A 138743-nucleotide genomic window follows, 5' to 3' on the forward strand; every position below is an offset into this window, starting at 1 on the left:
TAGCAACAATTCTTCTACTCTGTTTCAATAAGTTTGACCTTTTTTTTACTACGCAGTATTTGTCTTTTTCTGTCTGGCTTATTTCACTTAGTATAATGCCCTCCAGTTTCATCCACGTTGTAGCAAATTACAGGATTTACTTCTTTTTTAAGGATGAATAATATTCTATTATATAGAGAGATAATATATGTATCACATTTTCTTGATCTATTCATCCATTGACAGGCACTTAGCTTCTTCCATACCTTGTCTATTGTGAATAATGCTGCAGTCAACATGGAAGTACAGATAATGGTTCCATTTCCTTTTAATATATACCCAGAAGAGGGAAAGCTGGATCATATGGTAGTTCTATTTTTAATTTCTTGAGGAGCCTCCATACTGTTTTTCCATTAAGTAACTATAAGATCCCTCTATAGAAAAGTAGCAGCCCTCTTCACAGTAGATCAATTTGTTCATGTTTGTGAAGGACACTGAGAACAGGGTAAGGTGGGCTTTGACTCCTTGAAGCCACACCGGCCTTCAGCATCAATGGCTAGTCCTCCATTTCTCAGAGGAGGGCCTGTCTCCTCACAGGCAGGAAAGCTCAAGGAGGACCATGCTCTTTGCAAACTGCAGAATACTGTGTATTGGCGATGCTGGGATCTGAGACTTTCCAGCCCAAACTAATGCCATTTCCCTCATACCTTCCCCTCTGGTCTGGCCGATGGGGGTCTAGGACCTAGACCCCCAGATTTCCTCTCCTGGAAGCAGGTACATATGCTCACTGGAAGCTGAGTCCTCTAGAAATTTCTGGTCCATCAGTATGGCCCTCAGGGAAGCTTCACCATCACCTACCTCCCAGCCTCCCCAAGAGCACCAAATCTGCCTTCATCTTCAGTCCATCCACTTCACCCTCCTCTATGTTGGCAAGCTGGTGAGTGCAGCAGGCAAGAGGCTGACCGTTTCATGGGCTCAACATCTCCATCCCTGGGGTAAGAAGGGTGCAGCAGGTGGTGCCTGGATGGGGGCTGGGGAAATAAGGGGATACAGGAAGTAAGGGGATACAGAAAGTAAGCATACAGAGAGGGGATGAAGATGAGAGGGTACCCTGTGAGGGAATCACTGCGACCTAAAATCATCCCTTGTTTCCCTGCCATCCCTAGGGTAAAGACCAAGCTTCATAATGTGAAACTCAGAGCTGTTCTGTATCTCAGTGCTCCCGGGCTCTCCGTGGTCACCTCTCACCAACACAGTACTTCTAGTAACAGTCTGTCTCAAACACTTGAGTCATACCTCTACTTCTCTGAATATGTTGTCCCATCCCTTCTGTCATTTGAACATGGAACTCTATGCAGGCAAGTCCTGATCTGGTGTTCAGCACCCGGAGCAGGGCCAGTCCCTAAGTCAGTGAGTGTAAGGAACTGAACTGCCTGTTTAGGCCAACATTGGGGCATGGGAGCTGGGTTTCTGGCAAGCTCTATTCAGGCTCTATGTAGAGCCAAGGTCCCTGACCCCCACCTTCGGCTTCCCTGTTCCCCAGGTCACTCACTTGGACATGCAGTTGGGTGGACATACCAATGACTATGCAGAATTTGGGGCCAACAACAAGCTAACCTGGCAGCATCTGTGCATGCAGCAGCTGGTGGAGCAGGTGGAGTAGACGAAGCAGATCCAGAAGGAGCAGGACTACTGGAGGGTGAGGGGCTCAGCTGGTCCAGTTGGGAGGAGGGATGTGTAACCTCCCAGGGAGTAAGTCTTCCACCTCTTGAGAGAGGGGAGAAATTCAGTCTAGCCAGGCACCTTCTCCCTTCTCCCTTACCACAGGCAAGAGGAGCTTCTGGCAGGCCAGCAAGAGCACCAATCAGTGGGTGCCATTGTGGTCCGTTCTATGGACCTTAATCCTTGTGGCCATTGGCATCTGGCAGATACAGTACCTCAAGAGCTTCCTTAAAGCCAAGAAGCTTGTGTAGATGGGTCCAAGAGACCTAGCATCCACTCACTACCCTCTGCTGGTTGGTGGGAAATGGCCTGGCCTGGTCTATCTCTTGGCTTTCCCCACCGCTCCCAACCCCACAAGGTTTCCTTGCTATTTGGAGGGGAACAGAACTCATTTCTTGGCCAGCACTGGGGAGAGAATGGGTTTCCAGTTGGAGATGCTTGGATAAGAGAAGATGTAGACTCCTTTGTGATTCATCATGCTAAGCAGGAAGGGGTTAAACAGGATGGATGAACTATCCCAAGAAGGAGAAATAAGAGTGAAAATAAACTGCAGACTTTCTAACCTAAACGTTTATTGCCTCCTACTCTGCAATTCATTCTGGTGTTTTCTGTGTCTAACCAGATATTAACATGAAACCCTGCATGCATTGGTGGGGGACTGATCTCAAATTGGTTGGGGTGAAGAGATGTACCCCAGAAGCCTTCACAACATGTGGAGAACTCTTTCCAGAAAAGGCCAATTTGGGCTCATATTTTGGATAACCTGAGTGCTTGTGATGATCTTATGCCTCTCTCTGAGTTCCAGTCAGGTTCATGTGCTATTCCATTCCAATCACCCTGACTTCTGGGTTTTTCCAGGAGATCACATGAGCATATTGGTTTTCCTACTATTTTTCAGTCAATCTAGGTCTCTATGATGTCATTGGTTAAATTTTTTCAGGAGATGTTTGCTTTTATATGGTTCTAAGTCACTGTTTCCATCATATTCAGCATGCCCTGTAACTCAATCTTTACATGTGCACACAGTTGATAACCAGGCACCCATGCCCCCATTGCTTCTGCCTGATCTCACCCACATGTTACCAAGCCTTGTGCTGGTTGCCCTTTTGGAATATAATCATCTCTTATTTGAATTTGACATTTTATATTATAAGGAAATTCACTGGTTGGCATCTTCAACAAAATCAAGTCCAAATTGTCAAAGCCAAGGATGTCATTAAAGGGAGACTCCACATGAAGAGGGTGAGCCATGACATCCCTCACCTCTTGGCTCCTGAAATAGACTCACCTTCCCCTGGGATACTATTGAGGGATGACTGCAAACCTCGGGGATGCTGCTTATTTGTGGGTCTGGCTACAATTGGTCTCTGAAAGTATCAATGGGATTTAATTGAAGCTGGGTGGAATAGAGTGGTGGAAACCATGGGAAAGTAAACTCTGATCAGAGAATATGACCTTAGGGTCCATTTCCTTCACCTAAAGCTGAAATTGGGGTGCCCTACTCTTCACTACAGGGGAAACACAGTGACCCAGATAGGCACATTCTTGCCCACAGAGCGTGAGGTCTGACACCAAATGAGGCAGGAGGTTGAACAAGACATAAGGGTGATCATATTTCTGAGAAGGGCAGAAGCCAGGGGTGACATGACAGGAGTCCTAGCCTAATCTAGATGGTCAGAGAAAGCTGCTTTTTTAGAACTATGACTAATAATAGGAGTTAGCTGAAGGAAGACTATTCTGGCCAGAAGAAAGAGCACATAAAGAAGCCCTAAAGCAAGATGATTTTTCAGCAGAAACTTTGCAGGCCAGAAGGAAATGGCATGATGTATTCAAAGTGCTGAAAGGGAAAAGTCTGTAGCCAAGAATACTCTATCCAGCAAGGCTATCTTCAGAATAGGAGAGGTAAAGGGTTTCCCAGACAAACGAAAGTTAAAAGAATTCATGAATACTGAACCAGCCCTACAAGAAATGTTAAGGGGGACTCTGTGAGTGGAAAACAAAAACCATAAGAGTAAGAAAAATAGGAAGCACAAAAACAGTGGAAGTAAGTGTATCTGTAAAAATCCACCAAGATGAGCACAGAATAAAAGAATGTAAAAAATGATAGCAAATATCTCAAACATGGAGGGAGTGGAGAGAAGTAAAGAATGGGTTCAAAAGTAAGTGATCAGCTTAATATAAACTGCTATATGCAGAAGATTGTATATATAAACTGAATGGTAACCACAAATTAAAAAAAAAAACAGTAATAGATATACAAAAAAATAAGGAGTAAGGAATCCAAGTATATCACCAAAGAAAACCAGCAAACCAGAAAAGAGAAAAAGAGAAGGATCACAGAAAAACTACAAAACAACCACAAAACAAGACACAAAACAAGTTACAAGATGGCAATAAATATATATATATCAACAATTACTTTGAATGTAAATAGACTAAATGCTCCAATCAAAAGACATAGGGTGACAAAGTAGATAAAAAAGCAAAACCCCTCTATATGCTTACTACAAGAGAATCATTTCAGATCTAAAGACACTTGCAGATCGAAAGTGAGGGGATAGAGAAACATTTATAATGCAAATGGATGTCAAAAGAAAGCTAGAGTAGCAATATTTTTATCAGACAAGAAAGACTTTAAAACAAAGTCTGAAAAAAAAATAAAACAAAGTCTGTAAGAAGAGATAAAGAAAGACACTGTATAATAATAAAGGTAATAATCCAACAAGAAGATATAACAATTGTAAATATATATACACCCAACATGAAAGCACTCAAATACATAAAACAGTTAATAACAAACATAGAGGAACTTATCCATAATAGTATAGGACTTTAACATCCCATCCAAACAGAAAATCAACAAGGAAAGAGTAGCTTTGAATGACACACTGGACTAGATGGATTTAACAGATATATTCAGAACATTCTATCCTAAAACAGCAGAATACACATTCTTTTCAAGTGCACATGGAACATTCTCCAAAATATATCACATATTAGGCCACAAACCAAGCCTCAACAAATTCAAAAAGACTGAAGTCATACCATGCATCCACCAAGCTATGAAACTAGAAATCAACCACAAGAAAAAAATCTGGGAAGACCACAAATACATGGAGGTTAAATAACATGCTTCTAAACAATGAATGGGTCAACCAAGAAATCAAAGAACAAAAAGTACATGAAAACAAACAAAAACAAAACACAAGGGTACAAAACCTTTGGGATGCAGCAAAAGCAGTTCTAAGAGTGAAGTTTATAGCAATACAGGCTTACCACAAGAAGAAGAAATATCTCAAATAAACAACCTAACTTTACACCTAAAGGATCTAGAAAAAGAATAACAAACAAAACCCCAAACCAGCAGAAGGAATGAAATAATAAAGAGCAGAAATAAATGATATAGAAATAAATGATATAGAAACTAAAAACCAATAGATAAATGAAACCAGGAGTTTTTTCTTTGAAAAGATCAACCAAATTGATAAACCTATAGCCATACTCATTAAAGAGAGAGAGAGAGAAAGAGAGAGAAATGACTCAAATAAACAAAATCACAAATGAAAGAGGAAAAATAACAACAAACACCACAGAAATACAAGCAATCGTAAGAGAATATTATGAAAAACTATATGGCAACAAATTAGACAAACTTGAAGAAATGGATAAATTCCTAGAAACATATAACCTACCAAAACTGAAGCAGGAAGAAATAGAAAATTTGAACAGAAGGATTATCAGCAAGGAGATTGATTCAGTAATCAAAAAACTCACAAACAACAGTCCAGGACCAGATAGCTTCCCAGGTGAATTCTACCAAACAGTTATTTTTTAAGTTTTTATTTATTTATTTTGAGAAAGAGAGGGAGAGAGAGAAAGAGGAGAAAGCAGGGGAGGGACAAAGAGAGAGAAAGAATCCCAAGCAGGCTCCAGAGCTGTCAGCACAGACTCTATGGAGGGCTCAAACTCACAAACCATGAGATCATGACCTGAGCCAAAACAAAGAGTCAGACGCTTAACCAACTGAACCACCCAGGCACCCCTATCAAACATTTAAAGAAGAATTAATACCTACCCTATTCAAACTATTCCAAAAATAGAATAAGGAAAACTTCCAAATTAACTCTATGAGGCCAACATCACCCTGATACCAAAACCAGATAAAGACACCACACACACACACACACACACACACACACACGAGAGAGAGAGAGAAAGAGAACTACAGGCCAATATCTCTGATGAACATAGATGCAAAAATCCTCAACAAAATACTAGCAAACAGAATCCAACAATACTCTAAAAAAATCATTCACCACATCAAGTGGGATTTATTCCCAGAAAGCAAGGGTGGTTCAATATTTGCAAATCAATCAACATGACATATCATATCAGTAAAAGAAAAGATAAAAACCATACGATCATTTCAATAAATGCAGAAAAAGGATTTAACAAAGTACAACCATTCATGATAAAAAAAAAAAAAAACCCTCCACAGTGTAGCTTTAGAGGAAACATGCCTCAACATAAAAAAAGCCATATATGAAAAACCCACAGCTAACATCATACTCAGTGAGAAAAAACTGAGAGCTTTCCTCCTAAGGTCAGGAACAAGACAAGGTCTCACTACTATTATTCAACATAGTACAGTAAGTTCTAGGGACAGCAATTAGACAACAAAAAGAAATAAAAGGTATCCAAATTGGTAAGGAAGAAATAAAACTTTCACTGTTTGTAGATGACATGATATTATATATAGAAAACCCAAGGACTCCACCAAAAAACTAGAACTGATAAATGAATTCTCAGTAAAATCACAGGATACAAAATCAATGTGCAGAAACCTGTTGCATTTCTATACACTAATAATGAAGCAGCAGAGAGAGATTAAGAAAACAATTCCATTTACAATTGCATCAAAAATAAGATACCTAAGAATAAATCCAACTAAAGAGGTAAAAGACCTTTACTCCAAAAACTATAAAACAATGATGAAAGAAGCTAAAGACAACACAAAGAAATGAAAAGACACTGCGTGTTCATGAACTGAAAGAACATTGTTAAAATGTCTATACTACACACTTAATGCAATCTCTATCAAAATACCAACAGCATTTTTCACAAAACTAGAACCAAAACATCCTAAAATTTTTATGGAATCACAAAAGACTCCAAATAGCCAAAGCAATTTTGAAAAAGAAAAGCAAAGCTGGAGGGGCATCTGGGTGGCTCAGTCAACTAGGCGTCCAACTCTTGATCTTGGCTCAGGTCATGATCTCGTGGTTCACGGGTTCAAGCCACACATTGGCTCTGCACTGACAGTGCAGGACCTGCTTGGGATTCTGTCTCTCCTTCTCTCTGCCCCTCCCTTGCTAGTTTTCTCTCTCTCTCTCTCAAAATAAAAATAAATAAACTTTGAAAGAAAGAAAGAAAGAAAGAAAGAAAGAAAGAAAGAAAGAAAGAAAGAAAAGAAAAGAAAAGAAAAGAAAAGAAAAGCTGGAGATATCACAATTCCAGACTTCAAGTTATATTACAAAGCTGTAGTAATGAAAACAGTATGGTACTGACACAAAAATAGACATACAGATCAATAGAACAAAAGAACAGAATAGAAAACCCAGAAATGAACCCACAATTATACGGCCAATTAATCTTTGATGAGGCAAGAAAGAATATCCAATGGGAAAAAGACAGTCTCTTCAATAAATGATGTTGGGAAAACTGGTCAGCTACATGCAAAAGAATGAAACTAGAACACTTTCTTACACCATACACAAAGATAAATTCAAAATGGATTAAAGACCTGAACGTGAGACCTGACACCATTAAAATCCTAGAAGAGAGCACAGGCAGTAATGTCTCTGACATGGGACGTAGCAACACTTCTAGATATGTCTCCCAAAGCAAGGAAAATTAAAGCTAAAATAAACTATTGGGACTACATGACTTTTCCATCCTCACCACAGCCTCAGGATCTCCATGGTACCTTCTTCCCTACCCCAATACAATCCAGCACCTGTCCCTTCCCCACCCTGATCCAATCTCCTTCAGCTGCTCTCCACGTCAACCTCTCAACTGTGCCTCTGGATTCCCTGGTTCATGGGAAACAAATCTCTGCATTCTCAGCCTCTTCAATGCATTTCCCTCCACCCCTGCCTGAACCACAACATGGAACTCCTCTAATGCCCCTTCTTCCCTGTGTCTTCTCAAGCTAGGCTTTCCCATCCCCCAACATCCATGGATTCCTAGGCCTAGAGAGGGATGTGCATTCTCCCTGATCCCCAGAGGTAAAAGCCTCTTCCCTTTAAGACCCATAGCACATGGCTCCACCATCTTCCCACACTCCTACTGTGGCTCTTGCTTCCCCCCAACAAAGGGCATACACAGGGCCTGGACTCTGGGTTCCCTGATTTTCTGTCCTCATCAGGCTCTGCTTTAATCCTGGAGGACTCTACTGTTCACTCTCATATTAATCCTTCCCTAGGGGCATCTAGGTGGCTCAGTCAGTTAAGTGTCTGACTCTTGATCTTGGCTTAGGTCATGATCTTACGGTTCAGTTAGTGAAATTCAGCCCTGCATTGGGCTCTGCACTGACAGCACGAAGCCTGCTTGGGATTCCCTCTCTCTGTCCTCCCCATTTCCCTTCCCCCCACTCACACACATGTGCACATGCATTCTCTCTCTCAAAATTAAACATGAAAAAAATCCCTCCCTGATCACCCCTTCCCATCCTACACTTATCTTAATGCATCTAAATTCTGATTTCTGTGCTCACTTCGGCAGCATGTATACTAAAATTGGAACAATACAGAGAAGATTAGCATGGCCCCTGTGCAAGAATGACATGTAAATTCATGAAGCCTTCCAAATTTTATGCAGCTCTCCAGCAAACTGCCACCCTTTGTGGATTAACTTAGAGGAAACAATGTGAGTCAAAGCACAACGTGCAACACTGAATAATGAAATTGTGACATTTCATTAGAAAAACAAATAAATAAATAAATAATTCTGATTTCACACTCATATGCCCTTACTCACTTCCATGTTCCCAGATCCCAGCACAGGCCTAGGTCACCAGTAGACACTCTTATATTTCATGAATGAATGAATGAATGAATGACCACAGGGAGGAGCAAGGCAGAGAGGGATGGACACAGGTTTCTCCCACCATCTTGCTGCTCCAGCCAGAGTCCCTTCCATAGCTGGACTGTTAGCTGAATGTAGGGCCTATGCTACTTTCTCTTGTCATCAGCCACATAGGCAGCCTCACCAACTTCCACTACCCATCCAGCAGGAACTCCCAAATTCCACTCTGACCTGGGGTGAGATGGGAGGCTATGATCAGCCCAGGGCAGTAAAAGGCAGAATTATCTAGAGACTGGACCTTCCCCAGCCCATCCCCATGCCAGGCCCTGAGGAGCCTTGGCCCCACCCAGAACAGGGCAGAGAAGGCTTTAGTGCAAACAGGTGAGCTGCCCTACAGACAAGATTCTCCTTCTTTCCTATTACTAGATTTGTCACACTCAGTGACTCCAGTTTCAGCCACAGAGTCTGCTCTGAAGAAATGACTCCACCAGTCTAAACTGGGTACGTGATTACCAGTCTGAGGGCCAGCCTTGAACTAGGCATTCTTCCTTGCCCCATCCCTTGTGCCTGAAGGAAATCCTGGGGAAAGGACAAGGCACTTGGTGCTAAGGTGGCCTCTAAAGTTTAATAGGAAAAAGCAGATTATTTCCCCCCCTCTTCTGAGGTTGATGTACAATTCTGCCCTCACCTTAATCCCTGGGAAGCAACATGGGGCACAGAAGAGGGCTTACAGTGACATCAGCAACATAGTCCAACATAGTCCAGTACAATATCCCTCACTGATATCTATGACTAACCAACAACTTGACATCCATCCACAGATGAAAATGCCTTTATGGGAGCTGTGGGGTCCAGCACCACATGCCAGGAGACCCAAGAGGAGTCTCAAACACCCACGTGTCAAGTAACAGACCTCAGTCCCACCTGTAACCCTGAAATGGCCCATGAATCAGCTCTAGCCCCAGTCAGCCATGGTTCAAGAGACCTTGGAGAGCACTGTCTTAGACAATCACTCTTAGAGAAGAGAGCCTTTATAGAAGTCCAGGTTTCCAGAGAACTTCCAGCACATAGTTGCAGCAAAAAGTGTGTGTGTGTGTGCACATCAAAGAAGGTAAGAGGTATAATTTGACTTTGCCCACATCACCTGTCCCCCAAGCAGCACGGCTCAGGGCCAAGAAATCACCTTCTCAGCCCATGACTTCTCTAGCAGGGGGAAAGTGAGGGCATGCAAGTGAGCACCTGGCTTCCCAGGCTATGCAGAAATCTGGAAAACAGGCCTATTTCTCTGTTGCCCCATTCAGGGTACTGAGTTGTGTGCTGCATGACTGGGGCTGGGAGGAGCAAGTAGGACTCTTGGAGGGCATTAAAGGAACATGGATTCTATTAACTATATCATAAATTCTAATCAAAGGGCATAGAGTGGACTTGCCACCACATTTACACTGACAGGAGCTCGATTTCCTCAGGAAATCCCATCAGGGAGGCATCACCCTGGCTGTGGTACAACTTGGAAACATGTCCACACTGACAGCAGCTGGGTTTCCTCAGGACCCTCTGTGGGAAGAGAAGGAAGTGGCTGGGAATCAATGTACCAGAGTTATAATCCAAAACAAAGATTTTCCTTCAGAAAACATCATCAATAGCCACTACTAAAATGACCCTGATCTACTGGGCAGCCATGGAACTTGAGATGTTGTCTACCCCAGTTCATTAACAATGAGCTCTGCATGTTTGTATATCTGAGAGCTGGAGTGTTTGAGGTTGGCTGGAGAGCTAAATCACCCTCATGAAAGAGACGGGACCCTGACCCCAGTCATCCTGCAGATGAAAGAGCTGATCAACATTACCAATGTCACTCTGTTTGATGCTTTCAGTGGCTTCCAGGCCCTTCTCCTCCAAGGTGTTTCCAAATTCCTTCAGCTTATCCAGGATGTGTCCCCAAGGTGTTGGAGAGATCTGGGGCTGCCCAGGCTAGGGCTGGTCCTTCCAAAACCATTGACAGAACCACCAGCAGAACTGGAGGCAATAAGATGAGCCTCATGGCAGTGCCAGAGGGGCACTCTGGATCAGTCGTAGGACAGCATGTGTGAGCCTGTACATTTTACAGCTACCTTCTTCCCAGAAGACTCTTCAGGTTGAACATATTGCACCTTTGTCTGGGAAGATAAAGGCATTAAATTACTGTCATGCTATTAGCAGGAGCAAGACTGCACTTATTCTTCTTGTGGCCAGACTCCTCCCATCCTTCCATTCCAAAGATGTCTTCTCCTGCATCCCCTGGGGTGAGATTTATGGCAGTTTACCCACATACTTTGGGTTGATTGAGGTTTGGGATATACCACTTGCCTAGTTCTGGTGATTCTGGGACAAAGACACTTCTGAAACTTGAGAAGGATGGAAATCAGCTTTCTTTTTTTATTGAATTATGTTTCACATAAAACATTATGTGGTTGAAGTACAAAACATGTTGATTTGATGCATATATGTATTGTAATATGATTATCATTGTGGTGATAGTTGGCACCTCTATCATGTCACATAATTGTTATTTTGTTTTTGTGGTGGGAACAACCAAAGTCTAATCTCTTATCATTTTGGGTGAATATAATGCAATTTTATTGTCTATATGCTATATGCTATGCGTTGGATTTCCAGGATTTATCTGACTACTGGTTGAAGATTTGGACCCTTAAACAAAATCTCTCCTGCTTCCCAATACCTCAGCCCATGGTAACCACTATTTTATTCTTGGTTTTTATAAGTTTGGCTCTTTCGGATTCCACACGTAGGTGATATTATACAGTATTTGTCTTTCATGGTCTGACTTATCTCACTTAGTATAATGCCTTCAAGTTCCATCCATGTTATCACAGAATGCAGGATTTCCTTCTGTCTCACGGCTGATTAATATTCCATTGTATCATGGCACCTGGGTGACTCAGTCGGCTGAGCATCCGACCCTTAGTTTTGGCTCAGGTCATGATGTCAAAGTCGTGGGATTAAGCCCCACATGGGTCTCTGTGCTGAGCGTGGAGTCTGCTTAAGATCTCTCTCTCTCTTTCTTTCTCTCTGCCCTCTACCCCCACTCACATTCTCTTCCTCTTTCTCTCTACCTCTCTCTCTCTCTCTACAATAAAATAAATAAATAAAAATTTAAAATATTCCATTGTATCTATATACCACAACTTCTTTGTCCATTTATCTGTTGATGGACACTTGGGTTGTTCCCATGTCTTGGCTATTATGAATGGTGCAGTAAGCATAGGAGTGTATTCTTAAAAAGGCATAGAATGGCTGGATGGATTAAAAAAAAAAAAAAAAACAAGATCTGACTATATCCTGCCTACAAGAGATTCACCTCAGCTTTAAGGACACACATAGGCTCAAGGTGAAGGAATAGAAAAAGATATTCCATGTAAGTGGAAACCAAAAGAGAACAAGATTAACTATGTTTATAGCAAACAAAATAGACTTAACCCAAAAACTGTAACAAGAGACAAAGAAGGTCATTATATAATGATAAAAAGATCAATTCCTCAGGAACATATAACAGTTGCAAATATATATGTACTCAACATCAGGGCACTTAAATATATTAGGCAAATGCCAACTGATCTGAAAGGAGAAATAGACACTACCCCACTTTCAACAAAAGGTAGCTTATTCAGACAGAAAATCAAGAAGGAAACGCTGGATTTGAACTATACTTTAGTACAAATGTACCTAACAAATACATATAGAACATACCATCCAACAGAAGCAGATGCACATCCTTCTCAAGCACATATGGAACATTCTTCATGATAGAGCATGGTAAGTCACAAACAAGTCTTAGCAAATTTAAGAATACTGAATTGTACCAAGTATCTTTTCCAACTACAATGGCATGAAGCTAGGAATCAGTAACAGGAAGAAACTGAGAAAATTCACAAATATGTGGAAAGGAAACAACATTCCTGAACAACCAATGGATCAAGAAGAAATCAAAAGTAAATAAAAAATAACTTGAAACAAATGAAAATGGAAACAAAATAACCAAAATGTATGGGATGCATTGAAACAAACTCAAAGAGATCACATCCAAATGTTGAAGCTTACATGCAAAACAATAGTAAAAATACACTAAAAAATTTATCTATGAATTGATATCAGTTGATACCAAGGAAGCACTGTTAACTTTGTTAAATATAACAATGGCATTACAGTTATTTTTTTTAAAGATCATATTTTTAAAAGATGTATATATATCAAAGTATTTAAAGGTGAAATGGCAAAAATATCTGAGATTGCCTTAAAACACAAAGAAAAAGTGACAAAGCAAATACAATACAATCTTGGTAATTATTCAGTCTAAAGAATATGCAAGTCCACTGTTGAATTTCTGTACTTGCTTATGTTTGTAGATTTTCATAATAATTTAAAAGGAATAAATGGGTGGAAAAATTAGACCTGGTCAAACACAACTCTTTGACCCACCACCTACCCACTCTTTTCCAGTTCCAGGCAAGTTCCTAGACAGCTTTTTCCATCTGTGATACTTGGGAACAGAAAAGTCGACAGCAGGCAGCAACAAGCACCCGCACAGAGGGAACTACCAAGCTGGGCCTCCCACCTCTCTGTCTGTAGCTCTTCCCATGCTCCTGCTTGGCCTCCATCAGCCCCCAAAGCCTTTCATCAATGGATAGTCAAGTCACCCCACCTTCTCTGGAGCCTCATCCCTTCCCTGTCCTACCTGAGGCTTCCTCAGGATGTCAGTAGTCAAACCCTTCCCTGCGGAGGCTGTTGAGTAGGGCACCAGCTACAGACAGCAAGAGGGCTAAGGGCTCAGCACCAGCACACACTTACTTAATCTCACCTGTGCCTCCCTGGCTTGCCAGGCACTGGGAAAGGACAATTTGTCCAAATGGGAGGATGCCTGCCCTCTACTGGCCACCAGTCGCTCAGGCCTCCAGCTACCTCCCCTAATCTAAGCAGAAAAAAGAACAGAAAGCAGGCCCAGGAGGACTTGGCCTGGTGGTTGAGGGCTACAGAGAAAGGAAGGAGGAGGAAGGAAGTGCCCTGTGGAACTGGCAGACGGAGAAAGACTTCCAGGTGGGGGCAGGGACATGATGACAGCAGAGGAGAGCAGAGACTGTTTCTCTGCCTGCCTGCCTTCCAGTCTTGTGTTTATTCTTAAAACAGACCTAGAGCTGATCAAGGGCATGACTCTAACTTTGACAATGGGACACAGATGAGTAAGACCCTCTTTTAGGAGAGGAGCTTCCAGTGGGTGGGAAAGACACTTGCATAAACAGAACTATGCCCAGAGATCAGGGCCATATGGGCCTGGGGGCAAATGATGTGCTGCGGGCATCCAGGGGAAGCGCAGGGATAACCCTTCACAGTAGAGTAGGCTCTGGAAATCTCCCGTACCTACAGCAGAAGCCAAGAGCCACAGATCCAGAGCTTCCAGGGTAGTGATGAGAAATATCCTCATGATATACACTCATGGGAGGGTACTGAGCCCAAACTGAGAATTTCAAAGGGACATCAGGGCAAAATTGCAGGGAGGAGGCTGCAACATCGAGACACTCCAATCTCAGCTTAGGCTGTTTTAGACACCTGAGTAAATTTGAAAATCTAATTGGCTTTATTCAACAATTCATGAATAGGACAGCATCCCATCTAGCAGTCAGAAAGGAATTCTAGGGAGCTACACAAAAATGGAAGGCTTTTACAGGCAGAAGCTTTTACAGGCTTTTACAGGCTTAGGCAAGGGACACTGGGGGGTCAACAAGGGAGGGAGCCAGGTTTTAGTTAGGCCAGGGAAGACTGTGAAGACTGCCCTTAGGATAGCAGTAGCCTGTAGGGAGAGGTGGAGAACACCAAGCACAGTGGAGACAGGCCAGATGACCTGGCGAACTGGCTTTAGAGGATCAGTTGGAAAACACCAAGGCTGAGAGCCCTGGGTGATCATGACTTCAAGGATTATGAGCCTCCAGTAGCCTCATAAAGAAGTCTGGACCCTTCCAGGTCATAATGCTCCAGAGAGGCCCAAATCACAGGCAAGTGGACAGAGACCCTGCAAGGGCCCAACACAGCACCAGGTGAAAGAGGCCCAGTTACCCTCTAAGGACCCAGTCCTGTTGGAAATCTCCATTTCCCCAGAGAGATCCAACCTGGACAGGTTTGTGATATGATTTGAGAAGATGAGGCAGAGAGAAAACCCCAATGTTGATTTCAAATGGGAGCAACAGTTAGCCAAGTATTTTACACCAATTGTTCTTTTATATAAAGTGGTTTTTCTGCCTTCCTATAAGGCAACTATTTGCTACCACATTATGGAGATGGCTGGATTTTCTCCACATTCAGAAGCAATGTTTGGCATAGTTTGACTTAAAATATGAACTATATAATACACTTGAAATTTAGTTTTATTTTATTTTATTTTTTTAATTCTACAATGCCTTTATTTATTTTTTTTATTTATTTTTTAATATATGAAATTTACTGTCAAATTGGTTTCCATACAACACCCAGTGCTCATCCCAAAAGGTGCCCTCCTCAATACCCATCACCCACCCTCCCCTCCCTCCCACCCCCCCATCAACCCTTAGTTTGTTCTCAGTTTTTAACAGTCTCCTATGCTTTGGCTCTCTCCCACTCTAACTTCTTTTTTTTTTTTTTGTTTCCTTCCCCTCCCCCATGGGTTTCTGTTACGTTTCTCAGGATCCACATAAGAGTGAAACCATATGGTATCTGTCTTTCTCTGTATGGCTTATTTCACTTAGCATCACACTCTCCAGTTCCATCCACGTTGCTACAAAAGGCCATATTTCATTTTTTCTCATTGCCACGTAGTATTCCATTGTGTATATAAACCACAATTTCTTTATCCATTCATCAGTTGATGGACATTTAGGCTCTTTCCATAATTTGGCTATTGTTGAGAGTGCTGCTATAAACATTGGGATACAAGTGCCCCTATGCATCAGTACTCCTGTATCCCTTGGATAAATTCCTAGCAGTGCTATTGCTGGGTCATAGGGTAGGTCTATTTTTAATTTTCTGAGGAACCTCCACACTGCTTTTCAGAGCGGCTGCACCAATTTGCATTCCCACCAACAGTGCAAGAGTGAAATTTAGTTTTAAAGGCATTGGAGCATTTCATATATTTTTACTATAATAAACTGAAGTATGTATGGGAGAGTATGTACTCCTGTACAGATTTTGAGCTAAATTCAGAAATTTACATGTATTTATTTTTTTAAGTTTATTTATTTATTTTGAGAGAAAGCATGCACACAAGCTGGGGAAGGGCAGAGAGCAAGGGAGAGAGAGAATCCCAAGCAGGCTCTGTGCTGTGCTGAGCACAACATGGGGCTCAATCCCACAACCATGAGTTCATGACCTGAGCTGCAATCAAAAGTCGGACATTCAACCAAGTCAGCCAGGCATCCAAGAAATTTACATGTATTTAATTTTGCCTTCATTTTATAATCAGGGACGGATTGGAAGGTCCAAATTTTCATTACTTCTTCTTAAGTGTTTGCTCTTGGGAGTTCTCGCATCAGAAGAACATATGAGAAAAGACTCCTCATAATTTCCTTTCTGCCTCATCCCCAAACCCACCAAAAGCAGCAAAGCAAATAAGAAACAGCAACTCCCTATCTTTGATTAAGTGGAGTTAGAGGGAAAACCTATAACTCCAAACTCCAAAATAAATTAGAAAGACTGATAAGGGCAGAGAACACCAGGCCATCCAGGGAGACCTTCAAGATAGGGGCAGCACAGGACAAACCCATACAGGTCGATGGCCCACCTAGGAGCAGGGGCAGGGGTGGGGGAACAACAAAAAAATCACATTTGATACAGTAGAGTGGAAGGAGACCCGGTGCTCAGAGAGATAAGAGACCACATACAGCAGCAAACCACTACATTGGCTAACATGGGGAACAGAAAAGGGGTCTGGGGGAAGTAACAGCCCCAAAGCTGCAGCTCTTGATCAGCTCAGCAAAAAAGAGGTTGGCAGCCTTAGGCACAAGTACCTGTCTTCCCCATGAGACAGTACAAATACCTTGGCTTCTCCCCAACCCCATCCTTGTGAAAACAGCTAATCCAAGAAGAATTTGACCACAAAATGAATAGGTAAAGAATCTCCGGGCTGGGGGGGGGGGGGGGAAGAACATGGTGGCAGGGACGTAGACAGAGGATAAATAAAGGAGCAAGTGAAGAACATCTCTCCAAAATATTTTAGTGTAGAGGGAAGGAGCCAAGATGGTGGAACAGTACAGAAGTTTTTTGTGTGTCTCCCATCAATGAAATACAGCCATACCATACACTAAACCATCCTGCACACCTAGAAAACGATCTGAGAATTAACAACAATCTGCACAACCTGAACCACAGAATTCAGCAGGTATGTGGCATGGAGAGGTGAACTTGGGGAGAGAGAAGGCACAGAGGGTGGGGAGCCGCTTTTGCATGCAGAGAGAGGATGGAGACTGGGGGAGAATATGGGAAAAGCACCCATCCCCAAAAGCAGCTGGAGAGAAAGTGGAAAATTGGAAACAGCCACAGGGACTGAACTAAAAAGGCAGAAAGGACAAAGGAGAAAGGAGAGGGTTTAAATTCCATTAAGACTGTAATCAGGGGGAACGCAGAGTCTGAAACTTCGCAGCTCGATACCTGGAGGTGCTCTGGTGGAAAGGGCGAATCCTCAGGAGCAGAGTGGGGTCCGGGAGGTTCTTGGGCCACACGGGGAGAAGCGGTTCCACTGCTGGAAGGACATTTGGTAGAGGCTGTGAGGCCACCTGGGCCCAGCAGACCCCAGAGAACGGCCACATTCGTTGGTGCTGGAACAAGATCGTTGGGGGTTAAGCCTGGTGCCAGATGTGTGTTGTGATTTTCCATAATCCCTGAGGTGCTGCTGCTACACTATCTCGCGAACTTTTTCTGGGGTGGGCTGGCACCTGGCTGCAGTCTCTGGGCATCAGCAGCATCACGGTCCCACAAGTGTTCCTGAGTGCGGCAGGCACCGGGCCATTGCTCAGTGAGATCCTCCGCAGCGGGCAAAGCAGGTCAAAGCCACAGTGCCTCAGAAATGGGGCGCCGGGGAAGTCAGCCACATCTGAGACAAAACTCAGGAGGGAGGTGCTGCCTGGGGCTTGGTCACAGACAGTGTGGAAGCAGGGAGTGGACAGAAGCCGAAGATGGACGGGTGCATGATTGCTGATCAGGGAGAACAGAGTTCTGAAACTAGAGACTGGGTAGCTGGGTGACACCATTTTCACCACTGCCACGCATGTGCATATGCACCTACAAGCACCACAATTCACCCCAGCAGGCTAGCAGTGCCATCTAGTGGAGAACAGAGACATTACACTAAGCCCCGCCCAACTAGGCCAACCTCGCTCTTCAAGAACACAAGTCTCACCGCCTGCTTAGTTTATGGACTATGAAGCACTTTATAGTTTGACTTCTAGGGGAAAACAAAGTAATTTCAGTTGTATTTCAGTCTGTTAGCTGGTCCAACTATTCAATTTTCTTTCTTTCTTTCTTCTTTTTCTCTTTTTCGTTTCTTTTTCTTGAATACAGAAAGAGAAAAAATTCAATTAATTTTCAATTTTTATTAAAAATATTTTTTCTTTAATGTTTTTTTACCATATGTTTTACTTTTGTATAAATTTTTTAAAATTCTATTTTACTTCCATCATTTCATTTTAGTCTACTTCAGTGTATTCATTTTTTCAAATTTTCAAACGATTTCCTTTTTTTTTCTTTTTTCCTCCTTTTTTCTCTAATCTATCAAGCCACTTTCAACACCCAGACCAAAACACACCTAGGATCTAGCATCATTTATTTTATTTTGTGTGTTTGTTTTTAATTTTTTAATTTTAATATATTTTTTAAAAATTTTAATTTTTTATACCTCATTTATTCCTTTTCTCCATTCAAAATGACAAAACAAAGGAATTCACCCCAAAAGAAAGAGCAGGAAGAAATAACAGCCAGGGACTTAACCAACACAGATACAAGCAAGATGTCTGAACCAGAATTTAGAATCACAATAATAAGAATACTAGCTGGAGTCGAAAATAGATTAGAATTCCTTTCTGCAGAGATGAAAGAAGTAAAAACTAGTCAGAATTAAATAAAAAATGCTATAACTGAGCTGCAATCTCGAATGGATGCCACGGTGGCAAGGATGGATGAGGCAGAACAGAGAATCAGTGATATAGAGGACAAACTTATGGAGAATAATGAAGCAGAAAAAAAGAGGGAGATTAAGGCAAGAGAGCATGATTTAAGAATTAGAGAAATCAGTGACTCATTAAAAAGGAACAACATCAGAACCATAGGGGGTCCCAGAAGAGAGAGGAAGAGAGAGAAATAGGGGTAGAAGGGTTATGTGAGCAAATCATAGTGGAAAACTTTCCTAACCTGGGGAAAGACACAGACATCAAAATCCAGGAAGCACAGAGGACTCCCATTAGATTCAACAAAAACCAACCATCAACAGGCATGTCATAGTCAAATTCACAAAATACTCAGGCAAGGAGAGAATCATGAAAGCAGCAAGGGAAAAAAGTTCTTAACCTACAAGGGAAGACAGATCAAGTTTGCAGCAGACCTAGCCACAGAAACTTGGCAGGCCAGAAAGGAGTGGCAGGATATATTCAATGTGCTGAATCAGAAAAATATGCAGCCAAGAATTCTTTATCCAGCAAGGCTGTCATTCAAAATAGAAGGAGAGATAAAAAGTTTTCCCAGCAAACAAAAATTAAAGGAGTTTGTGACCACTAAACCAGCCCTGCAAGAAATTTTAAGGGGGACTCTCCGAGGGGAGAAAAAGATAGATAGATAGATAGATAGATAGATAGATAGATTGATAGATAGATACCAAAGCAACAAAGATTAGAAAGACCAGAGAATACCACCAGAAACTCCAACTCTACAAGCAACATAATGGCAATAAATTCATATCTTTCAGTACTCACTCTAAACGTCAATGGACTCAGTGCTCCAATAAAAAGACATAGGGTAACAGAATGGATAAGAAAACAAGATCCATCTATATGCTGTTTATAAGAGACCCACTGGAGACCTAAAGACACCTTCAGATTGAAAGTAAGGGGATGGAGAACCATCTATCATGCTAATGGTCAACAAAAGAAAGCCGGAGTAGCCATATTTATATCAAACTTTCTAGACTTTAAAATAAAGCCTGTATCAAGAGATGAAGAAGGGGTCTATCCACCAAGAAGACCTAACAATTGTAAATATTTATGCACCAAATGTGGAAGAACCCAAATATATAAGTCAACTAATCACAAACATAAAGAAGCTCATTGACAGTAATACCATAATAGTAGGAGATTTCAACACCCCACTCACAGCAATGGACAGATTATCTGATCAAAAAATCAACAGGAAAAAATGGCTTTGAATGACACACTAGGCCAGATGGTCTTAACAAATATACTCAGAACATTTCATCCTAAAGCAGCAGAATATACATTCTTCTCCAGTGCACATGGAACATTCTCCAGAATACACCACATATTGGGACACAAATAAGCCCTCAACAAGTACAAAAAGATAGAGATCATATCATGCATATTTTCAGACCACAACTCTATGAAACTAGAAATCAACAAGAAAAAAATTGGAAAGGTAACAAATACTTGGGAGACTAAAGAGCGTCCTACTAAAGAATGAATGGGCCAACAAAGAAGTTAAAGAGAAAATTAAAAAGTATATGGAAGCTAATAAAAATGATAACACCACAACCCAAAACCTCTGGGACACAGCAAAGGCAGTCATAAGAGGAAAGTATATAGCAATCCAGGCCTTCCTAAAGAAGGAAGAAGGATCTCAGATACACAACCTAACCTTATGCCTTAAAGAGCTGGAAAAAGAAAAGCAAATAAAACCCAAAACCAGCAGAAGACAGGAAATAACAAAGATTAGAGCAGAAATTAATGCTATTGAAACAAACAAACAAAAAACAGTAGAACAGATCAATGAAACCAGAAGCTGATTCTTTGAAAGAATTAACAAAATTGATAAACCACTACCCAGTTTGATCAAAAAGAAAAAGGAAAGGACCCAAATAAATAAAATCAAGAATGAAAGAGGAGAGATCACAACCAACATAGCAGAAATAAAAACAATAATAAGAGAATATTATGAGCAATTATATGCCAATAAAATGGGCAATCTGGAAGAAATGGACACATTCCTAGAAACATATACATTACCAAAACTGAAACAGGAAGAAATAGAAAATTTGAACAGACCTATAACCAGTAAAGAAATCGAATTAGTAATCATAAATCTCCCAAAAAACAAGAGTCCAGGGCCAGATGGCTTTCCAGGGGAATTCTACCAAACATTTAAGGAAGAGTTAACACCTATTCTCTTAAAGGTGTTCCAAAAAACAGAAATGGAGGAAAAGTTCCAAACTATTTCTATGAGGCCAGAATTACCTTGATTCCAAAACCAACAGAGACCCCACTAAAAAGGTGAACTATAGACCAATTTCCCTGATGAACATGGATGCAAAAATCTTCAACAAGATATTAGCCAACTGAATCCAACAATACATTGAAAAAATTATTCACCACGACCAAGTGGGATTTATATCTGGGATGCAGGACTGGTTCAATATCCACAAAACAATTAATGTGATTCATCACATCAATAAAAGAAAGGACAAGAACCATATGATCCTCTCAGTAGATGCAGAGAAGGCATTTGACAAAATACAGCATTCTTTCTTGATAAAAACCCTCAAGAAAGTAGGGATAGAAGGATCATACCTCGAGATCATAAAAGCCATATATGAAAGACCCAATGCTAATATTATCCTCAATGGGGAAAAACTGAGAACTTTCCCCCTAAGATCAGGAACAAGACAGGGATGTCCAGTCTCGCCACTGTTATTCAACATAGTATTGGAAGTCTTAGCCTCTGCAATCAATCAGACAACACAAAGAAATAAAAGACATCCAAATTGGCCAGGAGGAGGTCAAACTTTCACTCTTCGCAGATGACATGATACTCTATATGGAAAGCCCTAAAGATTCCACCAAAAAACTTCTAGAACTGATTCATGAATTCAGCAAAGTGGCAGGATATAAAATCCATGCACAGAAATCAGTTGCATTCCTACTCACCAACAATAAAGCAACAGAAAGAGAAATCAAGGAATCGATCCCATTTACAATTGCACCAAAAAACATAAAATACCTAGGAATAAATCTAACCAAAGAGGTGAAAAATCTATACACTGAAAATTATAGAAAGCTTATGAAAGAAATTAAAGAAGACACAAAAAAATGGAAAAATATTCCATGCTCCTGGATGGCAAAAACAAATATTGTTACAATGTCCATACTACCCAAAGCAATCTACATATTCAATGCAATCCCTATCAAAATAACACCATCATTCTTCACAGAGCTAGAACAAAGAATCCTAAGATTTGTATGGAACTAGAAAAGACCCCGAATAGCCAAAGCGATCTTGAAAAAGAAAACCAAAACAGGAGGAATCACAATCCTGGACTTCAAGCTATACTACAAAGCTGTAATCATCAAGACAGTATGGTACTGGCACAAGAACAGACACTCAGATCAATGGAACAGAATAGAGAACCCAGAAATGGATCCACAAACATATGGCCAACTAATCTTTGACAAAGCAGGAAAGACTATCCAATGGAATAAAGACAGTCTCTTCAGCAAGTGGTGCTGGGAAAACTGGACAGCAACATGCAGAAGAATGAACCTGGACCACCTTCTTACACCATAAACAGAAATAAACTCAAAATGGATGAAAGACCTCAATGTAAGACAGGAAGCCATCAAAATCCTCGAGGAGAAAGCAGGCAAAAACCTCTCTGATCCTGGACAGAGCAAATTCTTACTCAACACGTCTCCAGAGGCAAGGGAAACAAAAGCAAAAATGAACTACTGGGACCTCATCAAAATAAAAACTTCTGCACAGTGAAGGAAACAATCAGCAAAACTAAAATGCAACCGACAGAATGGGAGAATATATTGCAAACGACATATCAGATAAAGGGTTGGTATCCAAAATCTATAAAGAACTTATCAAACTCAACACCCAAACAACAAATAATCCAGTGAAGAAATGGGCAAAAGACATGAATAGACACTTCTCCAAAGACATCCAGATGGCCAAGTGACACATGAAAAAATGCTCAACATCACTCGACATCAGAGAAATACAAATCAAAACCACAATGAGATACCACCTCACACCAGTAAGAATGGCTAACATTAACAACTCAGGCAACAACAGATGTAGGTGAGGCTGCGGAGAGAGAGGATCTCTTTTGCATTGTTGGTGGCAATGCAAGCTGGTGCAGCCACTCTGGAAAACAGTATGGAGGTTCCTCAAAAAAATTAAGAATAGAACTACCTTATGACCCACCAATTGCACTACTAGGTATTTATCCACGGGATACAGGTATGCTGTTTCGAAGGGACGTATGCACCCCAATGTTTATAGCAGCACTATCAACAACAGCCAAAGTATGGAAAGAGCCTAATGTCCATCGATGAATGAATGGATAAAGAAGATGTGGTATATATATACAATGGAGTATTACTCAGCAATCAAAAAGAATGAAATCTTGCCATTTGCAACTATGTGGATGGAACTGGAAGGTATTATGCTAAGTGAAATTAGTCAGAGAAAGACAAAAATCATATAACTTTACTCATATGAGGACTTTAAGAGACAAAACAGATGAACATAAGGGAAACAAAAATACAAACAGGGAGGGGGACAAAGTATAAGAGACTCTTAAATATGGAGAACAAACAGAGGGTTACTGGAGAGGTTGTGGGAGGGGGGATGGACTAAATGGGTAAGGGGCATTAAGGAATCTACTCCTGAAATCATTGTTGCACTATATGCTAACTAGCTTGGATATAAATTAAAAAATAAATTTAAAAAATTATCTATAGGGGTGCCTGCATGGCTCAGTTGGTTGAGCATCCAACTCTTGATTTTGGCTCAGGTCATGATCTCACAGTTCATGGGTTCAAGCCCTGTGCTGTCAGTGCAGAGCCTGCTTGGGATTCTCTCCCTCCCTCTCTCTCTGACCTGCTCTCTCTCTCTCTCCCTCCCTCTCTAAAAATAAATAAACATTTTAAAAAGAAGAAGAGGAAGAAAGAAAATGCCCCCTCCATAACCCAAGCTCTGTGAAAAGCTACCTTGGATGTGGAAATCCTCAGCCCTGGAGGACCAGGCTAGAAGCATAGGACATTTCTAACACAAGGTGCTCTCCAAGAAGATTTCTGAAGGGAGGGTGTCATCCTTGTAACTAACTGCAAAGACTTATCTACAGAAAAGAATGTAGCCACATTAGCTTCCTCTCATCTCCCCAAGGGATGTACCACCTCTTGGATAGAAAATGAGAGTGGGCTTTGGAACAGAGGAAAAGAAGTGCCTCAAATTCAAGGCCACCAGTGTGGTCCAGACCAAATCAGAGTCTCTGGAGGCTCTAACAGAGAACTGCTTCCTTCTTCAAGGAGATGGCCAAGGTGAGCCAGATTCCTGGACCCACTGCTCTCTTCCTCCCAGAGCCGCTGATATACAGAAGCGATAACAGTCTGTGCGATGGTGGCAGAGACCCAGCTTCCTAAGGGCCTAAGGGCATTCCAGCTACACCAGAACAGACTTCCCCACACCATACAGTGGGGTTCTGGAAGCAGTAACATCCAGAGAAATCAACGTGCTTCTGGAGATTCTTCAAGCTTTCCAGGGTCCTATCCTGTAAACACCTTCACCCAGGATGACCAGGGCAACAAAGTTGTGGACCCACCATGGGAAGGAAGACATTCTTGGAATGGTAAGTAGGGCCCCAACCCAGTTAACAGGAACATTAAAGGACATGCAATGTGTTGGGGTTTTTTTTTGAATGGGGAGGAATCTAAGCTATTCCTATCACCATGATGTCATCCATTTAATAGATCAGCATGACACCATGTGGGTGAAGGTTGCTGTGCACTAAGTTGTTGCCCAGAGACTGGATATATCTTATGGCATCATGAGGTTATGTGTGCACTCCATCTCCTAAAGTTCATTCACTCATTGTTGCTCACAGGTGTTCAAGGCTCACTTGCTACAATGATGTGCCTCTTTCTCCTGACCCTGAAGATGCACTTTCCTTTTTCTCAAGCTGAACAATGTATCTACATTTCGTATAATACTTTGTGTTTGGAGTGGGGGGACCTCTTCTTTTCTCCTCCATCTTGGTAATCCAAGGATGCATGAAACAGCAGCCCTGTGGCAGCCAGCTTCCAAGATGACCCCTAATGGTTCTTCCTTACTGGTATTCATGGTCCTGTGTAGTCCCTTCTCACAATGAACAGTATTGATCTGTGCAACCAATAGGATGCTGCAGAAATGAGAACATGTGACTTCCAAGGCTGGGTCATAAAGGCATTGCATTTCGGCCTTGCTATCACTTGGATCACTTACTTGAGGGAAACCAGCCACCAAGTCAGGAGGACATTCCACTAGCCTTGTGGAGAGGCCCACATGGTGAGGAACCAAAGCTCCTTCCAATAGCCATGTGATGAGCTATCTTGGCTCCATCCTGGGAGAAGATCCTCCAGCCCCATCAAAGCCTTCATATGATGTGGCCCTGAGTGACATCTTGACTACACCTCATGATAGACCCTGGGCCAGAACACCCAGATAAGCTGCTCCAAATTCCTGACCCACAGAGAAATGATGTGAGATAATGTCTATTTTTGTTTTAAGCCACTAAGTTTTAGTGTAATTTGTTACTAAAACAGTCCCTCTTGCCAATTAACTACTCTGAAGAAGCCACCTTCTTACAGGCCAACTTTTAACTGGTGTTATTATTTTTAAATTCTCTGCAGACACACCCCTTATTGCCTGCATCCTGAATAGAAGTTTTCATCACATACCCAATGTGTGGCTACACGGAAGCCACCCTGAATTAACTACTTGTCAAGAAGCCAATGTAATGGGCATGGTGGATATGAGCAATGTAGGATCCCTACTTCCCACAGACTCAGGTCCCTGGGTGTGGGCTCCAAGCCCATTGGAGCTCACATCTCTTGCAGACTACTAGTCCTCTCATCTACTGGCCCCACTTGAAGCCAAGAAATAATAGTGGGACTGGGGAGTGTGAGAGTGGGCTGCCCCCTGAAGACTCCCCATCCATACTCTGCCCTAATCTGAATGATTTCCTACCACAACTATGTATTCTCAGAAGTGCAGATGAGACTCTTCCTCATTTCCGGTGAGGTAGAAGAATTCTTCTTATTACTTCAGTTTGACTATTTCTGTCTGCAGAGAATTTAAAAACCGAACACTGGTCAAAAGTGCAGACATGGAATGCCACTTAGGAAAAATTACTAAAACCTGGAGTTACAACATTATCATACTATTAGAAAATTCTCTCTAGAGCAGTGGGTGGCAGGGGGCTGGAGGGACAAACTTAAGAGTCAGAATGCACTGCAGTGGAGCTATTTTTGGCCAACATAATGGTGATGACTTCATTGTTGTTTCCATGATAAATCACTGTTTAGCTGACTTCTGACAGGGCAGGCTATATTAGTTATCACAGTATTTCAGAATGCTCTGGCCTTTAACTCTCTCTTGGCCAAGATCTTGTTAGGACACTTTTGTTTACAAACATCTTACTATATGTGCCAGGCTCTGTGCTGAAGGGAGCAGAATATGCCACCCCAAAAATATGCCTCTTTGGCATAAGGATTATTGAGCTATAGTCCCTTGAAAAACAGCAGGTACAAGAAAGGAACTCTGACCTCCCTTTTACTTCCTGAAAGCAGGAGATAAAACTCCCATGTGAAAGATGGTCTGCCTATACCAGGAGTAGAGAAATGTTATTATCACCAGAAACAGGGAACTGAGGCCAAGAGAAATCTGTACAAATAGATTTTGTTAAAATAATTCTTATCTTTAGTCTTGCCATTTTAGTTACTTTTCCACAATTGCCTCTCTTTGTTCAACCTACTATATAAACACTTAGGCCTGGCCACCTCTGTGGGTCTTCAATTTCCTGTGGTGGTTCCCATGCACATGTGAAAATCTATATACTTTCTCCTATTAATCTGTCCCATGTCAATTTAGTTCTCTGGCTCAGCTGGAGACCCTAAGAGGATGGAGGTAGTTTTGCCTCCCTAGCGTACTAAGGTCTTGGTTTATATGTCACAATCCCATGGGACACTACTTTTATCCCCATTCTCTATATGATAAGACTGAGTCACAGAGAAATCAAGGCCTTTCCTGAGGTCACATAGCCATTAAGTGGTCGAGCTTGGACTGAAATCTAAATGTTTGAGTCCCAAGCCTACAACGTACAGAGGAGTGAGTCACAGATGGCTTCAAAGAAAAAGACACCCTTGGACTGGCTGTTGAATGGTCAGTATAAGTTTACCAGACCCAGGAGGAGTAAAGGAGAGAATATAGTGTTTGAGCACAACAAGGTTGTAAGATGGGGTTGAAAGGTTGAAACCCAGGGTTCAAGGAAAACAGTGCTGAGGATAGAGGCTGCTACAAGCAAAGGCCAGCTCATGAGGGCCCTTAAATACCAGGCTTGGGGACTTGCAACTTACCCTGGGTGGCGGGGGGGCGGGGCCTCCTGGGTGGTCCTAAGCTGGGGAGACATAGTCACACTTGGTATTTCAAGACAATCTGGGGACAGCATGGAGGCTGAATTGGAACAGCAGTTCTCAGCATGGGTGTGGATCAGAATCATCCAGGCTGCTTGTAGAACACACCTGGAACCCACACTCAAAAACTGTGATTCAACAGGGCTGGAAAGAGGCCCAGGGATCTGCATTTTAACATTTTCCAAGGGATTCTGATGTGAATCATCACTTGAAGAAACACCAGTAATCCAGAGGGAGAGAAGCAACAAGGAGGCTAATTATGAGGTTGTTGCCAGAGACAAATGATGAGTCCTGGACTTCCAACAGTGGTAAGAAAAATGAAAACAGCCTTACTGCTATGGCAGGATAATGTTTTTATAATGTGACCCTTTGTTTTTCTTTTTTCTGGTAATTCATCCCCCAGCTCCTTTCAAATAGCTAGTCCATGATGTGATCATTGCCCCTCGGGAGTGGGATGTGACAGGACAGAAACAAATCTTTCTGGTATGATGTATTGGACATGTTCCAAATAATACAGGAGTTGGGGGTGGGGGTGACAGTTTTAGATGAAGCAAGACTGGCCATGAGTTAATAACTGTGGAAGCTGAATGATGACTGCAAGGGATTCATTATAGAAATCTGTCTACATTTTTTTTAGTTTTATTTGAAAATTTTCAAGTATTACTGGATTTGGTTTCAAAAAGGACTTAGGGACAAGGAGAGAAATCTCAGACCTAGCTGATTTCTGCGAAATTCATGAGTAAGAGGAGGTGGGGAGAATTGGCCCAGGAGAAGAGGCTCTGCCTATAGGATACTTCTGTGCCTGAGGGAGAGAAGAACTCATCTGATTTATGTATTTGGGAAGAATACAGTGCATGTTCTGCTCAGCTCTGCTTTTCTTCCTCTTATGATCTGCCACATCCACTGCCCCTTCAGGGACTCTCGGAGGGAGGCCCACCCAGTCGAGCACTGCCATGACTGAAGGACAGGAAGGTGTCTGCCTAGCTCAGGGTTTCAGTTACCCACACCGAGAAAATGCTCCACCTTGGTCTTTGTCAGCAATTAGGCAATGTCCTGGCCTTCACCCACCTCTCCTTTGCTTCATTTTTTAGTATGTTTAGAACCCTAGTCAGGAAGACAGTGCCATCTACTGAGGGTCCTCCAGAGACCCCAAAACGAGGGCTTCTGAGGTCTGGAGAAAAGGGAGTGCAAAAGAGGAGGATGGAGGGAAGTGATGAGAGTACACAGGGGCTGGAGTACAGGGCAGAAAACCCAGGGTCAGAGAGGAACATTGCCCTGGGAAGCAGCAACACCTATCACAGAGATGGCTCCAAGGCACATCTAGGCAAAAAAGTACCTAGCTAGTCCCACAGGCAAGAGTGGCCTGCAGCTGGAAGACAGCTGGGGTCTCTAGCAGATGAGTGAGTGAGAACAGGCAGGTCTCAGCAGCAACCAGCAGCACCAATGACATCTCCATGAATGTCTATGTAGACAGATGACATTGAGAACTAGATCCCCAACACACACACACACACACACACACACACACACACACACACACATTAGATAAGGCTCCAGGGCCCCAAAACAACCTCCAGGGAAGGGGTAAAACCCTCAATTAGCTGAGATTAAGTTTCTGCCACTCCAACAGAATGGGAGTTCAAAATAGAAATTAAGTTGAGTTAAAAGAAAACTTTAATTATATTTCTTGCACAGGTGAATTTATGGACAGATTCCTCCTTGCTGGAGTAGATATTTTGAAGGCAGAATCAACAAGACTTGGAAGTCAGATGGATGATGGGGTGGTGAGGAGGAGAAAGTCTCTCCTCCATTTAAGAGATTTATTTCCCGAACACCCCAGGCTAGTTCAGGTTCTTCAATACTGTCTGCAAAGTTCTCCTGTCTCCCCGCAATGGTCTCCTCTCATGGCCCTGTAACATAGGTTCAATTGTTCTTACCCACTCAATTAATGATTAGGAACTATAACCAATTGCTCTATAAAGCAACCTACTTAAAGACATTTTCTATTTACTACCTAGAAAAAAACATGTTAGAATTGTACCATTCAGACTGTACTAGAGTCACTGTAACAGTGGGGCTTGTAGGGGTGCCTGGGTGGCTCAGTCGGTTAAACAGCCGACTTCAGCTCAGGTCATGACCTCGCGGTCAGTGAGTTCAAGCCCCGCGTTAGGCTCTGTGCTGATAGCTCAGAGCCTGGAGCTTGTTTCAGATTCTGTGTCTCCCTCTCTCTGACCCTCCCCTGTTCATGCTCTGTCTCTCCCTGTCTCAAAAATAAATAAAATGTTAAAAAACAAAAAAACAAAAAAACAGTGGGGCTTGTAGGGCTTGAGAAAGGTTAGAGCAACACACTTCCCCTTCCAGAGCACCTCATCTAGACACCCTTTTTCATTCTTCCCTTGTGCCTAGACCCCACCACCCTCATAGAAGGTCCAAATCTCACCCTGGGTTTCAAGACCTTTCACACTGGACCCTAGCTCTCATCCTCTCCAACCTTATTTCTTCTCCTCTAACCCCCATCTCCCTCTTGGGGGAAGTGGGGAGTCAGCCTCAGGCCCTCCTGCCCAAAGGTGCAAGCCCATTCTCAAGTTTAGAGGGAGTTGGATTGAAGGAGAGGGCAGGAAAATTGGCTACCTCCATCAAAAAGTGCTAAGAAAGTCCTTAGTTAGCCTGAGGTACAACTACCGGACTCAAGGGGAGGAAGGGGCCCTGATCCGCTTTCCTCTGGTAGAATCACTTCTTCCCAGAAGCTGGCCAGGATGAGGGTGGTGTGCTGGGTGAGGCTCAGTAACTGCATTGGGGCTGGATGAAGCTGAAGCTGGCTTCCCATCTGTGGAAGGCCCACTGATGCCCAACATCACCTGTGCAGATGGAAACAATGCCAAGGTGGTAATCCACTTTGCACTGCCCTTAGAATTTCCCCTGTCCCCCTCTCCACTCAAGAACTTAGTTAGTTCTGTACCCACCACATTGGGTGGGAAAGAAAGTAAGTCAAAGTAAAACTGGCAAACTATCCTGGATTTTGTATTCCATGCCCAAGCCCTTACAGACCTAAGTGATGAAGCCAGTGGTCTTCAAACTTTTGACTGTTTGAAAGCAGTTTGAAAAATTACACACGCTCTTGCATGGGACCTGCAAAATAAATTGTAACACCCAGCACAAAATGAAAACATAGGTCCCTTACTCAAATCTTATTAAGAATTTCAAGAGGATTGGGGTGTCTGGGTGGTTCAGTTGGTTAAGCGTCTGACTTCAGCCCAGGTCATGATCTCGTGGTTCATGGGTTTGAGCCCTGCATCAGGCTCTTGTGCTGACAGCTCAGAGCCTGGAGCCTGCTTCGGATTATGTGTCTCCCTCTCTCTCTACCCCTCCCCCACTCATGGCTCTGTCTCTCAAAAATGAATAATCATTAAAAAGAAAAAAAGATGTTCAAGGGAATTAAAGAGTATACTTATCATGATGAGCACTGAGTAATGTACAGAATTGTTGAGTCACTATATTGTACACTGAAACTAATATAACACTGTATGTTAACTATACTGGAATTAAAAATCTTCATTTTTAAAAAATTTTAAGAAGACAAAGGCAAGGCATTAAGCCAAGCTCACAGCCCTTCTCAAGGTGGTGCCCTGAGTGGCTACACAGGCTGTGCATCTAGGAAGCTAGTCCTGCTTTCATACACTTTTGAGTTAGCATGTAAAAATATACATATAAATACACAGTTGCAGAAGATGTAGCTCCAGTATACTGTATACTTGATTTAAAAATATTTTCTTCCAAAATGGGCAAAAGACATGAATAGACACTTCTCCAAAGAAGACATCCAGGTGGCCAACAGACACATGAAATGATGCTCGACGTCACTCATCATCAAGCAAATACAAATCAAAGCCACACTGAGATACCACTTCATGCCAGTCAGAGTGGCTACAATGAACAAATCAGGACTATAGATGCTGGCGGGGATATGAGGAAACGGGAACCCTCTTACACTGATGGTGGGAATGCAAACTGGTGCAGCCGATGTGGAAGACAGAGTGGATGTTCCGCAACAAATTCAAAATAGACCTACCTTATGACCCAGGAATAGCACTGCTAGGAATTTACCCAAGGGATACAAGAGTGCTGATGCATAGGGGCACTTGTACCCCAATGTTTATAGCAGCACTCTCAACAACAGCCAAATTATGCAAAGAGCCTAAATGTCCATCAACTGATGAATGGATAAAGATGTGGTTTATATATACAATAGAATGCTACCTGGCAATGAGAAAGAATGAAATCTGGCCATTTGCAGCAACATGGATGGAACTGGAGGGTATTATGCTAAGTGAAATAAGTCAGTCAGAGAAAGACAGATACCATACGTTTTCACTCATGTGGATCTTGAGAAACTTAACAGAAGACCATGGGGAAGGGGAAGGGGGGAAAAAAGTTACAGAGAGGGAGGGAGACAAACCATAAGAGACTCTTAAATACAGAGAACAAACTGAGGGTTGATGGGGGTTGGGGGAGAGGGGAAAGTGGGTGATGGGCATTGAGGAGGGCACTTGTTGGGATAAGCACTGGGTGTTGTATGGAAACCAATTTGACAATAACTTTCATATTAAAAATAAATAAATAACATAACATAATATAACATGACATAAAAAAAATATTTTCTTCCAGTTCTCAGAGCAGCAAAAAAGTTAATTTAAATTTTTTTTTAACGTTTATTTAATTTTGAGACAGGGAGAGACAGCATGAATGGGGGAGGGTCAGAGAGAGAGGGAGACACAGAATCTGAAACAGGCTCCAGGCTCTGAGCTGTCAGCACAGAGCCTGACGTGGGGCTCGAACTCACGGACTGTGAGATCATGACCTGAGCCGACGTCGGATGCTTAACCGACTGAGCCACCCAGGCGCCCGGCAAAAAGTTAATTTAATGTATGAGAAATGTTTGTCCTGACAGTTCATCTCTGTTGAATGGATAAACAAACTGGTACTTCCACTCAGTGGACTACCACTCAGCAGTAAGAATGGATGGGCTATGGTTACATACCACAACATAGATGAGTCACAAAGTAATTATGCTGAGGAAGAGAACTCAGGCAAAACAATTCATACTATATGAAATGCAAAATTATCCATAGAAACAGAAAGCAGATCAGCGGTTGCCTGGGAAGAGGGGATGGATTAGAATCAGGTGGAGCCATATGGCTAACATCTCACCAAGGGAACGTGAAGTGAAAATGATGTATAGTCATTTCTGGGTATTGCTCATAAAAACATCCCATGCAACCCTCACTCTGTCTTCTTCCCCATCCTCTAGTTGAATGGAGAGAACCTGGATGAAGGGACAGCCACAAGATAGGAGGAGACTGGATTCCTGAATAAGTGCATGAAGCAAATCCCCTTTGACTGGCATTGGACTATAACATGAAAAATAACTAAACTATTATGGTGTTAAACCCCTAACACGTTGGGATTGTTGGTCACAGCCAGAGGCCAACCCTAACTAACACACAATCCAACGCAATCTCTACCAGAAGATAGCTAGCTAGTCTTCTCAAAGTAAGGTTCCACCCCAGGGGCTTAGGCTGGTTTCTTGACTGCCAGACTCAGCACTGATAGCGGCGAGGCTAGCTATGGGAGGGAGCAGTCCATGTTGCTGGGCCAATTTTGTCATAAACCCACTGAGAAAATCCCAAAATGGCTAGGAAGGGGGACTGCCTGATAGTCACAGAAGGTGTCATACTGCCCACCGGGTAAAAGAGGTTCTTCCATAGTGAGGCCCTTTTGGTGAATGTCCACCTGAGACACAAATCACTTAATGCTCTGAAGCCACTCTGGGTAGTTCATGCACATTTGTCTTGCTCAAAACTTACTATCACTAACCTTCAGTCTGTTTCCATTCAAGTTTCTGACCAATAGACTAAACCATTATCCAATGCCCAGAAATCAGTGTGTCTGTACTTCAGGGCTTCCGGGCACATTTCCCTTTTCTAGGTCCCTTAGGCTCTCTTGGAGGAAGTCTGGGTGAAGCCAGCACACTGTGCAGAGCCATCTATAAAGTGGGCTTTAGATTTTTCTTCCTCAGTCAACTTATATCGTAAACAATTCCCCATGAGACCATGAATATCAGTAACAGGAGAGGAATGTAAACAACTTGCTCAGACAACCTACTGCACTTGTGCCTTTAGGGCTTGCTTGGACCCAGGCCATATATGCCACTCCTCTTGGTAATAGAGTACTGCTGGCCACCCCTGACTTTATGGCTGGGTAGATCAGATAACATGGTACCTTAGGTCACCTGGTAACCTGGTATGCCACGGTCAGACAACCAGTTTCACCAGACTCCTGGAGCAAGTCAGGAGCATCTCAAAAGGAGATGCTACTTGCCAAAGGAGGGCATAACTTTGTTCCAAAATTCAATGCCTGAATATAAAGACCAAAGGCAGAACTACTTACTCTGCAACCTGATCCAGTAAAACCTTCTCTCTTCGTATGGTCCCCTCTAAAGTTGACAGCTTTCAAGTGACCCAGTAATAAGTAAAATAATATACCTAAATACAGTATATTTTGCCACACAAGTCTAAAGAAGCCCACCAAGTATTGTACCTCTTTTATTAGTGATAGGGAGTATGATGTACAGCAACTTGTCCTTAATTTTATAGGGAATATCTCAACACACCCTAGACCCCTGGATAGTGCACTGACTGGACAGACCACTGTATATTTGTGAGATTTATTATCTGCCTTCTAGCACACACATCATGCTTACCAAGTCATCCAGAGTATCTCCTACCTCCTGTTCTCAAGGCCCATCAAAATGATGTCATCAGTGTCACAGTAGATTACCCTGATAGCCAATGGAATGGTGATTTGGTCAAAAATTCCTGTAAAGTAAGTGTGTTCAGAACGTGACATATTCCTGAAGCAAAACAGTAAAGGTTTACTGCTGCCCCTGCCAGAGGAACACAAACTATTCCTGAAGTTTGGTATAGAAGAAAAAGCACTTACTAGACCTACAGTTGTCTATTAGAGGCCAACAACTGCACCCACATGATCCAAGAATGACCACTCTGAAAAAGTGCCTGCAATTGGAGTCCTTACCAGAATAAGTTTGCCATAATGCTCTGTCATTCTTCAAGACAACCTATCTTTGGGGCGCCTGGGTGGCTCAGTCGGTTAAGCGGCCGACTTTGGCTCAGGTCATGATCTTGCGGTCCGTGAGTTCGAGCCCCGCGTCGGGCTCTGTGCTGACAGCTCAGAGCCTGGAGCCTGTTTCGGATTCTGTGTCTCCCTCTCTCTGACCCTCCCCTGTTCATGCTCTGTCTCTCCCTGTCTCAAAAATAAATAAAACATTAAAAAAAAAAATTAAAAAAAAAAAAAAAGACACCTATCTTCTCCATCAATAAGGAAAATGTGGCATATATATATATATATATATATATATATATATATGAATGAAAAATATATGTAAAAAAGTATAAAAAGATATATACATATATATATGTATATACATATATATATATATATATGTGTGTATATATATATAAAGGAATATTATTAAACCTTAAAAAAGAAAAACATCCTGGGGTGTCTGAGTCAATTAAGCACCCAACTCTTGATTTTGGCTCAGGTCATGATCTCATGGTTCCTGAGTTCCAGCCCCAGAGCAGGCTCTGTGCTCTCTCTCTCTCTCTCTTTCTGTCAATAAATAAACTTTAAAAAGAAGGAGGAGGATGAAGAGGAGAAAATCCTACCATTTGCAACAACATGGATGAACCTGAAGGACGTTTTGCAAAGTGAAATAAGCCAGTCACAAAAAGACAAACATTGCGTGATCTCACTTACATGTGGAGTATTAAAAAAAAAAAAAAAAAAAAAAAAAGCTGAACTCATAACAGAAAGTAGGATAGTGGTTACCAGAGGCTGGGGTGTGCAGAAAAAAAAATTTTTTTTTTTTAAGGTGGAATGGTGGTTTCCAGGGGCTGCTGTGGGAGGGGAGAATAAGGAGTAATTATTTAACAAGTATGGAGTTTCAGTTTTGCAAGATGAAAAGAGTTCTGGAGATGGATGGTGGTAATGGTTGCATACAATATGAATGTACTTAATACCACTGAACTATATGCTTAAAAATGGCTAAGATTAGGGGGTGTCTGGGTGGCTCAGTTGGTTAAGTGTCCGACTTCAGTTCAGGTCATGATCTCACCATCAGTGAGTTTGAGCCCTGTGTCTGGCACTGTGCTGACAGCTCAGAGCCTGTGGCATGCCTCAGATTCTATGTCTCCCTCTCTCTGCCCCTCCCCTTCTCACTCTCTCTCTCTCTCAAAAATAAAATAAAACACTTAAAAAAATTTTTTAATGGCTAAGATCGTTGTTTTATGTTGGGCATATTTTGCCACAATAAAAATAAATAAATGGGGGGAAAAATAGTATCTAGCTTCTATTCTGTCCAAACTAAGAGGTCAATGTTGATGTAGTGGGAATCACCCTGAAATCCTTCAAATCTTTGATGATGGCACTAATCCCCATAATGAGATGAAGTATTTTTCTTTTTTCTTTTTCATTTTTTAGAGACAGAGAGTGAGGGAGAAGGGCAGAAAGAGAGAAAAAGAAAATCCCAAGCAGGCTCCACGTTCAGCGCAGAGCATGAGGCAGGGGCTTGATCCAGACCCTGGGACTGTGATCTGAGCAGAAATCAAGAGTCAGACGCTCAAATGACTGAGCCACCTGGCCACCTAAGATGAAGTATTTTTCGTTTAGGTTCCTGGCACTTAAGGAAAGCTCCAAGGCCATGTAGCACTGCTTCTCAAAATAGCCCTTGCTCCCATTAATTAGGCTAATGTCATTATTCCGTCTTCTTAGTGATACCAAGAGCAACTCTACATATAACCACTACATAGTTGCAGGGTACCACTGGCCCTGGCATGAGAAAGATTGCACTCAAAACTTTTTCTACAAATGTGCACCATGTGCATATCTCATATATTCAAAAAAGTAGGGAAAACTCATTTTAACAATTAAATACATAATTATTACATTTTTAAATGCTCCTTTGTGTACCACTCAAAATCCTCTCCTGCACACAACTTTTGGGAAAACACTGACCTAGTATGTGCCCCAGTCATTTTCATCTCATCACACTGGTTGTAACTGTGTATTTAACTATCCACTTTCCCCACCAGACTGGGGACAGGAGTGGGGTCTGAACTCTGCTGTCCCAAGCAATGAACGCTGGACTCCTAGTTGACAATACGTTACAAACAAAAGACCCAGACCATTCCCTCGTCCCTTTCACCTCAAACTATCCACGAGCCCATGAGTTCCGGCTGGCTGATGTTGAGCAGCCACTTCGCCTTTTTTGGCCTCGATTTTTCTCCGCTGCAAAATGGGAACGACCATACCCGCCTCCTCGTGTGAGGAGCGACTCTGCAAGGAGTCAGATGGTGGGTGTGAAAGTACTCTAGAAAATAATTAATTCACTCATCCATTTAGCAGGCAGTTATTACAGGCCCGGGGCGGTACAGCACGGTTACCACAGCAACCACCCTTCCCTGGCACAGGTCGCATCCCGGGAGTCCACCAGTTTCTCACTCTTACAGAACTTCAGGTGGTGACCTTATTCAAAATGGCGCAGGCAGCCTCGGGGGCTAGTGCGGCGGCGCGGCCGCCGCGCCCTATGACCTGCTGGCAGCAGCAGAGGGGGGAGCCGGGCGCCGCCATATTGGCTGTTGTCCTGCGAGGGGAGCGGCGGCGGCGGCGGCGGCGGCGGCGACGACGCGTGTGGAGCGAGGGATCGGCGCGAGCAGCGGCATGACTCGGAGGCGGAGCAGGCCGAGCGGCGGCGCGGGTCGGCGCGAGCGGGTGCGAGCCGCGGGGCAACAGAAGCCCCAGGCTCCCGAACCCCCGCCGCCGCCGAGCCTGGAAGCTGGAGCGGGTGCAGGGCCCCCGGAGGCGCCCGCGGAGCCGGACCGCCACGGCCCCAGGGAGGAGGACGAGCCCAAGTTGGCTCCCGGACCACAGGTAGGAGCGAGAGAGGCGAGTCCGGCCGCTCCGGCACTTTCACTTCCCGGGAGCGGGGCCGGGGTGAGCTTGGGGATGAACCATCTTCCACCGGCTGGGGCTGAGGCTTTCTCCCCCGAGGCGGGAGTGGAGGCTGGACCCTTCTCTCCAAGCCGAAGCATGGCCCGTCCTGTCCTGTGACCAGGCTGCCTGCCCTCTCCCGCCGCCTCCGGGCTGGAGCAGGGGCTAGACTTTGTGGTCGCATACCCACCCACACTGGGACTGGGCTCTGATCCTGAGGCCACAGCCCAGCTCTCTGCCCTTCTCCCCCTGGGCCCACCTGCTCCACCAGCTACCCACAGAGCAGCCTGGGGCGCTGTGGCCTGGAAGGCTACAGCCTCTTCCCTCTCCCCCAACCCTGGGAACGGCCCCACCCTTTCCCTTCACTGCCTGCAGCCACTGCCCCCTCAGCAGCTGTGTGCCCCCAGCGTATGTCTCCTGTGGCCTCCCTCCTCTCCCTGCCCAACATAGCAGTTGGAGCAGACTGTCAGGCAGCCCCAAAGACTATTTAGTGGGGCTCCTGCACTGAAGTGAAAACCTAGCAAAGCTTTCCCTTTCTTCCCTCTATACCCCTGACCCACAAGGTGGCCCATCTCAACCCTCAGATCCCTGGGTTTGGTGAATCCTGCTGAGAGTGAGCAGTAGTAGCAGGATTCCGCAAAGCCTCCAGCTTGCCACCTGGAAGAAGGTCACTTTCTTTTGAGCAAAGGAGATAATGGGAGGTACCCTGCCAGTGTTCACTGAGAGCCCTGGGTGACATGAGCCTCAGTTGCTCCGGGAGGGTTGTGGCACATGGGGCTGGGTGGCTCGCCCTAAGCTTGCTCTGACAAAAGAGTTTTGAGTTGGTCTTTTGGCTGAGCCTGCCAAGGAAGGCAGGCTCCTGCAGGAGTCTTGGAGGGTCGGATGCAGCGCCGGATGAGGATGAGGCGTGGCGGAAGATGCGTTTGGCTCTGCAGACACTGCATCGGGCAGCAGGGGACTCTGGGAGGCTGGTGCAGCCAGAAGGCATGGCTCTTGACAGCCTTCTAGTAGAATCTCTGGAATTGTGCATGTGAGTGGGGATGTCATTTGGGGTACCATTGCCAGAAAGCCTTCCCTAACTTTCCCAGTTGCGTGAGGTGCCCCCTTTGTGCCCACAGCCCCCTGTGCTTCCCTTTGGTAGCACTCCCCATTCTTCAGTGAGACATTCTGTTGATGTATCTGTTCCCTGCACTGCACTGTGAACTCCGCAGGAGCACAGACTATGTCATCTATCTCTGATTCTCCATGCCTAGCCCTGGGCCTTGCTGACACTGAGTAGAAATAACTAGGTGAATGAGAGAGAGAATGAATCCGTTGAGAACCTGTGCTTATTGTAACCTAGTTTTGATGCTGGTCTCCTTTGTGTTTCAGATCACAGTAAGATTTTTAATTAATGAAAATGTCACCACTTATTGAGTGTCAGAAGCCCCACCTTCACCCCACCCCCTCCCCTGGGCTGAGACTGGTTCCAAAGGATGCAACTCCCCAGGTTGGACCCCACCCTTGCCTGGTCTGACTTTAGACCCTGAACCTGCTTCCCCCCTCTAGCTTTCCTCTTTCGCTTCTCTGGGCCACCCTGGGAGTCCAACAAAAGGAGAGAGTTGGGATAGGGAGAGCCAGGGGAGCTGTTGTTTTCTCTCTTTCCCATTCAGACCAGCAATACTTTAGGGTCGCCTGCCACTTAGGTTATAGTATTCATGGCCAAAATTTTGGATAATGGCTTAATCATTTAATTTTTATTTAGGACGCAGCTTTCCTAAGAGCTATAATCATCATTATCTACTCCACTGCCTGACCTGCAAATTCATTAATTTATTCATGCCAGACACTCTACATACCATACTTCTAATCTTCCCACCACTCCTGTTCTTTCCTCAGCATTTAGTACAAATGTGATGAGTTAACTATTGGTTTAATTATTGGTCTACTTTTGCTACATAAACTCTGAGAGTGCAGGAACCACGTCAGTTACCATTGTACCCCTATGCCTGGTAATTAACAAATATTAATGAACTGAAGGATATAAATACGATTACACTATTTTTCAGATGAAGAAACAAATGCTCATATGACATATGCCCAAATAACTCCCACTATAGGTCACAGGTGCCTCCTGGCCCCCAAAAAAGGACACTCTTGTGTACTATGTGGGATTTACAAGGCATTTTTTTTTTTTTATTATAGCCACAAAGAGGTAAAACAAACTGACAAACTCTTTTCTGATTGTACCCCACTTTTTTGCTGGGGAGGGGGTTTCTGAATGCCAGAAGCAGACTTTTGTGCCCTGGTGAGAAGCACCTGCTGAAAGGGTTGGAGTCATTGTTCTGCCCCCTAGCGTGCCTGTGGTGAGGATCTCTGTCTCCCACTGCCACTTAAAACTCTGTGTACACAGAGTGGGTCAGCAAGGTGAAACTCACTGTCGCATGCCAAAGACAGCAAATAGGACCACTTCCAATCCACAGATAGGTTCTAATGTCCCAGGTCACATATTGCTTTGGTTTTGTTTTAAGCCAATTTCTTAAAAGCCAAAAGATTCCTACAAACTGGATTTGTGCCATGTCTTAAAACTCTAAAAATCTGGTGCCACTGAGCCCAATTTCTGCAAGGCAATAATATGAAGTTTTGAGTAGTGTCTGCCCCTGATATGAAGGACACCCTGATCTGTGCCAGGCCCTGGGCTAGCTGGGAATGCAGAAGTAATTCAGACATGGTCCCTGCCCACAAAGGGCTCGTGGTTCAGAGAACATGTATATAGTAATCACAGGTAGGCTGGAAGAGCCATGATTACTCTGAATTCAGGTTCAAAGGCCACTCTGGTTCCATCCAGACCCTTTCGCTCACTTTGGTTACTTGTACACATTTAATTTTTTTTAAGTTTATCTACTTATTTTTGAGAGAGAAAGAGAGGGAGAGCATGCGCATGCACAAGCTAGGGAAGGGCAGAGAGAGAGAGGGAGGCAGAATCTGAAGCAGCCTCCAGGCTCGGAGTGTCAGCACAGAGCCTAACACAGGGCTCGAACCCACGAATGGTGAGATTGTGACCTGAGCCTAAGTTCGATGCTCAACCGACTGAGCCATCCAGGCACCCTGCATTACTTGTGCACATTTAAATGTGTGACCTTGAGCTAGCTTATTGGGGATCCCAAAAGTCCTTATTTAGAATTGTTTCAGGTCACTAAACTTTATTGATCTGTTCACTAACAATCCAAATCCTCATTCACTAAACTAAAACTGTTACTACCTTATTAGCAAAGAACAAAAAAACCTTACAAAGCAGCTGAATAAGGCAATAGTGAGAAAGTGTTTTGTGTTCCAGACTTGGGGTGAACTCCAAGGTCAGTCTCTTTCTAGCTTTGTGTTCCTGGGCATGTTTTTTCCCCTCCCTAAGCCTCATCAGCAACATCACAAGAAAATGTGGAGCAACCCACCTAGCACCTAGTACATCAAGGCTAGAGCAGGAGTTGGAGATAGTGGGAACTGTGCCATCCAAAGCCTGCCAGCTCTGCTTCTGTCTTTCCATCTCTCTTGGACCACTCAGCCTGCAGTCCAGGGGCACACTCAGTAAACCCTCAGGAGACTTGCCAGACTGTAAACCAGCAGTTGGTGCTGGTTGAGCTCATCTTGTGTTTCCCATCTCTCACCTCTACGGCACCTGCTGAGACCTGCCTGGCCCAGTTTAAAGAGACTCTAGAGACCTGGTTCCCCACTGCTCAGAGTTAAACCTGCTCCCTCAAGAGACTGGAGCACAGGATTAGTCAGTATCTTTATTGAAACCATCTCATTATGTTTGATCCACTGAGCAAGCATTATGACCTCTGTGCTAGGGCTTTCATTTTGGGCATAAAGATAAATAAGATAGTCCCTATACCCAGGAATCTCCCCCCTTAAAATCATTGCCCACCCAGCCTGGCCACTTTCACTGCAAGTAGTAGGAAACGATACAAGAAGGGGTGGATCCCTGCCACCTCTGGTTCTTTGTAAGCCAGTAGAGATTCACTATGTAGAAATGTTAAAGGGCCTTTGAAGATGAAGACTTAGCTGCTGAGATTTTTTTTAATTTTTAATTTCCTTAAAATATCCCCAGAGCTATAATCTTAATATCTAATATCAGATAAACTATTAAGATCCTAACGACTTTATATACTGAACCTAGAAGTTTTAAGAGCAGGGGCTATATTTAACTCATTTGTGGGGTATTTAGTGTGCACGGTCCTTATGTGCTCAATAAGTGGCTGTTAAACCAAATGAAAATAAAAGAAGTAAAAGTTAGATTTCTTCCACTTTGTGCTTACCAGCTTCTGCTGGGCCAGGCTGGCAGTCATTCATTCATTTAGACATCACACCCAGTCTCCCTCTCACCTGATCTGGTGTTCATTTATTCTGCAAATACTAATGGACACCTGATCTGTGTACCAGACCCTAGGCTAGCTGAGGATACAGAAGTGAATCAGTCCCTGCCCGCCTGTATGTATTAATTGTAGTTAGGCTAGAAGAGCATCACTTCCTCTGAGTTACGGTTCAAATCCTAGATCCTAGTACGCAGCCTTTCAAAGAGTTTTAGCCCTGTTAGCATGTTTTCTCACATGTATGACAGTGATGCCAGAGTCACATTAGGGCAGCAAGTGCTGCATGTCAAGCACTTAGCACAAATGGTAGCTATGATTATTATAGATATTTGGTGCTGAAGATGCACAAATATGATAACCAATAGAAGATTTCTCAGAGCTGATGCTTCAAGGTTGAGTAGAAGTTCCTTTAGAGAAGGTGAGAGAAAGTGTCTAAACAAAGAAAGCAATGTAGAGACCCAGAGGCGAGAATTGCCCAATTCAGGCAGAGTAGCATGAGATCAGGCTGGAGAGGTTAGCAGGGTTCTAGAAAACCACAGCAAGAAGTTTGGGCTTTATCCTGCAGGCAGTGAGGAATCAATGAAAGCTTTTAAATAGGAAAATAAACATGTTCTTGGGTAAGTTCTCTGATAGCATGAGAGGACGTAATTCTCAGTGGAAGAGGTAGCTGTGATTGCTTGATTCCACCTCTTCCTCACCCTAGCCTAACTAATCATCAGATCCTCCGTGTTTTGCTGGATTCTGTCCCAGACCTACAGAATTAGAGTCTCTAGGTCCAGAGCCCAGGAATCTTGTTGTTAAACTGCCCCAGGTGATTCTGGTATGTGGCTGGGTCTGCTAACTGCTCAGTTGAGGGTGGTATGAGGAGCTTTGTGGAAGCCTAGGATATTCTTCAAAGAATAGGGCTTCCGGAGAGGGGAGCTTTTCCATAAGCAGGAATAGAAACAGCCTTAGTTTTAAAAACAAAAAACAGGCTTTCCCCAGTTTTCCAGTTGTTGCCCCATTAATATTATTCTCCAACTGCTGATCTTCCCTTGTGTATCCAAACTCTTACCCATGCCCATTACATGCTGTCATCTCTGCTGAATGATCAGGATGCAGTGAGTCATGGGACACAGGTCCTGCCCTCAGTGTCCTCAGTGTTGTGGAGAAGACAGATCTCAAAAACTGGGACACATACGATAAGCTCTATTCAAGAGGTATGTAAGAAAGCATTAGGGCATCCCAGAGCAAAGCAGTTAATTCTGCCTGTGGACTTAGAAGGAAGTAACACCCTAACTGTGCCTAAAAAAGAAGAGGCAGAGGGGAACAACATCAGTGAGGGTGTGGTGCTTTATATATTTGGGGAAAGAATGGATATTGGGGAAAGGAGTGGTTAATGGTTTTTCCTGGCAGGATGTGCAGAACAGAAAAGGACTAAGGAGAGAAGGTCTTGTGTCCCAGGAAGGGCCCTTTGTTTACACCCTTTGGTTCTGTGCCCTTGCTCCCACACTCATCCTTCAACCTATAGGTGGATGAACATGCTGCAGTCCTAGGCCATCTCCTTATAGTCCCTCCTCAAGGCTCTCAGCTCTCCAGCAACTTTTGTGGTTCTCTCTCCATTCTGAAATGAATAGGTTCTTCATCTACTCTGAAAAGTGATATAGGGAAACTAGATAGTAAGAAGGACCCTGAAACATGGAAGGGTCTTATTAGGAAGTTGTAGCCAGAGATCGTGGATGGGGGGGTTCAAAGGGGCCTTGAAGGTCACCTGTCTAGTCCTCTGTCCTGTGCTTCAAGTAATAACTTTGGATTGGGCAAGTCTCACTTAGTAAGTTTCCCTGTCATTTCTTCCAGGACAGAAGAGGAAAGAAACTAACGGGTATTGAGCACCTACTGTGTGCCAGGCCCAGGCCAGGTACTTTACATAATTTATTTCCTTCTGTCCTCACAACTCTGTGAAGTATGGTTTTATTCTCATTTCATAAATGAGGAAATTGAGGCTCAAAGAAATTGAGTAATTAAGATAATACTGAAATGGCAGAACTGGGTTTTGAACTCACAACAGTCTATCTCCAAAGTTCATACTCTTCCACCCATGAGAAATCCATGCTCGGGTGACAGAGTAGGTTATATGATTTGCCTGAAGTTCTAAGTTATTAAGCAACAGTTTAGGCCTTCTTGTGGCTGACCGCACCCAGAAAGCAGGTTCAACAGATGAGCTAGCCTTGGGCAGGTGGAAGGCCACTGGGGTCAGAGAGACTCGTTACCCTATCCTTGGCTGAGCTTGTACAACCAGAGAAGATTCTCCACAAACTGGCTGATATGAAATAGCTGTTCATCCAGGAAGGAACTGAGACAGCAGACTGAGTGGGAGTTTGGGTGAAAGCTCTAGGGCACTGAGGTGCACTTATATCACCTTGTTAAGAATTAAATGTAGCTCTGATTGCCAGCCTCAGAATGGTCTGAGATTCTTCACACTGATGCCCTCTCATCAGTAGCCCAGAGTCACAAAGATAGGCCTTTTAGCATAGCATATCCAGGAAGTGGCTAGTTCAGCTTGTCTTTAGACTCTGTCCTTTGTATAGAGCAACTAAAATGTGAGCCAGGTGGGCTTTTAAGCATTTATTCATTTATTCAGTGAATGCCTGCTATGTGTCAGGTCCAAGCCAAGCCTGGGTTCCCGGGCACACTTAAATGACCAAGATGCACTCCCTGCCCCCAAAGAGTCCTCATTCCACCAGGGGTTTGAGACAGACAGAATATGTCTATGGTGTAGTGTGATAGGTACTATAGTAAAAGAATTAGTTCTACTCAGCCTGGTCCAGCAAAAGCTTGACCTTTGACCAAGATCTTAGGGCATGAGTACAAATTTGCTGGGGAGTGGAACTGAGATGCTGAGGTTTCCAGGGCACAGTGTATTTGCTGGAGGAGCAGTACGAATAGAACCTAAGATTCTCAGATGTTAAGCTTGGAAATGAAGCATGGAGAGGTCAGCTGGGGCCAAGTCATGAAACACGGGGGCCAGAAAGTGCTGCAGTAGTGAACTCAACCAGAAAGCCAGGAGGTTAAAGAGAGACCAAGGTGGGAAAAGGAGCTAAAAGAAGGAGATACTCAAATTGGATAGGTACATGAGAAGGCACATAATAAGCTTACATGAAGCAGAGAAGCCCAGTGCCCAGGTTGGTTGGTTGGTTGGTTGTTTTAATTTGTATATTATTTTGTTACATTAATTTTAATTGCGTGTTATTTTAATTTGTGTCCCTGCCTGATTCTCCAAAATGAATATGAGGCATCTGGGAGTTTGGGAGTATTGATGTCCCCATGCATGAACCTGCCTGGTTTAAGCATGTGTTCTTAAGGCAGAAATTCTATGTTATTCGATGTTTCCCAGTACCTAGCACAATGAGAATGGGCTCTGAGCATGTTCACTGAAGGAGGAAATGAGTGGGTGAATGGAAGAGTAAGTGGCAGTAACCGAGCTGGTGACTTTTGGTAGGCTGGGTATTAATAATTTTCTCTGCTTCTGGAAGGGAATTTTAGCTGCTACTGTTGTCTTCTGCCTTAGTGACAGGGAGGCTCTTGGAGTTGGGTGCCTTGAGAGTTGAATGCTCTAATGGGCCATTTCAGAATAGAATTTGGAAGCTATTGCAGGACCACTGGTTAAATAGAGCATATGTCTTGGGGGAATCCTCTACAAACATACACAAACTCTTGGGATTAAAAGGAATCCATGAGAGAAATGAGAACAGGTTTAGTGCTGGCTGTTAGATCCAGCCTCAGAGCAGACCTTGATAGCTGCCTCGCCTGGTGACCTGGGTTATTCTCCAGCAATTCCCAAATTGTGGACAGAAAGATGAGGTGGGAAATTTATGCCCCAAAAGAGCTATCCAGATATGCCATGAACTGTATCATTGTTAATAATCGCTATTGCTTACTGTGCACCCACTGGGTTACAGGCACCATACCATTAGAGACTTTACATTAGCAGTTTTCAAAGTGTTTGGTCTTAGGGACCTTTTATACTCCTAAAAATTATTGAGGACCCAAAACAGCTTTCTTTTGTTGGTTTTATCTGTTCATATTTACCAAAATAAGTATTAAAGCTGAGAAAGTTTAAAAATATTTAGTTACTAAATCATTTAAGAATATCAATATTAAACCTGTCATGTTAACATACATAATTTTTTAATGGAAAATACATTTTCCAAAAAAATAATAGAAGACTGGTCTCATTTTCATTTTCACAAATTTGTTTGTCTGGCTTAATAGAAAGAAGCTGGATGCTCATATGTGTTTCTGTATTCTGTCTGCTGCAGTACATTTTTTTGAAGTATATTTTAAAAATCCAGCCTCAAACAGATGTTGTTGGAAAAGGAAGGAGTATTTAAAAAAAATTTTTTTAATCTTTATTTATTTCTGAGAGAGAGAAAGACAGAGCATGAGCAGGGGAGGGGCAGAGAGAGAGGGAGACACAGAATCCGAAGCAGGCTTCAGGCTCTGAGCTGTCAGCACAGAGCCTGATGCGGTGCTCGGACTTATCAACTAGGAGATCATGACCTGAGCTGAAGTCAGATACCCAGCCAACTGAGCCACCCAGGCGCCTCTAGGAAGGAGTATTTTAAAAGCCTTTCCAGGTGATTGTTGATAATTCTTCTTTGCAGTGTGGAATCTGAGACCATTTTAATGAAGTCTTTGCACTCATTACATTAAAATCTGTTGGTTTATCTAGCACTTTGAATGGATTTTTTTTAACAATGCATGATTCTGAAACAACATGCTTTGCTCATTTGGAAAATAGGTTCACTGAGTTATGCAGCTCTTCCAAATGTTTTCCCATTTCATTTTACAGTATCAAAAAATAACATTTGTCACTATAACCACCATTTACACCAGAAAAGTCTAAGGATTGGGAAGCTTTTGATTTCATGATGGTGGATACAAAATTCTAATTTCCAAATTTCCAAAATTCTGAATTTTGCCTGAAAGCTTGAATTTTGTCATTGGCCACAAGTAAAAAGTTGTTTTCCTGGAAGTGATGGGTTCATTTTGTTCATTTTTTGAGAAAATGTCTGGCATTTTTCAAGTCTGAGTAACCAGAGTTTGTCAGTCATTCTTCAAGTAAAAATGGTGTTCCATGAGAAAAATTGGCTTCCTTTTCCTTTGATTTTAACTATTCTTATCCAGAAATATCTAGAATACCCTAGCATAATGTTTCTCAGGCCAAGACGGAAAAGTCTTGGACCTGGTCAGGTGAGAGAGCAGAGATATAGTGGTTGCATATGCCTGCCCCCTGGGCAAGGAGTGGCTACAGTCTAGGGTTCACCTGGCTCCTTGACTGCTCTGGGAATTTGCATGCTAAAACAGGACCCTTGTGTGAGTAACCCCACACTCCAGAGATTCTGGTTTTGTCTAGAGTGAAGCAGAATTTAATCTTGGAGTCTTTTTTGAGCAGATCCCAAGTCTAGAACCTTTCCTAGCTCTTCCCCTATCTTTTTCCTAGTTCCAGATCTTTAGCTGGAGAGGCTCTGACATTTAAACTGAAGTAAGAAGGAATAATTATTGTCCAGGGCTCCTGAGTTTAAGGATCAGTTCCCTACCCATTATGATGAAGAAGAATGGTTGGGTGTTTCATTCATTCTATAAACATTTATTGTTCGTGTTCTTGTGTGGGGATACTGTGCCTGGTGTAAAAAATGCAGCTTGAGAACAGCTACTTTAAAAGCCTGAGTTGACTTCAGGACATAAGGGGTCATGATTGACAGGAATTTGAAAAATGGCAGGACATTGCAGTCAAAGAGAATTCTGAACCAAGAGCTTTTCTATAGCAAAGCAAAAATTTGCAGGAACAGTGGTAGTACTGACTGAATGTAACATCTCTAGGACTTGGGATTTTCACCACCCTCTGGCAGTAGAGATGAAAATGTCAGAGAAAAAAGTCCCCAGGTTCCACCATGCATCGTATTCAGGGGCAGGCACTAAGATTTAGGATTAAGACAGCTTTGGAGATAGCCCCAAGAATTGCCAGGCCAGAAAGAAGAAAAGTATACCAAGCTCATGACAGTGGATAACTGGTTTCCAATGTAGATTTATTAAGAACAGAACAGCCAGAAGGCCTAGGTGATGATAGATTGAGTGTCTACTGTATGGCTCCTTTGAGCTAATAAGCTTTGCATCTCTAATGTCACTTAGTCTAGACAACCTTATGCAATGTAGGTGGTATCATTCCTGCTTCAGTTAGGACCTAATTAACTTTCTATGCCCTGTGTTTTCTTTTCTTTAACTGGAAAGACAGCCTGTCCTGTAAGTTCACTTCCATTGATGGCTAATCTCATTTATAATGCGGACCAGTTTGGCTCTAGGGAGAGCCACATTATTCCATAAATGAGGCCATCTGATTGTAATCCCCAAGGAATGTGATCTTTCACTCTTGCATGCTTGAGATTGGAACCATTCAGATGAAGGTCCAGGGTAGGGGGATGGCCTTTCTCTGTGAGAAGCAATAATTTCAGAATTTCAAGCAATGTCTCACTAAGCTGTATTGCCATAGTGACATCTAATAAATTTGAGTTAGCCACTATGTGCCCAGCTGATCCTATGCCCTCTGGTACATTGTAAGAGATCCAGACAAGAATCATACCTGATGCTTGCCTTCTAGGAGCACATTCTAGTAGAAGGGACAGAAAATGCAGGTAAATAAGTTAAGTGGAAGGCACAGATGCTGTAACCAAGGCATAATGTGCTGTGGAGATATGGAGAGGAGAGGTAAATTATGACAGGAACCCTCTGGGAAAGCCTGGATGAAGTTGGATTTAAGCCCTGCCCAACTACTTATTGATAAACTTGGGAAGGAAGGGGATTTAAAACAGAAGATCCCCTTTAGCAAAGGCACAAGGTAGAGGTAGGAGAGTATAGAAAGTATTTGGGGAACTTAAAGAATGACTTCATGGGGTAGAGGGCAGAGATTAAGATGTCTAAAAGTCACCTTAAATTCACTGCACATTAGAGATGCTTGTATTAAAAAGTAGAGTGACATATTTTCTGTATTTTTCAAGCTTAGGCCTGATTTTAAATGTTTCCCATCACTCCCATCATGTTCATAATTAGTACCATATGTTGAGCAACGTATTATGGGCCTGGCACTGGAGTAGGTGCTTTGTCCATTTTAGTATATGTGCTGCCAAAGTGAGCATGGTGCTTTGTCCATTTAATATTCACAGCCAATCCTACAAGTTAGGACTTAATCCCGTTTTACAGATGAAGAAACAGAGAGTAGGACTTGCCCAACATCATACAGCTGGTAAGTGCTAGAGGCCCAAGATTAGTGCCAAAAACCAGTGTCATTTCCACTACACCCAGTGCCTCCCACAAGTACTTTGGCACTAAGTATAGTCACACTGATCACGTGTTTAACTTATAAAAATTCTGTATTTGCTTTTAAAAGGAAAAAAAACGTTTATTGAACATTGCCCATATATGTTATACATTTGAATTCTTGGTTGTGCCAGAACTATGTATACTATACTTCACAATGCATACAAAGAATTTCAGAATAATTTTACCCATAGATTTTCCTCTTATGTAGTAACTTTCGAACCTAATACCCAAATGAAATGAAACTCTGTTGTAGTAAAATGACATGTCCTGGTGTTTTCCATAAGAATATGGATGGTCACCATCAGTACAGGAAAAGGGACTTGGGTGTTGACCTCACCTGCTCCCTCTGGAGTTACTATGGCACCTTATAGATAGCTAAGAAAATTTGCCTGGGGATACTTCTCAGAAAGGCCTCCTTTGCCTTAACTTCTCAGAATACCATCCTCCTCCATCAGACTCCCACCCTTTCCATAAGATGCTCACCACCAGTGGGTTAGAAGCTATATCCTTATGCAGGTACAGTTAAGCAGTTGCCTTGTCCACTGAAATGTTCCTTTGACAGAAACCTTTTAGGTAGTATCTCACATGAGTTCCACATACAAGATTTCTCTTTCTCTGGTACTCTTTTCGAAGGTCTTTGTACTGCCCCAAATGTTTCATTATGCTTCTGGTACTACTATTTGGTTCCTTTTTTTTTTTTTTTTTTTTTTTCCTCCTAGAAGCCAGAGACCCAGGTCAGTGTAATTGTAACATTACAGGTTTAAGGATACCCTGATGCCAATTTATTGTGAGAAAGTGATTTTATTCGAGAAAGATGATGGCATTTATTTTCTTGGTAGGATGAGGATGATACCCTTATTCCTTTGCTTAGGCCTCTGCAAACACCTGTTACCTAGTGGTGGGTAAGTTTGGAAGGTATATCAGTTAATATAACTATTGCATGTAATAAACCACCCCAAAACTTAGTGGCTTAAAACAACACCATTTATTATTTCTCATGAGTCTCTGGGTTGACTGGGTATTTCTGCCAATTGGGTTGACTTGACTGATCTCAGCTGGGCTCACTCATGTTATCAGATCCACTGGCCAGTCAGCGAGGAAGACTCAGATTTCTCCACGTGTCTCTCAACATCCCTCCAGCAGCTAGCCCAGTCATGCTCTCGTGGGAGGCAGAGGTGCAAGAGCGAGCAAGCCCAGCCATGCAAAGAAGCAAGTAGAAATGCATACATACCTTTAAGCTTATGCTGGCAGCAAATTTGCTAACATCCCATTGGCCAAAGAAAGTGACATGATGAAGTGTCAGAGAGAGAGGGTTCTACAAAGTTGCAGAATAGCCCTGGAAGCAGTGGCATTGGTATAGTGGTGAGCAAAGCTGCCTTCCAAAGTTGCAGGATATAGGAAAGCCATTAATTGGGGTCATTAAATGCAATCGAGTTCCCAATCATACCCCTCAATGTGACATGAAACCTATAGACTTCTATTTCTATGTCATTTGTCCTAGAAGGAAAAAAGAAAGTCCAAATAATAATTACTGTATATTGGGTCTATGCTTTGAGCATGCACAGGGCTAGGCACTTTCCCTGTTTATACACTGAGTCTCACAACAACTCTGCAAGGTAGGTAGGAAATCGGAGCTCGGGAAGTTGAATAACTTGCTCAAGGTCACCCAGCTAATGTGTGCTAGGGGGGAGGCATTAGAATGTGTGTCAGTCTGACCCACAAAGCCCAGATTCTTTTCACCATACCTCACTACCTCTCAGAACCTAATTAGCCAGGGTCTGCCTTACCCTTTCTCCAACTCAGTTTTTTATTGAATTAATGCTTTCTGACTAGCTGTGCAAAACCCCGCCTCCAAAATTCTGCTGTGATCCTAATGGAATTGTGCAGCTTTCAGGAAACCCTGACATTCTCCCAAACTCAGCATTAACTGAGAGCATCCCCCACCCCCAGATGGGAATTGGTCTATGGACTACACAGACAGCCTAAGAATGGCGGGCTCTCCCAGACATACCAGAGAAGGAAGAGGACCTTCCTTTAATCTTCAAGATTTGGAGACATCAGGGCATTGGAGCATGAGCTTTGAAGTCAACCTCACTGGGACTCAACTCCTAATTCAGCCATTCACTGGCTCTAAGACCTTGAGCAACTTACTTAACTTCTTGAAATTGTTTCTTCGTCTTTAAAAAAAAAAAAAAAAAAAATGGAAATAACACCTAGTCTGCAGAGCTATCACTAGGACTAAAATTATGTAGTGCCTAATAAAGTGCCTAACCCAGTGCCTGGCACATAATAAGTGAAGGTATTAGTTTTGTTGATATTATTTCTAAGCAAAACCTTTCCCCTCCTGGGAAACCCTGTTTCTGTCTATTGGACAGGTTCCCCCCACATCCACCCAGTCTGTGCAGACTTGCTGCCTACTATGTCATCGGGAACGCAAAGGCTGGGAAGAAGGCCCTTCCCAAAATGGACTGGTGTTGCAGGGTGAGAAGCTGCCCCCTGACTTCATGCCAAAGCTCGTCAAGAATCTCCTAGGCGAGATGCCTCTATGGGTCTGCCAGAGTTGCCGAAAGAGCATGGAGGAAGATGAAAGGCAGACAGGTCGAGAACATGCAGTGGCGGTAGGTAACAGCTGAGGAGGGGTCCCTGAATGCAGGAGGGCTGCCTGCCCAGAGAGATCAGTCTGTTAAGCTGTTCCTTCCCTGTTCTCTCAGGTGCTCTCCAGCAGACCCTGCGCCCGAGCACTTAGGGGCTGCGGGTTGGGTTCACAATTGGGGCAAGAACAGAGAAGCTTCAGGGAGCCCCCTTGCCCCTGAGGAGGGTCTCTGCAGTGTGAGGGCCAGCTTGTAGGTACTGGTCGATGGAGATCCTGCCCCTTCCATGTCACCGTGCTGCCTTCAGCTCTGTGGCAGCTTGAAAGCCAACCAGTGTGATACAGAGAGCAAAGGCTGGTTTGAGGATCTACCATGTGCCTCAGTTAGAAGGCCTCCAAGATGCCCAAGAGCCATCTAACTGGCATCTCCTGAATCACAGCAGTCAGACTTGCCTCATTTCTCATTCATTCCCCTCCAGCCCCTTTCTTTTCCCCAGGGTCATGTCCGTTTCAGGACTTTTGACTTAAAGTCCCTTCCTTTCCTTGGCAGCTATCAGGACTCCCCAAAGGCCCACAGTTGACAGGCAGTCTGTATCCCTACCAGAGTCTCTGTCACCAGTATCCACACACTTCACTTTATCGGGAGCACCTCGGCCTCTCCCAACAAAGGCCTGATCCACGTTGGCCCTTTCACCTGGGGTTGTGGGACTTGTGCTTTGACCGTGGCACAGGACCTGGAGGAGGAGGTGCTCCTGGGTAAGCTAAGGCCACAGAGGGTCAGCTCTGATGTTTGCTGTTTTACCATGAGCTTTTTTCTTCCCCCTTCTCCAGATCTCCTTGTCACACACATCCTGCAAATCACAGTCTTGTGGGGGTGACTCTCATTCCTCTTCGTCCTCCTCTTCATCGTCCTCGTCCTCCTCCTCCTGCCATGGGAACTCAGGGGACTGGGATCCCAGCTCCTTCCTGTCAGCACATAAGCTCTCGGGCCTCTGGAACTCTCCGCACTCCAGTGGGGCCGTGCCGGGTAGCTCACTCGGGAGTCCTCCTACCATCCCTGGTGAGTCTCCGAGCTCGGGAGAGAGCCAGGCCACATAAATGTAGAGAGCTATTTTCCTATCCACTTTATTAAACAAATCAGGAGGCCAGTTATTAAAATAAGTAAAAGGAGCTGTTCTAATGGAAGCAGGGGGTACCTAGCCCTTGACTGTCTCCGTGGCACCCCTTTCCCCACAACCCTGAAGTTGGAAAAATAACTGTCGTTGGCTGTTTTAGCTTTCCCATCAGATTCAGGAGGGGGCATGGTGAACACTGGCTGAACAGAAAGTGGAGTCTGGGAGTATCCTTAGGGAATTAGGACTACAGTCACCTAATACCTGACCCCTGCAGCAGCACAGAGGTCCTGAGTGCTTTTGTCTTCCCAGACCTCTTTTTCTCCACCTAAAGAACAGATATAAAAGCACTGCACTTCTATCGACAAGAAGTTGGTGCAAGCTGCCAGGGTTATTAGCCAACTTCACAGATATATAAGCCTTCTTTAGATCCTGAGATAACCCTTAGAGACCCAAAGAAAAGGTCTTGGGTTATTGAGGTATGATATAAATACTAATTATTGTCTGCTACTAAATTGAGGGCCTGGAACTGGTGTAACACCATATGTTAATTATACTGGAATTAACATAAAAGATAATAATAACTAAATTAAGGGCCTGAGTTCTCTAGAGGGGTGCTCCTCCCAGAATTGTGAGAGATGAATAGAATTCCACTTATTTTAATGCATAAGTGAAAGTGAATCCTCAAAGCCTTTTCCCACTTCTCTGAAATCTAGAGCCACCTGAGAGTCTGGTACACCCTGGCTGCCTCAGTCCTCATGGCCCAGAGGCAGAGCTTTGGCCTGCTGCTCCACTGGCTTCTGTGGACCCTTCCCTGGGCCTGAGGAATACCTATGAACAAGCAATCCTAGAGAGGCCCCGAGAGACAGAACACATATCCCCCGTTTGTGCCACAGCAGAGGTGCTGGGGCCTTCTGTGGGGCGGGCATTCCTGGTGCCTTCTCTCTCAGGTCTGGGCTCCTTGACCCTGTCTATCCAAGTTGCTGCCTGCAAGGAAAAACTCTCCAGTCCGAGGCACTGTTAGACTTTCCCAAAAGCTCACAGGGTCCACTGTGCTGAGAGGCTATCCCCAGACAGGTTCCCTCTGGTCATAGTAAGCAGGATGTTGTAGCAGTGAGCCCTTGGGCTTTCCTTCCCAGGGTCTTGGCTCTCACTCTGACCCCTTTCTTCCCCATCCGTCCACAGGTGAGGTTTTCTCTCTCTCGGAGCACCACCGGCACTCAGACCTCACTGCTCCACCTAACAGCCCCACTGGCCACCACCCCCAGCCCGCGTCGCCGATCCCATCTCACCCCGGGTCCTTTGGCTCACCACCCCATCCACACCTGCCACCTGCTACCCCGGCAGCGCCTTTCCCTGCCCAAGCTTCAGAATGCCCTGTTGCCGCTGCTGCCGCCCCACACACCCCAGGGGCATGTCAGACTCCCCACCTGCCCTCCACCAGCATGCCGCTCCTGAAGATGCCTCCACCATTCTCAGGGTGCAGCCACCCCTGTAGTGGGCACTGCGGCGGGCACTGCAGCGGGACTCTCCTCCCACCTCCCAGCTCTCAGCAGCTCCCTAGCACTCACAGGTAAGTGAGTGGCACAAAGGGTATACTCCCTGCTAACTTCGACTTTGAGTTCTGAGAGACTTCACAGAGCATACCTTTGGGGTAGAAATTGAACGATAGATTCTATGTCTTTTGTATCATTTTTACAATCCTAAAAGAAGTAACTGTTGTCTTTTAAAAACTTGGAAAAGTTCAGGGTGTCTAACGAAGAAAAAATTTCCTCGAAACCTAAAGATAAACCTCTAACACTGGTATATTTTCTTCCTGATGTCTCTGTATATAAATTAGGTCTCTGTTTATATATTTTTGTGTATTTTTTTTTAACATTACAGATCATTTCCCCAGTTAAAATTCTTCAGAAAACTTTCCAGTGGTCTCAAAATGTCTTCTTGCATAGCAGTAGCATAATTCATAAATTATTTTATCATTCCCCTATTCCTGGACATTTGGGTATTTCTAGTTTTTAACCATTAAAAACAAGGCTGTAATAAACATTCTTGTACCCAAATCTGTGTTTGAGTCAGGAATTATGGCCTTAAGGATTCCCTAAAGTAATTCTAAGTACTGAAGAAGTTTATATTAACATGTATGTGAAAGATAAAATTATTTGTGGAGGAGAAAGGTACGTATTTTTGTATTAGAAATCAGAGCTGTGTTTAGTATGCATTTGAATTTTCTCATTCTAAAATCCCACCACCCCAATGCCACCACTTTTAGCAGTTTTCCCTACGGGTCTTACCCACACAGTGTTGGTGGTGTCTATACAGTTGTTGTCCTCTTTCACATAGCGTTCGTTGTGTGGTTCCTATGTGGTCTTCCGGGTCTCAGCTGAAGGGTGGAGAATATTCTCCATAGTGCACTTCCCTGTTCTCTAGTTGCTAATGATTTAAATCATTCCGGTATTTTAACATTGTAAATAATGTCTCTAAAGATGTCTTTGCCTAAAGCTGTTTCCCTCTTTTGGGGTTTTCTCCTTGGAAAAGGTCCCTCAGAATGAAAAAAGTTCTCCGTTTAAAAGATGTCAGAAGGTCTTTTTTGAGAAGGGTTCCTAATACATACTGAAAAATTGCTTTCCAAAAGTCTCTCCAAATTTATGTAACCACCAGTATTAGGGTGCTAGCTTCTTCATATTCTCAGGAGCATGGGTTATTTTAATTTTGCTAATGTAGGTGAAGAATGGTCATTTTGGATTAAGCTTCTCTGAGCACCACTGATAATGGTTCCTGCCCCTCCTTTTCTACCCCTTGCACAACAGACTGCCCTGGGAGCCAAGCCTTCTCACTGCTCCTTGCCCTGCCCTTTCTCCTGGCTCCCACCATCCCAGCCTCACCCCATGTCCCCAGCCCTAGGGCATTCCAGCTTCTGATGGCCAGGGCAGGGCTCTTATTCTTCTGGCTCCAGTTTTGGGACTTTGTGGGCCAGTGTCTTTTTCTTATCCTGGAAAAATAGTCTATGTTATGTGATGCCCCCAGTTTTTCCTGAAGTCCAGAGACAGAGCAGTACAGTGGGAGAGCATGAGCTTTGCACACAGGCAGGCACAGGCTGAGCCCTAGCCTCTCCTTGGGCAAAGCAGTGAAGCACTCTGACCCTTAGTTACCTACCTTAGTTACCTCCACTGCAAGTTATCTCCAGTGCAACATCTATTTTGCAGGACCTGGGAGATGCTTAGAATATGCTAAATATAGTACCTGTCCCAAACAGTACAGTAGCTCTTAGAGTCTGGCCCACAAGGCACATTGACTTTCCCAGATTTAAGGCCCCACAGCTAAGACAGCTCCACCCACTGGTGCAGATTTGGTCTAAGGACCTAAAAGGTAAAAGGAAATTGACCCTGTTGACCTCCTTTGGATGCTTCAGGAGAGCCATCAGCCCACAGCCCACAGGGTGATGGCCCTGTTTTTGTGAGAGGCACTGATAACAATCTGACTGCTTCGGCCTTTGTGGGATGAGGCACATGAAGGGTAGTTGGGATGGCAATGGTGAGAATGCTTCCCCGGGCTCCTGCTGCAGCCTGCTCCTGCCATGCCCTCCCTCATCTGTGGGCTTATCTTTCTCCCCCATCAGCAGAGACCCTGGGTGTAAAGGGCACAAGTTTACACACAGTGGCCTGGCCTGCCAGCTCCCCCAGCCCTGCGAGGCAGATGAGGGCCTGGGTGAGGAAGAGGACAGCAGCTCAGAGCGCAGCTCCTGCACCTCATCCTCCACTCACCAGAGAGATGGAAAGTTCTGTGACTGCTGCTACTGTGAGTTCTTCGGCCACAATGCGGTGAGTGAGCCTGCCCAGGCCAGAGAGGGCTGAGGGCCAGTTAAGGTGAGCCAAAGGAGCACCCTACTCTCCCCAGATTTCCCCTTGCTCAGGGGGATTATAACCACACTGGAACCTTCTGAGTTCTCGCAGCCTGTATCCACTCACTTAACCCTTACAGCACATTTGTGAGGTAGGGATTTTTCAACACTTTGCTCCCTTTGCTCTTTTCCTGGTTTCTCCTTAAGATTGACTTCTTTTCCGTAGGCAAAAAGGAAAGGAAATGGTAGAGAGAAAGCTATGTTTCTGATGAGTATGTATATGTGTGTAATCACAGAGAAGTGAACCACACTTGTGCGTGATGAAGGCAGAGTGGAAGCAAAGGCTCTCAGTCCTCCAAGTGTGAGAGACTGCGAGGGACAGGCCGTAAGTGCAGGCGGCACCAGGAAGAAGGTTCAGGGCAGAGTACGTGCTGTCTGTACAGAGAGCGAAAACAGTTCAGAAGTCTGAAAGTGCAGAGCAAAGGGCCGCCAGCTAGGGGAGAGCAGTTGAGGACAGAAGAAATGAAAGTAATCACATTGTTAGTCACTTTTGAGCTAGGGGTTATTATTCTCATTTCAAAGATGACAAAATCGAGGCACACAAAGACTAAGTGACCTGCCCAAGGTCATACAGCTTCCGAGTGACAAAGCCCGGGCTCAAACCTGCTTTCCTGGCTCCCAAGTCAGTGGGCTCACAATGCTGTTGCATACCTCCCACTCCCTCCGCCCACCGCTGCCTTAGCTCTGGGCCTGGCCGAGGCTGAAGCCACTTGGCCTTTGTGGCTGTGGTAGAAAGAACAGTTGTCTCGCTTCTCACCACATGTTTGGTGCCAGCGGGTGGGAGTGCTCCGGGCTTCCCGGGCCCAGGGTGTGTAACGTCAGCACCTCCCCCTCCCCCAGCCACCCGCTGCCCCGACGAGTCGGAATTATACAGAGATCCGAGAGAAGCTCCGCTCGAGGCTGACCAGGCGGAAAGAGGAGCTGCCCGTGAAGGGGGGCACCCTGGGCGGGATCCCTGGGGAGCCCGCCGTGGACCACCGAGATGTGGATGAGCTGCTGGAATTCATCAACAGCACGGAGCCCAAAGTCCCCAACAGCGCCAGGGCCGCCAAGCGGGCCCGGCACAAGCTGAAAAAGAAGGTGGGTGTGGGGGGGAGCCTAGCTGTACCACCTCTCCTCCCTAAGGAATCTCTTGCCCCAATCCCCCAAGACTTCAGGGGCACGAACAGTGCTGGCTGCCAGAAGCCTTAGCACAGCTCACTGCTATGGGAAGGTCTGTATGAGTTTGGGAGGCATAAGGGTCAGGGAGCCTGGGGCCAATGATTGGAGAAAAGACGAGTCCTGGCCTCAGAAACTACTGGATTCCTTCAGTCAGTCAGTCATGTATTCATTCAGCAAACACTTCTACAAATACTGGGAGCCAAAGCATGATGCAGTTAAGTTCTCTCCCTGGAGAAGCTCGGTCCAGTGGAGAGACTGACACAAAACTGGACTAGCACATTAGCATGTGTCAAGCACTGGGATAAGGGAACCCCCTCCCCCCATCTTGCCTGGGCACGCTGGAAATGGCTTACCAAGAGGCTGACTTGAAAGCTGAGTTGTAGGGAGTGAGTTCAGATTCCTTAGGAGAGTTCTGGCAGCAGGCATAGCACATCCACAGCAGTTTGGTGTAACCAGAGCTCGAATAGAGCAGAGGCAGGACAGCTAGTAGAGGTGAGAAAGGGCCTCATAGGCCCTGCTAAAGAGCTTTGACTTGATCCTATAGCTGAGGGGAGTCCCTGCAGGACTTTTATCAAAGGATGCGCTAGGTCAGATCTGTATTCCACTGTGACTGTGTGGCAATATGGAAGGTAGCCTGGAGGGTTGACACTCCAGGAAGGAATATCGAGGGCCAGGGGAGAGCCGAATGATGCTGGGGCTGGAGCATGGGAAGCGGACATGACCAGCTTTGGTAATCTGATTGTAGAACAGAGATGAAGGAGTCAGGATTTCTCCCGGGTGTTTGCTTGGATGACTGACAGGATGGTGTGCCCTCCATTCACTGAATGAGGATGAGATTGGCAGAAGACAGGAAATTCAGTTGGGGCACGTTGACTTGGGAGATTCTCAGGAGAATCGCCACCTCCAAGTGGAGATGGAGGTGTGGGACTGGGGGTTTCCAGCTTGGAGGTGTAATTGAAGCCATGGGAAGGACCCAGCCATGGGCTGGGTGAGCTCCTCAGAGGGCTGAGGAGAGAACCCAGTGAGCTATTTATGGGCAGCCCTGCTCCCAGGCGAGCCCCAGGGCTTGACGGCCCGTCCCCTGCTGCCTCATTACCTCTTCACCTGCCCACCCCCAGCTGTGTCTGCACAGTGCCACACGGGAGCCCAGCAGCCAAAGAGTTGGGTTTGACAACCAGCTTGCTCCAGGTCCTGGGTGGTCAAACGGCCCTGGTGCTCTGGAAAGCAGCAGTTCTACATCTTTTTCCAGCCCAAAGGACAAACCAGGACCCTTTCCCTGCAGCCTGAAGTAGTGAGCCAAGAGGTTCCACCGCTGCCTTCAGAAAATGGTCAGCACTTTCTTTCTCCCATCCAGTGTTGCCTGGCCAGAAGTGTCTAGTGGGCAACAGCAGTCTCTTTAGCCTTCCCTAGCCGCTTAAGGCAGTGGTTTCCAGTTAGGTCCCAGCGAGCACACCTTGAAGTTCGTAGGCCTGCGTGCTTTCCGTAAATCTGTGCTCATACATCCCTACCCCTTTGCTGGTAACGCCAGTAAGAGTTTCTTTTCTCCCCTCCTTTTCCTTCCAACAACTTCCTTCCAAGCTCAGACTTCAGGTAACTCCTGCTACTGTACTGCCACTCTACCTTGCATGTCTCCCTTAGCTGCCATTTATCACCCTCTATTCACTCATTCGGAAACTTGCTGCACAGCTACTGTCTGCCCAGCCCAGTCTAGAGGCCAGAATACAACATAGCACCAGGCAGTTGCAAGGTCATGTGATAGGGAGTCATGGTCATTATCTGTTTATACATCAGCCTCCTCTCCAGTGTCCTTCCTCTCCCTCAGACTTAACCACAGTCTGGCTGTCCATCACAAACACAGCTTCCCCTGGGAGCCGTCCAGTGGAGACTGCTCATTCTCTCCCACCTCAGGAGACCAATAAAGCTAAGTGTCTTTCTGCTCACTTATATCATTTGCAGACCCATGACTGTCTGTCCCTCATGTACTAACCCCTACTCCTTTGAAACTGACCCTGGCTCGGTCATCTATAACCTTTCAGCCACTCCTATTCGTCCATTAAAGGCTGTCACCTGCCCCTTCCTCCACTACCCAGGCCATAGAGATCCCCTGACCATCATTGACTCACTGTCTTACCAATACTCTCAATTCCTTGCCCTGTTGCCCTTCCATTACACCCACTCAGAAAAATCGCAGCCCTGGGTTTGACCCCTACCTGCCTCTCCCCTTTTGTAATTCAAGGAAAGCTCTAGATCAGATCTGTCTATGGCACCAAAGCCCCTTGGTCTCCTGCTTGCTTGAGCCCTCACATTGCCCAACAGACATAGCTCCCTGATCTACGCTCTTCATCATTTCTGTCTACCACAGCTTCTTTGTCAGACCTCCAGATTCTTCTCAAACCTCCAGGCTTTCCCCACCCAGCCTTTCTTTTTTGTTAGATGATCTCACTTCCTGTTTCAGCAAGGGAAAAAAGCCAGCAGACAGGCACTCTCTCAGCATCTTACCACTCCACCTGCAGACTTGTTGTCATGAGGGAAGAGTTTACCCCTTCTCCTGCCTAAGGCCTTACAGTCCTTTTCTGCCTCCTCAGTCTAACTTCAGCTTCCTGCTCTGGCTTTGGCCTCTCCTCTGGGCTGTCTCCCAGTGTTTCACTATGCCCAGTACTCTCTCTTTTGAAAGCAAATTGTGCCTTGAGGGTACAGCCTCCCTCCCTCCCTCCCCTTCCCCCCCCCTTCTGTGTCTGTCTGTCTCTCTCTCTCTCTCTCTCTCTCTCTCTCTCTCTCTCTCTCTCACCCACCTCACCTCTTTCTCTTTCCTGGCAAATTTCTTGAAAAATGTTACCTGCATTCACTGTCTTTGCACTGTCTTCACAAACTATCCCCCGCCCCCCCACTCCAAGCCACCAGTGACAACTTTGTTGCCAAATCACACTCTCCTGGCCCACCTTCTTTGTCAGCTAGGCAGCATCTCACATTTTGTATTGGTTGTCCTTTTCAAATATTGCTTTCTTTGGCCCTGTCTTCAGCCAGGCGGGGACAGGGAAAGGACAATGGGAATGCCGTGTTCTCCAGATTTCTGACCTTCTCTGATTTCTCTTCTGTCTCCTTTGTGGACTCCTCTTCCTCTCTCTGACCCTCCCCCTAAAGGATATCTTTCTGAGAAAGAGAAGCCATCTAGATAGTGTTGTTCCTGGTTCATTATGTCCACCTGTTTCCTCCCTGCCCTTCACACTGATATCTGCTGCTACTGGGCACCTCCTCACAAATGTCATACCAGTACTCAAACTGAGCACATCCAAAACTGAGCTTATTATCTTTCTCCAAAGAGGCCTGCTTTTACTTCTTCGTTGTCTGTCTAGTTAATGGCACCACCACCATCTACCCAGTTGCCTGAACCAGAACCCAGGATGCCATTCTGGGAGGAACGCATCATGGTGATTGAGAGCAGCGGGCCTTGGAATCGGACCTCAGTTTGGAACCTGGCTCTGCCACACTTGCTGGATGACCTTGGGCAAATCACTTCACCTCTAAGCCTCAGTTTCTTCATCCACAAAATGAGAATAACAGTAGAACCTAACTCAGATGGTTGCGAGAATGAAATGGAGTGATGCACAGAAAGGTTCGACAAAATGTGTGGTCAGGGAAGCTGCTGCAGCAGCACCAGTGGTTGTCAGTGTCGTTCTTGTAACTCCTCTCATTCTCTCCCCACCTGCCACCAAATCCCAGCCACACTACCTCCCAAATAGCTCAGACCATCCACTTCTCTCTCCACCGTACTACTACTACTTAAAAAGCCTTCAATGGCCGAACATTGCCCTCGGGATCAAACCCAGACTTGAGCATGGCCTGCAGGGCTCTTCAGGATGCAGTCCTTGCTTAGCTTGCCAGCTTTCTTTCTCAGTCTCTCCCCTCTGGCCTTCCTGCCCACCACTCCCTACCGCTCTCCTAAAAGAAATTGGGGCTCCGGCTCTCCCTATGAATGTTTGCATTCTCTAAAGATTGTGTGTGCCCATTTCCCAGTCTTTACACTTGCTCCTCCTCCTGCCTAGAAAGTGCTAGTCTCTGCCCAGGACGATCCCAGTCACCCTCCAGTGCCCAGGGAGATACTGCCTCCTCTGTGGGAAGCACCTCTGATGGCCTGGTCTGGGTTCCCAGAGTATCGATAGTACTTTCTTGCCTGTTACTCAGCATTAAACAGCCTGTTTGCATGTCTGCCTCCCTCAGCAGAATTCTCATGCATAGTAAAATTGCCCAGAGCCTAGCCCAGTGCCTCCTAGTTGATGGTCAAGAAGTGATTGTCAAACAGGATTGAAAGCCATAGGAACCGCAGATCACACCTGGATGTGCTGTCCCAACTCTGCCACTTTCTAGCTATGTAACCTTGGGCCAGTTCCTTATTCGTTCCAAAGTCACATGTCCTCATCTGCAAATTGAGGATAATGTTTGCCAGGGGCCATTGTGAGGGTGAAACGAGATGACATGCAGGAAGGGTCAGGCTCATGGCATGTAACAGAAAGTTAGTGTTCTGTGCTCTGTCCTCCTCTCACTACCAAGCCGTACGTGGTCCCACATCGCTCCCTCTAACTCGTTTTCAGATTTGAAATCCTCCATAGAACTTCCATTCCTAACAGAAAAAGTTGGCTGGTGCAGGGGAGGAGTGATTCGAAAGGCCTTCCAGTCCTTTGTCCATCCTCATGGCCTTAAACTTCAGGGCACATGGCTGGAAACACTGCTCCAGACTGAGCTGCTTCCTCACATGAGCACCATGGTGCCAAGGCACAGCCTTGTCAGCACCCAGGGAAAGGGACACATGCCCCCTCAGATGTCCTCCTAGCAACACCATGAGGAATAGGTAGGTAGTTTTTCTACCGAATTTACAAAGGGGGACAATAAGATTCAGAGAGAGTAAGTGATTTGTCCAAGGTCCCACAGTTGTGGTGCTAGTCAGTTGCAGAGCCATATTTAAAACAGATGGATGCTTGCTGGGGCACAGAGTCACCCTCTTTAAGTTGACTCTGAAGTGGTCGCAAGCCCTCTTTTCTCTCCCCAGTTTCGTTTTCCTGTTTCTCCCCTCCATTCCCACATCAGCTAGAAATACTTGAAATGTGGAAGTCATCTAGCCCCTGGCCCAGCGCCACCATCACCTCCTGCCCGTGCGCTTTTGACATCTGTCTCCCATCTCCCTCTAAAGGCCTGTTGGCCTGCTGGTCACTTGAGGTTGAGCAAAGGAATGGGGTGACTCAGAACCCAAAGACTCTCATTTTTACTCTCCAGAACGAGATCTGTTGACACTAACAGTCCAGCCCCCAAGTTCTCACATAGGTAGAGTGGCTGCTTTTACATCTTGCTGTGGGGCCCCATGTGGCTGCCACTGTATGCCATCAGGCACATTTCAGGCATGGCCTTGATTACTGGAGGCAGCTGAGTGGTGAGTGGCCTTCGTATGGGAACTTTGCCCTCTTCCATAGTGCCCATACACACATTCCTGCCATCCAGAGCAGTCTGACCTACCATGGTGGCCATGGTGGTCTCACAGCCCATCTTCTTAAAGCCCTCGCCCCTCATGATACCACAGCTTTTTTCCCCTACCACCAGCAGAATTGGAGAGAATGCTTCTGTAGCAGCCATCTGCCTCACATGCATCCCCAGTTTTGTCTTCACTCCAGAATTATTGTTCCCCCCCTTTTGCAGATGAGTCCACGGAGACTCAGCAAGTGATTGAACTGCTTAAGCTCAAGCCTGGAAGGCAAGGTACAATTAGCTGCATTCCTATCCCTTTGAGTCCTAGTGTCCGTAGGCCCTACGACACCAGGGCTCTGGATGAACAAGCTATAAAAACCCTATCCTTTGTGGGTCTGTCTCCATCCCCAGGACATGCACCTGTCTGATTGCATTTCATCCTCACTCCCACAGGGTGGGTGAGCAGGCCAGGATGGCAACACCCTGCCTCTAGCCAGTTAGCCGCAAAGGCGGGCCCTAGGCTGATGTGTCAGGTGTCACACTGTGCCTGGTAGCTGCCTGGCCTCCGCTGAAATTGCGTCTTATGTTGGCAGGAAAAGGAGAAGGCCCACTTGGCAGCAGAAGCTCTAAAGCAGGTGAATCGTAGTGTTTCTGGAAGCCGGGAGCCAAGGCCTGCCAGGGAGAGGCTCTTGGAGTGGCCTGACCAGGAGCTGGATCGAGTAAATAGCTTCCTGAGCAGCCGTCTGCAAGAGATCAAGAACACTGTCAAGGACTCTATCCGTGCCAGCTTCAGTGTATGTGAGCTCGACATGGACAGCAATGGATTCTCTAAGGAGGGTGCTGCTGAGCCAGAGCCCCAGAGCCTATCCCCCTCAAACCTCAATGGTTCCTCAGAGCAACGGCCTGACATTAATCTTGACCTGTCCCCTTTGACTTTGGGCTCCTCTCAGAACCACACGTTACGAGTTCCAGGTGAGCCAGCCCCACCATGGACAGAAATGAGAGGCTCCCACCCACCATGGACAGAGGTGAGGGGGCCCCCTCCTGGTATCATCCCTGAGAATGGGCTAGTGAGGAGACTCAACGCCGTGCCCAACTTGTCCCGGGTGATCTGGGTCAAGACACCCAAGCCAGGCAACCCTAGCCCTGAGGAGCCAGGCCCAAAGGAGGTTCCCAGTTGCAAGCAGGAGCTGCCCGAGCCTGTGGTCTCAGCTGGGAAGCCGCGGAAGGGCAAGAGACAGGGCAGTCAGGCCAAGAAGATCGAGGCAAGCCCAGCCCCACGGTCCCCTGCCAGCCTCGAGGTTCCCAATGCCAAGGGCCAGATCCCCAGCACCAAGCAGCCAGGCAAGGCCACAGAGCCTCCCAAAGTGGGCAGCTGTGCTGAGGCTGGAGAAGGGAGCCGGGGGAGTCAGCCAGGACCAGGCTGGGCTGCTGGCCCCAAAGCTGACGAGAAGGGCAGCTCCTGGCGAAACTGGCCAGGTGAGGCCAAAGCACGGCCTCTGGAGCAAGAGTCTGTGCAGCCCCCAGGCCCAGCAAGGCCACAGAGCTTGCCACAGGGCAAGGGTCGCAGCCGCCGGAGCCGCAACAAGCAGGAGAAGACAGCCGCCTCCTTGGGTGAGTGCACCAGGAATTGAGTGGCTGACCCCCCACCCCCACCCCAGCCAGGCCAGAGGGTGGAGGGTAATCCTTGCGTGTGGGCAGTGCTGCCCTAAGAGCATGACCCCAGAGGCCTGGCCATGGGCACTAAGCCCTCCTGGCTGTGTCTTCCTAGACGATGTGTTCCTGCCCAAGGACATGGATGGGGTGGAGATGGATGAGACTGACCGGGAGGTGGAGTACTTCAAGAGGTAGGTGTGGGGATGCCTTCTCGCCCACCCACACTCAGGCTCTCCCTCAGCCCGACTCCCTCAGAGGGAGAGCCTCTCCAAGCTCTCTCCCACCAGTGTATCTCCTGGAACCCAGGTGGCCACATGGCAGGACAGGGCATCTGGAAAAGTATAAGGGACAGGGAGAAGGAGGCATGTCAGGCCCCAAGAACCAGGGCTTTCTCCAGCTTTATTCACTTTGTTTATTCATTTGCACTTTCTCTGCTCTGCCTGGGCTGAGCTCTAGGGTAGAGGCAAATCAAACACAGCTTAGGTGGAGAGAGAGAGCCATAAACAGTGTTGAGTGCTGTTGGAAGAGTAAGGGTATGGGGCTGTGGGGGAGGCAGCTAGAAGTGGGGCGACAGGCGAAGCTGAAACGTAGGCGAGGCCAGGGCAGCCTTCCTAGTAGAGGTGGCAACCAAGCTGAGACCTGAGAAATAAGAACAAGTGGGCAAGGTAAAACAGGGCCTTTGTGACAGCGGAGCTAGTAGGTATAGACGTTTGAAGCTGAAAGCAACATGCAGTACCTAGGGGAACAGAAGGCAACGCAGTGTAGCTGCAGTAAAAATACACTGTGAGGAGCAACCCTGTATCCTGAGGCAGTGTTGGTCTCTTAACACATTGTTCCCTTGGCTTGTGGGCACTCTGTCCAGAAAGCCAGCAGAGCTCACATAACCTGCTAGATCCCAATACCCTGGAACCAAAGGACTGGTACAGAGCTGACTTGGTTTCTTTATTGACCAGGACACACAGGTCTAGAACGGGGGTCTAGCAGTGAGAACCTCTAATTGTGCTTTTTTGGTGTCTCTCAAAACCAATAGGTTCTGTTTGGATTCTGCAAAGCAAACTCGTCAGAAAGTTGCTGTGAACTGGACCAACTTCAGCCTCAAGAAAACCACTCCCAGCACAGTTCAGTGAGGTATGGAGACCCCTAAGTGTTGCACGTACTCCCTCTCCCCAAATTCTGTCACTTCTGTGCCCCCGCCAGACCATTTCATGCTCTGGGGCACATGGAGTTAGCCTAGCAGCTTGCCAGCCCTGGCCCCTGTACCTCCACGGCAACAGCACCACAAGTTACACTCTCTGAAGATATCCTGGGCCAGACCCTCCTGTGTTCCCTCTTGCCTGTGCTCCTGAAGGATCCTTCCTGCACTGCCATCCTTGGACTATCTCTGCCAGGCCCCTGCTTCCCTTACCATCTGCCTCTCAAGCAGCTGTAGTCCCCAGAGGACTGCCCCCACACCTGACATTATTAGCCTCAGGGTTGAATCTCATTTGCCTGGCCTGGTAGGCTACCAGGATGCTTCCCAGCTAAAACCATACAAGAAGGGGCCAGCCCCAAAGGACCAGTGAGAAGGCAGATGAGGTAGACCAAGACTTTGGAGAGGTCATTTAGGCATGGAGGAGTTGGTGAGCACTCTCCACAAATATGACAAGCTCCATGAAGAAATGATAGCTGGGCTGCCTCCTGAAGAAGAGATCTGGCCCTGAGCTGGGCTCTGGCCTCCTCTCCGAGCCACCTACACTGGTCCTTTGTCTGAAATACTGACATATTTTTTTAATGTTTTATTTATTTTTGAGAGAAAGAGAGTGAGGAAGGGCAGAGAGGGAGGAAGATAGAGCATCTGAAGCAGGCTCTGCACTGACAGCAGCAAGCCTGATATGGGGCTTGAACTCACGAACTACAAGATCATGACCTGAGCTGAAGTCGAATGCTCAACCGACTAAGCCACCCAGGTGCCCCTGCAATACTAACATATCAGATGATGTTCTGGACTGCAAATAGAAGACCAAGAAGGGCTGAGAACCATAGTGTAGGAGAGAAGGCTGGCTGGCAGACAGGCCTTGGTGCTGGGTTTGCAGCCTAATGGCTGTGCAGTGCCCTGTCTTAACTTCATGCTCTGTCCCTGGGATCGGGCCTTTTCTGGCTGGCAATCACACAACTTGCCCTTAAGGCAACAGGAAACTGAGGCAGGTAGGCTGAACTCAGGGACCCCTGGGAGGGTGTCCTCACCTGTACTTCTCCTCTTTTCAGTGCCAGGAACACGCCTCTCTGGGCCAGGGCAGCAGACTTCCTGGACCCTCAGCTGAGTCCCTTTGTCATTTTTTGGGTCAGGATTCCCCACCCTTGATGCTGGCTTCAGCTCCCCAGGAACAGCCCAGAGAGCCTGAAGCTAGGGCAGTCTTTGAGGCTCGGCTCCCTATGGCACCTCAGGCTGCCCGGAGTCAGGACTGTCTTTAGACTCACCTTAGCCCCTCTCTCTGAAAGGGCTAGGTTCCCTGGTCTTTGGCCAAACTGAAATGTCCACACCCTCAGGAGCTTCTGCCAGGACCAGGGTGCCCTCCTGCCTCTTTTTTCTACCTCCACAGGATCCAGGAGTGACGGGGACCCCAGGCACTTTCATCTTTTGCCTCTTCTGAGAGTAAAAGGGGCACATCTTCTCCCACAGCCCAATGCCCTTGTCAGCCAGGAAACCTCATCCAGCCGTCTTCTCTCAAGGACTCCCTCTTTGGTTGATTTCTTTTCCCAAGACTGGAGATGTTCCCTCCCTGTCCCACTCCCACCATAAGGGCTCTCCACTGCTTTTCCACCCTCCTCAGAGTGGGAGCCCTGAGAGTGCATGAGAAAGCAGTGCTGGCACAGATTCGGGACCTAGCCTGGGCTGTGTACCCAGAGCCTGAGGCAGGAGTCAGGATGCATATGCCGCCTCTCCCCTTCCTGTCAGTAGGAGAGCAAAGACCAGAGGCTGGGCTCTTACCCTACCCTGACTTGGAAAGAGGTGTGACAGGGGAGCTGTCCCCCGGCAGGGTCTTAACTTTCATCCTCTGCTGGAGATAATCAAGGAAGTCTATTCAAGATTTTCAGCCCAGGGAGTAAAAATAGCAGGCAGTTGTTCCTACCAATGGGGACCCATGGAAACCCAGAGCCAACATGGGGAGGCTAAGTCAAAGTTCTCACTCACGGTGCAGCCATGCTCCTGTTTTCTCAGCCCCTGCCGGGTCAAGCTTCTTCAGGGTGTCCTGAGACCCCAACTGCCAGCTGAAGGTCTACAGTTTCTTCCTCCACATCCCTATCCACCTGCCCAAGATCCTCCCTGCTCCTCGCCATCCTGGACCAACCAAAAGTTGAATGGACGCTGTGCCGTGCTGGGGCCCCTCAGGACCTCCGCAGAGCCGCTTCCTGGTGCTACGCAGCCTCCTCACTCAGAGCCCGGGGGCTGAACTGGCTTGTGGGCTGGGGGCTGATGGTACTGCTGGCCCAACACTGCTCTCTTTGTGTTTGGTTTTGTTTTTGTTCTTGTTTTTCAATTCTTTACTTTTGATACTGTGAAGATCTTTCCTGCCGAAAGATAAAGCAACATTTGGACACAGAGTCGGTGTGTTGGTGGTTTGCTGGTCTGGGACGGGGGTGAGGTGAGGAATGTACTCAGAAGCATGGGCTCTGCCTTAGTCATTAACCTCATTGAGCACATACTATGTGTCAGCAGTTCAGTAATTTCCTCTTAATTCTTACAGCAGTTCTAAATGGGACTGTTATCCCAATTTATAGATGAGGAAACTAAAGCTAAGATGGGCAAGTGACTTCAGTGCACTCAGTCTGGCTGACTAGGATTAGAGCATAGGCCTGTATAACAGCAGCATCTGTGCTCTTTTCTCCTGTTGGGAGGACTCTGGTATGTAAACTTGAGCAGCTGTTTCCCCATACTGTGTTTGTTTCCCCCTCTGCAAAACCAGTGAGTTGGAGGAGTGAGACTCGATCTCTTTGCAACTGATGTGAGATGGAGTCTGGGAAAGGCTTACAGCCTTTATGGACTGTACACCTGTAACCTGGGTGATTCACATTGTCAGGAGAAGTGGAGTAAATGAAGTTCCTATAAATTGGATCTGACTTTCCAATGGGAATGAGACCTGTAACCTAAGTACTGGATTGTAGAGGATAATGAACCCTTCTGTAAAGTAAAGCAAACTACCTCATTCCTACCCCACTCCCCGCCCACAGTAAATCTGGTTCTTAAATTCAGATTTTAATATAATAGGTTTGTTAAACAATGCTTTCTCGTACACACTTGTGTTTCCAACTCCTTGCCCCCAATGTCATCTTCTCTCTAAAACTGACACTTAACTTGAGCTTGTGTGGGAAGCAGTGGAGGCTGTGGCCACTCAGTCACTAAGAGCCCTTTATGGAGAGGTGGGAGCAGGATCAGAAACTGTTCCCTCCCCCTTCTCTTCCTCCCAGGTCGAATCCCACCACGGGCTGTCAGTGCCAGTTTCCTCTTCTAAAGATGTTAAAAAGCATCACTCACAGGCTCACAATTCCTGGTCCCTGGACTTTCCTAATCTCCAAGAAAGTATGCAAACTCCCCTGTGAAACCTGTCTGTATATGTATTACCTTTGTTCTTCTTTCCTTTCAACTCTTGCACCAGGCTCCTGTGCTGCAACTAAACTGGCATAATTATCTAAAATTCTGCTTCATCATTCAAAAATTGCAGGTCTGATCAAGGAGCTGCTTTACCTACAGAGAAAAACCTGTGGGTGGCATTCAGAGGCTTCCACATCCAGCCCCCACCTCCCAGCACTTCACTCCAGCAATACCAGATGACCTCAGTCTTCATCTAGGCCTGGCACTCTCAGGTCTCCCAACTTTTGCTCACACATTTCCTTTTTCCTAGATTACCTTTCCTTTATCATTTCCTGCTTATCCTTCACATTCAAGCTGAAAGGCTATTTTACAATGAGAATCAATTTGCCCTGCCTTGTGATGCTTCCAGAAAGTACTACCTTATCTGTCTTAAAATATTTCTCCTGAATATCAAGATCCATTATATTTCTGTCTCAACTAATCCATAAACTCACAAGTCAGGTTTGTGTCTTCATCTTTCATTTGCTTCAGCACTGTGCACAATACCCAGCACGTGCTCATGTTAAATACATAATAGTACTGACCCATCACTCCTCTTCAAAAGTCACTAGTGGGCTTGCCTGGGTGGCTCAGTTGGTTGAGCCTTGACTCTTGATTTTGGCTCAGGCGATGTTCTCCCAGTTGGTGGGATGGAGCCCGGAGCTCAGGCTTGGCAATGACACCGCAGAGCCTGCTTGGAATTTTCTCTCCCTCTCTCTCTGCACCTTTCCTGCCCTCACGCTCATTCTTTCTCAAATAAAAGTCCCCAGTGAAGTTGAAGTTACTTTTGACAGGGCCCTGCATGCCCTGGTCCCTGTCTACCTATCCAGCTTTAGCTCTGAACACTCCTATCCCTACAGCAGCCGGCCACGTGACCCGTCTGTTCCTTGAGGAATCTGTGTGCTTGCACAAGGCCAGACCTTCACTCCTGCAGGGCCCTCCATCAGAAGGCTTCTCTCCCTTTCCTCCCCTCCCTGTTCTGAGATTCTACACTTCTCTGGAAGCTCAGATCTAGGTCTCCTCGAAGCCTCTGGTTCCCCAGGCAGTGAGTTACTCTAAGCTCTATCACAGCATTTACAATAGTAATAACTTCGTACATAAGTACAGACCCTCAGCGAAAACACTGTCATCAGTATTTTATTTATCCCTCACCACTCTGAACATGTGTTGTCACATAGATAAGGACGCCAGTCACAGCTGCAGTGCAAGTTGATTCGTTACCCGCGCCCCGTGCCCGGGATGCAGTCCCCGGTGGGGTCCCAGCTGGCCCAGTCCCGGAACGTGCCAGATGACGTCAGGCTCTGGGCGAAGCTAGGCCTCCGCTAGGCGGGTCTCTTCTGTATCTCCACTCGTGGGACCTTCCACCAGTCTTCTTTTGAGCGTTTAGCGCATGCTCCAAGTCCTCCAGCGTCCCATAATGCATTGTATGACGCTTCGCCCTCGCCCCTGGCAACAAATGCGCAGCCGCCCAAGGGTACTTTGACGCTGCACTGCCTGACAGGGTCTCGGGAAAGTTTGTCCCTCTGCGCGATCCGGCACTCAGAGGTCGTTGCTAGGTGCCGACCTTCCGCTTCTTCACGTCTGATTGGATCTCACGCAAAAATCGAGGCGGGGTTTTACCGTAGCGCGCCTGCGTACAGCAAAGGATGGAGGACTCGGAACCTGAACGGAAGGTGGGAGCGAGGTAGGGGTCGGTGCGGGTGGCGAGCAGCTGTGAAAGTGGGGGCCTGGGCCTGATTCATGTGTATCTGTAGCGGGTTCGCACAGATGAAGCGACTGCCACAGGAAGCCGCTCCGAGGCGGAGGATGAGGACGACGAAGACTACGTGCCTTACGTGCCTTTGCGACAGCGGCGGCAACTGTTGGTGAGGGCCTCGGGTCGGAAGAGAAATGAGGGTGTGGGAGGGAGGGTGGCATCCAGTGGAGTGAGCTGTCAGTAGTTGGGACCGTGGCCCCCAGGCAAACGAGGGACTGCCAGTCTGATCTGAGGGGTAGGGCACCTCCATGTCGCGTGGCCCAGGACCCTCTCCCAAAAGCCAAGATCCTGGCGCAAGCCCCCTGGGCCCGATACTCCGCTTTGTCTTGGGCTTGGCTCTGAGGGGCGCTGGTGGAACCTCAGCTCCAGAAGCTATTGCAACGAAGGCGCAAAGGAGCTGCGGAGGAGGAGCTGCAGGACAGCGGCAGCGAGCCCCGGGGAGATGAGGACGACATCCCTCTGGGCCCACAGTCCAACGTCAGCCTCCTGGATCAGCACCAGCACCTTAAAGAGAAGGCTGAAGGTGTGCTGGGAAGCAGTGGGGAGGCTCAATTTGGTGCACTGCTTTGGCATGTCTCTGACATCTGCTTCTTTTCTCAGCTCGCAAGGAGTCTGCCAAGGAGAAGCAGCTGAAAGAAGAGGAAAAGATCCTGGAGAGTGTGGCAGAGGGCCGAGGTATGGTTGTAGTCAGGCAGGGGGAGAGGTGGACTAAGCCTCCTCCCTAGCCCCAAGCATGTTATATCTGAAGGTCCTTGCCTCTGGGAAGCAAGAGCCATCCCTGAGCCACATCTGTCTCCTCAGCTTTGATGTCGGTGAAGGAAATGGCCAAGGGAATCACATATGACGATCCAATCAAAACCAGGTATGTCTTTCTAGTCTGTGGAAAAGCAGTCATCTTTACTTGGAATGGTATGTGGCTGAGCCTGGCAGGACACCCCAGAGCCAGCTGTGCCTGGGACCTCTCTTGACCCCCACCACCCACTCACAGTTGGACACCTCCCCGTTATGTCCTGAGCATGTCTGAAGAGCGGCATGAGCGCGTGAGGAAGAAGTATCACATCCTGGTGGAAGGAGATGGTATCCCACCACCCATAAAGAGCTTCAAGGAAATGAAATTTCCTGCAGGTACTGGGAACTTTGATGGTCAAACAACTGTGAGCCTGTGTCCCAGCCTCCCCTGAGCTTAGCATCTGCAGCGATGAGTCAGGTAGTGAGAATGGAGGGATTTGAGGAGGGGTTTCTTTAGGTTTGAATTACATTTGCCCTAGTTGTCCCTATTTACTGTCCTCTGCCATTAGGGAGCTTCAGTGGGCAAGTGACATTAGCCTTAAATGGACCTGGGTGCAAATCCTGCCTCCACCAGCCTAGAAGTCTTGGACAAGTCTATTTTTCTCTCTCTCTTTCTCTGGGCCTCATTTGTAACTCAAAGAGGGTAGTGCTAATTTTACAGCTTTGGGGGCCTGATAAAGTATCCATGAGACACAAGGATGATGCTAAAGTTGTTTTCCATAGCCATCCTGAGAGGCCTGAAGAAGAAAGGCATCCACCACCCAACACCCATTCAGATCCAGGGCATCCCCACCATGTGAGTATGGGAGGCCCTGAAGAGGGTGGTGATGGGAAGGAGTAGTCACTAGGTGTCCATCTGGAGACCCATTCCCTGCATTCTACTGAACCTGATCATCAGGCCTGTTCTCTCCCAATAGCCTGTCTGGCCGTGACATGATAGGTATTGCCTTCACGGGTTCAGGCAAGACATTGGTGTTCACATTGCCTGTCATCATGTTCTGCCTGGAACAAGAAAAGAGGTTACCTTTCTCCAAGCGTGAAGGGCCCTATGGACTCATCATCTGTCCCTCAGTAAGTAAGCCAGGCTGGGGGGCAGGGCAGAGACAGGCCTGCCTTCTGGTGCTAACCTCTGCCCCTGTGCCTGCAGCGGGAGCTGGCCCGGCAGACCCACGGCATCCTGGAGTATTATTGCCGCCTGCTACAGGAGGATAGCTCCCCACTCCTGCGCTGCGCTCTCTGCATTGGGGGCATGTCTGTCAAAGAGCAGATGGAAACCATCCGACAGTGAGCATAAGCACCCCCTGGGCCTCCCCAGAACCCCTAGATAAGCCAAAGCGCCCTTTGCTTTAACTACCCCCACATACCCTTACAGAAACCTTCTGTGGACCTAGTCCTCAAGAAGCTTTTTGTCTGATGGTGAGATCAGTTGGGTTGGGACAGAGGGATGTGGTAAGGTACTGTGGGAGCACAACAGATGGAATGGGGACATTTGGGAGGTCAGGGGGTCGGGGCATTCTGGGCAGAAGGCACAGAGGTGGGGGACCCAGGGTTTCCAGGAAGGTCAGAGCCATCCAGTGTGGTCCATCATGGAAGCTGAGGCACTAGGGCAGGGCTGGATCCATGGCCTTTCCACACAGCGTAGTCCCTAGGAGACAATGCCAGATGCCCTGGACCAGGCTCTGGGGTCACAGACCGGCCAGACCCAGACCCTTCTTTCCAAGGCATTCCCAGTCTCAAGGAAGATTCAGATACAGAAAAGATTAATTCAGAATACCAGGAAAGTGAGCCCGTCAACACCTACAAAGGGAGTTACAGGAGCACAGACTAAGGCCTATTTGGAGATTTAGATAAACCCTCCTGGGGGCAAGGGGAGTGAGTGATCTAGAAGGGGGAAGGATATGCAAGCAGAGGTGATTCATGGCTGGGTAGGAGCTCTGGAGCAGAGCAGTGGTCAAGAAAGCTGTAGCCCCTTCCAGGAGAGATGTGTTTTGCAAGTAGGGCAGGGTGGCGGAAGTGATGAGGGGACAGATGAGGAGAGACAGGAAAGAGGCCAGAGGGCAGAATGAGCAGAGTGCCAGCCCTTAGATGCAGGGATGGGCAGGTAGCCCTGACCTCAGGGTCTCTTCTTGATCCCCAGTGGTGTGCATATGATGGTGGCCACCCCTGGGCGCCTCATGGATCTGCTGCAGAAGAAGATGGTCAGCCTAGACATCTGTCGCTACCTGGCTCTGGACGAGGCTGACCGCATGATTGACATGGGTTTCGAGGGCGACATCCGCACCATCTTCTCCTACTTCAAGGTGCCCATGCCTGCCTGGCCAGGGCTTCTGGCCACCCTCCCCAGGATGCCACATTCAACTGTGGCAGGCCCTGAGGCCCTGCACTGCACACCCACTGGCCCTGATTCAGGGGGCTACATCCCAGCTCCTTGGTCTTTCCAGGCCTCCCATTCCCACCCTACTCTTTTTCAGGGCCAGCGGCAGACCCTACTTTTCAGTGCTACCATGCCTAAGAAGATTCAGAACTTTGCCAAGAGTGCCCTGGTAAAGCCTGTCACGATCAACGTGGGACGTGCCGGAGCCGCCAGCCTGGATGTCATCCAGGTAGGCAGGCACTCCTGATGAGCACACCTTCTAGGGTCTCTTTTGTGAGGGTTGGATCTGCCTAGGCTCCATCAAAGCTGTTGGAGTAGGGTTGAGGGACCACCTTGTGGTCACTGGGGGTTTCATCTAAGCCTCAGCCCTTAGCAGCAGACATTCTTAGGGTGACCAGTCCTTGATGACAATAGGCTTCTGGTCCCCTCCCAGCCAGGATTGGGGGCCCAGGCTCTGTGGCAGGGTCATGGCTGGTGAGCCCATTTGCAGGCCCACCTGACCTGGCCCCTGTGGTGGCAGGAGGTGGAATATGTGAAGGAAGAGGCCAAGATGGTATACCTGCTCGAGTGCCTACAGAAAACACCCCCACCCGTGAGTGCAGCCAGCCAGGCTGACCCTGGACCTCTGGGATGAAGGGGAGAGGGCAGTGAGGGGTAGTATGCTGGAGAAGGTTGGGCATGCCCAGTTGGAGTCAACCCTCATGACTGGAGTTGGTCCTCTGGACAGGTGCTCATCTTTGCGGAGAAGAAGGCAGATGTGGATGCCATCCACGAGTACTTGCTGCTCAAGGGGGTCGAAGCGGTGGCCATCCATGGGGGCAAAGGTCAGAGTAGTACATGCATAGGCATGGATTCTGCTGCTATTGCAGCCCCTCACCTAAACCCTTTCCCTGTCTGGTGAGCCTAGCACTACTTCCCAGACTCCTGCTGTCACTCTGATGGCTCCTGCCTAACCTTCCCCAGACCAGGAGGAACGGACCAAGGCCATCGAGGCATTCCGGGAAGGCAAGAAGGATGTCCTGGTGGCCACAGACGTAGCTTCCAAGGGCTTGGATTTCCCTGCCATCCAGCATGTCATAAATTATGACATGCCTGAGGAGATCGAGAACTACGGTGGGGAGCTTGGGGGTCAGCGGTGTGGGCTAGACCCCAACCCATGGGCAGTGGGCCAGAGGATCTGTTCCCTCTCTCTGCAGTGCACCGTATCGGCCGTACCGGGCGCTCAGGAAACACAGGTATTGCCACGACCTTCATCAACAAGGCCTGTGGTAAGTCTGCCACCAGGGCCACCTCAGCTGTCCCCTGGGTCATCTGCCTGTGGCTACATGGGTCTTGGCTACAGGGCCCAGGGTTGGTCCTGATGGTTCCATCCTTACCTCCACAGATGAGTCGGTGCTGATGGACCTCAAAGCCCTGCTGCTAGAGGCTAAGCAGAAGGTACCACCCGTGCTGCAAGTGCTACACTGTGGAGATGAGTCCATGCTGGACATTGGAGGTGACTGTGGAGCAGGAGTGGGGGCCCAGTGGGGGGTGGGGGGAGACATGACAGGAACACCACAAAACAAGTCTGTGCTGCACATCAGAGGGCAGGGGCAGGAGGTCCTGGGGGAGCCAAGGTCTGGGATATGGAGCCTGGCCTTGCGATCATGCTGACTCTCACCCCCGTGCCCCCAGGAGAGCGTGGCTGTGCCTTCTGTGGTGGCCTGGGCCATCGAATCACGGACTGCCCCAAACTGGAGGCTATGCAGACCAAGCAGGTCAGCAACATTGGCCGCAAGGATTACCTGGCTCACAGCTCCATGGACTTCTAAGCCATCTATCATACCTTGTCTCCAAGAGGCCTCAGTCTCCAGCCACCTCCCACATACACACCAGCCCCTTGGACAAAAAGCCAGCATCCTCGGCCCAGCTGGCCTGGGCTGGGCCAGGCTGGGCCTGGCTGCCTGCTCCCTGTGTCCCCCAGGATTCTATTTTTGTTCCCCTTTACCCCAGTTGTCATTAAAGCACAAGCCTCTCTGGTCTCAGCCCAGCCCTGCCTCTGTGTTTCGTCTTACCTGACCCCTGCCTCCTGGGTAGGCCTCACCCTCTGACTTCCATAGCCCCTCTGAGGCAGGGAACTGGCATCTGCTACTGCTACCGCCAACACTCAGCCTGCTGGGTCTTAGTTGTGGAAGGAGCCATGTAGCTGGGGTCCCCTTCTGGGGGCTCTGGCTATCTCCTCTGGGCTAGCTGGATTGGTGACTCGAGAGACCGCATTGGTGGGCCAAGGGGAAATGGTTGGGTTTTCTGGTCTCTGGTTGGCTCTTTATAATCTCCAGCCTTGCCCCAGCCTCCCTCTTCCTGTCAGCTGAATGAAGCTCTTGGGGCCCCTTGGGAGGCGACTTCCTGCCTCAGGCCCCCTGCCCGCTTGCCGGCTCACACAGGCTCCCAGTAGGAACCCTCTGTTCCCCTCACCAAGGGGGTAAGCAGATGCCACAGGACTGCTGCTCAAGCCACTAGTGCTCACTTACCTCACCTCATGCCCAGCTGTCTGTTGGGCTCAGGATCCAGGCAATCCAGATAGACGTCTGCTGGGAAGCTCCTAGGTAAGTGGCAGAGGCAGATGAGAAATGAATAACGGGGTGGCGGTCAGGAGACCGCTGGCAAATGGAACAGGATTTCAGCATCTGGCAAGGGGTAGGCAGAGGAAGAGCACTGGCAACGATTTCTCTGTGCCCGGCACTTCATGTGCAAGACCACATGCTTATCCCAGCAGGACAGCAGTTGCTCAAGCCATGTTTGTCACTTGGTGTTTGGTTTGGGGCAAGTTACCTAATGTTTCTGAGCCTCAATTTCCTCATCATTGAAATGGCAATGAGCATGCAAAGGACATGGTGTCAAGCTACTGGAGCTCGGGGCTGCCCGGACTGCACTGGATACAAAGCCAGGTGGAGAGACCCTTGGAAAGATTTCCTGCCCGCACCCCATATGTGACCCCAAACGGTATTGCTTAGCCTGGTTACACATTCCTTTCTAAAGGTGGCATTGAATGAGTGACATGAGTCTGTCCCCAGAATTCAGACACACACTCAGAGCCCCAATATTAGCCTCCGGCAAGGTGAGGCAAAAAAAAAAAAAAAAAAAAAAAAGGTGCCCAGCAAGAAGCAAAGTTTAAAAAAGAACATGTGAACTCTCTAGGGGCCTACTGGGGGGCATACCACCCACACTCACATGACCAGGCCTTGCCATGAGGACTGAGCTTCACTGGTGGGGCCAGTGAAGCTGGCCCTCAGACAGCGTGGGGTGCTCAAGGGGACCTCCCAGGGGAAGAGGCAGCCTGGTGCTGGAGTGGCACAGTGATAGGGGGTTCCCTGGAGGCATTGGGCTGAAGGGAGGTAGAGGCCAGAACATAGCACCTTGAGTGATGCACTGAGGAGCCCAGGCTAGACCCAAGGGCAGTGGGAAACCAGGAAAGGCTTGGGAAGGGGAGAGACCGGTTGGTTTGGGGCTGATAGAAAGGACCATGGTGGGCCCTGTGGGACAGTGGTTCAAAGGGGAGATGTGAGGCTGGCAATGGACAGGGGCTGTGAAGACAGGAGCAAATGAATATTAGAAATATTTCCAAGATAAAGACAAGCAGAGTAGGACTGAGAGGGTACCAATCAGGGCTCAAGAGTGGGAAAGCAGGGAATTGGCCAGTCTGGCTAGAGGGGGGGTCCTGGGGCAGGGCTGTGGGAATGTCAGGTGCTGGGGTGTACAACCACCCTGCACAGAGGAGAGGTTGGAGCTTATGACTCACAGCCAGCTGACCCAGGTGCAGACATAGGTCATTTGCCATCCAGCGGTCTGACGCCCCTGCCAGGCCCAGGCACACGTGGGCACCTTGGGCCAACTGAACCCCAAGGGAGAAATATGTGATGCCCCTACCCATTCCTAGCTCCTTTACTGAAGACAGGCTCCCCTCCCCCTCTCAGCCCTGCAGCTGCCTCTCTGGACAGAGGGAGGGGGAAGTGGCCAGAAGGGGAAGTGTGAGGAGTTCCCCTCTGGCCTGTCACCAGTCTCCTCGGGCCGTCGGAGTGGCAGCCCTGGGGCCTGGCTGCGGCCATGGAGCCTCTGGAGACTCCCATCAAGGACGGCATCCTCTACCAGCAGCACGTCAAGTTTGGAAAGGTGAGGACCCTGGCTGGCAGGCAGCTGCCCAGGACAGTAGGCTTCTGCCCCAGCCTCAGCCTACCAGGACCAAGGAGAATGGGGAAGGGAGTCAGGGTGGGGGACCCAAGCAAGGTGTTGGGGAGTAGAACAGAACCCCATTCTCAGCTTGAGTGGGTTGGGCTGAGTGGGCCTTTTTGAGAGTCTGCCTTGCTTACGGATGGGGAAGCCAAGAGTGGGGAGGGTCTAAGACTCCAAACCTTGGGGCAGAGCAGAGCTGCAAGGGTAGCTAACCCAACAGCCTTCCGCCCTGTGTAGTAGAGGCACCTAGGCCCCTTGAGAGAAGGCCGGGGGCTGAGCTGGAGGAGCCCCACCCTGCAGAAGAGGGCTCAGCTCCTCCCAGCTCTGTTAAGGGACATAGGGGAGTTTACCTTTCTCACCAGGCAGTAGGCCCTACACCCTCACAGCTCAGCTGCAGCTGCTGCCTGGTCAGATAAACAGTCTGTTTCCTTTGCTTTACGCTATTTGCATGTTTCCTTCCTTGCCATCATGAGACTAAGGCCTTCCTCCTGCCCCAGGCCTTGTCCCTCTGGCCCAAGTGATCTTTTCTTTGGGTGTTAGGGGGTACCAACATAATGGTAGTGTCAGGTGATCTGCTTAGCTGCTAGATACTTCGGAGACATGATCCAGCAGAAGCCTTAACCTTGTGTTCTCATAACTTTTTGAGATATGAGGGCACTAGTGCCCGGGGGCGGGGGGGGGGGGTCACAGGCAATTTGTGGAGTGGATTTGAACCCACAGATGACTGGCCCCAAGCACAGACTTCCCCCTGCTGGGCTGGCCCTGGCAAGGCCTCCTCCTCTGGGGCAAGCAGAGGCCAGCCTGGGTGGTCAGGAGCATTTGCTAAGCAGCTTGTGCAGAGCTGAGCTATGGGGAGAACTGCTACCCAAGGGTCTTATCCCTCATCCTCATCTCCCACAGAAGTCCTGGCGAAAAGTATGGGGTCTGCTGTATGCAGGAGGCCCATCAGGTGTGGCACGGCTGGAGAGCTGGGAGGTCCGGGATGGTGGCCTGGGGCCAGCAGGTGACAGGTCTGCGGGACCTGGCCGGCGTGGGGAACGGCGGGTCATCCGCCTGGCTGACTGCGTGTCTGTGCTGCCTGCTGATGGTGAGAACTGCCCCAGAGACACTGGTGCCTTCCTGCTCACCACCACAGAGCGCAGTCATCTACTGGCCGCACAGCATCGCCAGGAGTGGATGGGCCCCATCTGTCAGCTGGCCTTCCAGGTGAGCATAAGGCTGGTGGGCAGAGCATCCAGGGGCCAGAGGTGGACCACCTGACTCCCCCACCTTGTTCATCTCCATGCTCATTCACATCCTATCACTCAGCAAGTACCTGCCAAGCACCCATAAGCCTAGGGAAATAGCCCAGAAGCCCACAGAATGAATCTCCAGTGGCCATACATGCTATGGAGAACATGAAAGCCCGAGTAGGACCAGGGGTGAATGGCAGGACATTAGATGGGAAGGCCTCTCAGGAAGGGACTGTGAGACTGAGTCCTCAAAGACAAATAAGGACCCACCAGGCAAAGATCTGAGGGAAGAGTGATGCAGACACTAAGGTCTGAGAAGCGTCCTGAACAGAGGGAGCAGAGTGGGCAAAGGCCCTGAGGCAGGGAAAAGTTTGGTATGTTAAAAGGGCAGAAAGGCCAGCGTGGCTGGAGGGTAAGGAATGGGTAGGAACCCAGGAGGGAGCAAAACTGGAGAATATGGTGGGACCAGCTGAAACTACTTTAGGACACATGCAGAGTTTGGAATTTTATTCTGAGTGAGAGAAGCCTTTGGTGTGGGTGGGGGGTCTTTGGGGAGCCAGGGACTGAGAGCTTTACAGCTTCACAGGGTCTGTGATAGACCAAAAGGAAATGAGGCTGGAGGTTCCTCAAAAAGTTAAACATAGAGTCGCCATATGACCCAGCAATTCCACTAGTAGGTGTGTATACCCAAGAGAATTGAAACAGGTGTTCAAATAGCACTTGTATGAGAATACTCAGAGCAGCGTTATTCACAATAGCTCAAAGGTGCAGACAACCCCAATGTCCATTACCAATGAATGGATAAACCAAATATAGTCCATCCATACAACAGAATGTTACCTGGCCATATAAAAAAGAATGAGGTACTGATACATGCTAATACCATAAATGAACCTGGAGACCATCATGCTAAGTAAAAGGAGCCAGACACAAAAGACCACATATTAGTATGATTCTATTCATGTGAAACACCAAGAATAGGCAAATCCATAGGGACAGACAGCATATTTGTTGTTGCCAGGGGCTGGGGGAAGGGGGACCGGGGAGTGACTGCTTATGGGTACAGGGTTTCCATTTGGAACAATGAACAAATTCTGGAATTAGATAAAGGTGATCGTTGCACAATCTTGTGACTATACCAAAACCACTGAATTATACACTTTAAAATGGTGAAATGGTAACTTTTATGTTGTGTATTTCAACACAATATTTTAAATTAAAAACAAACAAATGAAGAAAATGAACAGGAGCAAGAAAACCAGTGAGGAAGCTGTTGCATGTGACCCTGGCCATACTACTATGGGCCCAGGTGGTTGTGGAGGAGGTGCTGATAGAGCTCCGAGGAATTGAGGGGATGAGGAGTTGGAAGGGGGAGTTGGCGAAAGAGGCCTTGGGGGGGATCTAGTAGCCAGTTCACTCATGTGTCCCATCCCTGAAGCTCCTGCCCCTTTGTCACTCCAAGCTGTTAGGGACACATACAGGCAGGCCCAGTCCCTGGCCAAGTGCAGGTGCAATGGGGACATCCTCTTGTGTGTCACTACTTTACAGCTCTCGGCACCCTCAAGGGGGAAGCTGGGGGTTGCAGGTGGGAAAATAGAGGGGTGCCCAAGGTCATGCAGTGGGTCAGGGGCAAAGCTGGAAGTGGCACCCAAGTCCCTAGGTGCTCCTGCTTGTCCTGGAGTCCTGGTTTACTGGCCCAGGGAAAGGATGTGGGAAGAGGAGTGGGGGTGAGGGCTCTAACTTCTGGCCTTTTTTCATTCCTTAGGGCACAGGAGAGTATCCCTCAGGATCAGGGGAGGTGGAGGCTCCCAAGAGGGGCCTGGTCCCCATGGAGGAGAATTCCATCTACTCCTCCTGGCAGGAAGGTGAGTCAGGGAGGTGCAGGTGCAGCCTCAGCCATCCTATACTTGGGGCTGGGGCCTTTGGAGGACCCATATAGGCTGTACCTGATGCCTCACCACCATCCTGCCTGCAGAGGGCGAGTTTCCAGTAGTGGTACAGAGGACGGAGGCTGCCACCCGCTGCCAGCTGAAGGGGCCCTACCTCCTGGTGCTAGGCCAAGACACCATCCAGCTAAGGGAGCCCTCCAGCCCCCAGGCCCTCTACACCTGGCCCTACCGCTTCCTGCGCAAGTTCGGCTCTGACAAGGTGAGGTGCTGGGCAGCTACCCCACCCCACTGGCCCTGCTGGGAAGGGTGGCAAGTGGAGGGGTGCCCCGGGTCCCTCCACCTCTAATCCGCCCAAACCACCCCCCACCCCCATGTCCAGGGCGTGTTCTCCTTTGAAGCCGGCCGCCGCTGTGACTCTGGCGAGGGCCTCTTCGCCTTCAGCAGCCCCCAAGCACTCGACCTGTGCAGGGCTGTGGCTGCTGCCATTGGCCGCCAGCGGGAGCGGCTGCCAGAGCTGGCTGGGCCCCGGCCCTGTCCCCTGCCTCGGGCCACCTCCCTGCCTTCACTGGACCCACCAGGGGAGCTACGGGAGGTGCCCCCGGGGCCCGAGCCACCCAGCGCCCGGAGGGCATGCCTGGTTGAGCCCGGGCCCCAGAGCCTACCCCTACTGCTGAGCCCGGCACCCCATGATGAGTCGGCACCTGCGCTCTATGCCTCAGTGTGCAAGCGAGCCAGCGTGCCCCCAGGCAAGGCCGAGCACCTCTATGAGAACCTGTGCATGCTGGAGGCAGGTCCCATGCTGCCCAGGGATAGGGACCCGGAGCAGGAGGGTCCCAGCCGCCACAGCCCCCTGGCCAGCCCCATCTACCATAACAGCGAGGACTTGGGTTGGCCTAGCCCTGCCCACGACAGCAGCCTGGAGGCCCAGTACCGGAGGCTGCTGGAACTGGAGCTGGATGACAGTGATGAGGTGGGGGGCTCTGGCCGCCCCAGTGCTCACTCAGGCTTCAAGGCCAAGCTAGTGACGCTGCTGAGCCGTGAGCGGAGGAAGGGCCCAGCCCCCTGCGACCGGCCCTGAAAGCCTTGTATGGATCTCTGCGATAGGAGAGAAAGGTGCTCTGCTCTCCCTGGGCCGGGAAGGCGGGCAAACAATGGACATCTGGGACACACACCGGCATCCACTCTAGCCTGCGGATATAAGGCAGGCAGCTTGGGGAGGACCCCTCATGTGCCCTGTGGGCCCCCCAATGTATAGTGTACAGATTTGCTGGTAATAAAACCTCCCAGCTCTGCTCTTGGTCCCACCTTATAGCCCACACTGTGCACCTCCAATCTTCAGCTCCTGGCAATGGCACTCACTGATCCACATGGACACACAGCCCCTCACTCACGTGTACTGCACCTAACACCAGTGCCCTGTACTGGGTTCTGGGGGACACACATAAGCCAGACTTAACCTTTGCGACCCGTGGGCTCAAGTCCACTAGAGCAGATGTATGGGGTGCAGATAATTATGGCCCGTATAGTCCTGGGCAATAAAAATGGCTGGGACAGTAGGGCAGGAGGAGAAATTGGGCTTGCTGATGGGTGAGGTGCCCTCTGAATTAAGTGTGAAGGGTAGGCAGGGCATTACCAGATGGGCAGCTAGCCCCAGGGCTTTCCAGGCTGAGTGTAGGTATGCACTGGCCCTGAGATGAAGGGAAAAGCATGGTCACAGAGGGCTCCAAGAGGCTGATAGGGAGTTGGTGGCCGAGCATGAGAGGCCTGACCATCCTGCAATGAGCTTGGTCTCATCTTCAGCAGAGAGACACAGCCAGATAAAGAAAGGAGCAGCATGGAAAACAAATTTGAGGGAGTCTAACTGGAGGCCAGGAAGCCTGAGCTGGGGAGGAAATAATTGGGGGGGGGGGGGAGCAGGGGGGGGGGTCAAAGGGACTTCAAAGATCTGCACAACCAAAATGCCTGCTCCACTGAGACTTAAAAATGTGCAGACACTTCTAGGGAAACTTGGGCCTCAGTCTCCTCAACTGTCAAGGACAAAATTCAAATTACCTACCGGGCATGCATTCATTCCTTAGAGTTTTACTTATGTGCCTGTTCTATGCCAGGCACTGGGGACACAGCCATGTTCAAGACAGTGAGGTCCTGGTCTCAAGAAGCCCACGTTCCAGAAGGAGATAAGCAAACCTTTTGAAGACTTTAGTGCCCTCATGCTACTCTGGTCACTAACCCTGGGGCTTCCATGCACAAAAGCATCATGCCCCCCAAGAACCTGCCCCCACCCCAGCCCCTTGACCTCAACTGTGCCTCAACTGCCCATGCCCTTGGCACATCCTGAACCTCTTCTTCATGACATTGATGCTCCCTTGGCACAATCTTGTTTCCAAGCATCCACCTCTAGCCACCTCCTTTTCTCCTTCCAGCCCTCTTCCTCTAGCATGGCCCATAAAGCTCCTCTTCAGCCTCATTGACTTATATGACCCTTTCCTCACCATCTGTGCAGTCACTGTCCGCATCCTTGTCCAACTTAGATTCTGTGCTCCACCAATGGAGTGACCCCCTTGTGCTCCTCTCTCCCTCCATCTTATTTGTCTGGCAAAGCACCCAGCTTCAGATGAACCCAATTTCCCTCTGTGCCTGCACCCTGGCAGCTGCCCATGGCCACGGAAATTACATAACCAGGCTGACCACATTCTCTCATGTTGTGATCTCGAAGCTCAGATAGACAGACTCTCAGGAGAGATGCTTTCCTCCTCCCAAGACCTTCCTACCTTCTCCTTTCCATCCCTACCCATTCTCATCTCAAAGATATCCTGGAGAAATAGCAGCTGACAGAAGTGAACGCCTTTGTCCTTCCACCACTTCATCAACAAGGGCCCCAGCAGCTGCACCATGTCCCTCCACCCCTGCAATGGAAGAAATGTCTGTTCCCCAGCCCGCACTCCAACCCCAGCTCCTTACTGCACAGCTCAGTACACTGAGCTGTCCCCTCTCCTCAGCCCAATGAATTCTACCACCATCATCATCATTTCCAGCCACATGTAAACATGCTCCATAATTTAACATCTTTGAAGGAAACCCTTGGGGGCGCCTAGGGGGCTCAGGCGGTTGAGCAATTGATTCTAGATTTCAGCTCAGGTCATGATCTCACGGTTCGTGAGGGTCTGTGCTGACAGTGCAGAGCCTGCTTGGGATTCTCTCTCTCTCTCTCTCTCTCTCTCTCTCTCTCTGCTCCTCCCCTGCTTGTGCACGCTTGCTCTCTCTCTCTCTCAAAATAAATAAATAAACTTTAAAAAATAAATAAAAATAAAGGAAACCTTTGACCTCACATTCTTTTTTTTTTTTTTAATGTTTGTATTTACTTATCTTTGAGAGAGCGCATGCACAAGCAGGGGAGGGGCAGAGACAGAGGGAGACAGAATCTGAAGCAGGCTCCAGGCTCTGAGCTGTCAGCACAGAGCCTGACACAGGCGCGAACCCAAAAACTGTGAGATTATGACTTGAGCCAAAATCATGTGCTCAACCGACTGAGCCACCCAGGCACCCCTTGACCTTGCATTCTGCTTCAGACCCCTCCCCATTCCCTTTTCCTCTTCACAGCGAAACTCCTCAAAAGAGTTGTTGATTACTTTCATTTCCACTTTCTCCTATTCTCCCTTTTGCCAATTCAAGTCTCCCCGTGGTCCCCCCTGCTCCATTACATCGCTCTTATCAGGGTCACCAACTTCCTTGCTCCCCAAAACAAAAGCAACCTGACCTCCCTGACTCCTCAGCAGCATTTGACACTCCACTTGGTTTTCTTCCATCCTCACAAATCTCTCCTTCCCAGCCTCTTCTGGCTCCTCCTCTGCCAGACTTCTGCCTGGGGCTCTGGCCTCAGACACGGTGTAGCTCAACTCTGGCTGCACACAGAATAACCTGGAGCCTTTTTATTTTTTATTTTTTTTAATATTTAATTACTTACTTATTTTTGAGAAAGAGTGGTAGGAGAGAGCGTGCATGAGCAGAGGAGGGTCAGAGTGAGAGGGAAAGAGAGAATCCCAAGTAGGCTCCACATTGTCAGCACAAGGCCTGATGCAGGGCTCATGAAATCATGAACCATGAGATCATGACCTGAGCTGAAATCAAGGGTCAGATGCTTAACCGACTGAGCCACACAAGCGCCCACCTGGAGCCTTTTTAAAAATGCCCATGCCTGGGTCTGCACCCAGGGCCTGAGATTCCATCAGTCTGGGTGGGGCCTGGGCACCAGTGTGCTTTTTCACTTTCCCGCGTGATTTCAGTGTGAGTCCAAGGTGGAAAACCACTGCCCTAAGTGAGCCAAACCCATCTCCCAGTTTCAAAGACCATCTAAATGCTCATGATTCCAAAAGATATATCTTCAGCACAGACCAGTCCCCCTGAGCAACAGATTTAAGAATCCAATTGCACGCTAGACTTCTGGATGTCTGAAAAGTATCTCCAAATGCAATGTGTGAAAAGAGTTTGTGGGCAGGGGGGTTGTTTGCAGTGCTGGCCACAGAGAGAAAAGTCTGGAAGGATGTTGAAATCATGGGGAGATAGATTTCCTTCCCACTTATGGAAGCTCCTCCTTCCCATGATCGCTCAGGTTGCTGACCATAGGGCAAGCTAAGGCCAGGGGGATCCCCAGTCACTCTGGCTACAGCAGAGACCCCTTCACCCCATGGTGACAAGCCAGCCCTTGGCAGCTCAGCAAATCCCAGGACACACTGGAGGTTGCTCAAAGTATTAGGGTGATGGCCAGAACTGGAACCCAGAACTCTGGATCTCTGTTCTGGCATGCTTTTCATTACAAATCCAAGCCTCTTTGCTTTATGGCAAAAAAAATTTTGTGAGGTCCCAAATGGTCTATGAAAGAGAATGTCTTTGCAGATCTCCAGGATTCTAGGGCCTCACCCCGGAACTGCAGGTGTCCCAGACACTAGGGGGCACTGTGTCCTAGCCTGAGGCCTGTTCCTTCCCTTGGGCTGCCTATGCAGGGAACACTGGTGGCATCATCCAGGTCTGAGCCTTGCACAATCTAAGGAATAGGACCCTGGAGTCCTCTGCTAGAGGACTGCCAGGACCCCCAGGCTGCCGCTTGTTTCTTTACTCATTTGCTGTTTCACTTTCTCAATCCTTCTTTCATCTGTTCATTCACATCTACTGTGTACAGACACTGGGGCAATGGTGGACAGGACAGACAAGTCCCTGCTCTAATGGGACTGACATTCTAATGGGGACAAAGGGCAATGAAGAAACAAGCACCTAATATAATGTGAGATGGTGGTAAGTACTATGGGGAAAAATAAAGCAGGGTAAGGGACTAAGTGCCTGATGCGAGTGAGGCATTAGGAGGCTATTGTTTAGATAGGGTGATCAGGGAAGGCCCTTTGGAGGTGGCAGCAGCTGAGCAGAGACCTGAACAAAGTGAGAGAGCTGGTCGTTTAGATATCAGGGGAAACTGTTCCAAGCAGAAGGAGCTACAAGTGCAAAACCCCTGAGGCAGGAATATGCTTGATGTGTTGGAGGAACAGTAAGGAGGCCAGCATGCTTGGAGCAGAGTGAGCAAGGAGGAGAGTGGTGAGAGGTAGATTGAGCTTATTAATGTGATGTACATGTTAAGGGCCTTAGTGTTATTTCAAGTGCAACAAGAACCTAATGGAATGCTAAAAGCTGAGGATGATGTGATGTGATTTCTGCTTAAAATATCACCTTGGCTGCTGCACGGAGACTCTGGAGTAGGTAAGCATGGAAGCAGGAAGATCTGTTAGACTGTTAAGATGTCCAGGCACAAGATGAGTGGCTAGGACAACACTGGCAGCAGTGACCAGATATGGAACATATTCTGAAGGTGGAATTTGCAGAGTCTGTGGTATAACAGAAAGGAAGGATAATGCCATATTTTTACTGGATCAGGTGGATGAACTGTGATGCCATTTACTAAGGTGAGGAAAAAGTTAGGCAGAAAATCACAAGTTCAAATTGGGATATGATGAGTTGAGATATCTAGTAAACCTCCAAACAGAGATTGAGTGTGGTGTTGGATATTAGAGCCTGGAGTTCTTGGGGTGATGTCAGGGCTGGACATATAACTTGGGAGTCCTTGGCATATAGGTGTTATTGATAGTCACAGGACAAGATGGGGTCCCAGAGAATGAATGTAGCCAGAAAACATATTATGGCCATGTTGGGAGGCAGATAAGAAGCCACCAAAGGAAGTGGAGAAGGAACAGCCAGTGGGGCAGGAGGAGGCACAAAGCCAGGGGAAAGAGGGAAGGCACCTGGACCAGTGCTGCTCCCTGGCAGGGTAAGAGGAAGGCTGAGAAATCACCATTGACATGATGATGTGGAGGTCATTGGAGACCCTGAGAAGAGGGAATCAGTTTAGAGGACTGGTGGAAACAATGGTCTGACTGAAGTGAGTTCAAGAAAGAGCAGGAGGTGGCTCAGCCAGTTAAGCGTCTGACTCTTGGTTTCAGCTCAGGTCACGGTCTTGCAATTTGTAAGTTTGAGCCCCACATCAGGTTCTGCGCTGACAGATTGGAGTCAGCTTAGGATTCTCTGTTTCCCTCTATCTGCCCCTCCCCCACTTGCTCTCTATCTCTCTATTTCTCAAAGTAAATAAATAAACATTTAAAAAAGAAAGAGCAGAAGGAAAGCAAGAACAGGAGGAAAGCAAGTGCAGACAAGGCTATAGATAACTCCTGTGAGAAATTCTATTCCCAAGGGGAATAGAACAAAAGAGCAATAGTTGGAGGGGAGATGGGGTCAAAAAAGGATTTCTTTAAAGATAACTCTTACAATAGTTTGTTCAGTGAGGGGAATGATGCAGAAGAGGGAAATGTGATGATGGCAGAGGGGGAGAACAGCAGCAGCCATGCCCTAGAATGAGCTAAGGGGTGGACGCCTATTCACTTACCCACACACTCTGGCTCTCAATTTCCCCTGCCACCTGCGCTGGCTGCCTGGGATGACCCATGGGGACAAAGTGGGGACTCTGCCACCCCCGCTAGAGTCACCCTGTTACACCCCCACCACAGGCGCTGACCGCTCTGGAGTGGGGTACCAGGCAAAAGCCCATTTCATCAGTGTGGGGTTGTCTCAGGGCAGAGGGCTGTTGACTGCCTGGGGTCAGGGAATGGAAAGGCCCACAGGTCAGGCTCAGAGCCAAGCCAGGGGCTCCCTTCAACTCTGTCCGCTCCTGCCATTATCTTCAGCCTTCTGTAGAGGGTTCTACAAACCTAGCTTCAAGATCCCCTGTCCCCATATCATCTGAACCCACCTCCATGTGCTCCACACCCGCAAGTCCTTCCGGTTTAGAAATTCTGGAGCCGCTGATGGCTTGCACCTTCCGCGGAACAACGCCTATCCTCAAGATGGGCCTGCAAGGCGAGTATTATTGTCCATTTTTCTGAGTAGGAAACTGAGATTCAGGATGTCCAGGTCTGTTTGGTACCGAAGGCCGCTTTCTTTCGGCTCGGCCAGAGGGAGGCGCATGGGTCTGCTCGAGCTGCCAGCTGGTCCCTGGACTAGGCGACCTGTAGACCAGACCCCGCCCAGGCTCCGCCCAGGCTCTGCCCAGACTCCGCCCCATCAAGGGATCGCGGGAAGCCACAGGCCTTCCAGCTCAAAGTAAAACGGGACTTCGCGATTGGGCGGGGCGGAAGGATTGGGTGGGGCTTCCCAGTCGTAGAGAAGCCGCTTGCAGGCGTGGCTTTGACGGGGCGTGACCTGTGGCTCCGCCCCCTTCCGCGAGCTCAAAGCGGACTGCGGCCGTGGGGGCGGGGTCAGAACACGGGTGGCCGATCCCAACGCGGTTCTGTGGGGCTAGCCACCGAGCAGCGCCTCGGCGGGGCCGAGCAGGTACTGGCGACCGCGCGGGCGTCTCGGGCTGGGCCAAGCTGAGGGCAGGAGCCTGCTGGGGACCACGGAGGGCGCTGGGGTCGGGGCCAGTGTTGCGCTTCCTCTTGCGGGCCTGGGCCCCTGCCTCCGCCCCCGCCCCCGCCTTCCTGCGGCGAAGCCGGCTGCGGCAGGGCGGATTGGCGCCTGCGCTGCTTCCTGCGCCCGAGACTCTGCCAATGCTTTGGGCCCGGGTGGGGGACAGGGGAAACTGAGTCATGTCGGGATGGTAGTAGGCCTGTGCGGGAGGCACTACCCCCATTGGACTCCAGGATGAGCCCCCTACCTGGCCACGCTTTGGGGTCCTAGACTTCTCTGATTTCCATAGGGGCCACGGCCCCTCTGTGCCGCCCCCAGCGCCTGGGAGTCCTCATCAGCCTCGACCCGTCTGGGAATGGCCAGGACCCGCTCCAGCAGCCTCCTTCCCCACCCCTCCCCCTCGCGTCCCGAGCCCCCGTGTGCTCCCTCCGCTGGCTCCGCACAGTGTCAGCTTACACGCCTTATATAGTCCGAGCAGGCTTCTGCGAGGCCTGCCTGTCGGGACCTGGGGGCGGGGGAGAGGAGCGCCGGCCCCTGACTCACCCTTCGGTCCGAGGGTTAAGGCTGGCTTGGGGGGAGTCCATGTCAAATTAGCTCTGCGGCCCACTCCTGAATGAAAAGAACCTCAAGACTGAGTGACGGGACCCCCTCATCATCCAGTCCCTGGGGGAGGGGGATTGCCCCTGCCTCTGCAAAGTGAGGTCTGCCAGCCACACCTGACAAGATGTATGCCTGCTGGTGCCCTGGGTGTGTTCAGAGGCTGCTCGTGCCTTCCTGGCACCAGTCCAAGGTTGGTATCCAGAGCTGGGCCTGCCTGAACACCCACCATGCTGTCCACTCACCTTTTCTTTCCTCCCAGGAGCAGGCACCATGGATTCCTTCAAGGTGGTGCTGGAGGGGCCTGCACCTTGGGGCTTTCGGCTGCAGGGGGGCAAGGACTTCAATGTGCCCCTCTCCATCTCCCGGGTGAGCCAAGGTTGTGGGAGGTGCTATTCCCAGGGGTCTTTGGGTGTCAAGTCTGTGGTGGGTGATGGGAAGAATCTGAGCAGGAGTGAGCCAGGTCCAGTAGGGCAGGAGGTATCTAGGTCCAGAGATGTGGTGGGCACCCACCACAAAGGCTCTCAACCAGGTGGGTACTGGGAGAGGAGCACCCACAGTTCCCCAGCACTGTCTTGTACTTGATGCCATTCCACAAAGCTACTGGGGCCAAATCTGAGGCCCCTGGGGGATGCCCATTCTGGAGCAGGGGAACCTGAGGACTCCAGGAAGTATCTAACCTGCTTGAGGGAGCAGTGCTTGGAGCCAGGCTTCAGGAAGAGCACTCTTGACTGCAGGATCTCACTTCAACCTCATTGCCACCTGGGAAATAGCAGTTGTCACCCTGTTTTTCCAAATGATGCAACTCAGGGCTCAGAGAGGTGGAGGGGCCCTTTCAGTGATTCCTTGGCAAGCAAGGATTTGAATTCAGGCACTGGGATGGTCTGCAGTTTGGTGGGGAGGAGGACACTCTCCAGCCTCTGTGAGGTTCTCTATCTTCATCCCCTGGTCCTATTCAGGATGCAGTGGCCTCTGACCCGAAGCAAGGGTGTGGAATGGGGCTCTAGGGTTCTAACTTCAGCTCCTGAGGGCCTTCCCTATGAGGGGCGGAGCTGAGGGGCTGGCTCCTCCCTGTGGCAGGGGTATTGCCTTATAAGCCCAAGAATGCAGCCCCACGCTGGGATGGCCAGCTGGTGGCTGGAGTCTGCAGAGGTGAAAAAGGCTGGCTGAGGCCTGAACCCCTAAATGCCATCGGTGGACCCCTCAGTGGGTGACCATGAGGCCATGGCTCCAACTGTAGGGTCAGTTGTGGGACACAAAGAGGGTGCCCAGAGAGAATGAGGCCAGCCTTTGGGCTGGTGTCTGTGGCCTGAGGGTCAGGAGGGGGTAGGGACTTCCTGCCCCCACATCGCCTGTCCAGAGAGGCCCACCCATGAGCCCAGTGGGCAGGCAACTGTTGGCAGGAAGCCCAAGGCAAGCATAGTGTGGTGGGGGCCAGAAGGTTGTCTAGGCACTGCACAGCCTGAGAAGGGCCCCAAGACCAAGTTTGTCTATGGGAGTTGGCTTGGTGGCCAGGGCAGGCAGGCGGTCACTGTTCTTTCCAGGGACCTTTCCATGGGGTTCTCCTGGAAACTGCCCTGCCCCTGGGTAGCTTACGGCAGTGGTCCCCCAACTACACAAACCCACCTCTACGCAATCTTCAACTCTTGCCAGCCCTGAAAACGTATTCTACATCTCCCTTTCTGGGAAAGTGCTGACCACTGTGGCTGGGGAGCCATAGGCTGGACTCTGAGACTCAGTTTCTTCATTGGTGGAGATGGGCAACATAGTAGCCTGAGGGATGGACTTTAAGATGTGGCCTGTTGGGGGCACTCTCGGCCTGAGGTTCCTTGTCAGCAGCCCCAGCTGTGGGTGGGGCCACAAGCTGAGCCCAGCCCTGGAGTTGGACCTGGGCCCTGATGGGTGGTGGGGTAGGGTGGTCTTTTCTGAGGTAGGCCAGCCCCTCCCTCCCCCCTGACCCCAGGGAGGAGGGAGGGGCTAGGGCTGGCTGTGGGCCCAGGCCTGGGAGATGAGGTAATGTCTGAGACTTGGGGGTTGGGCCGCTCATTGGAGCCCTCAGGCTGACTCACCCTCACCCCTTGCAGTGTCCAGCCCTCTGGCTTTTCCCCTCCTTGAATCCTCAGACCTCCCTGCTTCTCTAGCCACCCCACCCCACCCCACTCCCAGGGTTTTCTCCTGCTTCTCTCTCCACCTCTCTGATCACTGCTCTATCCCTCTTGTGCTTCCTATCCTCCTCAATCAGGAAAGGAAATTCCCACCCCTCAATTCCCCACCCCTCCCTGAACGCCAGCTGCTCCTGCCCACCCCCAAGACCTCTATCTACCTCAGGCTCAGCCCACACCTCCCAGGAGTCAGCATGTGTGGGTAGGGAGTGGCTGGACCAGGTTTCCCTTCTATTGACTCACCATGACCTTGAGTAAGTCACTTCCTTTCAAGGGTGTCCCTTTTCTATGCTCATTATAAGGGGTTGTTGGATTGAACTGAAAGCAAGAGAGATCTAGGCCCCAGACCCAGCCAGAGAGTAGCAAGTTGTTCTAGGTGGGCTGACCTCTGAGTTGGGTCCCAACACCCAGCAGAGGTAGCCTAGTAGTGGAGCCTTAAGGTCAGCGTCAGACCTGGTCCTGCCTCTTGACTAACTGAGCAGCTTGAGGCAAGTTACATAACCTGTCTTTTTTCTCATGTGTAAAATGCATATAATTTGAGACTCCACTCCACAGGTTGTTAGAAGATTCACTGTTAGTATGTGACAGTACTAGGTGCTCAATAAATGTAAGCTGCTTTTGTTACCATGTAGCAGATGAAGAAGGAGGCACCCAGCTGTCTTGCCCTTATAACCTCCCAAGCATGCAATAGAGCCAGCTCTCTCTTCTTGCCCTAGTCAGTCTTGCTGTCAGTCTCTGCATCTGGTCTCTCTGCCTTCTGGAGATCTCTCTGGAACCTCCTACCTCCCCTCTCCCTGCCTCAACTCAGTCTGTGCTTCAGCCCACTAAGGAGCCTCCTGGGGCCACGGATAGCCAGTACCTCACAGTTCTACCCACCCCCCCACCCCCGACCTATGAAGTGTGAATTTGCCTTCCAGCACTTCCCCCATAAAAGTCTACTTAATGCCAGGCTTCTTGCCAGAAACCTGGGCAACCCTGTGGGCTTAAACCCATGAACAGCTGTCCCACCCCTGTCTGGGTCGCTGCCTCCGGGCTAGAGGGCCAGTAGGGTCCAGTGGGATTTGTCAGGGTTACCTCTATCAGGGGTCTGGGAAATACCCCACTGGAGCTTTCAAACTGCTGATGGCCCCTCCTAACCTCAAGGCCAAGTCCTGGTTCCTTCCCCGCCCCAGCATTCAAGGCCATCATTAAGTAGACTCTCTCACCCCCTGGGCAACACATCCTGTTGTCCTTTCATCAAGGCCCACCACTTCCCAGAAGTCCTTCCTGGCAGGCTCAGTTCATGCTAGTGGTGACCATTACTGCCAGCCACTATTACCTTATTTGCCACAGGAACCAGAGATTCCCAAGGCAGAGCCCAAAGGATTAGGGAAGAGGGTGATGTGGCAATTGAAGGCTTGGGGGTGACACTCTTTTACAGCCCTAGCTGACACCTTGGGCCCCTTTCAAGCACTTCATGGGGTACCTGGAGATGATGGGGGCCTGTTCCTGGCTCTCAAAGGGTCCTGGCAGATCCCTGCAGATGGCTGCAGGACAGGGTGCTGGGATTGTAAGAGGTCAGTGAGAGCACCTCTCAGCATCACAGAGGAGCTCACCATATGCACAAGCCAGAGGGTGGGTGAAATAGCCCAGGCAGGAGGCCAGCAGGGGGTTCAAGGGCTGTGGTTGAAGTTGAGAAGCTTGGGGTTTAACCTGAAGGTGGCTGCTTGTTGACATCATAGCAGTTTCTGGGCTGCGGGGAGGAGGGTCATGGAGGTGAACAAACAACTAAATAAACAGTGATTGGGGTGATTGTGAGGTTCAGATGAACTCCACCCCTCCCAGATTGTTTTAGTATTCAGCAGCTGCCCAGAAATATGTTGAATGAAAAGGCCTCCAGGTTCTAGAAGTGGGGCAGCTTAAGCAGAGTTGACTAATGTTGGCTTCAGTTTGGTCTGCAGAGGCTTGGGCCTCCATGACCTTCCATCTGTCTGCAGCTGACTCCTGGAGGCAAAGCTTCACAGGCAGGCGTGGCTGTGGGTGACTGGGTGCTGAGCATCGATGGTGAGAATGCGGGGGGCCTCACACACATTGAAGCCCAGAACAAGATTCGTGCCTGTGGGGAGCGCCTCAGCCTGGGTCTCAGCAGGTACAAGGGCCCTGGCCTGTCTAGTGGATGGGGGCACCCTCAGGCCTGGCCTCCTATCACCCCTTCCCTTTCTCCTCCAGGGCCCAGCCGGCTCAGAGCAAACCGCAGAAGGTAGGCAACGGACGTGGGACATGTGAGCGAGACATCTGGGTGGTTGGAGGGGTAGGAGTGGACTATTGGGCTGACCTGCCCTCCCCGGCAACTAGGAGCCTTGATACTTCCATCCCTGGCCTGGAGTAGAGGATGGGGCCAGAGCTGGGAGAGTCTGGGAGACTGGGAGTTGGTCCGGGAGCTGCCGCACGGTCTGGGCACCATGCATGACTGCCTATCTGTCCGCTGCCTTCCGCTGGCCTGTGCTACAAGCCGTACTCGTCTGCCCTTTGGCCTGCGTGGGCTGAGATCATTCCTCCCAAATGGGCCCCTTGAAACCTGAGCACCCCCCCCCACCTCCCCTAGGCCTCTGTCCAGATGTGTGGGGGTGGGGCTGGAGCACCGCTGTCCTCTCCACGACACGCCAGGGGGGCATTCACCTCCGGCTGAGCGTTCCCCCTGCCCAGCGTCTTCCCTGCCCGCCCTGCCCGGCTCTGTCTCCGCTCAGGCCCTGGCCCCTGCCGCGGACCCCCCGCGGTACACCTTTGCACCCAGCGCCTCCCTCAACAAGACGGCCCGGCCCTTTGGGGCGCCCCCGCCCGCTGACAGCGCCCTGCAGCAGAATGGGTACGTCGGTCCTGCCCACCAACCTCTCACGCCCACGCCATCTGTCCAAGGCCCCAAGCCCGCTGCCCGCGCTGCTGCTCAGTCTGCGTTGCGCCTCAGCCCGGCTGGAACCATGAGGCAGATCCGTGCGGCAGTGACCCCTGGCGGCCGGGGCGGGGGCTGTAGATACAGGGCCCCTCTGAGGGTGTGGCTCCTGCCCAGGGTCTGCCCTCTTGGAGGCTCTGAACTAGGCAGGGCCCCCCCCCACTGGTGGCCTGGGATTGGGGTGTGGTGTCGGGCCAACTGAGCCCCAGACACTCAGTACAGCCTTGCCCCTGGCTACTCTGACCCCTTGCCATTTTTCTTCTTCCTTGTGTCTGTCCCTTTGTCCCTTTATCTGTCCATCTGTCTATTTCCTTCACAGGTGCAGACCCCTGACAAGTCAGTGAGCCCCCTCTGCCTGTTCCTTTCTTCCTTCCTTCTGGCATTCTGGGCGGTGGTCCCTCCCTACCCTAGCTGCCCTCCTTTCCTCTCACGTAGCTACCCTCCCCACCCCTCACCTAGCAGGGCCCTGGCCTTGCCCTCCTCCACTCTCCTAAGCACCATAGCCCACATGCACCAATGCTGGGAGGGGCTGCCCCCACTACCCACCCCCAGCATGAAGTTCTGAGCCACGCCCTCCCCACAGACAGCCGCTCCGGCCGCTGGTTCCAGATGCCAGCAAGCAGCGGCTGATGGAGGACACAGAGGACTGGCGGCCTCGGCCCGGGACAGGCCAGTCCCGTTCCTTCCGCATCCTTGCCCACCTCACGGGCACCGAGTTCAGTAAGTGCCAGCCCAGGGCAGGGCGGACTCTCCTGCTGGCCCCTAGCCTAGGCCTGGGCTCAAATGGAGCCTGCTCTGGTGCCCTGTGACCTTCTGCCAGGGCTCAGGGCTGGGGTGGCCTTCTGTCTTCCCTTGGTCAATGCCTGCCTCTGCCCTCTCAGTGCAAGACCCGGATGAGGAACACCTGAAGAAATCAAGGTAAAAGGATGGGCAGTAGCCCCTCTTTCTTACCTCTTGTCTCTTCCATTCCAGCCACTGCCCTATGTCTGCTTCTGAGGGTCCACAACCAGGGCTCTCCATTTTCCTTTCTTCTTTCCTTCATTCCTCCCTTCCTTCCTTCCTTTCTCCCTGCCTCCCTCCCTCCCTCCTTCCTTCCTCCCTTCCTTCCTTCCTCCTTTCCATCCTCCCTCCCTTCCTCCCTTTCACCTCCTTCCTTCTACTTCCTCCTTCTTCTCTCTCTGCCCCCCCAGGGAAAAGTATGTCCTGGAGCTGCAGAGCCCACGCTACACCCGCCTCCGGGACTGGCACCACCAGCGCTCTGCCCACGTGCTCAACGTGCAGTCGTAGCTTGGCCCTCACCGGCCGGCTGCCCTCTCTGCCTCTCTCTTCTGTTCCTCCCACCAAGGGCACCCCCCTTGGTTGCTGCAGCTTCTGCCTACCCACTCCTTTCCTGCCCCTGGACTGAGCCTCCTGCTGGCCTGGCAGAGAGCCTGGCTCTGTCTGACACTGCCTTCCCTCTTTGCCCTATGGTACTGCTATCTGCCAGGTCTGTGCTGGCTTAGGCATGGAAATAAACATTCTCAGCCCTGCTTTCTCCGCCTTTGTCTTCTATCTTTGTGGGCTTGTTTTGGGTGTGGGGGTGTTAGGTGTTCAAACCCAGTGTGGGCCATGCCAGTCTGGGTCTCAGTGAGGGGTAGTACCTGCCATCAGAGCTAGATCTCTGGAATGAGGAAGCCCCAAGAGCTGCCTCAGAAGGGAGAGCCCTTCTCCACCTCCCAGTTCCACACAACAGACCTGATGGCTAGAACCTGGCTAGGAGAAGCTGCCCTACACATACCTATCCCAGTGGGACCTGGAGTTCAGCCCAGCAACTCTCATGTACCCAGTCATCTCCCATGGGGCCAGGAAGACCAAGGTTGGGGGGTGGGGCCGTGCCAGGAGCTCCAGCCATACAGGGCCTTGAATGGCAGATCTTGCAGCCAGGTGCCCAGGACAGAAGCCCCAGCCCCAGCCTCAGCTACACCCCAGGAACCCTGGCCTGGTGAGAGAGAGTGGGCTTGGGTCTTGGGAAGGGTGGGTAGCCTCCAGGGGCATGCAGGGTTGGGGGGGGGGGTGCTCCAAGTTGCCCCTGGCTTGACCCTCTGACACTTGGGGTCCCTGGGCAACCCCCTGGAGCCACTTTCCTTGGCCCTGGCAGGCCCTACCACCCCCAGCCCCACTAGCCGCCCACCCTGGGCTGTGGACCCTGCATTTGCTGAGCGCTACGCCCCGGACAAGACCAGCACGGTGTTGACCCGGCACAGCCAGCCAGCCACACCCACACCTCTGCAGAACCGCACCTCCATCGTGCAAGCAGCCACTGGAGGAGGCACAGGAGCAGGTGGTGGCAGCAATGGCAAGACTCCCGTGTGCCACCAGTGCCACAAGGTCATCCGGTGGGTGGCCCGGTTCCTTTCCTATCCTGGCCTTTCCTGTCCTAAAGCCTGGCCCTGGCATCTTTCCGACCTCTGCTCCCCCGTCTGCCTCCCCACTCATCTCAGCTGTCACTGTGGGAGGATAAGGATTCAGTTCCCAGTTGCAGTGGGGGCAGGGACCTGGCCTAGGTCCTCAGATTCTGCATCCTGCATTACTTCCCCCACCCCACCCTGCATCAGCCTCTATCAGTGTTTGCCCTGCTGAAATGGAGGAAGTACCAACAATACATTCAAGCAGCACCCCTAGAAAGGCTGCTGTCTGGGCAGGGAAGGGCCTGCCCCTCCCAGCTCCTCTGCCTCTCCTTCCTTCTCACTTGGTCTCTGCCAAATCTCTGCTTTCAGAGTAGACAGGCCAGAGGCCTCTCTCTCCTTGCACTGTTCCCTGGGGCCCAGCAAGGTCACACAGCCCCCCAGAGTCAGTATGCTGGCTTCTAGAATCTTGGTAGTTCTCAGCCCTGGTCTTGCACTGCTCTCAACTCCTGTCAGCTCTCAGGCTCTGCAGAGAATCCCCTTCTTCAGACACCCTCATTTATTTGGGACCTGCAGGCCCTTCTCCAGGCCAGATGGACTAGGCAAGTGGGACAGGGTGGGCACCAGGGTCAGCTCAGGTACCTACTGGTCTTCGGAGCTGATGGGCACTCTGGGCCTCCCATCCCCAGGGCACCAACTCCTTTGGTTTGTCTTATTAGGCCCAAGTCAGCAGCCCCCACCCAATGTAATCCTCCTTATTCCAACACTGCCTCTGTCCCCATCTCTTGTCATCAAAGCAGCACAGTTTCATCACTGTGTCATCACTTGGGTCACCTCCCAAGCCTGTTTCTCCTTTATTTGGAAAATTGGGAGAAAGGGTTTCCCTTCCAGGCTTCAGAACAGGTGTTCACTAAAGCCACTTGGGCTCTGGCCAGGACCTCCCACCTCTTCTGCATACACTCCCACTTACTGCCCTCGCCTCCCTCTTAGGGGCCGCTACCTGGTGGCACTGGGCCATGCATACCACCCTGAGGAATTTGTGTGCAGCCAGTGTGGGAAGGTCCTGGAAGAGGGCGGCTTCTTTGAGGAGAAGGGTGCCATCTTCTGCCCCCCCTGCTATGATGTGCGCTATGCACCCAGCTGTGCCAAGTGCAAGAAGAAGATCACAGGCGTGAGTAGGGCTGGCAGGTGGGTGGGAGGGTGAATCTGACCCTGTCAGCATTGAGGAGTACTATTGAGCAACTCTTAGGCCTAGAGGCTCTCCTGTCATGAGCCCTTTGGATCCTTAGCAGCTTCATAAACAGGCTGCTACATTGGCCTCATTTTGTGTTAGCCAGGATCCTCTTAACAAGTGACCAAAATCCTGCTCAGAGGGGCTCAAGCAAGAAAGAGTGTACAGGTTTCCCCGGTTCTCTGAAAGTAGAGTGTTCCTATGAAAACTTTCCCAAGCCAAAATGGCATAAAGTGAAGAAGGAAGTACTGCTCATTTATATGGGAAAAAAACTTGAGCATTCCCAGACCCAAAAAATAACCTCTTGTAGGCTTTTCTGGTACCTTAGGACACATCTTGCTAACAGATGCACGAAGTAAATTGAGATAAAGCACAGATGCTCATAGACACAGTTCAGAACTGTGGCTGCTTGATGCTGAGATTCTGAGTGTGGTTTCCAGGGAAGGAGCTGGGCGGGGCCGCTTGCTGCTCAGGGTACAGGGTGTGTGCTGCCTCAGTAATGGCTCACTACGAAACAAAACGCTGAACGCTGTTTTCACTTTTCGCCTTTCTTCCTAAAAGCAATATTCCTTATCGGATTCCTTTCAGTTGGTGGGTCTCTCATAAAAGTGAGGTGGTGTAACATTGACATTCGAAAAGCGAGGGATATGTGTATCAGCTCAAATAATCAGAACGCCCAAGGGGCACCAACTTCAGGCCCTGCTGACTGCAGGTCTCGGGGTCATCAGGACTTTTTCCACTACTTGAGTCTGTTTTTGTCTGCGTTGGCTTCGTTGCCCGCGTACTTTTCCCAAGAAGGTGGCAAAGATGGTGCCACAGTGGTGCCAGGGTTACATCTCCCCAGCTTAGCACTGCAAAGAGAAGCTTGCACCTCCGTGCAAGCTGATGCGCCAAGGGGCCCGGTGCTGATGCTCACTGGAATAGCTTGTGTCACATGCCCATCTCTGGACCAATCCCTAGGACTCGGATTAGCCAAGCCCAGGTGACACCCACTGAAGCAGGGGTCAGGCAGCCCTACCTGAACCATAGACTGAGTGAGGGAGGATTGGTTCCCTGAAATAAAACAAGATGACATTACCCAAAGAAAGAAGGTAGGTGCTGATGAGGCCAAAATAAGAGATGCTGGCTGTGTCCGTGGGATTGCATTCAGCTACAATAACTAAACCCTACTGCAGAGATTTAAACAGAAGCGGTTATTTACTTCAGCTATAAGAATTCCAGAGTTGGGGCGGCTGGGTGGCTCAGTTGGTTAAGCGTCCGGCTTCTTCTCAGGTCATGATCTCACGGTTCGTGAGTTCAAGCCCCATATCAGACTCTGCCATCAGCGTGGAGCCTGCTTGGGATTCTCGCTCTTTCCCTCTCTCTCTGCCTCTCCTCTGCTTTCAGTCTGTCTCTCAAAAATAAAAAAAATAAACATTTAAAAAGAATTCCAGAGGGGCACCTGGGTAGCTAGGTCAGTTGAGCGTCCGACTCTGGCTCAGGTCATGATCTTAGGGGTCGTGGGTTCGAGCCCCGTATCAGGGTCTGTGCTGACAGCTCAGAGCCTGGAGCCTGCTTTGGATTCTGTGTCCCCCCTCTCTCTCTGCCCCTCCCCCACTCATGTTCTGTCTCTCAAAAGTGAATAAAGATTAAAGAATTTTAAAAATAAAAAAATAAAAATAAATAAAAAGAATTCCAGAGCTGAAACAGCAGCTTAAGGATGCCTTTAGTCTTTTCCTGCCTTTGGCTCGGAAATCCTTAGCATGTGGACCCTTGTCCCCAAGCCTATCATATCATGGTTACCAGATGACGACTCAAGCCCCAGGCCTGATATTCTTGTATATTCAGGCAGGAAGGAGAGGGAAGGGCCAAATGGCATTATTTTAACAAGGTTTTGCTTTTTGACTCTGGAAGGAAAACCAGAAACTTGCATCTCCATCTCTGTGTTTGGAATTGTTATCCTATGAGCACCTGGGCTGTGGGGGATTTTGGCAAACTCAGTATTTTAGCCTTTGTCTCCCATAAAAAAGGAAGGGGAAAAGGAAGAGTATCATGACAGGCTTTGGGGAGGCCAATCCACAGTGTCTGCCATGTCAGTGCATGAGAGGACAGAAACTGACAGGTAACTCAATGTGTCTGAAGGGCATAGAACTATGGAGTGACAAAGCCAGAAATGCAGACACACAAATTTGTGATTCAAAATCCTGTTCTTTCCGGGGCTCCGGGGTGGCTCAATCGGTTGAGCGTCCAACTTCGGCTCGGGTCGTGATCTCACAGTTCGTGAGTTCCAGCCCCACATTGGACTCACTGCTGTCAGCACAGAACCCTGCTTCAGATCCTCTGTCTCCCTGGCTCTCTGCCCTTCCCTTGCTCATGCTCTCTCTCTCTCAAGAATAAATAAAAACATTTTAAAAAATAATAATAATCTTGATTTAAAAAATCCTGGGGTGCCTGGGTGGCTCAGTGAGTTAAGTGTCCAACTCTTGGTTTTGGCTCAGGCATGATCTCACGATTCATGGGTTTGAGCCCTGCGTCGGGCTCTGCACTGACAGTGTAGGGACTGCTTGGGAGTCTCTCTGTCTCTCTCTCTTTCAAAGTTAATAAACACTAAAAAATCCTGTTCTTCCCACTGAAGCTAAGCACACAGTAGAGCCTGGGGTGCCTGGGTGGCTCAGTGAGTTAAGTGTCCAACTCTTGGTTTTGGCTCAGGCATGATCTCACGATTCATGGGTTTGAGCCCTGCGTCGGGCTCTGCACTGACAGTGTAGGAACTGCTTGGGATTCTCTCTGTCTCTCTCTCTTTCAAAGTTAATAAACACTAAAAAATCCTGTTCTTCCCACTGAAGCTAAGCACACAGTAGAGCCTGGTCATATTTTCTGCAGGGCAACCTAGCTGCCAACAGGAGCCAGGCTTGGGACTTTGGTCAGTGTGTGTCATGAGCAAAGAGTGATGGGCCATCTGCCTTCCCCCATTCATTCTCTTAAGTGTGGGCAGTGTGCCAGATAGTGTGACCCATGCTTGAGGACACGTTGTGAAGTAACAGGCCCTGCCCACAGGAGCTCACACTAGGATGGGAAGACTCAGAGGATGTCAGGAGCCAAGGGTACAGTCAGAGGCAAAGGGGGCAGAGCAGGCAGGGTGAAAGCTAAAGGGGTTCCTGTTGCATATGTATGGAAACTGACACCCAGAGAGGAGGAGAAACTGCCCAAGGTTACAGAGCATGAGAGCTATGCTGGAGTGGCCCCAGGCACTGTTGACTCCCTGCTTGGGCTCTTCCTGACATTCATGCCTCTCCTTATTTCTGGATACAGAGGCAGAGGTACCAGATGTGGCCAGAGAGCTCTGTGGTGATGTTCATATTAGTAAGGATTACTTTGAGCATGAGCAGTAGAAAACTCAAAATAGTGGCAGCTTATTTCCCACTTAAGAAAGTCCAGAGGTGGGCAGTCTGGGACTAGTAGACAGATCTAGGCTTCTGTATCTTGATCCTTGGCCATTCTCAGCAGAGGCTTACTAAACAGTCCAAGAAGACCCTTGAGCCTCAGCTAAAATTTCCACGTTTCAGCCAGCAGGAAGCTGGAAAGGGAAGAAGGAATGGAAGTCTTGTGGCAGCCATCTTTAGAAGATGCTGCCACCCAACCCTTGTGCTTCCATCCCATTGGCCAAATCCCAGTCACATGACCCTGCTGAGCTGTAAGAGAGGCTGGGAAATATAGTATCTTTGGGGCAGTCATGTGCCCAGCAAAAAATGGAGGTTCCATCAGTAGGCAGGAAGGGGGAATTGGATATGATCACAGTCTTTGTCACTGTAATGCCAATTTGTGTTGTGGTGCACTTAAAGTGTGTAGGCATCCAGCTTCACAATTGTACTATAGGAAGTCAGTTTGGTATTCCCGTCTTTTAGATGAGGGAGTTTTGCCCAGGATCATAGTCATTTCCCAGCCAGCCTAGGCCACACCCCATTAGACTGTTTTAACAGAATGGGCTGGATCCCAGAACCTTTCCTGAGCTGGGCATCTACAAATCAAGGCCCTCCTGTTCAATCACTGCTCTGTGTTACACTGCACTCTTGTCCTACCTCACTCCCCCTTCCCGGGTGGGCAGGGTTATCACCCAGGCCACAGATGGGAAGCCAAGGCTAATAGGGCCTGGCTGGCTCCCAGGTCCTGGAGTAAGCCTTGGGTGGCAAACCCTCTCGTGCCCCAGCTCAGGCTAATGTTCCACAGAAACTCAGGGGCCCTTAGCTTCCCCTCTTACAAGGACTCAGGGCCTAACAAACTCTAGGAAGCCCCCACCTCACCCTGGGGGGAAGGTGAAAGAAGCTTACCTCCACAACCTGCTGGGTGCTCCATGCCCTGTCTGCACCCAGAGCTCAGAACTGTGCCTGCCCTGGGAGATCAGCGTGGAGCACGAGGAGAGAAATACAGGACAGTCTCAGTGGAGATTGTCTCAGTGGAGGTGGAGGGAAGCAGCACAGCATGAGTGACACATTAGATGGGGCCTACCCTGGTTTGGGGACCGCATCTGGAATCCTATACTCTTTTCTTTCGTTCTTTCATTCTTTCTCTTTCTTTCTTGAGAGAGAAAGAGCACGAACCAGAGAAAAGGCAGAGAGAAGGAGAGAGAGAATCTTAAACAGGCTCCATACTCAGCACGGCGCCTGATGCAGGGCTTGATCCCATGACCCTGGGATCATGACCTGAGCCAAAACCAGGAGTCAGACGCTCAACCAACTGAATCACATAGGTGCCCTTGGAAACCTATACTCTTTAGGCTCACCTCTCATCACTAGCCCCTCTCCAGTGCTCCAGTCATGTGGGCCCTTTCATTTTGCCAGTGTGCTGTTTCCCTTACCACAGGGCCTTTGCACATTCTGTCCTCTCCACCAGGAATACTAGTTTAGCACCCTTTTTATCTTGTTCCTTCTGATCTTGGACTCATATCATTTCCTTAGGAACACCTCCCGTGAGACGTAATCCTTCTACCAGGCTAGGGCTCCCACAGTTTGCTCATTACTTCCCAGTCCTTTTGCCCCAGGTGTGAACTCCATGGGCTGGGACCAGGGCTGTTTTGCTCTTGCTTTAGATTGGTCTCTGTGTACAGGAGGTGGTCAGTAAATGGTTGAAGGAATGGATGGAAGTGGCCTCTAAGCTGAACTTTAAAAATGAGTAGGAATTAGCTTGAAGAAGGGTCAGGAAAGAGCACTCCAAGCAGAAGGAATAGCTTGTATCACAAGGTAACACCTGGGAAGGGTGTGAGATGAGGCAGAAGAGGTGAGTGGGGGCCGTGTTAGGAGATTGGAGCTGGGGCTGATGAGGTCAGCTGTGCTGCAGCAAGCTTCCTCTGGGAAGGGGGAAACAGAGCTAGGGAAGGGAACAGGCTGCTGGGGCCTGGGTCAGGGCATTGGGGATGGGAGAGGCAGACAGATTTAGGAACTAGGGCGTAAAATAAACACTGGTAACTGACTTACAGGTTCTTCTGAATACCAGCAGAAATCTGCCTCCCTGCTCACACATCCACTGGACCCAGCTCTGGGCTGCCCATGCTCTTGCCCGAGCCCCCTGTCCTGCCAGCTTGCAGCCAAGTTCCTTCCCTTGGACCCTTTGTCCGCTCCTTGAAAAGAGGCAACACCAGACAGTGGGAAGAGCCAGCTTTGAAGCTAGCCAGACTTGGGCACGAAACCCATTTCTACCATCTCTTGACTATGTGACCTGGTGCAAGTCACTGTCTCTGGGCCTCACTAAAATGGTGGCAGTAACTTCCTGGCCAGGATGGTTGTGAGGTATATGTGAGATGTGACATAGATGCAGAGGGCACAGATAGGCCATCTGAGAGCTAGGTGATGCCCACATGTCTTGCTTGGTCTACATTGTCCTTTTAAATTAATGGGCAATAGGGGCGCCTGGGTAGCTTAATTGGTTGAGTGTCCAATTTTGGCTCAGGTCATGATCTTACAGTTTGTGAGTTCAAGCCCTCCATTGGGCTCGCTGCTGCTAGCACAGAGCCCGTTTCGAATCCTGTGTCCACCCTCTCCCCCTGCTCCTCCCCTGCTCACACTCTCACACACTCTCTCAAAAATAAATAAACAACAACAAAAATAATAATAAATTAGTGGGCACCATTTGAAAATCAGATTTCACTTTAACACCTAGATTTCAACCTGACCCTTCCAGGCATTTCTGCACAAACTGGTCTTCACCATCCCTACAGGCAGAAATAGGTGCTCCCCCAACGACACCTTGGCAGGCACAGGGTCTGGGACCCCCAACATAAATGTAGGAGCATTCTTTTTTTTTTTTTTTTTTAACGTTTATTTGTTTTTGAGACATAGAGAGACAGAGCATGAAGGGGGGAGGGTCAGAGAGAGAGAGAGGGAGACACAGAATCTGAAACAGGCTCCAGGTTCTGAGCTGTCAGCACAGAGCCCGACGCGGGGCTTGAACTCACAAACCGCGAGATCATGACCTGAGCCGAAGTCAGACACTTAACCGACTGAGCCACCCAGGCGCCCCTGTAGGAGCATTCTTACAACAACCTGCAAGGCTGGGATTAGGTTCCCAGATCACAAGGGAAGGAACCAACTGTCAAGAGAAGGTAATTTGGCCAAGTTACCCAGCTAAGAAGCAAGGTCTGGTTGGAGCCACAGATCCGACCCCCTCAAAGCCCCACACTGCCCTCTGCCTGCTCTAGATCTGAATGCTGCTGACCCTGGTTGGCCCAAGGGTCCTCAGGATTGACAGCCGAGGCCAGTGAGAGCACAGACTCTCCCTGAGCCTCTGCTTCCTCCCACTCCAGTAGTGCAGGTTAACTCGCAAATATTCGCTGATGAGCACCCACAGAGACAGGCACTGTTACAGTATATCCACTAATAGAACAGTCACAACTGGCTCCCTCCTGGACTTTACATTTGAGCAGGAAGAAGGGAGGAAAGGCAGATGATAAGCCGTAGACACAATAAGTAAATTACTTGGTGGTGTGTTAGTAAAAGTGTTCAGGGATAACGAGAACAGAGTTAAAAGTATTGGGAACATGGCATTGGAAAGGCAGATTGGGGGCACATGGGTGGCTTAAGTCGGTTAAGCATCCGACTTCAGCTCAGGTCATGATTTCATAGTTCGTGAGTTCAAGCCCAGCATCAGGCTCTGTGCTGACAGCTTGAAGCCTGGAGTCTGCTTCGGATTCCGTGTCTCCCTCTCTCTCTGCCCCTCTCTTGCTCGTGCTCGGTCTCTCTCTTTTTCAAAAGTAAATAAACATTAAAAAAAATTTTTTTTAATTAAAAAAAAAAGGAAAGGCAGATTAGGAAGTATTAACTGGTGTTGTCAGAACGGGCCTCATGGAGAAAGGGATATTGAAGCAGAAACTTGAAGGCAGTGAGGGGTGAGACGTGGAGATACCTGGGGTAGAGCAGTCCAGGCAGAGGGGACAGCCAGCGTGAAGCCCCAAGACTGGCGGGCCCGGTGCATCAACCATAGGCAAGAGGCCATGTGGGGAGCTCAGAGGATACAGAGGCCAGAGGGAAAGGCAGGGAGTCATTCGAGCAGAGGGGAATGTGGACTCACTCAGGTTGGTATCAGTCTGTAGGGGCAGAAGGAGGAGCTCAGAAGTCAGTGTTACTGTGCATCACCAAGGCCAGGGTGCCTGAGGTTCACATCCCATGTCAGATAGGAAGTGAGAAGTGGGCAAGATCTGGATGCACCTTGAAGGCGGACCCAGCAGGAGTTCCTGGAAGATCCGATGTGGTGCATGAGAGAAAGCAGGGCATATGGCCTGAGCAGATGGAAGGATGGAGTTGCTGTCAACTGAGATAGGGACAGCTGTCGGGGAGGCAGGTTTGGGGTACAGAGGTTAGGAGCTGAGATTTGGACACGGCAAATCTCAGAAACATAGTGGACATCCACCGGGAGACCTCAGGGCCGGAGGCAGAGTGAGAATGGTGTATGTGCAGATGTAACATTTACCACAGGAAGGAAGAGGGCCCAAGGCCAGCCTTCCTGTGTCCCCAGCTCTGGAGAGGAGGGGCCGAGCTGCCTGGTGACTGTAGCATCCTCCTAGGAGATCATGCATGCCCTAAAGATGACCTGGCATGTGCACTGCTTTACCTGCGCGGCCTGCAAGACGCCCATTCGGAACAGGGCCTTTTACATGGAGGAAGGCGCACCCTACTGCGAGCGAGGTAGGGGGGTGGCGAAGGGGGGGCACGGGTAAGGGATGGGGGTGGGGCAGGCCAGAACTCAGTGCCCCCTTCCTCTCTGCCTCCATCCTCAGACTATGAGAAGATGTTTGGCACGAAATGCCGGGGCTGTGACTTCAAGATCGACGCAGGGGACCGCTTCCTGGAGGCGCTGGGCTTCAGCTGGCATGACACTTGCTTCGTGTGTGCGGTGAGTGCCCCCCTCCCTGGACTTGGGTCTCACCCCTGTGCCATGTTCTTTACCAGCCTCCCTCCCACCCCCTGCCTCTGGAATTCCTGAGAGGTTGGGACGGGGACTCTCCTGCCACCCCCAACCACATGTGACTTGACCTTGGCTGTCCTCAGATATGCCAGATCAACCTGGAAGGAAAGACTTTCTACTCCAAGAAGGACAAGCCCCTCTGCAAGAGCCACGCCTTTTCCCATGTGTGAGCCCCTCCCATCCACTGCTGCCTCATCCAGCCCAGCCAGAGGGATTGCCAGTTCTTGAGTCATCACCCCAGATTTCTGGATAGGGTTGGCAAAGGTCACCCCAACCCCAATTCCTGGCCTGAGCCTGGGGTTCCCTGGGCCCTGCCCTACCCCCTCCATTTCCCCCCACTCCCTCCACCACCACCACACATCGGTGCTGGCCACACCAGTCCCTGTTCACATTCAGTGCCACAATAAACTTATATCCAGCTATGCCCTATGTGTGCTGCCTATGCATTAGGAAAGGTGTGGTTTGAGGCACAGCAGGGTGGAGATTAAGATGGTTTTCCCAGGGCTAGCCATCCTGGTTATCCTTGTGATGGGGACTTGGACAGCTCATGGTCTGCAGGAGGAGGTAAATGGGGATCGCATGTGTGCGCCCCAGCACCTACAGAAGTGGGGGGTGCCTAATCTGGACTGGCTTGGAGGTCAGAAAGGAGGAGTTGGAGGTACATCTGCAGAGATGGGGTATGGAAAACAGTGACAGCCAGAGTGAAGGCCCAGAGGTGTCAGCCCCGTGCTGCAACAGAGGGTAAGGCTGGAGAGTGCAGCCCTCAGGTCCTGGGAAGCCACAAGTGCCAGGCCAAGGAGCTGGACTTCATCTTGAGGGTGGGGTAGGGGTGTCAGGGCACAGAAGAGTGTGAAATAGGAAGCAACCAGTTCAGATTTGTATTGTAAAAGAGCTCCAAGAACTGTGAGCAAGGTGGACAGAAGGAGAGGGACGAGGAGGAGGGGCAGGAGCCACAAGAAGGGAGGAGCAGAGAGTGATTTGGCAGAGATGGGACCCGATGACAGATCCCATGGAGCCTAGAGTGGGGGCCTGAAGGATGAGAGGTCAGGAGAGGCAAGAAGGCAATTCTGATACGCATCTGGAATATACCAGCCACTGCTTACACTGTCCTGTGCCATCCTCCCAGCCACCCTGTGAGGTGTTTACTCTCATTGTAGACATGAGAGGTTAGGAGACCTGACCAAGGTTTCATAGCTCCTGAGCCCTGAGCCACACTAGACACCAGGCCTGAAGCTGGGCACACAGTCCCGGGATGGGCTGGCACTAAGCACCTTCACCAGCGAGTGTCCTTTAAAAGCTCCCTTCTGCCTGCTATTTCAAAACCTGGAGGCTCTGGTGGTGGCCCCATGTTTCTCTGGGGCCCCTTGCTTACCACTGATGCCCTCCACCACCCTGGGAGGACTGTCCTCTCTCCTATCTCACCTGCACTAGAGAGGGACCGAGGAGAGGAGCCCAAACTAGGGCTAGGATAACTCAGCCTGCCCATGGCCACCTGTCCTTCAGGGCTCCCTGGCACGAGGACCTTTAGCACATCTGAAGTTGCTGACGTTCTCAACAGGTCCTTGGGCCCATTCTTTTTAAGAGAAGAAACGGCCACTCTGTTGTGTTCTCTTGAGGACCCCTGGAGCATAAGTGCAGCGCTTCCTGTGTTATTTTCAGAGCCTAGAACAGTGCCTGGCACATAGTGGATGCCCAATGAATGTTAAATGACTGGATGACATGCCTGTGGGACATTTAGGTGACAAATTCAGAAAGCGGATGAAGAGTCAAGTCCGTATTCACCTCAGATTCAATTCAGGAATGAGTTTGGGACAGGGATGGGGAGGTCACAGATGCTTGTAATTGATGGCCAGAGAGAGGGCTGAGGAGCAGGGCCCAGGTAGGTCACAGCAGGAGTAAAGCAGGTGAGATGCGGTTTCCTTTGGAACTAAGACATCCCTAGCATATTAAACACAGTATCTTTCACTTCCACAAAGAAATGCACTCTCTCCCACTTCTCTTGAACCATGAAGCCCTCTCAGTCCATCCTTGGTTTCCATGGATACAAGCGAGCAAGAACACAGGGAAGGATGCTGAGTGCTGCTGGGAGCAGTCTGGGGGGAGCTTCTGGGGGCAGCCACTCGGCCTGAAGCAAGGGCCGCCATGTGTGAATGCTGAGCTGTGGCCACATCTGACAGTTTACCAAGGGCACCCAGAGATTCAGACTTTAATATGAAATCTGGTTTCTGGATGTTGGCAACTAAGTTAGATTCTTTTTTAACCTGTTTAAAAAAATAATAATAAACATGGAACAAATCCAGCATGAGGACAGCCACGGAAGAAATGAGAGGGCAGGAAGCGGCAACATCACAGCACTGGGCAGAGAAAGCAGAAGGAACCTCCAGAGGCAGAGGACAGATGACAGCCTCTGGAGAGCTAAGGGTAGGGAGGCGAGGGCAGGGCAGGAGTGTTTCCAGAAGTTGCCAACAGTGTCATCTAGGCAGATAAGGCCAAGGAGTCCCCATCGCATTTCGCAACAAAGTGATGATGTTTGCCAGATCAGTTTAGCAGAGAGCTGGGGCAGCAGCCAGGGTTAGAGGAACTAGGCGGGGGAGGGCCGGTGAGATGTAGAATGAGAGTAGATGAGAGAGTGTAGACAACTCTCTTAAGAGGCTTGGCTGTGGTGGGCCAGGAGGAAGTCTGACCACTAGCAGCTACAGTCAGCTGGGCAGCCAAGATGGGTGGAGGGAGGAAGATCGGCGGTATCTGCCCAGGGAAGGTGGTAGAAGAAAGGGAAGTTGGGATGGGAGTGGGGTGGGGGCTGAGGCAGGGTTGGGGGAACAGTGGGGACAGAAGGGTGAAGGACAGAGAGTTGGAGACCGAATCTCAGGAAAGAGGAGCTAGCCTAGATGGAAATAAACACAAGCCTGGAGCACCTGCTCTGAACATTGCCTCTCTCTACCTGGAACCACAGGGCAATAGCTTATATATAATTTAACCCTAGAAAATCACTTAAGAGAGATGTCACTAAAGGCATGTTTCATATGAGGGAACTGAGTCTCAGAGAGTGAAAATGACCTGTCCAAAGCCACTCAGCCAGAACATCCTGGGTATATTCCTCCAAAGATCAAAAGCTGAGGTGCTCCCCACTGCACCTCCCAACTGTCCCCTCCAAACCTTAGAGCTGCAAGGATCACAGTGTTCCAAAGCTGGGGTGTGAGGCTGTGCGGGTGGAGGCCATGGGAACTGGGAAATGTCCTTGTGCCAGGCAGGGGAGGCCATTAGCGCCCTTGGAGAGTGCAATCTCCAACCAAGGGGGCAGAGCCCACAGCGGGGGCATGAGTGGGCAACCAGAGAGGCAGCAGGCAGAGGAGGGGCTTTTGCCTGCTCTGAGCAGTTTGAGCTCATTTGAAGTCAGCAGGAAGAGAGGCAGTGCAGGGTGAGGGACTGGAGTACAGAGGACAGAGAACTGATGATTCTGGTCCTGCCTCCTCAGTGCCGGCTCCGATGTAGTCTTGGAACATGCACAGTCCCGTGGACCCCTCCAAGCAGTCCTACTAGGGGAAGGCAGCTGAGACCGTGGGGTAAAGGGCTGGGCCCCTCGGTGCACGGATTCCAACAACCCTGTGAGTGGAGGAAGGGCCCCACCTCAATGGAGCCTAAAGGGGGGAGGAGGACTAGGGCTCCAGGGGCTGTAGTGGAGCAAGAAGCTTGCTGGGAGTCTCGGAAGAACTCACGGGGCCAGGCCAGCCCTGGGAGATTGTGTGGTGAGGTCACTGCGAGTGGCCAGGGAAGGCCCCAGGACAGGACTGGGTCCTTCCACTCAGAGCTGGGGCGGGGTGGGGCACTAAAAGGCCAACTCAGCTTTCACCCATTTCTCTGTCACTGACAAAAGTGACTACTACTTGGGTAGATTAGGAGGGACTCCTGCCATTCAAACGAGTTTAAGCAAAGACAGGAATAATGTGGCTCATTTAACTAGAAAAGTTAATGGCAGTGGGAGCCTCTCTGAGCTTGCTTTCTTGCTTACTCTCCATGTGTCAGCTCTGTTTTCCTCATGCTGGCTGTATTGTCAGGTGGCTCTCCCCATTATTGGCAAAGATGCCCCTCAACCAGCCCCAGGCCCACATCCTGCCAGCTCAGTAGCCCAGGTGGAAGCTTTCTTAACGGTTCCAGCAATAGGCTCAGAGCTAACACCCATTGGACCGACTTGGGAAACATGTCCATCCCTGAAGCAGTCCCTGCAGCTGACCACCAGCGTGGACTACATGCTCCCCTCTGGAGCCTGTAGTGGAAAAGCAGCCAGAAAACAGGGATAGGGATGGCACTGGGCACACTTCCTCCCCTCCACACCCAGGACCCCGGCCCCCTGACTCTCACCCTAGTCTCCACAGCTATAACCTCAAGAACTACTTCTGACCGAATTCTAGCCAGGCCACACCCCTGGAAATGGGGGTGACAGGAGGGGAAGCAGGGAGAGCATATGGTTGTGAAGTGACATGGGATAGACCTGGGTTCCCTTCCAGGCTTTGTTCCTCACTAGCTGCATGCCTCTGGGCAAGTCACTGCCCCTCACTGAGCCTCAGTTTTCCCATCTGTAAAACAGTAATAACAGCTGACACATCAATAGCACCTACTGTATGCAGTTGTCATTTTAAGCACTTTCTAGATACTTTTTTATCTTTATTTTTTTAAAGAACTTTATTACTTTTTTTATTTGAGAGACAGAGTGCACACAAGCAGGGGGGAGGGGCAGAGAGAGAGGGAGAGAGAGAATCTTGAGCAGGCTCCACGCACAGCACTCAACTCGGAGCCTGATGCAGGGCTCAATCCCATGATCCTGGGATCATGACCTGAGCTGAAATCAAGAGTTGGATGCTCAACCAACTGAGCCACCCAGGCAACCATCTAGAAATGTTTTAAAAATCTTCAAACAGACCCCCCTGTGAGTAGGTACCATCATGATCATCCCCATTTTATAGGTGAAGATGAATGAGACAAGAAAGGTCCAGCAATGAGTCTAAGGACACATGGTTAGCAAAGTCTGTGCGGTGACAGCAATGGACTTATCAGGAGCAGAGCTAATGTGGTGAAGTGGCTGAGCACTCCCACCCCCTAGGGGCAGATGCCTGGGAAATGCTGTAAGCACTGTAATGATGACAGGCACTCTTGAAGTTTTGCTTGGTTGGAACCTGGCAGAGGCAGGATAAGGACAGAGAAGGCTCTACCGGCTGATGCTGAAAAAGTCCTGAGGCCAACATATCAGCCTTAAAACTTTCCCTGAGAGATGCTGAGAAGCACAGAACCCTGGGGCGCCTGGGTGGCTCAGGCAGTTAAGCGTCCCACTTTGGCTCAGGTCATGATCTCACAGTTTGTGGGTTCAAGCCCCACATCTGGCTCCGTGCTGACAGTCTGGAGCCTGCTCCGGATTCTGTCTCCATCTCTCTCTACCCCTCCCCCACTCATGCTCTGTCTCTCAATAATAAATAAACATGCAAAAAATTTTTAAAAAAAGAGAGAGAGAGAGAGAAGCACAGAACAGAAAGATGGGCATGGGGAACAGCCAGGCTTCAAGGAGAAAGGAAGGGGTTTCTCACCTTCAAGCCTCCATCTAGTCACATTTTATCCTTACACTTCATCAAAGAGGAAACTCAGAGAGGGGAAGCCTTTTAGCCAAGGTCACACAGCGAGCGACCAGCTTCTAGATCTGAATCCTCCCTCTTTTTTGTTTTTTCTACTCTGGAGACCCAGAAGCCACTGGACCAGCCTACCAGTGTGGAGGGGAGCTTGTGCTTTGAGGATGGGAGAGACCTGACATGTTAGGGACCTGAAGGGTGATCAGTGCTGGGAGTGGTAGGCAGGAAAGCCTGGTGGCAGGACCTCCAAGGAGGCACTCAGCACCCACCCAGCCACCAGGTGGGCTTCTGGGTTCATTTCAGGCACAGCAGGTGGCTGAAGGAAGGCGGATGCACAGAGGAGAGAGTGATCAGTGTGACCTTCCTCTCACTGGTCAAGAAAACTGAAGATGACAATGGTGCCACTGAATTTGGGCAACTTAAGGGTCACTAGTGACCTTGGCTGGAATGATACCAGGGACAACAGGAGCAGGAGGAGACAGATTGCAGATATACAAATTATACAATGATGGGGGTGCCTGGGTGGCTCAGTCGGTTGGGCGACCGACTTTGGCTCAGGTCATGATCTCACAGTCCGTGAGTTCGAGCCCCGCATCGGGCTCTGTGCTGACAGCTCGGAGCCTGGAGCCTGTTTCAGATTCTGTGTCTCCCTCTCTCTCTGACCCTCCCCCGTTCATGCTCTGTCTCTCTATGTCTCAAAAATAAATAAACGTCAAATAAAAAAAAAAATTAAAAAAAAAAAAAACAAATTATACAATGATGATGATGATGATGATGCAGAGGGATGAAGGGTGAGAAGATCAGAAAGAGTGGGCTCCAGGACATGTAAGCAGGGAACCCTCTTTCTCTCCTGAAAATAGAGAAAACGGGGCATGGGACATGTGAGGACTCTGTACTATCTTTGTAATTTCTCTGTAAATTTAAAACTGTTCTAAAATTAAAAGTTTATTTAAAAATAAGGATGGCAAAGAGGTGAGAATGGGGTGGCTGGAGAGAGTTTGTAGGTGGCTGGGGGGAGGCAGGAATTTGAGGAAGGGAGAGCATGCTCATTGGACTTCTGTTTTTTTGCATGTGAAACTGACTGAGCAGGAGGCTGGTGATGAGGAAGTGGTGGGGAGTCCTGGGCTAGGACATGTCAAAGGAAGCAGGAGGGGCATGAGGCCTGAGATCCCTCTACCTACCCTTCCCAGGCATCCTTCAGCCCTGCTGTGGTCTCCTCCCTAGAGGAATCCCAGGGACTCCCTAGAATCCCAGGGACTCTGCCTGGGCCTTGTTCCAAGTAGGGGCTATGGAGAAACTGCTAGGGCCAGGGGTCCATGGGCATAGTAGGTGCAGAGTTCCCCAGGCAGGTGTCTGTGAAATGTTTGGGGTTTTATTCCTACTCCAAAGTACCAGGATTCACTGCTGATCCACTTAAACTGTTCTTCTCAGAATAATTTGATTGCCCAACTCAGAACTCAGAGGCCCAGCTGGGGACCACTTCTCTACTTCCTGGACTGGACCAAGTAAAGTTGTCTTGTTTCTGTCACCTTCCCACAGAAGATGGGGGTGGGAGGTTTTGTAGGAGATGGGAAAGGCTTCTTAGAGCCGGGGAGGGTTTCAGGGTCTCACCTCAGCAAGGAGTGGAGATGTTCCAGGAGGCCCTGGCAATGGTGCTCACCCCCACACAGGGGACTTCTGTGCTCAGAGCTCTGGGAAACAAAGGTGCCAGGGGGACTGGCCCTGGAGTGTCCTTGGAGGAGCCCTGCCCTGGGAGTCTGGGGTTAGACGCTGCTTCCCTGCTTCCGGAACTCTATTTGGGATTCCTCTGAGAGGCCTGAGGCTTGGGAGAGAAGGCAAAGGAATTCCTAGGCTGGCCCTATTTGGAGGCAGCAAGTAAGGGAGGGGTGCTCAGAATAGAGGTGGAGCAGGGATGGGGAAGAAGTTCCGAATGCTGGGGTAATGAGCTGGGTTGGGGCTGGGCATGGTCAAGGAAGCAGGGATGGAGGGGTGTGGTTAGGAACTGAGATCCCAATGGGAATAGGGTAGGCTGGACTGAGTAAGGTGCTGCTAGCTATGGCTGACTGTGAATGTTTGGAGGTGTGGGCTGAGTATGGGGTGGGAGTAGGCAGGGAAAGAAATTGGATTTGGGGTGGAGACACAAGTGACAGTGGATAGTGATGGGGATGGACTAGGAATGGGCCCTTCGGAGGTGGGGATGAGCTGCAGATGGGCCAGGGTGGCTGGTCCAATTGGGTTGGGTTAGGGGGTTGGGACAGAAATGGGTTTAAACTGGTTTGGGATGACGGTGAGGCTGGGACGAAGAGAAATGAAGCACGGAGTGGGGCTGAGTGGGGCTGGGCCCGAATGGAATGAAGTGGGTTTGGAACTGGGACAAGGAGCTGGAAAGAAGAGGGGTGAAGCTGGGCCTGGGTAGTGGTTGCATACGGTAAGTGTGGTGAGGTAGGGTCTCGGCTGGGTAAAGGGCTGGAGAAGTGGGTGAGCGCCTACGTTGGGAACACCGTAGGCGAGGTTTTAGGACGTGGGTGGGACGCGCCTAGAGAGCTGAAGGGCAGACCCGCTCCCGGGCGAAGAGTGCAAGGGCTGTGGGTGAGGGGCGTGGGGGCGCCCCGGGGCAGGCCGGGAAGGGGGGGCGGGCCTCCCCCTGCGCCGGGCCAGGGCGGCGCTAGGACCGAGCGCGCGGAGGGAGCGAGCCGGGCGGAGCCTGCGCCCCCCGCCCCCCGCCGGCCGGCTCCCCTCCCCCCGGCCGCTGGCTCGCTCGGCTCGCAACGCTGCAGAGGCTCCGAGGCGGCAGCGGCGGCGACTCCTTCTTTCCTTCCCTGCTCCTCTGGCCGTCCGTCCGTCTGTGCGTCTGTCCGTTCGGTCTCGGTCCGGCCAGCAGCATGGCTGGCGTCAGCTTCAGCGGCCACCGCCTGGAGCTGCTGGCGGCGTACGAGGAGGTGATTCGGGAGGAGAGCGCGGCCGACTGGTGAGCCCCCCGCCCCCGCCCCCCCCGGCCCCTTTGTCCCCGCGCCGCCGCCGCCGCGCCTTTGTTTCCACCCGGCTCCGCCGCCCTGCAGCCGGGAAGGGAGGGGGAGACCCCGAAATGGTGCAGCGGCCCGGGAGGGCCAGGGAGGGGCTGCCTTTGTGCGTGCCGGGGGAGGGGCCGGGCCGGGCCAGGCGGGGCACTGCCGGGCCCGAGCTCCCACAGGCGGCCCCAGTCTCGCGGTGGGAACGGTGGCCCGACGCAGGTCAGGGAGAAGCAGGGTCCCAGATGTGTGGTCCGGGGCCGCATGGCCTTGCGGAAGCCCATCCCCCGCCCTCTGCCCTTCCGCCCCGGGCCCGGGGGACAGGTGTGCACGGGGCGGCCAAGGGCACCTTCGCCACCTTCGAGCGGGCGAGGACCAGGCGGGGACGAGGCGGGGACCGAGCTAGCGGAGCCAGCGCAGCCTGCCTTGCCCAGCCCGGCCCGGCCACAGCACAAAGGAAAGCTAGGGCGGGGGAGGAGCAGGGCGGGCTGGGGCCCGGGGCGCCCCGCCCACCGGGGGGCCTCTCGGAGTTGGGGTGTGATGGAAAGACGTTCTTTGCCACATAGCAATCACCCAGTGACTCCTGTTCCCCTCAGGGGTCGTGGAGGAGGCAGAGATGAGTCCTCTTCTCTCCGACCCGACCCGGAGGGGATTGTGGGGACTAGGCATCAGGGCTGGGAGATGCAACGGGGACTGAACTGCATGAGGGGTTCCTGGGAGGAAGCCCTCAGGCGCACAAGTGTGGAGGGAACCCCCAAAGAGGGATGAGAGGGCGAGTAGATCCACTGAGCCCCTAAGCCTCATGGCCCAGTGGCCAGGGACTCTCAGCTCCCTGGTGGGGGAAAGCTGAACTACCCTCTCCCGCTTCCCCAGCTGTTGTCTTCCCCTGAGCTGTATGAGGGGATGGGCCACCTGCTCTCCCTCTGGAGTCCCCTGGGTGGCAGGAAAACAAACTGCCCCATTCAGGAATCATCTTGCCCCAAAATACTCTCTCCTGGGACAGGTACCCATTCCGTTCTCTAGGCCTGTTCTTCTCCTGACAGGCAGGAAACTGAGGCACAGAGAGAGGATAGGTGTGAGGGACCTCACCTGGGCTGGCTTCACCCTCACTTTAGGAGGGCAGTTGGCTAGGGACACTGACCTGAGGGCTGGAGGAGGGGCAAGATGGCCAGGTGCCCATGCCATGGTACTGCAGCACTGGCTGGCAGCCAGGCCTGGAGGGATGGACGCGGGAGACAAGCTCTCATGTCCTGCAGGTCAGTCACAGGAGAGGCCAGCACAGGCTAAGTGGGCAGGCGGCCCACCTATTGTCCCAGCCCTGCCCCAAGGGGGCTGAGATCATGGGAGGAGTTCAGGGCAAGTGGCCGGCTTGGCCTGGTGGAGGAGTTAGCCTTGGGATATGGGCCCTGTCTGCAGAGAGGCACAGCCCACCCTAAGACGTCCCCCTCACCCTCCGGTCTGGTGGTTAGTGTCTGCCATCATCCCATTTCCCCCCTAACCTCCCAGAAATTGGGCTCTGGCGGCCTAGTACAGGGCCACACAACCACTGCTGGCCCACATCCTGCTTAGCAGAGGCCTGGGCTCCCAACGCCCAGCAGCATCCATGTGGCCAAAGCAAGTTATTCATCACTGGCATGCGTCACCCCCCCCCATCTGGGTTGTGTGTGGGACACACACACACACACACACGCAGACGCGCAGACACGCACCCTCGCACATGCACACATTTGCTCACTCCCAAGGGCCCAGATAGCATTTTGTAAAAAGAGTGTGAGAATCATATCCTGCAGAGTGGGCCATGAATTCCTCCAAAGCCCAATACAGAGCCAGGGGTACAGTGGGGTCTCAAGACTCATGGGCAGACCCTGCACTAGGAGGCCAGAGGAGGGCATCTTGGGTACAATTGCTGTCTTGGTCAAGGGGCTTGGCACTGCCTTCACTTACCTTGCCTCTGAGTGGGAGGGAAGGGGATGGGGGAGCTCACTCCTAGGTGGCAGAGCCTCTGAAATGGACCACTGCCCTGGCACTGGGCCCAGGAAGTCAGGTTATGTAGTGGGAAGAGCAAGTGTTGTCCTGGGTGTGACACTACTCACTGTGTGACCACACACAAAATGTCTGCTCCCCTCTGGACTTTTTGAAGAGATGAAGAGGCGACAGGACTCCACCATATCTGGGACCCCCAAGGCCCTTCCAGCTGCAACATCCTGAGAGTGGGATTGTCCTGAAGAGTCCACCTGCCTTTGGTCCCCCACCTCAGCTGAACTCAGGATCTCCCTGGAGTGGCTACACTCCAGTCCCCACCCCACCCTAGTCCAGTGTCTCTGGCCTAGGTGGTTTCTCAGAGTTTGTGTCAGTATCACAGGTACCTACTGTTGCTGCCCTATGCTGGTCTTGGAACCCAGGGAGTGATAAGTGTGGATTGACCAAATCAAATGCTCAGCTTCACAAAGCTTACAGCTAGGGCATTGTCTGTCTTCAGGGGTTGGAGCTGGTAAGACAGGTAGATTCCTGGGCCTCCCTTCCTGATACCTTGTATCAGCTCCCACCCATGCAGGCCCAGGCTGCCTCTGATGTGTTGGAGGAGCTCAGGTCTAGTGAAAGCTAGGATGGGTTCAGATGCCTCTTGCTGTCCCTGCTAGGGTGTGGTAAGTGCTCTGGGAAGGTGCAGCTTAGGGCAGGGCTTTCTTGGGAGCTGGCACTGGGGGCCCTGAAGGATTTCAGCCAAGGGTGGGCAGTGGGGTAGAGAACTAAGTCTGGCCTTCCTGTGGAGGGAACCACATATGCAGAGGCTCCAGGGTGGGAAATATCCAGAATTGTGTTTGGGATAAGGGAGCCATCCAGCACACCCCAAGTGTTTGGTGTGGATATGGATGTCTGGCTGGAAAGACAGGTGGGGCGGAGCTCAGGGTTGAAGACCTGCAACTTAGGCATGGTTTCTGCCAGGCAAGGGCTGTGGCCATAGCAGGAAAAGATGGCCAGAGGTGGGTAGGCAAGGGTTGGGACGGAAGGGGTCCTTGGCAGGCAGGTGTTCTTTGGGGGAGCAAAGGCCCCCAGAGAGGCTGACAAGTTGTCCCAGGGAGATGTGATATCTAGAGCAGTGTCTGGCAGCCCAGGGTCTTTGAGTTCTGCCTCCATTTCTGGTCTGCAGAATGGAGACAGACAGACTCTCCCTTCTTCTCTGAGGGCCCTTTGTTCCCAGTGGTGGGTTAGGGTAGCCAGACAGGTGGTGGGACAGCTGTGCTGAGAAGCAGCTGCCAGGGTTGGGGCCCAGGCAACAGTTGGACCAGGAGCTCCCAGCCCCACAGCCCACCTGTGTCCCTTTCTGGAGGGAGGGATCCCAAGAAGCAGGGGGCTAGGGATCTTGACTTGTGCTGACCCCTTGAGACTGGGCCAGGCCCTCCTTCCTTCCCTGGGCCCTCCTCCTTCCTTCCTCCCTCCCTCCCTCCCTCCCCCTCCTTCTCTCCCCCTCCTTCTCTCCCCCTCCTTCTCTCCCCCTCCTTCCTCTTCCCGCTCTCCCTCCCCCTTTCTTCCCTCGCTCCCTCTGTCTTTCGTTTTCTCTTCATCTCTTCACTTCCTTTCTTTTCTCTTTCTTCCTCCTTTCTTTCTGTTTCCCCCTCCCTTTCTCTTCTCCATCACCTTGCCTCCCCTTCTTCTAGCTCCTAGCCTCCTCCACTTGCTCTGGGAGTAGAGAAAGGAAAGCGTGGAGAAGGAGCTTGAGACCTCCTGAGCCTCCGGGACAAGGCTCTTCTTCCTCGCTCCAGTGGGTTCTCAGGAAACGTCTCTGCCTTCCCTTGCGCGAAATGGATGCTGTGCCACTGCTGCTTGGGGAGAAAAAGCCAGGGCAGAAAAAGCTAAGGAGGGGGAAGGAGGAAGGCTGCTACAGTCAGCTTTCTGGTGAAGCTAAGACAGAAGGAAAGGCCAGCACTCCCAGGAGGCCAGGGCCTCAGCTCTGGCAGAGGCCTAGGGGCTGGAAGGCCAGGAGAACATGCCAGGGGTCTGAGTCTGGGCAAGAGTGACAAGAGTGGCCACGTTGACCTCATCCCCATTTCTGAGAGGCCAAGATTGAGGCCAAAGTCATGTCCCCAGGGTCCTTTGTGTTCAGGAGAATGTGGGTAGGGTGGGCCAGTCATGTGCCAATTGCCAGGTTGCCATGGTTACCCAGGGATGCCCATCGAAGAGAGCACCAGGTTCTCTCTCCTCCCCCTCCCTTGCCATGGGAGGAGGGGCCGTGGGTACTGAAGAACACGCCAGGTAGGTTCCTGGCGACAGCCAATGGGGGATGAGGATCATGGTAGCCAGGGAACGGTAACCAAGGAACCGTCGCCTTGGAATCTCCCATCTCACACCCGCTCACTGGGTTGTAGGCTGCCAGGGCCCAGGCTCTGAGCATGGGACACATAGGCTCCCTCAAAGCCAGCGACCAGGCAGCGGTTTCTGCCCCATTGCCTACTCCCCGGCTGACCCAGGCCTCCCTGTCCCAGGTCCCAGGCTGCCTCCCACTGGGCTTCAGCCAGAATTGGTGCCTAGCCCTGCTGTCGTGATGACATGGCAGTGCTGGGCCAGAATCCCTACTCTTGGCCTGCCCCCTCTGTGTTCCTCCTCCTCCCCAGAGCCATCCCCACCCAAAATTGGCAGCCTGGGCCCTGACAGTACTCTGAGCCACCCCTCCCTTTCCCCAGGGCTCTGTACACATATGAGGATGGCTCAGATGACCTCAAGCTTGCAGCATCAGGAGGTAAGAATTCCAGCCATTCCTTTGCCTTCCTCTCCGCCCCCTCCTCTGGTTGTTTTCTTCCCCACCCGCCTGGCTGCAAGCCATCTCCTTGCTTGCAGCCAGTCGACCCACACTTGTCTGCCTGTGTCCTTCCTCCAGCCATCCCTAAGATCCCCAGGGTGGGGAGGGAGGGAGCCTTGCTTGCTATTTGATTATAAGAAGAGTGAGCCTCAGAAAGGGAGAGTGACTGCCCAAAGTCACTCAGCTAGGAGAGAAGGGGCCTGGCAGGTATGGCCCGGATCACTTCCACTTTCTCCGGAACCCAGGGGTTTTAAATTTTACCTCAGCGGGCACTAGCACGGTGTAAGAGATGGTGTGCGAACAGTGAGACAAGGGATGTGTGAAGAACAGACACTTCCTCAGTCCTACCCTAAGTCAGGCCCCAGGGGTTTCAGAGACAAAGCTCGCTCCTGCCTGCTGGCCCTGTCTCACACCAGCACGGAACTGCGGGGCCTCCAGATCTCTGGGTGTGCCTGCAGAGCCCACGAGAGGAGTCTTTCCTTCGGGCTCCAGGCCCTTTGCAGGGTAAGGGTTCAGGAGATGGAGAGTCCTGATACCCTCCTGATTCCCCCAGATGGGGGTTTGCAGGAGCTCTCCGGCCACTTTGAGAACCAGAAGGTGATGTACGGCTTCTGCAGCGTCAAGGACTCCCAGGCTGCTCTGCCAAAATATGTGCTCATCAACTGGGTATGCAGCTATGGGCTGGGAAGGGAGTAAAGGCCCCACTTCACCCACTGACACCACCAGAGAGCGCCCCACTAGCCCCCTGGAAAGAGAGCCCGGGGCCTCAGGCTGCTGCCCCCTCTTGTCCTTTCCCGACCTCCTCTTCCCTGGGTACTTTGCAGGTTGGTGAAGATGTGCCTGATGCCCGCAAATGCGCTTGTGCCAGCCACGTGGCTAAGGTGGCTGAATTCTTCCAGGTGCGAGTGGGGGTGGGGCTTGTGGGAGCAGGGTCTCTGCACTGGCTGGTGGTAGTGATGGGACAGAGCCATGCTGCCTGAACACGACTTCTTGCTGCAGGGTGTCGACGTGATTGTGAACGCCAGCAGCGTGGAAGACATAGATGCGGGTGCCATCGGGCAGCGACTCTCCAATGGGCTAGCGCGGCTCTCCAGCCCCGTGCTGCACCGACTGCGGCTACGTGAGGATGAGAACGCCGAGCCGGTGGTCAGTGTGCCTGGGGCAGGCTGGCCCTGCCAGGGCTGCACCTGCCCCACCTCTCTCGGTCCTCACCCTTTGTGTATGGCAGCTCCCGGAGCACTCAGCCCATTCTCCCCACTCATGCCAAGCCATTTGACTTTGCAGGGCACTACCTATCAGAAAACTGATGCAGCTGTGGAAATGAAGCGGATTAACCGCGAGCAGTTCTGGGAGCAAGCCAAGGTGTGGACCTTGGCCCCAGCTTTCAGGCCGAGCTGCCCCTCCCTGACCCTACCCCAAGGCATAGCTCTGGCTTCTATCCCCAGGTCCCTCCCTTAAACAATGTGTTCCATCTTGTTTGCTACCCCAGCTGAAAGAGGGAGCCCTTTTGGCTTTATGCCTATAGGGCATAAATCCCAGAACTGGTACCTACCCAATCCTGGGTTGGGGATGGGCTGGAGGGGCAGAGGCGGGCCCCAGCTCAGGGCCTGCACTGCCTTGGCGTGGGGGGTTGCAGAAGGAGGAAGAGCTGAGGAAGGAGGAAGAGCGGAAGAAGGCTCTGGATGAGAGACTCCGGTTTGAGCAAGAGCGGATGGAGCAGGAGCGGCAGGAGCAGGAGGAGCGGGAAAGGCGCTACCGAGAGCGGGAACAGCAGATAGAGGAGCACAGGTCGGCCCTGCCCCACCCCAGGCCACATGCTCCAGGCCTTCGGTGGACCCACCCTCAGGTGTGCATGCTGGCTTATCGTTCCAGGAGGAAACAGCAGACGTTAGAAGCTGAGGAGGCCAAGCGGCGGTTGAAAGAGCAGTCTATCTTTGTAAGTTTTTAGCCAGGGCTTCCAGTCTCCTAGTGAGGGGAAGTGAGAATGGTCCTTGTGTTCCTGGGCTTCGCGGGGGGCGGGGGGATATCCGTGGCTTGGGGACAGTTCCAGGTGTTCAGGGTACCTTTGCATGGACATGGAGTATCACAGTGTGTCAGGCCTGCCACCTGATCATGTGGGCCTCTGTTCCTTGGCTGTGGAAAGAAATCTCCTTGGAAGAAGCTTCTTTTATAGAATAGAAGAGAAAATCTACCATGACCTTCACTGACCAGCCTCCCTCTACCCCTCCCAGTGGAGCCTAAGAGGCTTGGGGTGGATTGGGCACACTTCCTGCACTTTGGGGTCCGGCGGCGTGGTCCCCACCACAGTTGTGCTGCAGAGCCACATGAATGAGCCCAGGCCAGTGCTCTGAGCATCTGTAGTATCTCCTTTAGAATATCCCCTGTTCCGAGGGTGCCGTCTGACATCCAAACATTGTGATGGGCCGTGGGACCTGACCCTTTGAAAATCATAGTGGAGTTGAGTCTTCATGCTTTGAATTGAATTTTGTATTTCAGCAATAGCTAAAGTCGTTCAGGGCTGAACATGGTATAGTTCAGGATGGGAGGTGGGTAGTACTCATCTGGATTGGGACTATGATGGCCATTTGTGCTGCGGGGACACAGGGTCATACTCACAGGAGGCTGGGAGGGAGGAGACCGGTCAGCCCTGCAGAGGCCCTGGCATGAAGTGGCTGTCATAGTTCACTCTAATCACAGTAGCCCCTCGGGGCGGAGATGATGTGTGGTTAGTAAGCTCCACCTGCAATCGTTCATTCAGCAAACGTTTGTCACCTGCCATGTGCCAGGTGTTCGAAACAGTGGAGAACAAGGTGGGCAAGATTTTTTTCAAAATTAATCGATGAATCCACTTACTTTGAATTGTGCCAAAATGTATGTAACATAAAATGTGCCATCTTAACCATTTTTTAAGCGTACAGCTTAGTGGCATTAAGATTGCCAATATGTTCGTATTGTACAACTGTCATCACTATTTATCCTCAAAAATTTCATCTTCCCATACTGAAACTCTGTCTGCATTAAACATTAAACTCCCCATTCTCTGTTTCCCCAGACCTCAGGCAACTGCCTTTCTACTTTGTATGAATTTGACGCCTCTGAAGTACCTCATTTGAATGGAATCATGTAATATTTTTTCCTTTTGTGACTAGGTTATTTCACTTCACAGTGTTTTCAAGGTTCATCCATGTGTCAGAATGTCTTCCTTTTTAAAGCTGATAATACTCCATTGTATGTATACACCACATTTTGTTTACCCATTCAGAGCAAGGTCATTTTGAAAAAGTTGATTTTGACAGAAAATTTCACACACACGCACTCAGAAGTAGAAACAGTAGTAGAGTGAATCCCCTGATCGCTCATCTTCACCAGTTGTCAGCATTTTAGTCAAAGTCTTAGAAGTCTTAACACCATTACCATTACATTAGAGTCTCGTCTGGCCCTTCAAGTGTGGCTCATGTGACAGTGACAGTGGATGCTCTAGCAGGTCAGTGTGGTGACCCTACAACTGCAGGACTTTAAAGACAGTCCCGTGTGTGAAGTTTGGAATTTAGGACCATAAAATGCTTTCTCCTTGCTTAAGCTGTTCTGCTTTCTGTCCTCTGTTAAGAATTGCATTCCTTATACTGAGTTCTGTTTTTGCCTGGGCTGCCAGGGAGCTCCCCATGTATCTGAAGCTGCTCAGGCACAGCAGTGCTTTTGACCCTATGATTAGTGTATTGATCTCACTTTCCTACCCAGAGCCCTAATTTGTTTCAGTGTTTTGCACGTTGTTGGTAGTTAAGGCTTTTGTGATGAGCTTGCCTCTAGTCCTTTTTTTGAATCTGGCAAAGGACTCTAGTGAGGTTACACTAGCCAGTGCTGGAACATCATCAAAGGCTGGTGGCATGTAATTTATAGGAAGGCAAGGACCCTGCCTGGAGCCGAGTGAGCTGAGGAGCAAGGGAAATTTGAATGGAAATAGAGAAAGGTAGGTCAGAGGAGGACTTTAGGTTTCATTCTGGAAGACACAAAGCTGTGGTTGGAGTGACATCCATCTTGAGGGGTACTTTGGAGGGCCATTTTCTTAATGTGTCCTGAGGGGAAAATTTAAATTTTAGATTATATGCTCAAAACAAAGAAGCTCTGTAACTTCACCACCTTACCTGCTTATTCTCTCTGCATCAGTCCCCTCCCCCAACCTACCCCATTTGCCACAATAGTAGCAGGAGCAGCATTGATTAAAAATCTTTGATGTAGTGAGTTCAGTTGTGTAAATGTGTGCCAACTGAACCATGTGCTGGCCGCTCACACACACATCTGACTTCTCAGCCTGTGTCACCCACAGGGGGCAGGGGTGATGATCCCAGAAAAAGGAAATTATGATATAGTGTCATCTGTGGTGTATGCCTGGAACACCTCATGGAGACCCAAAAATGACCTGAATGGGCGAGGGTCCTTTTGTTCAGGAGGCAGTGCCAAGCTGAGGCTGAAAGCAGGAAGAGTTGAACCTGGGTGGGAGTTGGGCATTTGGGGCAAGAGGGATTGATCTCCCGTGTGAAGGCACGGAGGTGGGAAATGGTGTGCGTGTTCCAGGAACTGTGACTACATTGTGCTGAGGACTTTGTGTTTCATTTTACAGGTAGTGTGGGTGAGTCACGGCGGGAGGAGGGTGTGAGAGAGGTGACGGGCTAGATCAGGCAAGCGAAAGGGAATGTAGGATAAACAAGGAGCCCCATCTGCCTTTACTCCTGGGGTTGCGGCCTCAAAACTGTCCAGTGCAGGTAGCTAGTGAAGTGCAGTAGGGGATGGTCTGCAGCAAGCTGGGGTGAGGGTTCTAGCAGTACAGCTCTGGCCAAGAGCACACGGGCCATTGTTGCCAGGGCTTCTGGCATTTCAGGAGAAACTAGAGATCCTGATTTCGGTGTGATACTCCTGATTTTTAAGTGGTAGCAACTAATGTTTTAAAAACATCATACTGGGGGTGCCTGGGTGACTCGGTTAAGTGTCCGACTCCTCTAACTTTAGCTCAGGTCGTGGATGGAGCCCCATATCGGGCTCTACACTGAGAGTGGAGCCTCCTTGGGATTCTCTCTCTCCCTCCCTCTCTGCCTCTACTCCATGTGTATACATGCACTTTCTCTCTCTCAAAATAAATGAATAAAAATTAAAAAAAAATAATAAAAACATCATACTGGCAAAACAAAAGCCGTCTGTGGGCCATACTCAGCTAGTACTCACTCCGGCTCATGAGAAGCTCCCCAAGGGATGTTAAGCTAGGAGAAATCATGGTCTGATTTGGATTTTGGAAAAAATCTTTTTATGGGAAGAGAGCAAGGATATGGGACTAATGAGAAGCCTTCTGTCATAATGCCAAGATCCGGGCATCAGTGATGGGGGTGTGGTTGGCTAGGTACTGAGGTAGGAGGTCCAGGAAAAGTTAGCTACAAAGCAGGGAGCACTCCTGAATGACCCTGGATGCCTGTTGGATCTCGGGGTGATGGTGCAGGAGTCCCTGAGCTGGGTATCCAGGGCCTGTCTGAGCTGGAGATGAGGTGCCTGAGGGCCTTGTAGAAAAAGGGACTATGTGACTGGGTAGTGAAGGGAGCAGAGGTGCTGCCCCCAAGCTGCTTCCTGCCAGGTTGTGGAGAAAACATGAGGCCTGTAAGAAGGCCAAGAGCTCCTGGGAGAGTGGGATGACCAGGACACTGTCTTTTTGGTTTCAGGGTGACCAGCGGGATGAGGAAGAAGAGACCCAGATGAAGAAGTCAGAATCGGAGGTAGAGGTGAGAGTTGGGGGAGCAGGACAAAGTGAGGTGGGCAGGGCTTGCCTCAGCTGGGCCTGGCTCTCACCCTTTCTTTGTGCCCCTAGGAGGCAGCAGCCATTATTGCCCAGCGGCCTGACAACCCACGGGAGTTCTTCAAGCAGCAGGAACGAGTTGCGTCGGCCTCTGCGGGCAGCTGCGATGCACCCTCACCCTTCAACCACCGACCAGGTAGTCCCAGGTCTAACCCCGCCCCCCACCTGACCCCCTCTCCTCAGGTTTTGGGCCTGAGCCTCTCTGCGACTCTTTCTTGGAAGGGAAGCCTTCCTTGCCCAAGGACCCCTTTGGAGAAGGCAAGGCCATCCATTCATCAAGTGTGCTTTCACCCACTGGCTCCCAGGTGGCAGGACTGAGAGGGGCTTAGGTGGGGGGGGGGGTTGGTGTTGGCCTTGGCTGAGCAACAGGTAGTGCTAGAGGTCATCTGGGCAGCTCTGGCATGGGCTGAAACCACCCCCTCCCGCCCCCTCCCCCCGCCCTTGAGTGTGGGGAGTGGCCCTCCTGGGGTTGAACTAGGTCTTGCCTGAAGGGCTGTGGGTGCATGTGCGGTGGACTCTTACTCTGGCCCTGAGTTTGAGCAGCCTGGAGCCTGTACCCAGTGCTCACCGTTGGGATTCTCCCTGTGCAGCTTCCACCTCCCTCCACAAAGCACCCTCCTGCTCTGTCTGCTGATCTGAGTGTTTGCCCCTGCTGTGTGCTTGGCCTTGTGCTGGGGTTCCAGGGGTGGGGCAGGCTGTCCCTGTACTGCTTTGAGTCTGGCTTTGTGTGGCAAGCTCATTGCTCTGCTTGTCTGGTGCTGGTGGGAATCATCTGATGGTTTGAGGCTGTGGCCCAGTATGGCTGATTGTGTGCCCTAGCGGAAGGCAGTTTGGACTTCTAGGGCCAGCCCTGGGGGCGGGTGAGGCCTCATGGGGGTGGGGGGGAGACTGACCCTCTCTTGTCCTCTGTCTCTCTCTGTCTGTCTCTCTTGGCAGGTCGTCCGTACTGCCCTTTCATAAAGGCATCGGACAGTGGGCCTTCCTCCTCCTCCTCTTCCTCCTCCTCCCCTCCACGGACTCCCTTTCCCTATATCACCTGTCACCGCACCCCAAACCTCTCTTCCTCCCTCCCATGTAGGTAGCAGCCCCAGGCCTCAGTGGGGTGGGGTAAGGAGGGCCCCGCTTCCCAGCAGTGCCCCTGCCCTCCCCCATCCTGACCGCTGATCTCTGGTGTTTGTCCCCAGAGCAGGTATTACCTGCCTCTTTCCCCTGGCCCTGAAGGGGCTCTTGTCCCAAGGGACCTGGCTTCTAGGGTCTGGAGCTGTGGTCTGGCCCCTGAAGGGCTGGGGGGCTCCTAGCCCCTACCCAGACTCCAGACAGGAGGTGATGGCCAGGCCCCCAAGGTGGACAATCCTGGTCCCACCTGACTCCCTTGGCCCTTACTGACCAGCCTGGGGGTTTGTTCCATAGGCAGCCACCTGGACAGCCACCGGAGGATGGCACCCACCCCCATCCCCACCCGGAGCCCATCTGACTCCAGCACGGCTTCTACCCCTGTCGCTGAACAGATTGAGCGGGCTCTGGATGAGGTCACGTCCTCGCAGCCTCCACCACTGCCTCCGCCACCCCCTCAAGGTGAATGAGGGGCTGCACCCTAGCTGCACCAGGCCTCTCCCCAGTCCCCAGGCTGGGAACCCCACGTGGCCATAGTAACAACTCCTTAGGGATCTGGGCCACCCATCACTGGGCCTCCCAGTAGCTATGGCAGGGAGGAAGCTTGGTGTTGCAGTCAGACCTGCTATCTCTGAATCTCAGTATCTCTCACTGGAATGCGGTTGGGGCCTTCTTCCCAGGGCTGCCGAGCAGTTTAAAGACACTAGGAGATAAAGGGGCAGCAGGGCCCAGTGGGTGTTCTGGAAGGTGCTCTGTATGGAGCTCTTAGTGGAAGCCTTCTGTCCTGGAAGTCAGGGGGTGGGCAGAGTACAGTAGGGTGGCTGTCCCAGGCCTGCTTCTTTCCCTGAGGGAGCTGACCACATCTCTCTCCTGCATTTGTGCTATTGCAGAGACCCAGGAGCCCGAGCCTGGCCTGGATAGTGAAGAGACCAGCAAAGAGGCCAGAGCAACAGCCCCTCAGGCCTGGGCAGGCCCCATGGAGGAGCCCCCACAGGCACCAGAGCCTCCCCAGGGGCAAGGCAGCCCCACGGAGGACTTGATGTTCATGGCATCTCCAGAGCAGGCTGTCCTGGCTGCCCCTCTGGAGCCTGCCATGGCCAGCACCACCACAGCTGACATCCCGGTAGCTGATGCCATTGAAACCGACACTGCCACTGCCGATACCGCTGTTGCCAACACCATTTCCCCTGCCGCTGCCAGCCTCATTGACCTATGGCCTGGCAATGGGGAAGAGGCCTCCACATCCCAGGCTGAGCCTAGGGTCCCTACACCACCTTCAGGTGCCGAGGTCACTCTGGCAGAGGTACCCCTGCTAGATGAGGTGGTTGAGGAGCCACTGCCACTGGCAGGCAAAGGCTGTGCCAACCTTCTCAATTTTGATGAGCTGCCTGAGCCGCCAGCTACCTTCTGTGATCCAGAAGAGGAAATAGAAGGGGAGCCTCTGGCCACATCCCAGGTCCCAACTCTGCCCTCTGCTCTAGAGGAGCTGGATCAGGAGCCAGAGCTGGAGCCAGAGCCAGAGCCCCACCTGCTGACCAATGGCGAGACCACCCAGAAGGAGGGGACCCAGGTGGGGCAGGGACAGCCTGGTGGTAGGGGTGGTGTCAGGTTTCTAGCAGGCAGTACCTCCATTCTCTGAGACCCATATTATTGGAGGGAGGCTCCATTTCATTCTCCCTCCTTGGGCCATCTCTGCTTTTGTGCCCAAGGCAGACATATGTTTCCCTGGAAACCACTGATAGAATCACTGGTTGCTGGGGAAACGCTCAGGCCTGGTAGGTCAGCCCTAGCCCTCCTGGGTGGGGCCCAGTGACCTGGAGCTTTCCTCCCGCAGGCCAGTGAGGGGTACTTCAGCCAATCACAGGAGGAGGAGTTCGCTCAATCCGAAGAGCTGTGCGCAAAGGCCCCGCCTCCTGTGTTCTACAACAAACCTCCAGGTAGTGCTGGGGTGGGTGATAGGGAGGAGTTCCGGTAGGGGTGCTGGGTTCAAGTGTGAACATGCGCGCGCGCGCACACACACACACACACACACACACACACACACACACAATCACTTGGGGGTGTTGAGTTCAAGTGTGGATACAGCCACAGCTCCCAGGGGTTTGGGGAAACAGCCATGGATGTGCTGGGCCATCTCCTTATCTTCCCTCCTTTCCCAACACCATAGAAATCGACATCACCTGCTGGGATGCAGACCCAGTACCAGAAGAGGAGGAGGGCTTCGAGGGCGGTGATTAGCGGTGGCGCCCGCCCTCAGGCTGCCCTCGCCAAGGCCGCCCACCTGTGCCGGCCTCTGGCCAGACGGCCCGCCGTGCCTGCACTCGCAGCAGCTCCGCCTGGCACCCACTCCGGATTCCGGCCCTGGCCCGGGACTTGGCCGCTTCCCCACCCACAGGGCCTGACTTTTACAGCTTTTCTCTTTTTTTTAAAGTTGATAGGAGACTTGTACAGTTGACTGGTTTTCCTCCCGTTGGTAGTTGAGACGCTGTTGCAAATTCTACCCCCTCCCCGCCCGGACCAGATTGTAGCTCTTAGTCCTCCCTGCTCACTCAGCTGAACGGGGTGGAGGCCTCGCCCTTCGTGGGAGCCTGGCGTCGGGGGAGCTCTGGTGGGAAAATGCCCCACCTCTTTTCCTAGTTTTATGTTTCTTGGAAAAATATCACTTTGTATTCTCTGTCCAGGGCTTCAGATATTTTGCACGAATTTTAAAACATGGCAATAAATGGCTCGTGGGCTCTGGCTCCCTGGGACCCCCTCCCCGCCCTTCTCTTGACCCCTCCCCGCCTGGCCCAAAGGAAGTAGGCCCAGCTGGGGCCCCTCAGCTTCCAGGCCCTTTCCTGCCCCCCTCCTGCTGGGCAGGTCCCAAGCTGGAGGCCCTAGGCGCGGATCAGGTTAGGGCTATCGGTGGGGCCCGGGGCTTAAATGGCCCCTCCCTAACTCCTCCCTCTTTGCTTGGGTTCCTTTTTCACGTTCAGTAACTGTTTTTGGAAAGCACAAACTTCTGTAACGGGTCGTGCTCATGTCTGTTAATAAAGAAATCCAGATCCCTTCAGGCCTGCTGCTCCGGGCCTCCAGGGGCGGATCTGTGGTGTGCCGCCTCCCCTGACCCCCATTCCCAACTCTTCCCACCTCCAAGGCCACAGGGAGCACCCTCACCGTGATCTCACGGGCAGGGAAGGTAGGGTCTGGAGCTCCCAGGGGAATCAGCCTGTGAAGTTTAGTTCCTCAACCTCAGGTTTTAGCCAGAAGACGCGTTCAGGTTCTGGGTCGCCAAGGCCCAGGCACGCCTGGCTACCAAAACCTTGGGCGCAAGCAGTGGGTGCCCCCTCCGCTTGTACCAAACCGGATCACACACCTTTATTATCCTCAAAATGTAACAAACGGGGTAAGAAATCCCTCCCTCCCCACCCCTCCCCGCAGTCCAAGGGAAGCGTTTAAAAAGCCCCGCAGTCAGGCCACGAGTTCGCGGGTGAGGCCCGGAACGCCGGACGCCCCTCTATACGGCTGTAGTCCTCCCGAACAAGGGGATGGAGACCGGCAGGCGCCAAGCTCCGTGCTCCAGCGGCTCGCGGCTGCTGAGTTCCGAGTCGGTCCAGCTGGGGAAGACCCGGCGGCCACGGTCCGCCTGCAGACAGAGCGCAGGGCAGGGGGCCGCAGGCCGCGGAGCGCTGGGCAGGTGCAGCGCTGACGTGTAGCCCCGGTCCAGGAAGAGCGGCTTGTAGCTGGGCGGCGGCTGCTCCTGTTTCTCCGAGCTGTCGCGGCGGCTCAGAAAGGGTGTGACGATCTTGCGGTAGAGGCCGCGCGTGTCCGTGAGCACCTCACTGTAGGGCGGCGGCGGCTCGGCCATCAGCACCGCCTCTTCATAGCACGGTGGCTTGGACATGTCCGATTCCGCTGCGGAGTGGGAAATGTTCCGAGGGTGAGGCCACCCGTCCCTGGCCTCCGGCCAGCTGCCAACCCCAGGCTCAGCCCGCTACCTCCTAGATTCTCTGGGAGGCTGTCCCATGGAAGGCTCCCTGTTAGTAGTGATCCCGCCCACCTCTCTGTGGCCCTCGTTGCCCACGGCAGAGGTCTGGGCTTACCTTGACGCGGATAACTCCAAGGCCGCGGCGGCACTGAGAGGTGCGGGGGCGGCGGATGAGGAAGCGCGTGGTGGTGTGCGTGCGGGTGTGCGTGTGGCTGCGCCGGCCCGTGGTGCAGCAGCGGGTGGACGTGCACGTGCTGATGCGCGTGCGTCGGCGCCTCGAGTCGGCCGCGCTGCGGTGGTGGTGGCGGCGCTAGGCCTGGGGGACTTCCGGCCAGGCTGCCCTCGAGCTCGAGGGGCTCCAGCTCGAGGGCGCGGAGGTTCTGCTCACGTAGTCGTTCCTCCTGGCGCCGTTTGAGGCGGCGGCGCAGGAAGCTGCAGAAGCAGCAGAGTAGGACGATGAGACCCCAGATGAGCCAGAAACCGGCGAAGCACGTGAGGAACGTGTAGGTGCCCTGGGACATAACCATGGCGGCGGCGGGGCGGCGGGTCCTCGGCTGCTTCACTGGACACTGGGTTCCTCTACGTGGCCCCGGGCCCGCGCCACGCTCCCAGGCGCCGCCAGCGTCACTCGGGGACCTGCGGCCGGGGGCTGCTCGCGGCGGGGCTCAAGTCGTGCGCGCGCCGGCGGGGGGCAAGAGCAGCGGCGCCCGCTCCTTCCCATGGCGCCGGTGGGAGCGCGGGTGGGCCTCACCCGGGGCCGCGCGGGACCTGTAGAACAGACACAGGGCGAGGTGAAGGCGCGTTGCAGCCCCGACGACTTCCCTGCCTGCGCCCGTGCCCTGCGCAGTTCTGGGGAAGCCTCCTCTGCGGGAACCCCAGCACTCCCCCCGGGGCGGTGACGTCACCATGGGGATGACGTCATACCTCGAGGTTTCCCCGGTAGGGCTTTCCCGGATCTGAGACCCGGCCGCCGCCGCAGCTGAGCTGAGGGGACTCCAGGCAGGCCAGCAGAGGGCGCGCGAAGGCCAGTCTCAGCCTCTGTACTCAAGGGAGGTTCGCTACCCCACGGGGTACCCCAGCTCGGAAAGGGTTTCAGAGGCCCGTGGACAGACCCTCAGGGCGCTGAAGAGGAGTTTCTGCGCGGTTGCTTTGCGGCGGGGAAAGGGTGGCCCACCTCCTATAGCCCCACAAGCAGCCCACCGACGCCCAGCTTTAGCCCTAGGCATCCGCCGCTCTAGGCCTTGTACCCGCTCCTACCCATGGCCGCGCAAAGCATGGAACATCTAGGTCCGCACTGCGGGCCTCCTGGTCGTCGCCGCTCTTGTAGAAGAGGCTCAGGAGGGGTCGTTCCGGCTGTTACTGCGTGCCACTGGCCTGCTTTTGTCTGCACGTCCGGGCGTGGGCTGTTCCCTTTTTTCCTTTCCTCTAGGCGCCTCCGCCTGTCAGATCCCAGCTCTGTTTCCCCAGCCTCCTACCAATTCGCAGCCTCATTGGCCCTACCCTCCTAGCACCAGTAGGCCTTATCAATTCCTTTACGTTTCTGCAGAGGGTAGGAAAAGTAGCTCGTTTGCACGTGTATCACCTGGCTCATGGGCGCCTCTAGTTCTGCCTCCTTCTTCCTCTCTACAGCCAGGGTTTAGAGAGGAACCTTGCATCCTGAGGTATGTAGGATGGAGCCCTGACTGTGGAGTGACGGGTAGCAGGCGATTGTTCACCACCCCCGCAGAACAGAAGGGTGCCCTTCTTGAATGCCTTATACCCAGGGTTTTCACATATAACCCTTTAGGGTAACTGCAGTTATTCCTATTTTGCAGACGGAGGGGATGGGGAGGTGGCAATTAGCTGTGTAGAGGGCAGATGGCAGTGCCTTAATTTGAACCCAAGCCTGGCCACAAAACCCTAGCCAGGGGTGGGAGAGTGCTGCTGCTTGAGCTACTTTGTGGGCCCCTCTTCCAGGAGCCCCATGGACAGCCCCCCATCCTCAACATATCCAAGGCACACACACACATTTAGCTCTGGGGGCCGTGGTGGGCCTGAGCTCCAAGCAGGAGGTCCACATCAAGCTGTCTCAGACTGTTCTGGCAGCAAGCTGGGGGGAAGCCAGGCCATGGGCCACCCCACACTTCTCCCAGATGGATCCTGTCTGATTCTCTGGCTGCCTTATGCCATGTGCCACTTGGTCCCCGTGCCAGTCCCTTTCTCCTGGGCCTGTGTTCCAGAACAGACAATGGCAAGAACAATAGCTCCACCCGCCCCCTCCACAACCCTGCCATGAGGCTGCCATGGCGACGCAGCCCAGATAAAAACACGATGCTGCCAGTCACTGGGAGTTAATTAAATCTGTTGTTCTCCTTTTCCTGAGCCCACAGGAATTTTCAGGAATGCTCTGAGGAAGCTGGCACTAACTAGGGGGCCCCTTGGCCTGCAGAGCAGGAATAGCTCCAGATCAGAAAAGGTACTTCTGGGACTGGAGGTGAAGGAGTTTAGCTGAATTAGAAATAGAAATACCTGCCAAGGACTGTCTACTGCATGTCAGGCCTTGTTCTAGGCCCTTTCCATTTGGAATCTCACATGATATGTAATACCTCCTTCTCAGTGGGGGCCCATTTGATAGATGAGGAAACAGGGCCAGAGAAATGATTTGCCCCAGGTCACACAGCTGATAAGGGGAGGAGTAAGGATTTAGCCTGAGTCTGAATCAAGAGTCAGTCAAAATACTTTCCATTACAAGACCACTGAGACATAAATGAAGAGCCCAGTGCATGTGAGCACTTGGCACATGAAGACTTGGCAGCCATGGGGACACTGAGCTGACTGGCCAGCTTGTAGCCAAAACATACCTTTCTGTTCCTTCGCACCAAAGCCCTGGGGCTTCTGGCCACCATGCCTCAGCTCAAGAGTAGGAAAACGCTATAGAGTAGAGAAATGGGATGGCAGCTCCAAGGTTAACAAGGAACAAAGAACAGAGACTCTGCCCTGAGGGGCCCAGCTCAGCTGACTGGGCATTAAGGTGGACAGAGGCAGGCCACAACCAAGACTCTCTGGGTGCCAATGTGGCCCCTCAGCAAGGAGGCAGGAATCACTGCCATATTTTATGGATTAGGCCGCTCTCTGTCATGCTGGTGCCAGTGCCCAGTTTGAGTGGGCATGGGTTTGATGCTAAACACTCCCTCTTAGGCTACTACTTCACTCAGTGGTACTCTGGCAGGCCCAGAGGGCATGGGTCCTGCCAGAGGCCTCCCTCCGGCCTGTGTCTGGCCCACAGGGAGTTGCTTAGTACATTTCATCTAATCCACAGTAGGTGCTCAACACATAAATGTCAAGAGACCTTTCCAGATGCTCTTCCTGACAGACCAGGCTTCTCCAATCTTCCTCAAAGAGCTGTCCCTTTACCCCTTCGTACTTCTGTGCAGGCTCCTGCCTGTGTCTGGGGAGCCCTTCAGTGCAGATCCTGCCTGCCACCTCTTACTCACAGTCACGCACCCTCTCCATCCCCTCCAGACTCTCCAGAGCAAATACCGCACTTATCCAACTCCAGCTGTGTGCTAGGGGTTGTGCCTACCCCCTTAAGTCTGCCATTTTATGATTTGTTTCTTCTTTCTCCTTTCTTACCTTCTTGCAGGTTATTTGAACATTTTTTTTTAGGATTCCATCTTGATTTATTTACAGTGTTTGTGAGTGTATTGTTTTGTATGTTTTCTTAGGCCACACACTCACTGGGGTACAGCAGGGGGACACAAACAAGACCCCAGGGGGTGAATTTCTTAACCTCTGTAATGCCAGTTTCCCCATCAGTGACCATGGTGAAAACTGAGCTAGTCCATGCAAAGGGTTTGGAGATGCCCAACACACATTAGTGCTGATGATGGCAGCTTCAGAGCTGGGGATGCAGAGATGTGCATGTCCTTTAGGTGCTCCCTGCCTGAGGGCTGGATGTCACAAATCATTCTCAGTCATCCTACAAACTAGGTTAGCATTCCTCCCATTTGACAGATGAGAGCACTTGGCTCAAAGAAATCAAATGATACCCAAGGTCACACAGATTTCTTATTCTAGTGCCTGGTGCACTGCTGTGGGCATCTACCACATTGCTCCTCTGCATGAAGAACCCCAGTAATCTTAGACCCTTAAAATCTACTAGATCTTTTATCTCAGTAAAGGGCCCACCATTTGCTCCAGCCACTAAATCCTGTTTTTACCCTCAGTGCACTGTGCCTTCATCTGTCTACTTCCTTTGGTCCCCCTGCCACTACCTTCGCCAGGCCCCCATCATCTCTCACCTGGGCCCCTGTCACCATGCTTGCCACCGCCCTCTGTACTTCCATGCTATGCTCCTGTTCAGCCTACCCACTTTCCACATTGTTGTTTCCCCCAGGCCCTTTCCTGCCTGAATCCTCTGGCAACTCCCACCCCTTCAGGAAGCAGCCTAGCTCTTTAAGACAGTGTAGATGCGTGCCTCTTAAACTTGAATCAGCGTCAGAGCTATGGGGAGGGCTTGTTAAAACAGAGTGCTGGGCTCTGCTCCCAGTGTTTGCTTCAGTAGGTCTGGGGTTGGACCCGAGAGTTTGCATTTCTAACAAATTCCCAGCAGATGCTGATGATGTGGTCCAGAGAGCACACTTGGAGAACTGACCTAGATCATGGCCTCTGGGATGAACTCCTGCCAAGGCATCTTCAGCCTCACCTCTCAGTGCCCTTCCCTCTGCAACCAGCCTGTGTTTCCATCCTGCACTGCTAAGTCGTGCTTTCTTTCCCCGAAGTTCTTGCCCCCACACTTACTACTCAGCTTCATGGCCTCACTGTCACTTTGCTGGACAAGTCAGCTCCAGGTGGCCTTACTCCCCAGGGTTGGAAAAATCCAGGGATGTCAAAGTGTGCTGCGGTTGCCTGTGTGCGACTCCAGAGGTTGCATCTGTCTTGTCATCTGGCACACAGCAGCTCCAAAACCACTTGGTAGGAGTGACTGGAAATGCCTAGTTCCCTGTTTGGTCTTATAGCCACAGGACAGGAAACACTTCAAGAATGGATCTGGGGGCACCTGGATGACCAGTCGGTTGAGTGTCTGACCCCCGATTTTGGTTGAGGTCATGACCTCACCATCATGAGATCAAGCCCCATGTCAGGCTCTACACTGGGCATGGAGCCTGCTCCAGCTCCTCTCTCTCCCTTTCCCTCTGGCCCCACCCCCCACCAAATAAATAAATAAATAAATAAATAAAATCTTAAAAAAAAAGAGCTGGGTCTGCATCCAATTCACTCCTGGGAAATGTCAGCCATTCGCCAAAAAGTCAGTGAGAGAGAAGCCATCACCCAGCTCTCGACCTTCGCAGGGTGGTTTACAAGTGAGATGAGGACCCATCATCCATGTGAATAAAAGAAAATGGAGGCATATGCGAGGGGCTCTGGAATGGACAGAGGGAATCCCAGATGGCAGGGTTTTTGGGTCATAAGGTACTCAGAGCCACCAGTCAAGCGAAGGGACAAAGACTCAGACCAGGGGACAGCAGTGGGAGAATGTGGTGTGTAGAGTGAGGATGGCTAACCTGTCCTGCATATCCAGCACATGCCAGTCCCATTGCTGGCCTCTTCACATTCATTACCTCACACCCAGGAGGTTGGCTGCTGCCATCCCCATTCTACAGACAAGGAGTTGGGCCAGCTCAGGCCCACATAGCCAGGGGGTCGTGAAGTCCAGGTGACTGCAAGGCCCACTGTCCTGGCAGGAAGGCAGGCACTGGTAACAATTTTACACTCCTCCCACACCAAGACAGACAAACTGAGGCCAGAGAGAGGATTGCCTCCATAGTCGGCCAGGCGTAGAGCTTACCAGAGCCTCATTTCCAGTTAGGCCAAGGTACTACAGGTACTAGAGGTGCTACAGGTAGCACCTCTGTGACCCAACCCTGGCACTGGGCCAGGAACCCAGGGCTTGGAAACTGTGAACAGGACAACAGACCGGGGTCACAGACAGCTGTGGGCAGAGGGGCCCTGCGTGGCTCAGTGTCTACTGTACTCCCATCTCTCCCTCCAAGGGAGTTGGCCACACCTCAGGGGCTGGGGTGGGGGGGGAGGGGGGAGACGAAGATGCCCTCTTCAGAGAGTCAGCCTGGCATAACACACAGAGCACTAAAGAGAGAGCTAGGGTTCAGATTAGGCTGTGTGGCTCCATCCCAGCTGTTCCCATGTCTGAGCTGGAGTTTCTTTGCCTGTAAGACAGGGATGATGAGACCTGCCTAGGATTGCCAACGGTGGAGCAAAACTGATGAAGGAAGTGAAAACACTTCAAGACTGGTGTACACAGCTGCATGTGACAAACCAAAAGCCAACACTTCGCAGCCTCAAGAGGCTCAAATATGGAAACCAGCCCATGGCACTATATCTACACAAACCTGGAAGTGGTCCAGCAGAAACTACCATCGCTTTACCATGGACAGAAGTCATGGCCTCGTGACTCTCAGGCTGGACACAGTTCATGGGCATGTTTTGTTGGCCCACAATCAATTCTTAAAAATATCCTGATTAGTTGCCAAATTTAAAACCCAGGAGATTTTACATAAAAGTCTGGATTCTTGGTTCATCTTAAAAATTATCTGGTCATTCCAAGTCCACATTCTCACATGGTGACATAGACTGCAGCTGGGCAGCTCCCCGGCCCACCTCACTCATTCCATTGCTCCTTGGGTCCTAGAGGCCCAAGGGTTTCCACCAGCTGAACTAGAAATGAGCACCCACAGTAGCCAGCAGTACATGGATGGGC

General features: G+C 50.2%; 6 protein-coding genes, 1 long non-coding RNA gene, 1 other non-coding gene and 1 pseudogene across 27 annotated transcripts in view; 6 read left to right on the plus strand and 3 right to left on the minus strand.

Annotated features, from left to right (window-relative positions):
- Positions 1–1683: 1683 nt before the first annotated feature.
- On the minus strand, positions 1684–17497 carry LOC102971012 (annotated as a pseudogene).
- Positions 8469–8575, plus strand: LOC122232024. The gene has a single exon (XR_006209344.1). It is a non-coding gene; the product is annotated as a U6 spliceosomal RNA (small nuclear RNA).
- Positions 17498–29144: 11647 nt separating the features above from the next.
- On the minus strand, positions 29145–37065 carry LOC122240261. 3 transcript variants are annotated; one of them, XR_006219730.1, is made up of 4 exons: positions 36760–37065; positions 34237–34351; positions 30525–30605; positions 29145–29386 (listed from the first exon to the last, which is right to left on the minus strand). It is a non-coding gene; the product is annotated as an uncharacterized LOC122240261 (long non-coding RNA). The 3 variants fall into 3 exon arrangements; XR_006219734.1 differs by lacking the exon at positions 29145–29386 and adding an exon at positions 30206–30334; XR_006219731.1 differs by lacking the exon at positions 30525–30605.
- Positions 37066–37214: 149 nt separating this feature from the next.
- On the plus strand, positions 37215–68699 carry FAM193B (family with sequence similarity 193 member B). Of its 10 annotated transcripts, XM_042991453.1 has the most exons (12): positions 43732–43787; positions 49090–49169; positions 50086–50148; positions 51622–51864; positions 52668–52896; positions 54134–54521; positions 56565–56766; positions 57687–57926; positions 64055–65075; positions 65233–65308; positions 66148–66245; positions 68317–68699. In XM_042991453.1, exons 4-11 carry the CDS (start codon positions 51751–51753, stop codon positions 66242–66244), a joined length of 2367 nt encoding a protein of 788 aa, XP_042847387.1. In that variant the 5' UTR covers positions 43732–43787; positions 49090–49169; positions 50086–50148; positions 51622–51750; the 3' UTR covers position 66245; positions 68317–68699. The 10 variants fall into 10 exon arrangements, with proteins under 10 accessions (XP_042847349.1, XP_042847338.1, XP_042847360.1 ...); XM_042991459.1 differs by lacking the exon at positions 50086–50148; XM_042991415.1 differs by lacking the exons at positions 43732–43787; positions 49090–49169; positions 50086–50148 and adding an exon at positions 37215–37484 and having other exon boundaries at positions 67697–68699.
- Positions 68700–71274: 2575 nt separating this feature from the next.
- On the plus strand, positions 71275–76674 carry DDX41 (DEAD-box helicase 41). Its single transcript, XM_007085542.3, has 17 exons — positions 71275–71399; positions 71481–71591; positions 71846–72005; positions 72083–72157; positions 72284–72344; positions 72471–72607; positions 72995–73067; positions 73189–73342; positions 73419–73555; positions 74409–74571; positions 74743–74874; positions 75166–75237; positions 75373–75469; positions 75609–75758; positions 75842–75913; positions 76030–76140; positions 76320–76674. The coding sequence occupies exons 1-17, from the start codon at positions 71373–71375 to the stop codon at positions 76454–76456; spliced, it is 1869 nt and encodes a 622-aa protein (XP_007085604.1). The 5' UTR covers positions 71275–71372; the 3' UTR covers positions 76457–76674.
- An 86-nt stretch (positions 76675–76760) lies between these two features.
- Positions 76761–83856, plus strand: DOK3 (docking protein 3). The gene is made up of 6 exons (XM_042991523.1): positions 76761–77230; positions 78599–78794; positions 79755–80060; positions 81852–81951; positions 82062–82234; positions 82355–83856. The coding sequence occupies exons 2-6, from the start codon at positions 78729–78731 to the stop codon at positions 83051–83053; spliced, it is 1344 nt and encodes a 447-aa protein (XP_042847457.1). The 5' UTR covers positions 76761–77230; positions 78599–78728; the 3' UTR covers positions 83054–83856.
- A 5787-nt stretch (positions 83857–89643) lies between these two features.
- PDLIM7 (PDZ and LIM domain 7) lies at positions 89644–108098 on the plus strand. Of its 5 annotated transcripts, none has more exons than XM_042991496.1 (13): positions 89658–89841; positions 90776–90882; positions 94652–94803; positions 94884–94914; positions 95924–95940; positions 96188–96324; positions 96486–96522; positions 97515–97585; positions 97742–97979; positions 98979–99159; positions 107252–107372; positions 107465–107580; positions 107736–108098. In XM_042991496.1, the coding sequence occupies exons 2-13, from the start codon at positions 90787–90789 to the stop codon at positions 107820–107822; spliced, it is 1284 nt and encodes a 427-aa protein (XP_042847430.1). In that variant the 5' UTR covers positions 89658–89841; positions 90776–90786; the 3' UTR covers positions 107823–108098. The 5 variants fall into 5 exon arrangements, with proteins under 5 accessions (XP_042847444.1, XP_042847430.1, XP_042847424.1 ...); XM_042991490.1 differs by lacking the exon at positions 95924–95940 and adding an exon at positions 95402–95520 and having other exon boundaries at positions 89662–89841; XM_042991500.1 differs by having other exon boundaries at positions 89663–89841; positions 97524–97585.
- Positions 108099–115674: 7576 nt separating this feature from the next.
- DBN1 (drebrin 1) lies at positions 115675–131264 on the plus strand. 4 transcript variants are annotated; one of them, XM_042991536.1, is made up of 15 exons: positions 115675–115695; positions 116149–116235; positions 120955–121010; positions 121624–121736; positions 121895–121969; positions 122070–122216; positions 122355–122432; positions 122707–122858; positions 122943–123006; positions 126773–126832; positions 126919–127042; positions 128317–128481; positions 128910–129589; positions 129854–129956; positions 130187–131097. In XM_042991536.1, the coding sequence occupies exons 2-15, from the start codon at positions 116150–116152 to the stop codon at positions 130255–130257; spliced, it is 1974 nt and encodes a 657-aa protein (XP_042847470.1). In that variant the 5' UTR covers positions 115675–115695; position 116149; the 3' UTR covers positions 130258–131097. The 4 variants fall into 4 exon arrangements, with proteins under 4 accessions (XP_042847470.1, XP_042847486.1, XP_042847481.1 ...); XM_042991552.1 differs by lacking the exon at positions 115675–115695 and adding an exon at positions 127843–127980 and having other exon boundaries at positions 116021–116235; positions 130187–131264; XM_042991547.1 differs by lacking the exons at positions 115675–115695; positions 116149–116235 and adding an exon at positions 116465–116497 and having other exon boundaries at positions 130187–131096.
- A 90-nt stretch (positions 131265–131354) lies between these two features.
- The window catches only part of PRR7 (proline rich 7, synaptic), a 9417-nt gene continuing 2028 nt past the window's right edge, over positions 131355–138743 (minus strand). For both annotated transcript variants that reach the window (XM_042991578.1, XM_042991586.1), the window contains exons 2-3: positions 132102–132754; positions 131355–131913 (exon numbers count right to left, since the gene is read on the minus strand). In XM_042991578.1, coding sequence (XP_042847512.1) covers positions 131516–131913; positions 132102–132513 — 810 coding nt within the window. In that variant the 5' untranslated portion in view covers positions 132514–132754 and the 3' untranslated portion in view covers positions 131355–131515. The remainder of the gene's footprint in view (positions 131914–132101; positions 132755–138743) is intronic.

Source organism: Panthera tigris, chromosome A1 (assembly GCF_018350195.1).
Source record: "Panthera tigris isolate Pti1 chromosome A1, P.tigris_Pti1_mat1.1, whole genome shotgun sequence".
NCBI classification, from domain to species: domain Eukaryota; kingdom Metazoa; phylum Chordata; class Mammalia; order Carnivora; family Felidae; genus Panthera; species Panthera tigris.

Coding starts and splice junctions, on each gene's coding strand:
- FAM193B (XM_042991415.1), top strand. CDS start 37,275: ATGACTCGGAGGCGGAGCAGGCCGAGCGGCGGCGCGGGTCGGCGCGAG. Junction 56,767..57,686: donor AGTTCTTCGGCCACAATGCG/GTGAGTGAGCCT, acceptor CCCCTCCCCCAG/CCACCCGCTGCCCCGACGAG. Junction 65,076..65,232: donor GAAGACAGCCGCCTCCTTGG/GTGAGTGCACCA, acceptor GTGTCTTCCTAG/ACGATGTGTTCCTGCCCAAG.
- DBN1 (XM_042991552.1), top strand. CDS start 116,150: ATGGCTGGCGTCAGCTTCAGCGGCCACCGCCTGGAGCTGCTGGCGGCG. Junction 122,433..122,706: donor AGTTCTGGGAGCAAGCCAAG/GTGTGGACCTTG, acceptor GGGGGGTTGCAG/AAGGAGGAAGAGCTGAGGAA. Junction 128,482..128,909: donor GCCTCCGCCACCCCCTCAAG/GTGAATGAGGGG, acceptor GTGCTATTGCAG/AGACCCAGGAGCCCGAGCCT.
- DDX41 (XM_007085542.3), top strand. CDS start 71,373: ATGGAGGACTCGGAACCTGAACGGAAG. Junction 71,400..71,480: donor ACTCGGAACCTGAACGGAAG/GTGGGAGCGAGG, acceptor GTGTATCTGTAG/CGGGTTCGCACAGATGAAGC. Junction 75,914..76,029: donor CTTCATCAACAAGGCCTGTG/GTAAGTCTGCCA, acceptor TTACCTCCACAG/ATGAGTCGGTGCTGATGGAC.
- DOK3 (XM_042991523.1), top strand. CDS start 78,729: ATGGAGCCTCTGGAGACTCCCATCAAGGACGGCATCCTCTACCAGCAG. Junction 80,061..81,851: donor TCTGTCAGCTGGCCTTCCAG/GTGAGCATAAGG, acceptor TTCATTCCTTAG/GGCACAGGAGAGTATCCCTC. Junction 81,952..82,061: donor CTACTCCTCCTGGCAGGAAG/GTGAGTCAGGGA, acceptor TCCTGCCTGCAG/AGGGCGAGTTTCCAGTAGTG.
- PDLIM7 (XM_042991490.1), top strand. CDS start 90,787: ATGGATTCCTTCAAGGTGGTGCTGGAGGGGCCTGCACCTTGGGGCTTT. Junction 94,915..95,401: donor CTCAGAGCAAACCGCAGAAG/GTAGGCAACGGA, acceptor GTCTCCGCTCAG/GCCCTGGCCCCTGCCGCGGA. Junction 96,325..96,485: donor CCTCACGGGCACCGAGTTCA/GTAAGTGCCAGC, acceptor CTGCCCTCTCAG/TGCAAGACCCGGATGAGGAA.